General features: G+C 39.6%; 2 protein-coding genes across 3 annotated transcripts; one reads left to right on the top strand and one right to left on the bottom strand.

Annotated features, from left to right (window-relative positions):
- The first annotated feature begins 26842 nt into the window (after positions 1-26842).
- On the top strand, positions 26843-32260 carry SVIP (small VCP interacting protein). Its single transcript, XM_075712449.1, has 4 exons — positions 26843-27031; positions 27989-28039; positions 30520-30633; positions 31475-32260. Exons 1-4 carry the CDS (start codon positions 26843-26845, stop codon positions 31487-31489), a joined length of 369 nt encoding a protein of 122 aa, XP_075568564.1. The 3' UTR covers positions 31490-32260.
- A 7070-nt stretch (positions 32261-39330) lies between these two features.
- Positions 39331-125626, bottom strand: GAS2 (growth arrest specific 2). Of its 2 annotated transcripts, none has more exons than XM_075713111.1 (7): positions 125485-125626; positions 117254-117378; positions 97456-97597; positions 87191-87254; positions 82367-82511; positions 78912-79019; positions 39331-39549 (listed from the first exon to the last, which is right to left on the bottom strand). In XM_075713111.1, exons 1-7 carry the CDS (start codon positions 125624-125626, stop codon positions 39331-39333), a joined length of 945 nt encoding a protein of 314 aa, XP_075569226.1. The 2 variants fall into 2 exon arrangements, with proteins under 2 accessions (XP_075569226.1, XP_075569227.1); XM_075713112.1 differs by lacking the exon at positions 39331-39549 and adding an exon at positions 78060-78095.
- Positions 125627-144179: the final 18553 nt, after the last annotated feature.

The following is a 144179-nucleotide window of genomic DNA, read 5'->3' as shown; positions in this document are numbered from 1 at the left end:
CTGAATTGAGTTAATCTATTTTGCTTTATGAAACAGTTGCCTCTATTACAATAAACAAAGGAATTAATGCAGTGCCTTAATACTCCGGTAATCTGCTCTTTGCAGTTTGTTTTTGGGTTTGTTTGGGTTTTTTGTTTGTTTGTTTCCTGTGGAACTTCAAAATTACTTCTAATAATCTAAAAAATGTTCCCAAGCAAAGTCAGTCTGCCTCTGCTCAGAGCTCTGCGCCTCCACCTAGGTGGGACTTGCTTCTTTTCCCATGTTATTAGTGCAAACAGAATGTCTCCTAAGCCAAAAAATCCAGCATGAAAAGATACTTCATTACTCTGTATGGTGACGAATACCAAATTTCCCTTGGGCTGTCAGGAAATGGAAGATTTTTTTTTTTATCTGCATGTCAAAACAGCAGTCAGATTTCATGAAACCTACTTACAGAGGGTTTTTCCCCACCTCCTTAAAGTTCTTTACAATTACTAACATCTCAGGACAGGGAGCAGAAGCAACACCATTTAAGATAGTTCAATTTTAAAGATGTCATGGCCACTATAAGCAATTTCTGCTGCCCAAGATGGATTATACAGGTTATTTTCAAATACTATTTATCTTTATTGGGACTTCAATGTGGTTTCTTATCCTATTTTAAACAATTATTTGCCCTGAAAGTTGCTATGATGACCTTTCATCAGTGAATTAGCACATTTATTGCTATTCACAGTGTTCATTCACATGCTAGCTGACATGGAAAAAGTTTGGTTTGAAAAACTTGATTTTACTCTTTTGCAAAAATGGCATTTATGTCAATCAAAAGAATTACATGCACGGTTTCTTTCCTTCACACTTACATTTCCTTCACACTTGGCCTCAAGTTGTGTCAGGGGAGGTTTAGATTGGCTATTAGGAAAAATTTCTTTACTGAAAGGGTGGCCAAGCATTGGAACAGGCTGCCCAGAGAGGTGGCGGAGTCCCCATCCCTGGAGGTGTTCAAAAAACGGGTAGATGTGGCACTTCGGGACATAGTTTAGTGAGCATGGTGGTGTTGGGTTGATGGTTGGACTGATGATCTTAGAGGTCCTTTACAACCTTAATGATTCTATTCTAGTTTTACTTTAAAAAATAATCCACCCACAAAGCCAGGTAACATGAAACTAATTACTACTCTACCCCTAATTGGTTTAGTGGTGGACTTGGTAATGTTAGGTTAATGGTTGGACTGGATGATCTTAAAGGCCTTTTCCAACCTAAACGATTCTGTGATTCTATGATCTCACACAATGATGGGGGGGGAAGTAACTTTTTAAACTTTTACATGTTTGCATCTGTCCAACTGCTCCACACTGACATTATTTTCAGACAGGAGTTCAAAATATTATCAGCATAACGATCATAGATCAGAGCTAGAAGCACACAAAGTATCAGAAAGACATGATAAATACAGGATAATGATCAGCAGGAAAGTTTCCCCCGAAGCAAGTAAACATGAAGTCAGCAGATAGTTTCTGTGATTTATATTTGCTGTGTCACTTTGATAGAGATGAAGAGTATGCTTCACAATAAATATATTCCAGTTCACAATTCATAGTCACGTAGACACTTTAGATTTGCGTTGGGCTACAGAAAATACTACATCAATATACCATCTCCTCTGCTTATCCGAGATTTTGTGCAAGAATAAGGACCTACACTGCACTTGAACATAAACTTGCTGAACTGGCTTTGCCCATTTGTACTGTGCTCTTTGTACAAATAGCAGATCGAGGAGGATCCCTAAACACAGACCCCTGTCATTAAAAGCCCTGCATTTCTCTGGGCCAGCTGCATGCACTGTATCACTGCAATACATCATCTACCCTGCACCCCAGTAGACAGCCAAGACTTTCAAATGCTCTAAGAATGTATGAAAAAAAAAAAAAAAACATGCAGAAACAAAATATGGACAGTGACCATTTATAAGCAGACAGTGAATAAAATAATCACAACTTCCAAGGTGTGCCTGTTTTTCTCATTGCAAGAAGGGAAAGTGAAATGTCATTACAAATTCAGAGATTAAAACCTTCTGCACAGTCACCAGAGAAACTGATTATCTTGACACATGTGGAAGATAAACACGGTGGTTTTTATTTACACCTTACTGTGGTGGTTTGGCCCTGGCTGGATGCCAAGTGCCCACCAAAGCCGCTCTATCGCTCCCCTTCTCAGCTGGACAGGGGAGAGAAAATACAATGAAAAAGCTAGTGGGTCGAGATAAGGACGGGCAGATCACTCAGCAATGACCATCATGGGCAAAACAGGCTCAACTTGGGGAAAATCAGTTTAATTTACTACCAATTGAAAATGAGTAGGGTAATGAGAAATAAACCCAAATCTCGAAACACCTTCCCCCCACCCCTCCCTTCTTCCCGGGCTCAACTTCACTCCCGATTTTCTCCCCCTGCTCCCCCGAGCAGCGCAGGGGGACGGGGCATGGGGGTCGGGGTCAGCTCATCCCACGCTGTCTCTGCCGCTCCTTCCTCCTCAGGGCAGGACTCCTCACCCTCTGCCCCTGCTCCAGCGTGGGGTCCCTCCCACGGCAGACAGTCCTCCAGGCACTGCTCCAGCGTGGCTCCTTCCCACGGGCTGCAGCTCTTCCCCAACTGCTCCAGCGTGGGTCCCCTCCACGGGGTGCAGCCCTTCAGGAGCAGCCTGCTCCAGCGTGGGTCCCCCGCGGGGTCACAGCTCCTGCCAGCAAACCTGCTCCAGCCTGGGCTCCTCTCTCCCCACGGCTCCACAGGCCCTGCCAGGAGCCTGCTCCAGCGCGGGCTTCCCCCGGGCTCCCAGCCTCCTTGGGGCACATCCCCCTGCTCCGGCGTGGGCTCCTCCCCGGGGGCAGGGGGATCTCTGCTCCCCCGGGGGCCTGCATGGCTGCAGGGGCACAGCTGCCTCAGCAGGGGCTGCACCAGGGGCTGCAGGGGAATCTCTGCTCCGTGCCTGGAGCCCCTCCTGCCCTCCTCCCGCACGGACCTGGGCGGCTGCAGAGCCCTTCCTCTCGCATCTTCTCACTCCTCTCTCCGGCTGCACTTTGGGGCCCTGCTTGTTTCTGTTTCCCCTTCTTCGATCTGCTAGCCCAGAGGCGCTGCCACCGTCGCTGCTGGGCTCGGCCTTGGCCAGCGCCGGGTCCATCTTGGAGCCGGCTGGCACTGGCTCTGTGGGACACGGGGGAAGCTGCCAGCAGCTCCTCACAGAAGCCACCCCTGTAGCCACCCCACCCCACCCCACCCCACCCCCGCTACCAAAATCACAAACCCAGTACACTTACACTCAGAAGTTCAAATAAGCAAGTTATCAAAACTGTAGTAAAACTATGGGTTAATAATAGTATAAAAAAAAAATTAGATTAAGAAGTCTTCTAGCTTCCTGATGCACACAAACTGTTCTCTGTGATTTAAGGAACCTGACATGTAAATACAGATTATTCAAGAAAAATGTTACTACTTCTTCAATAGCAAAGCTAACCTCATGTATCAGTTAGAATAATGGAAGAAACGAGATCATTTCAGCACCCTTTCATCATCTGCTGCATATGAATCTATAGTGGTTCTTGCCTCAGCATAAAATCCTGGCAAGTTTTCCCCTGAAGTGAAATAAGAAAGATATAACACATGCCTATTCACCAGTGAGGTTCAAGTATTCTGAAAATCAGACCACGAACCATAGAGCTAAGTTTACCTGTTTTCAAAATTTACTAGAAATCCCTTTTTATTTTTTTTTCCTGGTGTTAACAGAGAAAGAAAAATCTCCTTCCCAACCTACTCCCATTCCCTACTAAAATGCATATCGCTTACTTTTCTCGAGTGAAAAATACTATTCTCTGACAAGCTTTTTAAACATCTCCCTAAAATTCAGTCTTAATACTTTGCAATCACAGTGGTTAACATTGGCAAGACTTGTTCATGACATCCCTGCTGCCCTCCTCTACCTTGTTCCAGGCTTATGGTACATTTAAATTAGCCAGATATTTATCAGGATTCTTCAGATATATTCAAAGTTCCTTTTCTATGTTCAAAGAACAGCAAAGAACATACCGTGACAGATATCATGACACACAGGATCATCTACCCACAGATATAGAACTTGAATTTCCTCCAAATGTGAGCGAATTATTTCAGAGGGGTATCACAATAACTCAGGTCTATTGCTTCCACAACCCCAACTCTTTGTATCTCTTATTATCTATTTCTACATAGTACATGATCATAAATGTATTTTTACTGCAAACCACTCCCAAAGTGCTACACATACCGTTCACAATTCAAATGGCTATGAATCCAAACACCTACAGATGGAACCCTAAAAATCAACTTCTGTCTTTAAAAAAAAAACAAACTACCAAAAAGAACATGCCCTCAGTTAGAGCACTTTTTATTTAAAACAGAGCTCTGAAAATCTGTAGCATTTGGCTATCAGTCTCACAAAAACAATCTGTTGAAAGATTTCCTCTTCCTGCTTCAAAGCAGACCAGAAATACAGACAATCTGCTTTGTGGTATTTTAGTATTTCTAGTCTCTGCTGTATGAAAGTACATTAATCTATTAAGGCATGTTACAACTGGCTTAAAAAAGGACATAAGTTCTTCCCATCCTCAAAAAGTGTAGTTGAATAAACCTACAAGTTTGTTTACTGGAAGAAAGCACCACCAAAGGATGGCTTCAAAACTAAAACGCTTGGTTTGCAAAGTTGCAGGAAGTACTAAAATCCCTGATCCTTCTAAATAACAAGAAACTTACCTTAGAGCTGAGGACCATTCGCAACCTTGATTGCTATCACAGCCCCAGGACCTTGAATGCTTTAAAATAATTTCCCAGTTTAATGAACTATTCATCGCACAGCAGACTTAAAATCATTTCTGGCAGAAATCCCCCAGCTAATGGAAACACTGTAACGCATCTTTTAAAGGTAGCAAGGACAAGGCAAGTGAACTAACTTAACATCATGTCCAAGGTAGGGAATCTCCAAAGTGATGCTATCTTAACAGCTCTGAAAATGCAAAAGATAAGCCAGGGCTGCATGATTAAACGATGTCATGCCAAAATTATTACTACTACATCATTAGAAACCCCTGGGTGTATGGTCTTCTAGGCAGAATTGAAAAAAAACACCTATAACTTGAAACAGTTAATTAGTTAATCGGTGAAGTACCAGCAGCTGGCCAAAGCTAAGGGTAAACAGATTACCACCTGCAAACCTTCAAGTTGCAATTGATTTGATCTCAGGACAACTCTAAATGCCTGGGCTGTCCAGGTCCCACAGCGAAGGCCAAGAAGCACAAGTTAAAGAATCTGTTGTGTGTTCCTCTCCCCACGTCACCATAAGCCTGGACTGAAATCCCAAGGACCGTTCTTATGTCGCACCCTCGCAAACACATGGGACTGACGGTTCACACCCAACCGACATCAGCACGGAGCGACCTGATCTAGTGAAAGATGTCCCTGCCCATGGCAGGGGGGTTGGCACTGGATCATCTATAAAGTTCCCTTCCAACCCAAGCCATTCTGTGATTGTACTAGATACAGGAGTCTATGTGTGAAGTTAGGCACATAAAGACCATGCTTCATTTTTTCCCTCTCAAAAGAAAATTCGTGCCTTTTCAATCATCAAGACCAAATCCTCCATCAAAGCACCGGCAAACTCAAAAATTTAAAACTGGACAAGTCTGCTCCTCCAGAACCAAAGCAAAGGCAGCTGCATCAGGGGCCTCCCCACTGCAGTTCAATGTACGATTCCAGAGCCGGTCAAACGACGGGAAGCATGGGGTTTCGTAGCATAAAGACTTGCAGCCTCACAGGTCTGATACTTCATTTTCTGGAAGTGGCAGGGTATGCTTGAGGTGCAGCCTGTGCAGTCTCCAACACGAATGTGCATTCACAGGCAGTACTTTGGAAAACATCTTCTTGCAGTTCTTATTTCATGGAGCCAGTTTCTTTCTAGCGCAGAGCTGGCTGGTCTCAGAGAAAGCGATAGGAACGTGTCTGCCCTTTGACTGACCGACTGTCAGAGAGGCTGACACATTTAGTTTTGAAACGTGCCAATATTTCACAGCCTCTGGAACAGACAAGCTGCCAGATTTCCTTTGGGAGAAAGAAAGGAGTGGATGTACATCCACTGAATGAAAATAACTAACAGAGCGCTGGATCCAGCCTCAAAGAAGCAAACCTTTCACTGAGCAAGGGCTACAGGACTCGCCTTACTAGTTTCAGCAGGAATTTAGGTGGAAAAGAACTCTAGGATTCGGCCTTTACATGTAAGTGTAAGACTATTTTATAGGGTTTACTTGCCTAAAACCAGTAAAAGACTGAAAATTTGCATGAGCACAAGATGCACACAGAACAGTTTCAATGCCTGAAAAATAACTCTGCAGGCACACAGCTGTTACACAGACCAGCAGCCATCGCAAGCTCATATTGTTTAATACAACAGCAGCAGCATCAAAAAAAATCCAGCTTGCAATGCTGCAGAACATGGCAGAGCTTTGTGAATCACTTGTCAAAAAGCAGTCACTATGATGGCTAGCTTATTTAATTTTTAATGACATATTATACATAATAAATCTATTTATGTGGAACAGCCAACACCAAGAACTCTGTAGATGAAGAATGGTTATTGCTTTTCAACAAATGGTCAAATGAATCCTCCTTTTGCTCCCCAGGTTTCTAGAGATTTTCATGCTCCAGCATGGGATTGCCCTCAGCTCTGCAAGGATCCCCAACCCACAGAAAGTCCTTCCACGTCTTGGATTTAGGCAGACCAGAGTGCGAGCATGCAGCATAAAGTCCACTGATAGTGTCCAAAACCTTTTTACTGAGATTTGGCATATTTAATCCTTGTCTTTCAGGTATAGAGGTGTTTCAGAAAGGGATTCATGCTTGAAAGAGCCTTTCTTCCACAAACTGAAGTGATTGTGAGCACAGCTTGTACTTCTCCAAACAGAAAAGCCTAAGCAGGGACCAGTTCTGCTTTGGCAGAAGGTTTTTCTTCGTGGGGGGCGGGGAGGGTGGGGCGTATTTGGGGTTTTTTCTTGTTTGTTTGTTCGGGTTTTTTTTAGGCACACAAAACACAATTCAGATAATAGTGGATATGCTTTCTCTGACCTTTGATTGCAAAACCTATTTCTGTTACCTGTAACTTTGTCAAGCTGAAGTTTATCAGCATGAGGCAGAAACCTGACATAGCTGTTTCAGTTTTTTGACAGAACCAACTGAAACAAGAAAAAGGTGGGAGAAGGAGCCATACATAGGTGTAGAAAAATAATTTCAGCAGCTCTTTTAGTGCAACGTTTTGAAAAGCGAGTCTCCACATTCATCGTAAGGGTCACCTTTCTTGTCAAGGAATTGACTTGTGGGGAATATTCTTGAAGTAGGGGGGGAAAAAAAATCCACAAAGATAACCAAGAAATGAGCTGCTGAAAGAAATAATCACACTGAGGCTTACCACAGCCTTTCAAAAACTGTATGCTAACTCACAGCTCCTCCGCTCTAATAAAACCACATCAGCACCAACCTTTTAAACTGACTAACTATGCACCAGCCCAGAAGGGCAGGAGCCAAGCAGTTCCCAGGCACAGGATTTCATAGGAAAGAGACTACTCCAAATGTTTCTGCTGGACATGGGAAGAGGAACCATTTTTTTCTCTTCACATAAAAATAAAGGTTATAAAGGTGGAGGGTTGAAAAGCAGCAGAAATAGCTAGAGAAGAAACTGGTGAATCAGGAGACAGGTCTGCTGTTGGGGCTGTACATTTAGAAAATCTGCATGGGGAAAAATCCACTACGTTGGAATATCACTTGCATACTTATACACCTAATGCAATCATATAGCACTGTGCGAGAAGACAGGGCTAAGATGCACCAGCCAGCGAATTCCCACAGACCCCCAGGAGAAAACAGTCATTTTATCTATTCTTGGCTTTTGCTGGGGAAGAGAGAGAAAAAGAGGAACGCAGCAGAAGGCCAAAATATTCTACCTGAAAAGCTAAATGTTAGGCACCTAAGCACGCATCTTGCCTCCTGTAGCCATAGATGATTTCCATTAAAACAAAGAGGGATAATTCTGTCACGCAACAGGGTAGCCTACCTGGCTGACTGCCCCCACATAGATTGGGTATGAAGTGGTAGATACTCTGAAGAGCATTAATCCTTTGCTCAAGGAAGCTTGGAGTACTTTGAATTATTAAAATTACTGGACAGATTACTTACACTTTTGTAGGCATGCTCCCCCTGTGTTACTGCTGGAACCTTTAGTATAGAGCTTGTAAGTCTTTCTAAACACTGGCAACTTGCACAAAGGACTAAGTTCTCACTTCCTTCTTTGTAGAGGCAGAATTACCAAAATCATTTCAAGACAAAGGAGCAAAGGACAGTCCAGGAGTGGGAAAACAGCTGGACCCTCTGTACTCATGGCCTCCTGAACTTGAGCTAAAAAACCCACCACAAAGCCTGCAAGAGTCAGACAGTCTATCAACAAACACCAGCAACAGCTCCTGAAAGGTGCAGCAGCAGCAGAAAGCAGAGTCTGCTGCAGGCACCGTTTTGTAGCAGCTAGTTCAAGAACTGGAAATTATTTTAATAGCTGTTTCCAATGAACTGGGCCAAAATTTACTCCAACATAGACTTGCCTACAAGTTGATTTACAGTGGTTGCAAGCTAATGTGTTCTTCATCATGAAGAACAGGATTCACATCAACCCCAAAAATCTACTTTTCCTGTCTGCAGCCCAGGGGTCTGAAAGGATGCAGGCGCTAAAGAGAGCGCCGCATAATGGCGGTAGGAAGCATTCCTGTATTGCAGGATATAGCGCTGAGAGAGAGCAAAGAGATAAATATCATTCCATTTGTTCTAAATCAATGCATAATTTCAAGAGGATTCACATTTGTATCCGAATACAGTATTTACATTGCCGGTAAGTGTATTTTCTCGACAGATGTCTTATTGTAAACCCTGATCTGATTCAATCTGCAATCACTGGGGCTATTCGCATGCTAAAACACTATGATGGATGATGCATTTTGAAGAGTAATTGAAATGGGAAATAAAATCCCTAGTTTTGAGTCAGAAAGGCTACATTACATACTCAAGAAGTACTAGGACTGAAAAGCAATCGCTGTTATGGGTGGAAAGACTCCATGTAGCTTTCCCTGGTCTCTAGCTTATCACACTGAGCCCCTAAAGCTTTCCTGGGCGAAAGACACAACTCTCTTTTCACGACAAAAGCATAACAGAATTCAGGATGTGCCCCACTGCAATGAGTACACTGATGCTGACTAGGAATCTTATAATTACTTTTATGTTTTAGAGCCTTATGAAATCTGACCGAGATGACCGTGTACTTCAGGAACACTCATACCCGAGATGAGGACCTTGGGCCTGGGGCACTTGTGGATCTCTCATCCTCTCTATCTCAGCTAGCAACCCATGCACTGCAAGGCCTTTGCAGTGAAAAATTAGTATAGCATCCAATCTGAAAAATACTTCCAATTGCAAACAATAAACTTCTGGGGAAAAAAAATCGATATTAGATTAGCTGCAAGGTTAGTGCAAGCCTATGAAGAACATAAAACAAACACACCAAAACCAACCCCACAGAGCAGGTTACAGAAGACAAGTGTACAAGGTCAGGATTCCATATTAAGGGCACATTGTTCAAACCAGAAAATGAAACTTTCTATTTTATTAAAGGCTAATACATACCCGCTTTGAAAAATGAACGCCAAAAATATTGTTCACACATGAGTACAGACAAAATATTTTGCATTGAGCATACTCAAAACATCCAGCAGAAATTAGGCTGAGAAGAAAAGTAGTAGTGATACTAATCTGAAAGTTTCTAACTTTATTATTATTTTTTAAAATTTGGTGGGATTGATATGTCTTTTCAATTTACCAGTCAAAACTAAAAAGCATACTGATCACTCCTCAGGTCTCCCAGCAAAGAATACTCCAATATTCAAGGAAAACAGGATGCACTTTTTTTCCTGCCTTGATCTTCAAAAACATCTGCTCAGCATTTTGTGTGTTAAGTCAGGGCACCTCAGGTACAAAGCTGCTTACAATCTAACACACGACCAAATCCAGCCAGAGAAAAATCTCTCAAATTGAATGAGCTTTTAACAAGCAGCAAAAAGCTGAATCCCAGAGGTCACCCATAGCGGTGACAATGCAACGAGAGGATGTTGCATTTATGAACAAAGACTACAAGTGTTTAATATGCAGAAGAATTTCCTTGGGTGCCTCCCTGTTGACAGCACAGCGATGAATGTGGAGATGAGCAGTGACTTGGTCTATGTAGAAAGCAGTGGGCTCCTGCGGTAGGCAGTTGACGGGGGCACACAGAAACCCACTGCAGTGCCTTGCCCAGGTTCATGCGCATGAGAGCCCGCAATAAAATTCAAGTCAGCCCTCTCATTCTAGCACCGTGCATCACACCGGCTAACAACAAAGCACGACTTCGTCTGGTTGCAAGTACAATATTGTGTCATTTTCCCCACCTAGCCACAGGTCTACTCTGTAACAAACTATTCTATAACAGTATTGATTGCTTGGATACATGGACTAACACCACTAACATACCCATAGGAAGAATCCTCTTTCAATAGAAAAATCCCTGATAGTTAACTGGTAACTCAAATTTCCCTAACACCAAGTGCTCAATTTGGCTCCTAGTCTTCTCATTTTCATTAATATGAACTTCAGCTTCTTAACATGGGCCAGGGTGCTGCTCGAGTCCTGTAGCTTTATTATACAATGAACAAATGAGAGGGAGTAACATTAGATATTGATCAAGTGCTATGGGTATCGATCGGTGTCTGGCACAAGCCCCAGCCTGAGCTTTGCTCTGCAAAGCGTGCTATAGGCGCAAGCCTGCTGTACAAGGCCATTTTGACCAGTGACAATCTGAACGCCGCAAAACCCTCCTTCCTCATTCCAAGGCTGCTACTTCCCAGGGCTCAAGTACTATTTCCTTTCGCCTGGAACCTTTCCAGAGGCGTTTAAGAGAGCTATTATTCAGGGACTGTTCTTATCTGTTGGCTCTTTGCTCTCTAACAAGGAAAGAGCAGCACGGCAGCACCCAGGGCAGCTATGCACATCGTGCTATTCTGACACAATTACGTGGCAGACACTGCAATTCCACACAAGCTGAATATTCAACCTTTACTGCTGCTGCTGGCTTTTTAATAGTAGACATGTTTCAGAAATTCATTGCTATCTCCAGTTTATCATCTCAAACTTGGTGACAAGAAAGAACTGGGAGGCAGCTGTTTTGAAAAGACTCGCTAGAATGAAATTATTCAATGGAGGCCCACAGCTGCAGGCTGTCAGGCATGTTGGAGTCATTATATACTCATAATGACATCTGTGAACACTGTATTAGACTGTAATCAGTCTTTATGTGGCATAAGGACTATAGCTATGTAGTGATTTTGACATCAAAAATGGTATTGCAGTACCCCACTTAAAAATACCCACCCTGAAAACAGGATGCTAAGCCCTGTGTTAAGCACCAGACCCCCCAGGCAGAGGGGCAGTAAGTTGGGCATCAAAGCAGACCAGGGCAAGGAGAGAGCCAGTCACTTATCTGCCAAGAGACTTAGCTAACAAAATAAGGATTAAGCGCATGTTGAATCCTGCTCTCTGCAGTTTCAGCACCTTGCCCTTGGCTTTTCCTTGGACCAAAGGTCTGGAACCCTTCCCTACAAGTTTTGAACGATGTCTTTTCTTCTAAAGGGAGAAAGGGAGTAAGGGGGAAAAGGGTAAAGGCAGGATGGATTTCTAAATAGCAAGCATTGCACACCCCTCCACTAAGCGCGGGCCAGGGCTGAGGCATGGGGCTGGCGGTGCAGGATTGAGACATGGTTCAATTTCCTCTTCCTCAGGCTTAAAACAACACTTCCAACCTCCCAAGACTATTTTCTGCCACCAGATCTCTGAGGGGAAAGTAACAGAAGCAGCACTGACATTCAGGTTCTGCTCTCAGAAGCAACACTTCTCCTGTGATCCAGAGCCATCACACAAAATAATTCATGCCTGTCCACAATTCTGCCAAATTACTGGAAAAGCAGAACCAAAGCTCTCCCCTTTCCTGTTACACGCACCAGGCACCATGTATTGTTTTCTAATTCCCACAGGTGACATCCTCACAGACCCAAGCCCAGGGTACAAATAGCTCATATACTCACAGGGGCTCCCACTTTACCTTACACTCTGCTCCTGAACAGTCCAAGCTGTTAGCTAACCCTAAACCTCTAAATACATATGTATTGATTAAAAATATTTTAAGGCTGCTGTCTCAGCCAAACCACAACAGCTGTGATGCCAACACACAAGATGGGAAAGCTATTTTCATGAGTTGACTAGGCATGGTAATGTGAAATATAGCCAAGAACAGAAGAAGAGTAATAGTTCCTCTCTTACAAATAAAAACAGTAATTTATTTTTATTTCAATATATACATGCATCTCTTGTAATCTAATAGAAACTCCAAAAGACTTTTTTGTTGTGTGTTTGGATGCCTATTAGCGAGTGGGAGGGTGCCAGGCTACATTTCACTCATCTATTACGTTTAAGTGCTTGAATGACTGTGCCTGCAGCCAGTAACCTTCCACGTAGCCCCGCGTGGTTCAAGGCAGGGCATGGTCAGCCAAGATATGACTCATGCGCATCTTAAACATGTGAAAGGTAAAAGTCCTTCCTTGCCCTTACCTGCCCTGCTATGGTTCTACTAAAATAAACCAAACATTTTTCACCTCATGTTTAAATTCAAATCTGCAGAACATCTGACTCATCTGAAAGAAAAATGTCACAAATTGCATTATAGCAGAACATCTTATGACGGAAACCCTTGTGGAAGGTTTTATTAAAATATCACAAAAGGAACAGTCATCCTGAAGTATCTTCTGGCACTGAAGAAAGAATTCTATCCCTGCAATACAATTCTGGAGCAGGGTTCAAAAACCCTCTTTAAAAACCAGATAATTCCTTTAAATTATGCAAATTTCTAATGCAATTTATGTAGAAAACCATACTGGTTTCATTCCTGTTAAATGCCATAGGACTCTCCATAATGGAATTAATTTCAGAAGAAAAAATACCATTTAAATTTATTTAATCCCATGAATTAGTAAAACCATTTTCTGACCTACATTAAAAAGGACTGGGCTAGCCTAAATGAAAACACAACTCCTCTGAGATTTTTTCCCCTCATTTGTAAATTATACAGCTAGTTTAATTAGACCTACAACATTAGACATGAAGTTCAACTCAGACCTGCATCTTTTCATTCACACAAACTCTAGAGCATCCAATATCTTGAAATGACTTTAAGTTCAATTTCTTTTTCTGAAATAGTGAGTATAAAATAAAAATATGCCATAAAATGTCTACATTTACAAGTAAATAGAAATGCAGCACTGCTTCTACTACAATTCATAGAAAGTCTCCAAAATTATGGTTTTGTCATTGAAGAGAATTTAAACTATGCAGCAATCCTAAAAATCACTATTCAATCAAGTATGGGGAAAGAGGTGAAACTTAATAGCTCTCAAAATAAGCTCTGCAAATCAGTTTAACAACTCCTGTTAATCCAGAGATTAACACATTCGATAAATGAGGTTTGCTTTGTTTTTACGCCTTCAGTGAGAAGAAAAATATCAGGAGCTCTGAAAAGAAAAGTGAAGCCCCAAATATCTTCGATGCATTATCACATAAAACTGCAGGATGCACAGCCATAATAAAGCAGTTATACTTCATTCTGGAAAAATCTCAAGAAAATAAACAATACTTCTGAAGAACAGTTTACCTGTTTCCATTCTAGTTAAAACTTCCAACGTCTTAATTATTTCCTTTTGAAGATATGTGGGGTTTATATATATGCATATATATTATAAATGCATATATACACACACACACACACACGAGACTTTTTCACACCCTCTCACTTGCAAGCCATTAACATGTATGTCCTATGGAGGAGATAGATAATCTCATCAGCATACCTACTGAGACCTGAACAAGGCCGTGGGAGTAGCCAGTCTGCGCAGGAATTTGTCGTCGTTTTAAGAAGTCGGTCCTGAGGTGTAGGTGCTGGGCTGGTGGTCCTCAGGAACTCCACCAGGAACCTCCTGCTCACTCTGGTGAAACACTCGGTGCCTCAAGTTCTCCAGCCGTAAAGTTATATGTGTGCTTCCTGGGACTTGTTCTCAACCTTGATGGCGTAATATTGTCTCAGTAACGGCTACGCATATCAATGACATTGTATAACAGAACCCCGATCTACTTAGGATCACTAAGAAACAGTGCTGTGTCTTCAACGTCTGTATTTCTTCATGGGGAGATAAAAGGGGAGCGCCAGAGCTCACTGAAGCACAGGCTTGGAGAATAAGAACACATTATTGTCATCAAGCCTCCAAGCCCCCTAGATGCCAGAAACACGCAATTTTCTGCAGCACGGAAGGGCAAACTTCTCTTTGCAGATGCAGTTCTCGGGGAAAGACCTTGGTTATATTCTGGTGTAATGCTGTACCATTTCTGCAAAACGTGCAGTTAACGATGGACATCTGAAACCAATCTAATAAAGTGGTCTTATCATGATTAGGAATTTCCCTGTAAAATTAATTTACACGGATGAGTATGAACATTTATGTCTTACTGATTTCACCAGGAACAGATCTTATTGTAAATGTTACCATGACATCAGTGGATACAAGACATTATTCCTGCAGGAATAGTAGGAATAAGGAATATAATTACAAAGATGGAGAAGGTTAATTCTTCCATTCATCACTTCTAATTCTTCATTTAGAATAACAGCTCCTATTTTCATGGTCCTGATATTTTATATAAAATAGGAATACTTTTACATAGCTTCTTGGCCTATCGTATTTCAGGAGTTAATGAAGAGAGTCTTAGTCATAAGTTAAATATCCTGCGATTCCAAGATGTGTAGACGCAAGCTGTTTTACATTAAGCAGGAGGTAACCAAAGAAGATGGTATTCTGCAAATATTAAATTTCAGGGTAATTTATCAGCAACATCCACCCTGTGAATGCACGTGTACATAAAGGTATAGTGAAACTTTCTGAACAGCAGAAAGCAAAGCACTGACCCTGGAAGCTTTAAGGTTGTAAAAATCAATTATTAGCAACCAGAATTATTCTTCAGTACTGCTGAATTAATGCCTCTAAAAAGCATGTACCTTTATATCTGAAGATTTTAGGTGGCTGACAGAAGAAAACACAGAATTCATCAGGCAGGTATGGGCTTTGAAACACTGCTACATGAACTAGTTGAGAGACATTTTTACTTGCAAGACTTTAGTTAAAAGATACTAAAGATCTTGCTCAAGAGCATATGCCGCAGGATTTCATTAGGAGAACAGCAGTCAAACAAAGTTTCTTCAACTTGTGACCCACTTTTCCTTCATTATAAAAGAAAACCCTGGTGGAACTAGGGAGTATGTGAACACACTAAAACCTCGATTAAGTAGAATTTCTTCACCAAAAGCAACTAAATTTAATGACACCAAGAAAGAGCAAATGGCATGACTAAGTAGATCGGGCTGTAACTCATGGGTGACAGCAACGTAAACACAGAGGCTATGGCAAAGCCTTTTTTTTCCCCCCCATGAAATACTGGATTTGACAGTCCCAGGAGTTCACTGGGGCTTCATGAATTTTCTCATTTCATGTCAAATCTCTTGAACCGCATGACAAGATCTTCCCCATTAAAAGGCGTCAGGCTTTTTAATCTGCTCAGTTTTAAGCCAGAAAAGCACATTCTTCAGGTTCTAAGCACGTTTCTGCCAATTGTAGTGCTTAAATAGACCACAGGAAGCTTGAGAAGGGGCAGGGGGGGAAGAAAAAGCCACCAGGCAGGTATTACTAATAAATAAGAAAATACATACATTTACCTTACTGGTTGCTTTAATGATATGTGATCTGTGCTACTGTTCATACCTAATAGTAGATCTGATATCATGAAGTCTCCAGGACAGCTTATTTTGTGGAACAATAAGTAGAGTTCTGGGATCTTGATCATTGCAAACTCTTTTTTTGCCCAAACAATCAGCTGCTGGCTTTTAGAATTACATGTTAAGAATAGAGATACAAGCCATTCTTCAAATATCTAGACGTAATCCCTGAGACACTCAGAAACATCTGTGCTCAAATGATACACTGATTATTTGCTTGCCATTAAATTCTGTCACAGATAATCAGATATCTAATGGTACTGTATTGTTCCCCTTCTGTTTCTTACATACCAGTTTATATTTTCACGGTTGAAATGTAATTTTCACTGGTATTTTTCCAAGTCATGTCTTGGCTTTCTGGAGTGTGCTTACCAGCTTCCCTCTTCGTTTGCTTTAATTTGCGCTCTTACCAGCACCCAATAGAGAAGATGTGCCGCCGTGACAGCGCTTGTCATAACATCACACTTGACAATCATGCCTGTGTGCATGTGGGCACGTATATATATACACAGAGAGAAAGAGAGAGATGGTAGGATGCATAGATTCCCTTACAAGATTTATACATTTCCATTTCAAGTACTGAATATAAATATATTCCAAACCTAATTTAGAATACTATTTGAAAAAGGCACCAGGTCGAAAATGTTGTGGAAGATCATTTTCAATGTACAGAGCATATCAATAACACTGCCTTGGAAGACACTGGGGCATACTTCTCGTTAATCTGATGCACAGCTACCATCTTGTGAGTACAGTTCATACCTGTGAGATCAGGCTCTGGCTTTATAAATTCCTTAAATACAGCTACAAGTTACACGTCTCACCCTGGCAATCCAGCTGCATTTTTTTCTGCTTATATAAATTAATAACCAGCTGAAATTAGTCATTGACAAGTTAATAACTAAAAACTGAGATAAATGGGAAGCATAATAGCAGTATTGAAAACGTATCTCAGTAAGCCAGTACTACAAATGTTTTGCAAGTCAGTTAAAAAGATGTGTGGAATTCAACTACCACAATGTGCTAGTCCTTTCTTTGTTATTTTGCCTGTTTTCAGCAATCACCACAGTTAGCAGAAAGGCCTGTATCGTTAACAATTTCCACAGTGCCATATTAGCGCTGGATCGTTCCAGCAGTGACCACTGCGTATCCAATCCTGCTGCAGTTCAACGGCTCCTGTAGGATGATACGAGATTTTGATAATGCAACCAACTATTTCAGTTGCGCCTCAGGTTCACGCTTTGTGCAACTTCGTTTTATACATGATTTGAAAATATATTGGGATAGACTGCAAACTTGAAATCATGCAATACGTATATTCATGATTAATTTGCAGCCTGGATTTCATTGAGATTCCCCGAGTCCTTAAGGATAAGGAGGAGAAGCCTGCCAGTTCCACAAGACATGTTCTTCTACAGATGCTATCACCGTGACTTGTAGTAGAGATGCATAATCTGTAGTGCTTGAAAAAAACTTTCCCTTTGTAGTCTAAAGAGTTGGTCAAAAAGAAAGGCTGACTGATAACTGGGCAGGCTTAAAGAGAAATTTGTAATTCCCATTTATTTACCAGCTATGAATTGGAAGTGACTCACATTCAGCGTTAGGACCGATATCCCACCAAAAAGTACATATCAATCTACAGTAGCTGGCATAATCGTTTTAATTCAGTTTTTAAAACGGTAACTTGTTACTTGGGTGGAACAAAGTTTGTCTGAACCCAAATTCTGCATTCAACTATATAGAATAAACAGGCAAAATGTTGCCATGGAAACATTATATTAACAAGATTCGGATTTGATCTCCAGTTCACAGAAAAGACAGCATTTCTTTTTAATTGCTGCGGCCAGTTAAAAATAGTGAGCACTGCTTCTGAAGACATAGTCAAGAATATTTAAGTGAGAGCCAGCACAAAGCAGTTGTGTTTCCCAGTTACTCTTCCACCTGCACAGCTTTTTCTCCACAACCAGTCATCAAAACTCCCATGTGTTCCCAGTGTTTACCAACGCCTCGAGTTGCCAAGGGCTGGCATCTTATCTCTGCAGCAGCAGCACAAGACACACCCCTGACGCTGGGGTAAGAACTTCGCTAAAGAGCTTTGGCACGCAGTCTCAGGGCAGTTGTTTGCATTAAGCATCTGAGTTGGTGCTTCCCAAATACTACCTATAGTAGCTAAACTTTTTTGCTGAAGCTCCTCAAAGAAAGGCAGCCTGAGGCAAAAACCCATGTGAAGAATTTCAGTCCAAGCAGCTCAAGTTTGGCAGCATTAGAAAAAGCTGAAACCCAAACCTTTTCATGCTAAGAGTCAGGGAACTTCAACAGAGTGACACAAACGCTTCTGTCTATAATAAGCACAGGCAGAAATACAGAATTGAGACAGTATTCTTCTGCAGGGTCAGGACACAGGCAGAGGGGTTTGCAAGATCACCCCTGACAAAAGTAGTTGGAAAACTGTAAGAAGCAGCTGAGAGAAAAGAAAGTTGAAAAGCTGACGAGACACAAAACGCGGGAGTATAAATGTGAAAATGTCACAGGATGAAGGAATGAGGTTATTAAGCACTACGGTGTTCGCTTCCTCCGACAAGGCGTACCCACGCCTCTTCTGTGGTCAGCACTTAAGCACAGGAGCGCTTGCTCAGTTCATGAACAGCTGCAAGGTGTCCTTTCCCAAGCAAATTAACACTGCCCCAACCAGCCTGTTTCGAACCAGCAAACTTTCTACCCAGGAAACAAAGCCAATTCTCAGTGTTTCCATAGCAATTAAAAATCCCTTCGTTACCCTCCAAGCAAACTTTTCACTTTTGCGCCCATTAAGCATTTACGTGTGCTTATAAATACACGCGTGCACACGGGCTTCTGCTTTAGTTGAAAAAGTGTTTCCCTGGAAAGGCTCATTTGGCTCATGGCCTGCTTGTTTGCTTTTTAGCTGGTAATTAATAAGAATACTCTTGATTCACCACAAATGAATATCAGAGGACAGTACAGGGCTGGGAATATGAAATCATCTTCCCATTACCATTCTCTTCTCGTATGGGATTAAAACATTAACAGTCTCAGAGACTCGTCAGTCTGAAAACTATGGCAACCATTTCTGGAAACACCAGTGAATAAAGACAATTTATTGCAACAAGATTTGCTGGTAACGTGATGCACAGGCAAAATTCTGCGAGTTTACCATGTACTTACTTTTTCTTGAATTTCACTATGGTTATCGGGATGCAACCTATATGGCCTGCACGATGATTTCTGTTCAATTATTCCTAGAGCCTTCATTAAATATAGTCAGGCACATGGGAAAGCAGAAGTTTATACAATTTTATAAAGTTTGTATACACTATTTCCTACAAAACACACTATTTCAAATGGAATAATAAAGAAATGCCATAGTTCATGTATTGTTAAGTGACATACTAGAATTACATACATTCATGCTAAGGGTTCGGCAAACGTTCTTCTTTTGCCGTATAGCTCTGACAAGTTTAATTATTAGAGGTTCCTAGAACTCCATTATAATTTTATATGCTTGATTTTTACCTTTAGCTTTCTGAATTCTATTTATTGGACTATGATGTGGCATTACACTGTAAATTATGTCCTAATATCATTACTTGTGAATTTATCGCTAGACATAGTCCATGTGTCTAGGTAAATTTCAAGTATGTTCTTCTCTTGTTTCAAAGAGAAAATCAAGGCAAAGAAATACTGCTACATTCATGAAATCACAGACAGGTTGTTGAGTGACGGAAGAGACCATGAAACATCAACATTGCAAATACATGCCAGAACACGCACCTATGGGTTTTGGTGACGGAATAACATACGTATCACTAAGAATTTTATCCTTAAGATCTAGTCTGATACTCTGCACAAAAAGGGGAAAAGAAAAAAAAAAAATTCAGCCAAGTGTGCTGTCAGACACTCCAGCATCTGCTGACTGCAAACATCAATTTTTGATGCTTTGTTTCAGTATAAGCAGCATGTATTCCTTTCTTCTTAAGGTAAAGGCTAATTTTTAAGTCACATTTCCAGGATGAGGAAAAAAATAATGCATGTCTGTGTCCTTCACCTTTTGGGTTGTTCCCCGCCCGCCCTGGCAATACTGATTTAAAATGCGTAAGTGAATCCAAGTGTTCCCTACTAAGCAGATACAAGAGGTTTAAAAAACAAAAACACCACACACACACAAATAGTACAAGTGTGCTTATGTATGAAAATACCATAGGCTTGTAGAAGACCGTAGGCTGTCCCTGCTCTACCCTTTATACGCCACACTCTTTGCAAGGGCCTAAGCATTTCTCCAGCCTGAAGAGGCAACTCTACAATATGACCCCGTTAGTGAGCGGTCACCCAGTAAAAGACACAAACAGGAAAGCGTTACAGCAGCTGTATCAAGCCAATTTTGAGCAGGACAAAATTCCAGCAAGAATATTGTGTTTGAATAGGTTACGCTACAGATGTACCAGTCTCCAGGTACCCAGACACTACAGCAGGGAACAGATTGCGAATCCCTCCTCAAACTGGTGAGGGTTATTAGACACGCAGAAGCCAGATGTGCGAGAGCTTAACTCCATTCTGTACCCAAGATACGAAACTGGTGCTCCAGGCAGGACTACAGCGCCTACAGAAACCAAGCTGAACACACAAAGGCCAAGAATCATCTGCTCCCATCCTTATCCAATTGTGGGGAAACGGTCTGCATTTTACTTGCTTTAGAAGTTATTTTATGCCAAATAACTCAAAGCCTATCTCTGCTAACATGCTAGAGGGAGAAAGCATATGCATTGCTGTATGTCTTGTAAATGAGTCTATTGCACAGTGATTTTTCAAACTGTGCAGCGGTACAAAGGCAAGCAGAGTACAAATTGACCTTAAAAAGCACTGAAATCTTCCTTCTCGGTTTTAATTGCCCTTGTACTCAAGCACAAGCTATTTCATGATGCAAATTTATCCTTAGAAGTGGTGACTGTAAACACATGTTCTTTTGGCAGTCCCTAATTGCTGTCTAACTGAGGTATTCTCGACTGATAAATGCATCGTATGAACATGCTCAGCACAGTACCTAAAAGCATGTTTTGTTTTAGCTGGAAAAGAAATCTGAAGGAGCTTCACCAGGATTCTAAGTCACTAAACTGTGGTCAGCTCCTCCCATGCAACCACCTCTTTTCTCTTGGCCCACAATCAATGATTGTAATTAAGACCCTGATACGGCAACGGTAAGAAAAGCTCCTTGTCTTTTTCTACCATGAACTCTGATGGAACTACTAAGAAGGTACTGAGGTGGGAATGAACTTATGTCTTAAGATTTCATGATCTCTGCAGTAGGAATCAACCTCCCCATATATAAATAAAATGTTATGAATAAAAACCATCAGAGTCACATTATTTATTAATTCCTTACACGAGTACTCAGAGCCTGCGCCTCCAGCAACTGCTTTGGACGGAAGGCTTTACACACATGGCTGTTCTTGAACCTCCCGAGAGCAAAGAAGCCAGAACAAAGCAGCTGAGGATCCAAACCCAGCACCATTGCCCACCCCAATATATTCAGCGTGCCTGCAGCACAGCAGAGCCCATCTGTTTCTTGTGGCTAACCTCTTATCGGCTGGATTATGCATATTTTATAGAGCATTTGAATGGCCTTGAAGATGACGGGACAGAGGTGGAAGCGCTCCCTTCCAGCCCGACCTGCTGTTCTGTAACTCCGTAAGCACGTTCCCCTGCATTGCAGGTGGCATTTACGCAGAGACAAGAACTCTTCTACAACCAGAAATTGATTTTTCCCCTTTCATTTACTACTCAGAGAGGGTGGTGGCATGCAACAATACAGCCAGAGAAGAAATAGCGTGAAGTGGGACTGACTTAGTAGAACTGCTGTGGAGCCCGTCAGCCCTGGATGCTCGGGGCTGTGCCTGCTCTCACCCCTCGCGGAAATCAATGACAGCCTTTGTATTGATTAGCTTCAGTCCTTTCCTATTGATATTTAAATTGACTGCTAACAACGACAGAGTAATACATCAGGGCCTATATAAACGTCCACAGATGCTGCAATTACTTTTCCAGTAGACAGCCTGGCACTAAGCAGTACCATGCCTTTCCTGGAAAGGGCTACGTATCTTTGTTGCTTTAAAAGCTGCCTACGGCGAAAGCGAGTACTGCTGATTCCCAAACCGCAGTTATGATTGAGTCACGGCTACTCTTAATGTCACTTGTCTTTCCTTGAAGAAAGACTCCTCAAGTTTAAAATTCAAATGAATATTTCTATTAGCTGGAAGTAACTAAACATTCCTGAGTTAATTCCCAACTATAATTTAATCAGCAATAAGTTTTATTTCTCTTTTTAAATAATTAAACGAGCACGATAACTTGCTAAACTATCAGTCAGAAATGGATTATCTCTCTAGGTTTAAGTGCAATAACAACAGTATGAATCCTCCATTAAGTTCCCACGTTCAAAGATCAACACTACAGTTGCTGTGCCCCTTTAGACCTCATGCTCGATAGATTCTCTTTTGTAGTGGTGTAACAACAAGAAGTGTTTCAGAAGAAGAAAGTATTGAAAAAGACATTTATGGGGCAGACTGAGACAAGACTAATTTTCATCCTGGAAGTTAAAGTCATCAACCCGTGAGTCACTTACCCAGGGGTCTTGAAGCAATTTCCCTTGTACCTGCATTATCCTGCACACAAAATAGTGCAGGGTTAAAAACTACCTGTTTCCCCCCCACCCCGCAGTCCCGGTCGGTTATTGTGAAAGGCTTTCTGATGCTTCCAGAAATGTAGCGGATAGTAGCATCTTCATTCCTATTCAAAGCCATGCTGCCCATAATATCAAAACAAAACAATAAATCGAAGGTGTGGTTATATATTTGGGAAACGCAGGAAATTTTTGTGTCAATAGTATCACCTGCTGGATTTTGAGAAGATAAGAAAGCTAGAGACTAATCAACATTGATAAGTCAGATTAAGATGCAATTCAATACCATTCTTGCACAAATGCCACCATAACTAAAGCATTACAAATAAGCAGATAATAAATTGCCAGATCTTCTAATGAGCTGCCAAAAACCTGCAGAAAGGTCACTGGCATTTTGAAATATATTTCCTGTTAAATCAGATATTCAAAACTCACTACACACAATTCATCACATGAATAAAAAAATTCAAATTGGTCAGCTTAGCAACCCCATTTAAAAGCAATGTGCTACTACTATTAATGTCAGTGTTAAGTATGGCGTTTTTTAAGTTGATTGCGTAACTAAAGTGTTATTCCCCCACAGCATTATTTGGCAGGGTGTGGGAAGTGGACAAAAATGCCCCCAGAGCACTAAAACAAATGAACAAAAAAACCTCTATCATCTGTTACTATTGAGCTACCAGGCATTAATATTTCTGATCTCACAGTATCAAGAAATACTCAGCACACAATTAATCAAAGAGCATTGCAACCCATAATGGAGAAGAGCATGCTTTGCTCTGTGAAGTGAGCACTGCTGTGTTTATAAACACAAACTTCACTGCTTTTGCAGGCAAAGGACAGAGGGATGCTCTGCACTGTTCACACCCAACACAGGGAGTAAGTCTCCAGGAGAAAGAAAAGCAGAAATTGAGTGTTAAGATTAGGAGGGAGGGAAGAGACCGTTAACTGCTACTGCACGCTTTCAGATATGCTTCCTGGGGCAACATAGATGAATTCAGCTAAAAACCACAGGACAGGTCTGTGTTTTATTAGTGCTATCGCACAACCACCCTAGAAAATCAGCTGCCCCAGTGCTCCAGGCCACAGACCTCTCTGCCAGTCCTCACCTGGCTCTTGGAATACAGGGAGGCTAACTCCTCGCTCATGGAGCCCAAATTATCCTAAAAATGTGAATTTGTACCTAATTTTCAAGCTGTCACTCGTTATCAGTGCATCAAAACACAAAGAGCCTGTCGATTTCATTTCGGACCACACATACTCAGAATTTCTTTACGCCTACTCCTGGAAGTCTCAAGAAGAAACCAGTTATTAAACAACCTCAAACTAAGGGATTTTACCAAGAGGTTATCCCTAAAACTTCAGCAGTAAAAACATAAGCCTTGAAAACCCTCAGTGATAACCTATAAACCCTTTGTTACAGAAGAAAAAGTTGTTGCCATTATTTCCTGCTACTTCTCAATAAACAAACTTTTTGCCTGCCTTATCCAGGCACTTCTAAAGAACTGAAGTTTTGCTTGAACCACTCACCTTTTCAGCTACATGTCTGATCAGCTCATGCTACCAGAAAGCTATGTTCTTTCTCTATCCAGAGTTCTGTCCGAGTGTGCTTCAATCTTCCTCTAAACCTTTTAGATGCAGCAAAACGTATTTCAGCTCACTCAGGGATTATCATCTGATGGATCAAACAGGGGACTGCAACCAGCCAAGAACCCCTCAGTTCTAACCTGAAGCGTGACAAACGCTAATCACTTAATCCACGTAACCATAAAACAACAGCATCCTGATACGTTAAAAATAAAACAACCATACTGCTTTCATTACAAAGCAGAAGGTTAAATCATACCACGCTATGCATACCATGCAACAGCAAAGTTGCAGCACCTAGGACAACACAACGCAGCCCAGCTGCGCTGCTAGAGCTTTTGTGCACTCCTGCAGGCAATCTCAGCCTTGCTGGCCAGGGATGGGTGGCAGGTGAACCTCCTTCTGCTCCCCCTTCCACGAGCCTGATTAATTTCCCATGATGACAGTGAGACTTTTGATGTCCAGTTCAGAAAACTCAGGACCGTGCTGCGACTTGCGTAGAGTACTTAGTTCAGCAACACGGTAATCCTCTCTGATGGCTAATTATAGCTGCCGGTAACAAACACAAGAACTTAAATTAGTACTTTACCAATAATGTAGGACAACATGGAATAAATCGCAGGACAAGAACATTGGTGCAAAAAGATACACCTTGTTCAAAATCACAGAGGCAGGAAAGAAGCTGGGTAGATGTTGCATTGTTTATGAAGAATACATATTATACTCTTCACATAATCCTTGGGGATGGATGTATACACTAACACTCAAATTCCGGAAATGTTGTTGAATAGGTTAATGCCGGAGCCTACTATAAATAACTAGAAAAGAAGGTGGCAAAATTTTAAGAAAAAGAACAGAGAAATAGCGGAAGAGCCAGAAAAGAGGAAAAGACTTTTGGAAAACTCAGTCTTGGTAAACAGAGGAAACAAATGCAGGCCAGCAAGGACACAAATTCTGGCATGGCAGTTCCTGGCAGTAAGCCACAGCAAACCATTTCAAAGAGGACAAAAGACTGAGCACAAAATAAAGCATTAATTCAGCTAAAACCAGAAGCTTTCTAAATGACATGAGCATTTAAAAATATTACAATAGGAGAAAAAAGATCACATACATCTCAGGATGAACATAAACCATTAGCAAAGAAACGGGAATAATGTTTTCCTTGGCTACACGTACAAGTCAAAAAGGCCGAAAGCTGGAGGAGACAGACAGGCACCTTGCCTCAGCACACGGAACGGGCCGCTGTCGCGGCTGAGCCCCAGCCAGCAGCTCAGCACCACGCAGCCGCTCGCTCACTCCCCCTGCCCCGGTGGGATGGGGGGGCGAATCGGAGGAGTAAGGGTGAGAAACACTCCTGGGGTGAGATAAGAACAGTTGAATCATAGAATCATTTAGGTTGGAAAAGATCTTTAAGATCATCCAGTCCAACCACTAACCTACACTACCAAGTCTACTCTAAGCCAATCAAGGGTAGACTAGACTAAACCATGTCCCCAAGTGCCACATCTGCCCGTTTTTTGAACACAATGATTGAAATAAAGTAAAATGTAATGTAATAAAGTAAAATGGTAATGATAATAATGATGATGATAATAATGATAATAATAACAATATAATAATAACATATAATAATATCCAAAGCAAGTGATGCACAATGCAATTGCTCACCACCCGCCGACCAATACCCAGCCAGTTCCCGAGCAGCGATCGCTGCTCCCCAGCCAACCCCCCCCAGTTTCTATACTGAGCATGACGCCATATGGTATGGAATAGCCCTTTGGGCAGTTTGGATCAACTATCCTGGCTGTGCCCCCTCCCAGTTTCTTGTGCCCCTGGCAGAGCATGGGAAGCTGAAAAGTCCTTGACTGGCATAAGCAGTACTCAGCAACAACTAAAAACATCAGTGCGTTATCAGCATTCTTCTCATCCTAAATCCAAACCACAGCACTGTGCCTGCTACCAGGAAGAAGATGAACTCTATCCCAGGCGACACCAGGCCCACGCCAGCTGCACAGGCCCGCGCTCTCCCAGCGCCGTCGGAGCTGCGGCAGCGCACGGGGGGCTCTGGGCGCTGGCCGGGGGATGGCTGCAGGCTACGGCCGTACGAGCGCGCCTACGCGTTTGGCAACAGCAGAGCAGCACTGGCCCTGCCAGGAGCCTTCGAGGCAGCAGCGGCGGCAGCAACGGCAGCGGCGGCAGCAGCAGCAGCAGCGGCAGCAGCGGCAGCAGCAGCCCCGCGTCGCGGCTCCGGACGCGGAGCGCGGCCCCCGGCTACAGCCCCGCTGCGGGCAGGCAGCCGCAGCCGCCCGGGCTGTACGGGCGCGGCACCACCCCCGCTGCCTGCGGGAACGCTCCTTGCCCGCTGCCGCGTCCTTCCAGCAGGCCCCGAACGCCGGCATCGGCTTTGCCGGAGCGAGCTGGACATTTAGGCTGTCGCCCCTTTTGCCCTCCCAGAATGAACTCGGTTTAGTTTAATTCCCGGGGGGAACCTCCGCGGGCCTGCCAAGGCCTCCCCCGCCGCGGGCCGCCGGCCCGGCCCGGCCCCGCCCGCCCCCGGGGCGCCGCCGCGGCCCCATGACGGGGCGGGCCCTGCCGGAGCGCGGCGCCTGGCGGGGGCCGCGGGCGGGGCCGCTGCCGCCGCCTCCTCTCCAGCCGCCGCCTCCCCAGCGGTCGCCGGCCCTGCCGGCCCTGGGGCCCGCCATGGGGCTCTGCCTGCCCTGCATGGGGGGCGCCGTCAAGGACGTGGTGGAGACGCCCGACCCGGTGAGTGCGGGGCCGCGGGGCCCGGGGCCGGGGCCGGTTTCCCTGCCTCCCTCCGTCCGCCCGGTTGTTTGGGAGCGGGCAGTGACGCCCAGCGGGGACGAGCGCGGGGAGCAGCGGCCCTCCCCGCCGGGGTGGGCTGGGGGGGGAAGGGGCCGCCTTCCTTAAAATGGAGGCCGGGCCGCAGAGCCGGGGCCTCCCTGCGGCGCCGCCGCCGCAGCGCTCGGGGAGAGGCGCGGTGGCTGCCGCAGCGCCCGGCAGCGGCTGCGCGGGGGAAGCCCCGGCCCCGGCCCCCCGGCCCAGCCCGCAGCCGGCGCCCCGCAGCCCGCGGCCTCCCTGGGCGCTGCCCCGCGCCCCACCCGCGGGCACTTGTGTGGGGACCGGGGCTTTCTCCTGAGGGCGGCTCGAGCCACAACCGAGGCCCAGCTGACCCTCATTTTGACCAGAAACGCCAAAACCTTTGCTTTTCCCTCTAGCGCACGGCGATGCTCGCTCCTAACAAACCTTCGTAGGATGACACTTCTCCTGGGCGGGTAGGAGCCCATCTCCGTGCCTCGGTACCCCTCACCTGGGGGTTTTGTGGGGGAGAAGGAAACGAGCCCGTTCCACCTGGAAGAGTGAGCTTTCCCCTTTTCAGACTCCAAAAGGACATTGCACGCACTGCGTGCCTTCTCATTCCAGGCTGAATTTTTTGGAGTGAAGGCGTAATACAGACAGCTGAATACTGGTGGGGTTTGACTGCAGATATGTCAGCAGCTGCTCTTCTAGCTTATTAGTCATTAAAAACACTTTGTTCTGCCAGACTGGAAATGGAGGGAAAGATGATGCTAATTGACTTAAGGTTGACATTTTAGGGCAGTTTGCATTACAGATTTGAGTCATATTTAAAAATTAAGACTTTCAAAAGAATGTAGAGACTGTATTGGAATAGAATTTCACTGTCTTTCACATTTTATTTAGGAAATAAAAAGAAGACAGCTAGCAGAAGCTGCTGAAAAGAGGCAGATGGAGGTAACGTCTGATGAAATGACATTTATTCAAAATATATTTTGGTGACTGGTTTATGGGGAAAATAGCTAGGGCTTCTGTGGGACCACTGGATATCATGCCTGGATTGTGGGAATTGTCATTAAATATTTCCATAGCATTAATGTTTTACCTTTATACCATTTTTATATATATGTTTACAGTAGAATTTCATAGCTAGGTAGGTGCTCAAAGACCATTCCAAGATAACTGACCTTGCTTGCATGGGAGAGGTTTTGCAGTAGTTAAAAAATAACATGAGAATTCAAGAGCAAGTTCATCGTTGTTTTTTTCCTCATTGTAAGACTTGAAAACAAGAGATTGATATATATTTCAAGCCAGAGTTGTCAAACAGTTGTTGTGGTGGCAATTTCAGGTGGTACTGCACTTGCACTGCTCTTACAAATGCAGGTTATGGGCACTTGCAAGTTCAGTTTATCAATGTTGCAACAATTGAGCATGTTTCTCAGCTCAAATTCCAGCAAAGAATTAACTTACGCTTCTGTCTTTTTAAGGTTACTAAGCTTTAACTACTTCAGTATCCTTAAAGTTAGAAGAGGTAGGATGCAAACGTTTTAGCAGAATGTAGAACTAGCTTGCCTATTTTTTCTTTTCAGTCTTCTCAAAAAAGGCTTATAACATACACCACAGAAAGCCTACAATAAGTAGAAGGCGTATCTTAAGAGATCACAGCTGAACTATAAAGAGAGAGGAATGTGTTGTTTGTATGAGTGTGAGTGATATTATATATTGAATTAAAAATTGACCATTATTGATGAGGACCATGTTGATCTGGTTTTGAGGGAGTTTGGTGAATAACTGCAGCAACAGCCGAGTGATGCTTCGGAGTCCTTCTTTAAAAACTCTTGATTCTGTGTCAGGCTACATACTAAAAGCAATCCACCTGTAACCTTAAATCTCAAAGAGCTTTTAAGCAAAACTGTAGGAAATACACTTTTGAGAAGTGTATGAAAGGGGAATGTCCCCATCTAGCTCTTAAGTTGCTAAAAAGCTTTCCTGGGAGGAAGGAGAAATGAAGCAACTTGTTACGGATGGCGCTCAAGTTCTGTGGTAGCTGTTAAGCTGCTAAAGAAAAACGTAACTATCACTCTCTGTTACTTTTTGTTTTCTTAAGAGAGAAAGAGCTAAAACATCTACCAGGATTTTTGAGGACTATCTTTGGGAGCATTTTAGCCTCTGAATGTTGAGCAATGGAGATGTCTTGCGAGGTAGCCTAATTCAGTTTCCCCCTCATGAGGGACAAGGGAATAGATCAGGATGTCCCTCTCTGCTTAGTGTTTTCCTGTATGTGCTTCTTAACTGCTCATTATTTAGCCAGAAGTCAGGTGAGGTGTTCTTCCTTTTGGGGTGCTGTAGAGACAATCTGGGTACCTAACTCACTTGGAAGGCCAGTAGCCTAACAGCTAGAAATCATGGGCTAAGTAAGTTAGTATTTGTTGGTAAGATTTGCCTTAGTAGCCTATTGAGAATTGTGCTTGTCATCAGGACCTTGAATTTCAGGTGAGAACATTGCTGTTTTCCCTTGGTAGATCTTAAGATCTTTTGCATAGCTTATGCTGTAGTATCATAACGCTAAACTTAGCTAAGAATCAGGGGGTTTTAATTTTTTTTTATAGGTTTATGGTGTTAACTGTTTGTCTGTAGTTCTGATATTCCTACCATCTAGTCTAGGTCCCCATTAGCAGGCAGTTGACAACAGGTTTCTCATCTGTGTACTACTGCTGTCCACACATCCTATGAAGTTTGAAGGGTAGACTATCACACAGGTTATTTCTAACAGATCAGTTTAGAACTTGGATTTCTAACAGCCTAGGCTAGCACTACTAACATGACCTTTGTTCTCCCCTGCATGTAAAGTTCCCATCGATTTCTGTAGTTGCCATACAGAGCTTGTGACTTTCTCTGTCTCCTTAATGAGTGTTAGAATAGAAGCTGTCATTATGATTTCCATCATCTGTATCCTATCTCTAGGTAGACTTTTGATAAAAAGAGATGGAAGAAGTGAACGGGTGATGAAATGGCTAAAGTTCTTGGAAATTCTGTCTGCCCAAATCATCTCTTCCCAGTTAATTCTGTTTGTGAGGGCAAGAATAGGCCCTGACACTGGAAAAAGCACAGACTAAAAATTTATGGGACTTTTGGGAAGTTCTGGTTCTGCATCTTAGGATGCAGAGCAGGTACATGTACTTGCATTAAATGTGTTCACCTGGATGTAACAACAATATGAAACAAAAACACCCTCACATACCTATGGGACCAAGAGCTTCATGCCAGTGTGAAGAAGTATCCTGAAAGGTCTGGGTTTATGCAACAGTAGCATTACTTAATGTTTCAGTCTTTTCATGCAAACCGAAGTTCACAAAATGCCGTTGCCAAGACTTGCAGTTTGGTTTTGTATCCAGAAAAATAGCTAAGTGGTGTTACCCAAATGTGTTTTCTCCCAGGCTTCCTCTCGAGGTATTAAGAACGCTTACTCTGTAGAGCAAAAGAAAAAGAAACAGGAAGAAATAGAAAAAAGAATTGCAGCTTCAGGTTCTGGAGGAGAAGGAGGACTGAGAGTAAGTTCAAAAAAGAAAAAACATGATGCAACTGTTCTTATATTCACTGAGAAAATCCTGTTTTGTTGTCATCTACAAGATTGAATAATCTGAGGAAAAACCAAGAGGACGGGAAACGGAATAGAAATGGAAGCATGTGTCATTATCACACAGTGTTCTCAATGAGACTTCATTTCTGGGACACAAAGACAGCAAGGATGGCAGAGAGCTGCTTTTTCCCCCTACTTCTTCCCCAGTTTTTGCACCTACAATACATCAGTTTTACAGTACTCTCAGCACTACTGAGTACTACTCAGTACTGCTGAGCACTCCTCACTGAGTTGACCTGTACTCAGTGTCCCTTTTCAGTACTGGTTGAGATTGTTTCTCTTCCTTCAGAGTTTATAGAAAATGTTTGAACTAAGTATAATGGCTTTGGGTTTCATGGATCTATCTCTCTCTACAAAAAACCCCATACAGTGTTGGCATAGATACTGATGAACTTTACTGCTACTACTACTACTTTTCTAATGTAAACTTTGTCTCAGAAGGGCAGGCAGAGATGTAATTAAGAATTAGAATTTCTCCAAGGCAGTAGATGCATCTGGTTATTGAAACACAGGCTTCATAAGCCTTCCATCTCCTTCCATCATTGCTATAGATGACTCGGGGCAGGAGTTTGTATAAGCTGCTGCTGGTGGGCTGCACGTCCCTCACATGCTGGATATAAAAGGGGTTATAATAGGGAGTTTATTATCTTTAGACAGCCTTGTGGTGGGTTTGGTGAGGTTTGTTTGGGTTGTTTTTTCTTTCCTCTATCTTCATACAAACCTGTGGTGCATTTTGTTGTTTTTGTCTCTAGTGGCAGGTTGGATAAAGAGATATGACTTCTGAAGAGAAGATTGACCTTTACTGCCAATAACTTGCCAGTTCCTGCAGCTGAATGGCACTTAACTCATCCTGTGGCTTTTGCTGTTTGCATATGAAGACTCAGCAGTACTTTGCCATTGTGGGAGGACAGATGTGGAAACATACACTGAGAAACTTAAGAACTAACTCTGAACATTAAGTTTTGGCCAGATTTGTTTGTTTGTTTTATGTGCATGTTTTATTGTTTCCCTGTCAAGGGAGTGAGATGGGTTTTCTCACATGGAAGTGGCCTCCTTACCTGTAGTCAGTCAGTATGCGTACGCTGTCTGGCCAGTTGATGTATGTATGTCTGCGTATGACTGGCTTAGGCGCAGCTCAGGTGCCCGTGTGGTGTTTTTGATGCTTATTTCAAGCTCTAAACTAAACTTTTCTCTAAGTCCTTATGTAGAAAGCTGTTCATAAATATGTATATTTGAATATGTGGGTGACAGCGTTTCTCTTCAGTTTCCTAATGACTTTTGAACTGCTTAGGGATTTAGTGCCTTTTTCAAAAAAAAAGCAGATTCATGGTGGGTCTTTACAAATGGAAGCATTTTGTGACACTGGTTAAAAAAAAAAATAGAAACCTTTATAAACCCTGTATACTTACAGCAAGAAAGCTCGTTTGTTATTTTGAGTCTAATAATTGTTCTTTTCATTTTCTGATGTGGATTTCTTTTGAGTCTGTAAGTGTTTATAAACAATACTGGAAGTTAAATATTAAATTAACAATACTGTTGTTAGTTGTTCTCCTTTATTACCACAAGAGGGCAATGCTGCACTTCTCAGGATTTTTGAAAAACACAAGCAAGACTTGCTACATCATCTCTTGGTTCATTTCCTAAAGTTTCTGTACTACCTTGGTGGGTTTGTTACAGCGCAGTAACATTTGCCAAATGCCCAAAGTTCTGTCACTTTTTTTCCATATTCAGCAGTGTCTGTAATCCATTTCCCCAATGTGAAGCTGCCTTTTATTATTTAGAGCCCCCAAAACTATGGTGTTAAAACTAGACTTTCAAACTAGTGGCCTGGAGTCACTGCTTTGATAGATGAGGGACATTTGTTGCAGCATGATCATAGAATCATAGAATAGTTTAGGTTGGAAAAGACCTTTAAGATCATCCAGTCCAACCATTAACCTACACTACCAAGTCCACACTAAACCAATCAAGGGTAGACTAGACTAAACCATGTCCCCAAGTGCCACATCTACCCATTTTTTGAACACTTCCAGGGATGGTGACTCCACCACTTCTCTGGGCAGCCTCTTCCAATGCTTGACCACCCTTTCCGTAAAGAAATTTTTCCTGATTTCCAACCTAAACCTCCCCTGGCGCAGTTTGAGCCCATTTCCTCTTGTCTTATCACTCACTACTTGGGAGAAGAGACCAACACCCACCTCACTACAACCTCCTTTCAGGGAGTTGTAGAGAGCGATAAGGTCTCCTCTCAGCCTCCTCCTCTCCAGGCTAAACACCCCCAGTTCCCTCAGCCGCTCCTCATAAGACCTGTGCTCCAGACCCTTCACCAGCTTCGTTGCCCTTCTCTGGACACACTCCAGCACCTCAATGTCTTTCTTGTAGTGAGGGGCCCAAAACTGGACACACTATTCCAGGTGTGGCCTCACCAGTGCCGAGTACAGGGGAACAATCACCTCCCTGCTCCTGCTGGCCACACTATTCCTGATACAAGCCAGGATGCTGTTGGCCTTCTTGGCCACCTGGGCACACTGCTGGCTCATGTTCAGCTTGCTGTCAACCAGCACCCCCAGGTCCTTTTCAGCCAGGCAGCTTTCCAGCCACAACTCAGTGATCAACACTGAGAATCTGCTCCTGTTGTCCCCAGAGAGCATTGTGCTTGGCCTCAGTATGTTACTGTCCCCATTTCTGACCTAGTTCATGCTATAGAGGCTTTTTTTTTTTTTTAATGTTTCTGCTTTTACCTCCCCAGTAGTGTCTCGTGCTGTCTTAGGAGCACAGTCCTGACACAATGAGTTTCCTGGCCTAGTCTTCAGAATTGAGTTGAGAAGGGAGACTTTTACTGAAAAGTCTCCATTAATATAATGGTGTTTGAGCTAAAAGGCTGTGTCCTTGGCAGATTAATACCTTCAGTTTCCTGTGATTGCTGGCAATTGCTCTCTTCAGTGCGTTAATTGGTCACAGTGAATTTTTTTAAGTCTAATGAAAATGCATTGAAATATAATAAAATATACTAAACATTAATTTGAAATGTGAATATCAATCCAACATCTGTCTGAGGGCATGTCATACAGAGACACTTAAGCAGCACTTAACGCTTGCTTGGTCACTTGGGGTGTTTCAAACTTAATACATTCTTCTTTTCACTCTCTGTCACACTGCTCCCCCAAAACTGTAAGGGGAGGAAATAACCATCAGTCCCTCTTCATTCAAGCCCCTGCTGTATGAAAGACGTAGCACACTGACCCAGACAGGAGCCTGTGCTTGGATTAATATCCTGAAGACTTTCATTTAAAACCATTGAAATAACCTGGTGAAACTAATCACAGTTCCCGGGTTCCCCATTGCTGTTTCAATACTGTCAGAATTGGAGGAATTCCCAGTGTGAAGCAGCCACGCTGCTGCGCTGCCCGTCCTTGCTGGGCAGCCCAAGGCAAGCCTGTTCTGCTCTGCTCTGGGAAGCCTGTTTGCTCTGCTCTGCTCTGCTCCAGGTGCTGTCACCAGTCAAGGTGCTCTGCGTTTGAGTAAGAGATTTGCACCCTGTCTGAGCGCCCGTGCTGCCCGTCAGCCAGCTCTCAGTCCTGCAAAGGCAGCTTGCTTGTGGTGCTCCGCCTGGCAGCTCATTTGGAAGGTGGGAGTAAAGCTCTGAACCAGCTCAGATCGAGCAGACCTTGTATTTCAGAGGCAATTCTTGCAATTCAGAATTAGCATGGAAGAAAATACTGCTCTTCTCTCTCTCTCCACCCTTTAAGTAAAACCCAGATATATCTGTGCTTCTTAAGAGTCCTCATTTTGAATGTCAAATTTTTTCTTACAGCTAAGAAACACGGCAGAGGATTTGGCGGTGTGTAGTTTTACATTACAAATCACTGATTGATAAAGCTATTTTTAAAGAAGCTTCTATACCACAGCCATGTAACTGTTTCAGATGGCCAATGTGAACTGAAACTGGGAAATGATTTGGGTAAATAAAAACACCTCTTGTTGGTTTCATTTTTTTGGTAACGTTAATTTCAGTTGAGAATGAAAGCAGAAAATACTGCAGTTCAGGAGCATACAACTGATAGCTACCTGGAGTGTACCATTACATGGTAAATCTGAGAGCTGCGCATGTTAGAGCTGCTCTGTGCTTCTACAAATAGACACCTCCCCTCTCTTTCTTACCACTTAGTGCTGCACAAGTAAATAGGAAACACAGTAGGAATTTTGTCCTTACTGCCCCCAATCCTAGATGTTTGCTTCACCTCAGAGGCCGTTAAAATACATCCTTTCACTAGATTATCTGGGCAGTTGACATTTTGTTTGCTTTACAGCAGTACCTCTACTCTTTTCTCCACCTTCCGAAAGCATTTTCGGTTTCTTGCAGATCACTTGAAAAGCTCCTGGCAGTCAAAGACGAACGCTCATAAGCTGAAATGAAAGGGCTGCCTCTCGGTGACTGCCATAGCGTAATCTTTGTTGCAGTAACAGAAAATGAAACCATCTGCTACTGCATATTGCTAAAATAGGCAGATTATGCCAGGGAGAGAGTTTGGGGCAGAACTCCCGGAGGTTCGGGAGGACACAGAAGCTGCATCTCCACAAGGGTGGGTAGCACCACTGCGGGCCCTTAGGAAAACGGATGACTTCAGCATGTGGATTTGGCACGGTGACAGACTAAATCATTGGGACACAGCTCATCAGGCACAAGCAGTGCCAGCAGTTGGACCGGGATGGAAAAACCTCTCCAGCCCCATAAACGTTCGCGTGATCCCACATGTCTGTTTCACCTTACTTTAGATTCCTAACATACCGCAGGCTAAGCAAGTAGGAGACACAGAGCAAAGAATAAGCACTCTACCTCCTTCCCTGTCAGGTACTGTGTATTAGCAGCCAACGGGGCCATACAAAACGTAAGCCTAAAAAGAACCAAACCCCTGGCAGCGTCTCTAGCAGATGCGTCTGTAACACCGTGGTGTGGCAAACAGCTCATCTCCCTGATCGAAAATGAACACATATAATGAATTCAGTGTTGGGTCTTAAGTTACAAGAAACTTGCTATACCTTCCCCCACACATGTATTGACACCTCCCTATTTCACTCATCCCCACCGACAGCCCTTGAACTCGTTTCTATAGCTTCTACGTATCATCTCAAAATTGCTGTTGGAAAAAAGGTGGTAATGCAAAGGAAGGAGCAATTATCACTATAATAAAGATAAGAAAAAACCTCCTATCCTCAATCAATTATGTAAATAGTCCTGCTTGGAAGAAAAACTCCAGGTAATACATGAACAGGAAGGTGACAGAAGGTACCACCTATAATGTGCAATAACAGATGTACAGTTACATTTCCAAACTAATTCTGAATTGCATCCACCGTGGTGATGCTTATTTGACATTATACAATAATAACAGGTTTTAAGAGTAACCTTACATAATTTAGCCATCTTGAGTTTTAGCACAGTTACTTATTCACAGCCAGCAGGAGCTCCCATGGGTTTGTTCTGTGACCAGCAAGGACTTTGAGCAGAGGCTTTGCTGTAGCTTCTAACAGTTCAACTTTTTAGGACTTTGAGCCTCCTCAACGCTCACATTCAGCTGAGTTATACAGCAATAGAGTAGGCTAAAATCACGACCTGGCACTCTTCCTTATGATCATCTTCCATGGCTAGTTCAACATTTCAGCATCTCGCCTGCCCTTTTAACAAGAAACTATTCCGCAGTCTCAGCAGACCCTCCCTCGCGTGGGGGGGGACAAGAGAAGAGCTGCAGGTCTTCCCTGCTGGTACTCTACAGTTCAGTTCAGCCTTCTAGAAGTCTACACCAGATACCCCAATACCACAGATTTTGCCATGGAAACTTCAAGTATCATCCACTTTAGCTAGCTGGTCAAACAACAGGGTGGGTTTTTTCTCCCCAGGTACTTTCTACATGCAGTCTGTTCTGCCCCCATCAAGGGCCATACCTCTGAGCAGGATTTTGCTGCTCAGCTTCAGCTTTGTAAATTGAGCCTTAGGCTCCTAACAAACTCCCCAACTCCAACATTACTATAGGATCTAGTACACTAAGAAAATACCATTTATCACATCATCAGCACTTACCTTCTGAGTAAGATGCTCCTAACCCTTTCCTCCAGAGTTAGCTACCTCTTGCTTTATTGATGCTCCTGCTTTAATTTCCTCCTGCTCTCCGTACCTATGCCAGGTGCATCAACTGCAGTTAAGTCCCACCTGCAAGCTTTTTACACAGATTAGGTGGTAGTGGCAATACTTTAAAAAGTCCTTTATAGGTATCCCATTCTGGAACTGCTGAAGTTTTAAGTCAGGAAGTGATTTTTGGTTTTGTTTGTTTGTTTGTTTTTTAAAAGATGCTTGAGCACCCTGAATCAAAAAAGACTATTTTGATAGCTACAGTCCAAACACATAAAGCAGTTGTTAATGTTTAATTTAAAATCTTAGTTTGGATTTAACAGGATTCTTTGTTGAAGTTTAATATTAAACTAAACCTAAGAATACTTTTTTAATAATTATCTGCTCTTGATTTATTAACATGTAAACACCTTCAAATATTTTAAAGAAAAATCATAATAGTAATGCAAACTAAATCTTGGATGATGGAAATACAACTATTTATGTTTTAAAAGTAACCATTATTTAAAAATAAACATCTGACACTTTCACAAGTTGGGTTTTTTTTTTCTCTGTTCATTTGAAAACAGATCTCTTGGTGCATATGTTAAGATCATGATTTTTTTCAGCTGTGCTGCATTTTTTTGAAATAATGTTGCTTATGGTCTGTTCTCCGCTCCCATAAGGTCTACATACATTGCTTCTATAAGAATTGGGTCTGCCTATGGCTTTTCAAAGGATTTACTGTGTGAGTATATGTTTAATCTTCCTAGAAAATGTCTCAAAATAAGAATAAAAGGCTGCGATTTTTCTTTCTAAAAAGGTGTTTGGAATTACGTACTGCTACTTAGTCTGGTGCACCAAGCAATTGTGAACTGTTTGTATTTAGCAGATATTTTTAGATGGTGAGGTAGAGTGGTGCCACGGAAGTGAGATACAACACCCTGATTTTAGTAAGGCGTGGAACATGAAAGAAGGTGGTCTTGATCCTGTCTAGCCAGTAGATGTTTTGCTGTTAATTTTAAAGACCACAGGAGCAGATCATAAGGCTACGTTTTAAAATTAAACATCAAAAAATACAGAAAAATACCAGGTGGTACTTAAAAAATTATTTCAAGAATGCTTTGCATTTTTTTCTTTCCCTGCAAAGGAAAATTAATTGTCAATAAAATGCGGGTATTTCTGTGCTATCTGTAGTAAGTGAATGCTTGCCCCGTTCACTGCGTAGCTCCTTATTAGGTTAGCAAGCAGTACTGTATGTTGTAGGCGTCCAGTTAGTAGCAGCAAAGTGCAGAAACACAGATTACAAATAATAAGTAAGACTTTCAAAATGTATGAGTATTTTAAAAAATTTTATTTCATTTGTAATGAAACAACTGAGTTCTGCTCAAATTTATACAGTCAGTGAAATAATCCTATAAAATGATTTTTCTAGGACGTTACAAGGCACATAAATTACCAAATATAAACATAGAAAAGTAGCCAAAATAATGAACTAAGCCCCTATATGCCTTTAGCTATTTTAGAGGTGTGTGAATGATTTACAAGAATGTGAATCACTCTACTGACAGGGTAATGACTATTTCACATTTGGCATGACCAACAAAATTAAAAATAAGGGGAGGAAAAGCTCAGCTTCAGGAGCAGTGTAGTGTTTGGTGACTCAGGAGGGACTAGCATCTTCTGAAGCTCCTCCTCGGGTCAAAGGCCTGGGCATCTTCTACCGCTTCCCTTCGTGGGTTGCAGTCCAGCACCCCGCTACTACAGCCGGCCACCTCCATTGTCTGACAGAGGAAGGGGCAACCTCTCAACTTCCCCGGGCTTCTATATTGGGCAACTTTGTAAAAAACAGGAAGGATCTACGTACAGATCTAGCACTGAGCATTGTCTTTAGCTTTAAAGAGTAGAAGGCGTGGGGGGTTTTTTCTTGGCTTTTTTTTTTTTTTTTTTTTTTGAAGTAATCGCTTTGGGAAGTCGTTTGGCATGCAATGAGTCTTTATATTCTACTGGTTAAGAAAATCTTGCAACCCATAAAAATAATCAACTTTTATTTCATTTCAAGAGGCATTACCAAATAATTTCCACAAATGTTAATTTTCCACCTGCATATATATTTTTCAACTAGCCTAACAGTCAAGGATTCAATGTAATAAGATTTTCATACAAATATATTGTATTGTGTATTTTCTTCCATTAACAGGATCCGCTCCTTTATGTAACTCTAAGCATACATTCACATATTAAAGAGTAATAATTTGGCTAAAAATATATGTCTATTTCTTATCTGATTGTAGTAATTAACCTATCAAGGGTAATTTGCTATAAAAGATACAGTACTAGAAATAAATAGTTCTACAATTCAAAGATCTTCAAAATGGGTTGCCATTTCCAGTCTGTCTTAAATTTTCCAAAGTCCTTTTAAAGCATAAACTAAATTTACTACACTTGAGAAAGTAATTTGGACCTACGTACATAGAGTCCCAATCACATGAGAAGCTTATTTCACTTAATCTCCTTCTTGGTTTTGTAATGGGCAGAAACAACCAGGTAATTGTCTGGATTCATGTCCCTGAGGGTTGGAGACTTGCTCTGGACTGGAGAAGTTTTCCCATCCACTCGGGAGATCTGCAACATTCGGCACGGGTCATGCTTCAGTAAGTAACCTGCAAAAGTCTCCCATCCTCCTCCAACACGAACCATCACGTGTTTGTTGTGCAGCATCTGAAATTACATGTACAGGAAAAAAACCCCAAAACTCTTGAGAGGGAGCCATTCACTGGGATATCACATTTTTTCTACTGGAAAAAGCTGTGCTTACTTTAATTAAAGTCACACGCATATGTTAGTAGTCTGCTTTATAATAAAAGGAAAGGAAAAGAAATAGTAGAATGGTTTTTATTTGAATTTAATAAGTAAATTAAAAAAACTGTAAGAAAATGAGACAGTATTTAAAACTAAAGATTTTCATCTTTTATGTAAACAATGCCACATGTTTTTCTAGTCCTATAGGAGCAAGTGATCCTGTTCTTCATGTGTTTAGAATAAACATGGTAGGGAACATGAATGTTTTTCAGATTAATTTTTTGAAAATATGTTAGTAAAGAAACCATTTTATATGTCTTGAAACTGCCTTTTCTTTGCAGGATAGGGATCTATATAGAAGCAGTAGTGAAGGGCAAACAACCAAAACAGTCTCCTCTATCTCCTAAAATATCAAAAAAGTTATTTAAGAAAATGAAGTACCATTTAGTTTAACAATTTAGTATTGCCAACAAACATTCTAACTAAAATAGTCTAATGGTGTAATTAAATTAGTCTAATGAGGGACATCAGAAATAATGTAGCTGGAACTGTTTGGAGATACCTGAATTTATGCCGAGTTGTGAAAGAAAATACAAGAAAAGTCCCCAGGCTTTTACTCATGGGAAAGCTCAGCACTGCTTACGCTTGCTGCCTTTATTCCAAAAATACTGGAGCTTGACCTACAAAGCCATTTTCAGGGAGAGAGGGGTATCCAGCTGCCAAATTAGGTACCTAGCTCTAATGTATATCCTCCAGATCCACACTCGTTTTCTGCCTAAACTCAAATAAAATTTTTCACCAAGTACGAAGGTAACTTCTCCCTCCCATGTCTGCACAGTTGGCAATTTCACTGCCACTTCTCTCCTCCGCTTCTCCACGCAGAGGAGTCAAATGCATACCACTGAGGTATCATAGAGCAGCATACTCTATAGAAGGCACGTCATAAATCACGCATTGCAAACTGCTTTGATTAGTACATCTCATGAAATGCTAAACATCATTTAGCCGTAGCGCCAGAAATTAAAAATCGGCCCTGTAAAAGGCATGCTAGAAGATGTTTAATGCGGTCTGGGTTAATGGCGCTTGGATTTATGGCTGTGATGTGTGTATGGGCTCTTCTACACGTGCAGAACTCCCTCGAGGGCTGACAGGATTTGCAGCTGGGACTTACGTGGCGCATAAGCCTTTTGTAACACAGCACAATTCAGATTAGCACACATAGCCTAGACGACAAAACAGGAGAAATTCTCAAACAAACAAAATCACAGATAATAAAAGGCAAAAATGTAACTCTTAAAACCCCCCCCCAACCAACAAACACCCCGCCCCAACCAACAAACACCCCGCCTCAGCCTAAAAATGTGTTGTTTGACTCCTGTTACACGAGGAGACAGATTCGCCTGGAGTGGAGAAAGCATGGAAAGCTGTACAATTTTCTCAAGTTTGAAAATCGGGGTAAGTTCATAAGGAATCAAACTCTTCATTTGAATAAGCAGCTGCAGATGAAATCTTGTTTGAAAGTTTTCATTTAAAACATTTAAATGCAGGGGAAATAATTGTTCTTGCTTCTGCGTTTTGGTTTTTATGTGAAACAGTGGGAAGTCAATTCAGCTTTACAGATACTGAAAAATAAAGTTACTTCTCATCCATCCTAATGAGAGCACACTCAAGTGTTCTCAGGTTAATTAATGTCTCTCAGCTACTGAGACGGTCTGCGCTCTGGTTGTAGGAGTGTTAGCCTCTGCATTAGCTACACACAAGTGAGGTTTTCCTCTAGGTTTACACTGGTATGAAAGCAGAATCAGACTGTCATTTTTGCCAATCACACTTTTTCCTCTCCAGCTTTGTATCTTAGTTTCAAGACTTCATTTTGAACTGACAGCGGTATGACCAGCCTTCAGCAGTATGAGATTTCAATCAAGTCTTTAGTCTGGACAATATATCATGAAAGAAGCAAATGGTTTTTACATCAAGTTTGAAAACTGCAGTTCAAATCGTGACACAGCCTTGAGACAAAAGAGCGTACAGAATTTTATTTAGCAACTTTCTCCTCTTTGAATGTCTAAAAAGCATTTGAGAAATGCCCCAAAAACTTTTCACGTAAAAGCATTTTAAGCCCAACTTTGGTCCGCTACAACATGTGATGCTGCTGTGGGAAGGAGTTAACTGTTGCTGAATTTCAGCTTCCACATATTGTCACAGGGGGTTCACGTTCCAAGAGCAGCTAGTATCTGGACTTTTGATTAATAGTTTGGAATGGAAAGTTAGCAAAAAGTATATTTGGTTCAATTTCCCTTAGGGACTACTGTGCAGACAAATAAAACCTACTGCTGGTATGTTATTTCCTGATGCTGAGGTTAAATGTACATCTTCTGTCTTTCCCCTCTTTTTTTCTTTCTATTATTTAACTATTACAAAAGTCATTGAATGCTTGCTTTCTATAGAGGCTGGGTTTTCCTCCATGCTAAATATAGTCATTGTTCATGCTGTGCTGTGCCACAAAAGCACCATTTTACTCCTACGGCCATATTTTGATTTTAGTAACACCAGCACAAATCCAGAATAATTCTGCTAGCTTCAGAATTGCTCCAGGTTCACAGAAGTATAAAGGATTTCTCACAAAAAAAAAAAAAAAAAAAAAAAAAAAAAAAAAAGAGAGAGAGAGAGAAAGAAAATAACTTGCTCTACTTTCTAACTGAAAAAGCAGTTTCCTCCCCAACATACTTCAGCTAAAGATGAAACTTTTGAGACTTTTATGATCCACCCAATTCAGCTTTTCCATTGCATGAGATCTCTGAGAAAGAAAAAGTTGGACTCTACAATAATAAAGTTTATTAGGCAGTTATCAATGTAAATAAATTCATGACATCCATCTATTTTCACACTGCTATCTGGCCAATTGAAACTGAGAAAATCCCTTCTGTAAAATAAAATCCAACACATGTTTATGATTGCTGTAAATCTTCATTATTTCTGTTGTGTCTGAAGCAGGGCTGTCACTAAAGCTGTTCCCTCTACAATCTGCGTTTCAGTTAGAACAGTTGAATCTATGGTGACGCAAACACGAGAAACCAGATGACCAGACAACAGCGTCACAGAGGAGGAATTATGGATTGTTTTGGAATGCATTAAGGCTGTATCAAGAGATAACATGAAAAATAGTCAATAAGAGTTAGGTGAACTGAGCTGTCATTGCATAGGACTTTGGTATCAAAGTGTAATATAGTCTAAACGGCTCTGGTTTTCACATGAATAAGTTTAGAGAGCTTTATGGCTTATTAAAGAGATACTAGGCTGTATGTAAAGATATTAAGGTCATGTAAATGAGCATAGTTTCACCGACTTGAAAAAAATCTATGCTGTTTTATAGGAACTGAAAATCTGGCCCAATATTGTTATTCTTCAGATTATAACTCTCTTAAAGAATATTTCAGGGAGGGCAGGGGAAGTGGGGGGAGGAATTATACACTGTGGATCTGATCCAAGTACTGCAAAAGCCAACGGAAAGAATCCTACTGACTCGAAAGGGACTTGGGCTGGCCTCTGGAAGCCAAACGCAGCAACCTAAAGCAAATCATAGCCTGGAATCAGTTGGTGTGATTTTAGGCCAATTTCAGAAACGATTTAGGCTACATACTGAAAGAATATTGGCTATAAAATCCAAGGGTGTTTGGCAAAATAACACAGTGCATCGCACCAGTGGCTGTGCAAAGAACATGTTACACTCCAAAAGAGAAATGTTAATGAGATTGGGAAAGATGACAATTGAATCATATCAATTAATCTTTACTGAATATGAGCCACTTAGAGTCACTGTCATCAGTAGATATAACACTTGTTTCTCATACCTTAGCATTTAAAAGACCTTCTCTGAGAGGTGTTCAGCCCATGAAATGGGCTTCCAGATCAATGTATTTTCACACTGACCCCAGGGACATCACAAGTCAACACTAAGGAAATCCCAGTGTTGTTAAGACTTATCCTCGTTACTGTGTCAAACCACTACCCTTAGCAAGTGGGAACATCCCACTGCCGTCACTGCAGGTAAGTACACATGCACAGGGTTCACTCAGACATGGCACCTCTACTTTATGATTTTGCTACAACCTCAGCTGATGCTACTTATGAATCAGTTTGCTACAGCTTGTCTGTACCATTTACATCAACGATCTACCCTCCTGTCTGTGGAAAACAAAAAGGCTTTGTCAAATCTCAGTATTATTCACTACCCATTCTTAGTAGAAAGAAGGTGAGAGCAGGGTACAAAACACGAACCAGTAACGGGACCCAGATCTGGGCTACCAGCCTTCGCCAGCGAGTCTCTAGGCCTGTATCTAGGATATGGTATTGTCAAGTAAGGACAAATTGTTCCACAGGGCATAGCTCGTGGACATTTTCATGGAGTAGGATATTTCTTCCACACAAGAGACCATGGTCTCCCTCAGCATCTTCCTAGTTGTGACCTGAAGAACTGATGTTAGGAGAGAACTCGCAGCCTGTGGCTCTGTGTGTGGCTGACAGAAAGTGGTGTGCATATCTATATGGAAGGGGAAAAAGTGTTATTTGGGGAGTTGAGACACTATAGCTTCAGAGAACAAGGCTCGTGTCATCAAATGTCAAATTTTTTTTCCTTCTCATGGCAAAAACTTTTAATGGTAAAGCTCTAAAGCCAGCAAAATTAGTCCTCAAATTCCCCAGCAATTCCAGTGCCTAGCAGTTACCTAGGTCCTCTTGAAGGCGGCCACTGAAAATTCTCACATCTGTCATCTAATGTGGAGCCAGGTCTAGCCTGGTGGGGCCCTGAGAAAGACTCTGTGAAAGATTGGCCATGTACAGAGAAGCCTGTCTAGCTGTATGCCTTCACAGAAGCTCCGATACTAGTTCAACAATCCTGACAGCCACCACAAGACACAAAAGTTCACGTTATGACGGTGCTATGGTAATGCTAATACCACGTTATGGTAATGCTAATACACCATTCAAACGGGTCACGACTCGGGGCTGGCTAGGAGGAGGACACTGAGGAGAGCTGAATGGGCCCTGACCATTGGCCTGATAAAAGTCTGACAAATGCTCTGAAAATGGGTTTGAGAAAAAAAGAAATTGAGGGAAACCACACAGATGTGCAGCACGTGCTGAGAGCGGCTGGCCTCTGACGGGGCAAGCCAGCAGCGACTGCGCTCAGGGCTCCTCCTCGTTCCTCGTTCCTCGTTCCACGGAGGTTTTGCAGAGACCTGACACAAGCAAGTGCAAGGGCCTTGGACAAAAGAGAAAGAGCTGCAGTGCTGCCCTGTGGATCACGGATTAGCAGTACTTAGTAGTGATGTTTAGCAACCTCATATTTCCATAACCACTAATGTTACCATGCTGACAGTTTACTCATTCCCAGTACATGCCCATGCAGTGAATGCAGTAGTAGGCAGTAGTAGGCATTTACACCATCTTCTGAATACATTCAAACGGGGAAGTGACTTTCCAGAAATTTGTAGGTAACTGTTGCTAAATGGAGTTTTTCCACTTCCCTGAGAATTCAGTGACCCGAAAACACCATCGAGAATGTGTAAGAGTCTCCTGATTAATTGCTGCAAGCCACGTAATTACCGGTGTTAAAACTACCCTGTTAGCAGAGATTATGCAACTTCATCTCTGAAGTTAATTGTAAAATTTATAGCAAAATCCTGGAGTACCATCAGATTTAAACATCAGTCAGGCTAGATTTAGATAGATTCCTATTTTAAAATGTTTACAGCCACTGTAGCGTACATTTTGTAAGAGGCATTACTGCTGCCACGTACATAGAGTTCACCCTTACGGACACAAGGGATCGTGGGAGCAATTCCCAAGAGGATATGGAAGAAAACCAGCTTCCAGCTGCAAAGCTAGAAAGCTTCCCTCCAACTATTCTTTTCCTGGCCTTCCATTCTCCTTTTGTCATTGAATTTTTGTGTTGTCTTCTTAGAGAAAAGTTTGAGTCTGATAAAACATAAAGCTTATTTTAGACTTTTAAGAACTCACTTATGTGCCTAAGTGCACATCTAAGGAATTCAAATTAAAGCTCAACGCTGCAAATCTGAAAAAGTGCAAATTATGTAGCCGCTTCCAGATATTAATTATTCATCCACACTGAAGTAATCTACTTACAGTATATTAATGCGTATTTTGGCAGGCAACAGTATATTAGTCCCTTCCAACCTGAATTATCCTAGGATCTGATTGTATTAAGAAAAAAAAAAAAAAACCACCAAAACCCACCCACATCTTTTTCCCCTTGAAAAACAGGAAAAATGCACTCCTCATTTTTCCTTGTCATCTCTCATTAAGTGATGTTTTGCCTAGCCCCCCTCTTGATATAGGATTATACAAAACTGGTTTGGATTATGTCTGCTAGTTTTAAAAGTTCCAAATGATGCAACTTGTATCACTCCAGTGTTACATATGGATTTGTTTAGGGACCTCCACTGAGTTTCTGTGTTGTCATTCTAAAACCCCAATAAAGGAGCCTCCACTTCCCCTCTCCGCAGACACCATGATAATGACATGGAAAATAGACAGCTCGCTGGATTAACATCTCCCTCTCATTTTCAGGGATTTATATGGAGTAAATCACACTAAATCAATCTCACTTAGCTGGAAAAAGCATTATAAAAAAGCTCAGCTTGAAAAAAAGATGTCAAGAGCACAGGCTAATTGCTTGTCACAATATTTCTAGCTGTGCTAGAACTGCGTTTTATAATTAACACACTTTCTGAATTATAAAGGATTTTATTTTAACGTTGTATCTTGGGCTGTATCAAACACGTTAACAGGTATCCACTCAGTTTCTTGAAACGATCTCTTACACTGTATTATATAAAAGGAGAATGGGATGGAATGGTACTTTATAAATGATTTATAAGCCTCATTGGTTCAAGTCTGTATTCCTGAAACAAATCAAATGCAAACATTCCTGATTTTATAGTAAATATTAATGGTGGAAAATAAACCAGAGTAGAGGCATTCATCAGAATCCCTAAATCTTCATTTTTGGGCAGAATAACCTTTATTGCTTTGTGTCAAGTGATATTTCTCACTGAAGAAGGAGCTCAGTTTTCATGTAGAACCTAATAAAGTTCCCAACCGTTTCAGCAACACCACCACACTTGCATTCTACATGTCTACTGACTGACATACAGAGTGGGGGGAACTGAAAGAAGTATTGACTTAAATAGGTGATACAAAAAATTGTATCAGTGTAGTTCCAGCTGAAATGAGTTTCAGTGGCTGTTGATGCACTGAAGCCTGATAGATTTTCCAGGTGAGGCAGCCATAGAGGCTCGCACCAACACAGCCTTCAAAGCATATATAGACCAGGCCTTACACCAAATATAGATCAGAAGCCTCCTATAATTCATTGAGTCATTTTTTCAAAGTTTGTTTCAGATCACAAGATGTGTATGCAAATACAAAAGGCATCTAAATAATCATTTGCACATGTGAATACCCAAAAGGCAATTTAAAGATGAGAAGCATGAAACAGAAAATGGCAGATGTAAGTATCTGCTTTTTTCCTTTTCAAAATCTGGCTATCACTTCACTCAGTCAAACAAAAGAGAGGACCACAGACTTATCTCTCTGCAGACAGGACTTCATTTAGGAGGTCAGCCACAGTAAAGACAGTGGTTTTAAGCTTATCCTTACCTGGTTTGAAGTGAAAAATCTAGTAATGAGGCTTCCTGAGTACTAATTTCCATACATTCTCCTAGGCAAGAACTGTTATATTAGAGTGCTAAAGGTAAGAGAAGGAATGTTAGTGGTGCAATGTATTACACACAGTGACATCTTCAAGACAAACGCTCTCTTTCACTCTACGTATGGCAGGGTCCCTCATCTGTGCCTGGTGCCCAAAGGCGTCATCACCCAACAAATACGGACTTAGGGTACAACGACCTGTTGTGGTACCATTTACCATATTCAACTCCAAATGCTCCAGATACACACATCAGACTCACAACAACAGGGAGACTTAGTTTTTTAAAAAAGCCACCTATCTTCAAATAAGTTAAGACATAATGAGAGACTCATAAGGTTTAGTGGGCAATCAACAGACACCTTTAACAGTCACTATTCTAAGAAGGGAAAAATGTTTGATTTTGAATTATAACTGTGTTTTCATTAGATTGTCTTTCCTACCCAGACATTTGTCAGTTCTCTATTACAGAGTTGAGCCTCAGAAATGACGTAGAAATTCTTCAGCATTTGTAAAGTGATAGCAGCTTATAGATTAATATACAATATTATGTACTAGAATTTATTATTATAATATCATATTATTGTAGTATAGCATTAAATTAAATAGGTATTACCTATCGTTTCACACTTAATTCTACTAGCAGATTTTGCAATAAAGTAGAAATGGAAATGTTTAAATATATAAATAAAGTGAATATCCAGTCTCCAAATTTTGGAAGCATACTCAATAACAGATAGACTTTTGGAAGTATACTCAATAACAGATAGACTTTTGTCTCCTATTCCTTCTCCAAAATTAGTAGGACATTGTATCTGTTTCCATTTGTCATTGGGGAAAAAAGAAAAAAAAAAAAAAGCCAAAACAAAATGAGTTCCAGTAAGAAAAAAAGTTTAACATCAATGAGATTGATGCTCCTCTCTGAATAAGGGATTTTTTTTTTTTTTTTTTAAATTTAAAGAAAGGATTCAACTGGGAATTAATAAACTGAAGACTTGGCACAATGTAGTGAATTTAGGTAGACAGTATATAGAGATTTTCTTACTTCTGCTTTGCTTATTCAAATCTGACCTGAAACATGTAATTCTTTGTGGGTTTTGTGAAACGGCTGGTGATCTCAAAGCTGAGAGCCGTTGCCCAATTGTAAATCATGTCTTCTTTTTGATGATGTTAATGAAAAGAGCAGAGACTTGGCTAGCCTGCACTCTTATTCCTCAAAATGATGCTGCCAGTTCAGGCCTTTGCCAGTCTGACTAAGGAAGTTTTGGAAGTCAGACTTGTATCTGATTTTTGTTCTTCAATACTGTGTAGTAAACGCAGCCATTACAGGTATTAAGTTACTTGACTGTGTTATTTATGTATCTTCTCTTGCTCACAGGGTTTTCTGTGATAATAGATGTTGACTTCTTAAGATTATTCCACATCAACGTGAAAATGCCAGTCTCTAAGTGGCAAAGGGAGAGGTTTTTGAAACATGATGAAGCATTATTACTTTGCCACAAAGCCAGAAGGCTCACTAACAAGACTTAGAGCATAATGCGTGCAAGCTTCAGAATACTTAAACATTGATATTAAAATGATCTACGTGAGGTACGTAAGTTAACTCCTGGTCTCCTAGCAGATTAACTAACAAATGCACCACAAGGTCTCAGAGGAAACATAATGAAATCTAATAAAACCAAATGAGACCGGTTACACAACATTTTCATTAAGTGACTGATCCAGTTCCTACTGAAGTCAGTGGGAATTTATCCAATTCTTCAAAATGTATTTTGGGTCATGTTTTTCTGAAATACGAACCTGACCCTCTCGATAAAATAAGTTTGATTTTTTTTTTTTTTCCTGAAAAAGGCCCAAGGATAAGGGCTTTAAAACCGTACCCACCATGTCCTCTGTTAATTAAATCCACTCCTTACAAAGCAGCCCTCTCATTCTCCTTTTCATCTCACAGATATTTCTGGGAAAAGATGCATAAGACCATCAACTTTTTTACTTCACTAAATCACACTGCAGAGAGCTGTCGTCTTTTAGAATATGAAGTGAATTGCTTTTACCCAACTCATCCTTACTTAACTGACCAGTCATTTTGCTTCCATGTTGATTTCTCCTTTTTCTAGACTGACATTTACTGTCCATTTGGCAACTGCTTCCACTTGCAAAAGCACTCCTTTCTGTGAAAAACTTAAGCAAAAGGAGGGCAAGTAAAGCTGAAATGAAATGAGAACACCCTTGCCTCTTGGGGCTTAGTTTCTTTTCAAACCTTTGTTATTCCATTTGCAAGTTCCTGCTAGAGAATCTTTGAACCTCGTCTGAGATTTCCACCTCACAACTTTTTAATTTATTTTTTCCAATACTTACCCAAGTTGTTAAACTACTTTTATCAGTCAAAACTCTTTCTTTATAGTGCTTATGAAACACTGTTATAAGATGTCACATTTCAGCACAGGGCTGATGATGCAACTGGGAACTGAAGACATCTGTATCCTGCTGAAGACAGAGAGGCATAAAAGTAAGTGTCCACTGATTCGACTGAAATCAGACTGCTGTAGCTCAAAAACAAAGGCTTCACAGATTAACATCATTTGTCGGTATGACCTATATTACCTGGTCACCTGCTGAAGAAAGTTAAAATGCTCCAACACTGCTTAAGCGACCTACAATTCACGCATGATTGTAAATTCCCCCTAACAGGAAGGCAAGTGGAACTTGTATGACCCTTTAAAAATCTGGGGACAGTGCGAGCAAGTATCTCAAGCCTCTGCCTTGCACCCTTACATAGAGCTAAACCCTGCTCCTCTGTTATTCATGCAGGAGGCAAATTCTTCTTACCAAGCATCACAGCAATATAAAATGAAAATAAAAATTCATTTAGATTTAGTCACAGCTCAGCAAACTAGCAGGTAATCAGGTTAGAAACCCAAAACCAAGGGGAAAGAGTTTATAAATTATTCTTAGAGCTTTCCCCTAGCTGAGGTACATATGTGGAAAAGTTGAGATGGCTTCTTAGTTACATCCTGGTTTATAACAAGCAGCTGCTCCAAGCGGGCAGTTTATACAGGTCTGAAAGAAGCCAGGAAACATGTATTTGAGCATGAAGACACAGGGTGTCTAAGAAAACAGAATGAATAAGATGCTAGATGACTAAAGCCTCACACAATCTGAGGGAAATAATGGAGGATAACTAGGACCACAACCCCCACTTAAAGCTGTCAGAGAACAGGCAAATGGCATGTTTGGTCTGGTACCAGGCATGATGTGCAAGAAGATTTTTCCATTTGATATTTCAGCAGAAGACCATACTAGAACAGCACACAGCCTCCCAAAAGGGGCAACAACAATTGCTGAAAACAATGCTTCGGTAAATCTGATCTAACCACATACATGGGTAACAACGGAGATCAGCAGTTGTGGATTTATCAGAAGTACAGCAACAGCAGGGTGGTGACAGAATGGGAGAGTAGAAGACAGGGTGTCCCAGGATGTGGGGATGAGCGAGATGGTAACAAACGGGTGACCCAGAAACACCCACTGAAATGTTACAGACAGCAGTACTTAAGAGCCAGGGGAAAGAAAGTTTCTTTTCAGCGGGCATCTAACAGCAAGCAAAAATCAAACAGCACACTGAAACCCTGAGCTGATACGAGACATGGAATAGTAAAGGATGGAGAGGGAAATCTCAGGGCAACTAACATTAATTACTAAAACTACTGAAAGACAAACCAGAAGTGTGACTGACAACACTGTCCCATTCATTATGGGATCTAGCATAGAGATGATTTTTAGCTGACACCCTGTCATCTGAAGAGACGTTAGAGATTGAAACTTTGGAGCAATGATCAAAAGAATGGCACGATACCTGATATCAGGACCTGAGATACATACAAAGACACATACGGAAGGCGATGTCAGGGGAACTGAGAATTTTATAGGAATGGGGTAGGAAAGAAGAAAGGTCCATTTGCATGGTGAAGTGAATGAAAAGATCTCATTAAGCCTGAGGCATTGAGGGACAAACAGTTGATTAATGTAGAGGTCCCAGCTTGAGGAGTAGCATTTCTGCAGTCATTCTACCATTAAAGATACTTAGAACCCATGAAATAACATCTCACCTTCTGCAAAAGAAATAATCCAGCGAGGAAACTGGAATTCTTCCCCCTTCACATTGCGAAAATGCAACCTCCTCCCGCTATTTGTTCTTGGCAAGAGATGAAGTGAATATGCTTGGTATAACGGCATAAAACACTAATGCATGTGGATGGAAATGAATGAAGACAATTGCCTGTTCCACTGCTTCAGCTCTGGACTGAATACACATGCAGGGAGCCAGCCTCATTTGCAAAGCTCTAGATTGTAACAGAACAGGAGTTTAGCCAATTTTCATATACCTAAAGAAGCCAGGAATTGGCTTAGAGGGTGAAACCACAGCCACGTAAATCCTGCATGGCATAGACACCTTAAGGTCAACAGCCTGTTGACCTCTGGAGGTTAAGGAAAAGGCAGAGTTGCATAAAACATTTTTACAAAGGGAAAGCACTGGGGAAGTTCATATTAAAGTATTGTCTGCAGCACATATGTTGCACAATGAAACCTAAGTCTTTATTTCTGTTTTCATGATATAGCAGACTCATTGAAATAATTACTCAAAGTATTCCTGCCTAACTAACTGAACTCAAGATACATCTTTGAGTGTGGACTGATATAAAAAATGCGACCGTTGGACATTTGGGATTCTCACTCTTGATTAAACTTTCCCTCAAACCTTACTTTTAGTTTCTGTCTGGCACAATTTTATAGAATTTGGGAATAGTACACGTTTGGCGTCTAATTAACACTAGACCTCAGTTGCTGTTTGAAAAAAGCATCCTGCGTAGGCGAGCACTTTGTGTGCGAGAAATGACTCAGATGCAGACAGAAGTAAGCACACTTGTTTATTCATTAAGAGACAAGTGAATTTCTGACAAGTGGAGGCTTTTATTTCTTGGACAAGGAGGAATAGTATCAAGGAAAATTAATTAGATGTGGGAGTCATGTTCAGAACGGCATGTGCAGGTAAAGGAACTGTGCCTTTCCAAGCACTTTGGGTGAGACCCTGCCCCTGGTTGACCATGAGGGCAACGAGTGTGACACTTTCTTGTGGCTTCCCCTCCAGATGTTTACGTGTGGGCCAGCCACAAGCAGACCTATTCCCTATCAACTGAAATGTGGGATATTTAACAGAAATCTAGTTGCTTCTAGCTACAGCACTGACTCATAAGAAATATTTTATGCAATGCTCAGCAGAAGAGATGATATAGCAAACAGTTTAACTACAGAAAAAGAAATCAGGCAGAGTTTAAGTGAAAGAGAAAGTGTAAACTGGCAAATGCTGTCTCTGGATGGAGATGCAAAACCAGATCTACTAAGATCAAATAATGGGGGGAGGGAAGACTGTCTTTCAGAAAAAACATTTCAAAAACATAAGCATGAGGCTGCCAAAACAAATCTATGAGTGACTGCTTAAAAAGAAAAAGGCTTTACTCTTACCTTTGGATAATTAAAAAAAAAAAAAAAAAAGATTAATTCTCTTAATTGTAGACAGTTAACATTTCTATTAGCATTCTGAGCCTTGGAAAGTCTCTCTTAAAAACAAATAGCTAAGGGGACAATTCTGTCTCACTTTCTAAAGTTAAGTAAGTTTTACTCCTCAAGGAACACCACTGAAGTCATGTATTGGAGCACTGAGATACTACTCAGAATGAGTTAGAGAGGCAAAATCTAATGAGACAAAAATATGAGTTCCGCTTATAAATGGTGCACAAACTTAAAACAGAAACCTCTCTAAGTACAAAAGGAATTAATTTTACCCAGACTATCAAGATTCTCCTAATTCACATTGCTTTAAGGATATTTTCATTTACAGAGCCTATTCATGCAGAGTGATCACCCATTTAGATTTTGCCACTGAATTCAGCGAATCTAGGATTTCACCACGCAAATGTGCGTGGGTTGCATGTGAACACGCTCATGTTATAGCACTGCAGAAGTACATGAAAATGTTCTTTTGAACCCTAAAGTGCCATCTGTTTTCTAGCTATTTTCTCAAGACTCATTCTATCTCTCCTAATTTCCTGAATAACAGCCTCAAAACAGTCAAATAAAAGAAAATATTTCCTGCAACCAAATAAAAAAACCCTCCATCTTCATCTACAGAATTCTTCTCACTGCCTGCCCATGAAAGTGATGTGGATGTGATAAGTGACACAGACAGGTTATAAGTCTAGCACAGATTGATTCACATGCATCCAACTGCAGCAACCTGCATGTTTTCCCTAACTCTGCCCGGATTTTTTTTTTTTTTTTAACATTCCAAATTGCTTCAAACAGCTACTTTCAAGTGTATGCAAGATTAATGCAGAAGCTGGAGTTAAAAGTTTAATTTGCTTCCTTCTTTGTGCATCCATATCCTCAGGCATCCTAGTACAGCAGACGCAGCAATAACTTTCCTGCAGTTGTGAGCTTTGTAAGATTTGTCACAAAAGAGAGTGTCGGCCATTTTCCCCAAACCACTATTTTCCTCAGTGGACAAGACAGGCTCTGACCTTTATAGACAGTAAACCTAAAAGGATGCTTTCAGAAGCAGTGCTGTAGCAGGAGCCTACCCTAAGTACAGAAAAAGCAAACAAGTTGAATGCAGTTTCTCACAAGCACAGAGGAAAAAGAAGGGAAATTTCATTAATGGAAGTCATTCATTCCACTTAAAGCATATGACAATGAGGCGTGCTGTGGAGATCGGAAAGTCCTTGAGCAGAAAAACATTTGAGTAAAGTAGCTGAAAATATTTTTGCCGAAATAAAGCTTTTAGTATCTGTAATTATATTTTTCCTATCACACAGAGATAATGATATAAAGTGTTCCTGAACACAAATTGCTCAGAGCCAGAAGGTGAAATCTCTTACCCTACCTTAAACAATGGGAGTTGGAACTGCATTTCACATAGACTTTGATTCACTAGTGGCTGTTTTAAACCACCAGCATCTAAAGGCAGTTCACACTGCTCCCCGTAATTCTGGTCCCCTCATTCCTTTCCTGCTTACATGTCTGGATTTTCTTCCAGTTGAAACCACGTTGCACTGAAAAGTAATATACCCATCTTTTGCCTGCTATTGAAATAAAGATACTGCCAGCTCCCTTAGTGGTAAAAATCACGACCCATAAATTTTAAAATTATGTTTAAGGTACTTGGATTTACCCAACATTCAAAAGTAACTTCAGTTGAGATAGGTATGGCAACATCCTCAAGTTGGATGTTAGTATTTCAGTTTAACGTGTTAAGTCCAAAGTCATAATACTCTGGAAGAAAAAACCCAAACTCCAAACCCCAACATTAAAGCATAACCCCAACAATTGGTGCTCTTAAAGATTTTTCCTAGCTGACTTTCTGAGCTTCTACAGACCTCAGGTCCAAGCAGGTCAGTGAGACAGGACGGATCGAGAACTGGATGGTGTTTGGCCATTATTCCAGTTTGCATGACTGACCACCTTCATGACCTTGAGAAATTAATTCCGTGAACACACTTTTTTCTTTCACTTCCACTTATTTTGTCTAATCTGATCATCTGAAAACCTAAACAGAATCAGCTTTTAGCATGAGTTTTTACAATGCCTATCATGAGAGACCTGATCTTGGTTAGGTCCTGCAGACTTCACTGCAGAAGAAAATCAGAACGTATGACGTTAATAAAGTCATAAAACAGAACTACCCCATTTTCTTATACTATAAACCAAAGATTTGCAAAAACATCACCACTCTGACCTAACCTTTAAACAAACAGACATAGAATAATTTACCAGAATTCCCAATTTTCAGTATTTTTTACAGTTGGATCTGGTTCTAACCATTTTATTTTCATCCCTTTTTTAGTGAAGCAGCTACTTTTCATAGCTGTGCATCCCATGCGACAAATTAACATTACTTAAAATAGAAAATGTTGTTGCCTGGAGTAGCAAAAATCCATGCACAAAATGAAGTAACTTTTAGGATAGTGTAATGTCTTACTGAGTCGCAAGATTAAGAACCTAGTCAGCAACGGGAAGGTATTATAGCATCAGCTGTCACCTACACGAAGAAAAATTGATGACAAAGTATGGGATCACACTCATCTGTTCATTAATAGTCTCTCAAGGGCATCGCTCTTATGTCTGTCTGAGAAATAAATAAAAAATGGCATGCCTAGAGTCATCACAATACAATTCAATTGCTTAGCACTGCCTACGGGAAAAAAACAAAAAAACAACCAAACCCCAAAGCAAACCCACCAGATGCGTCAGGATTGCAATTATAAAGAAAATCACAAGGAGGCAGACAAACACCACAATCAATTAAATGCATGAGAAAAAGGAACAAAAAAGGATGTTCAGGACAAGTGAAAATCTCACAAATCATAGTTAGAACTTTTTCACTTGCTTGTGTACTAACAGAAACTAAAAATCTCCAGACACCTTAACAGATTACAAGGAGCTGAATGCCACGTCTTTTATGCTTGCAGATTTATCTTTGTGAAGAACTAAAAAATATTTGACACTGTAGAGGTCTTCTGCACTGATCAGGATAACCAGTACCCTGACTTTAGGTAATTTTCTGTGGTCTATGAGCTCATTTGGTCTTAGTACCTGCCTCATTTGGTTTGACACTATCAAGTAAGCGAAAGGAAAGGACAACAGTGTGAGGTGTTTTATAGACTGGAGAAAGGAGGCCTGCACAATGCCAACATGCTGTGCATCTCAGCTGCGAGACAGAGACCACAAAGACTGCATGCTCCTAGGATGGAACAAAAGATACCATCTCTGTTTGATCATTGGAAACAGAGGAAAACCATGTCTCTGGGTTTAAGCCAGAGCACAGACCCATTGTTTCGAGCACAGACACCTGAAAGGGAGGGCATGTCCCTATTTTCAGTTGCCATTCAGGCTTACCTTTAGTTTGAAGAGATTTTTGAAAAAAGATTATTCCTCTCTTCCTGTATCCACATACCTGATTTCTACGAGCCGAATTACATCACAAGTAACAATCACCACAGAAGACCTCTTATACTGGACTTGAAGCTGATGGCAACAGCTCCTGCTAGGTGTCTGGGCTTAGATATCCACCACGAAAAGCTTGCTGCTGTACCAAGGGAAGTTCTCACAACCAGAATGTCCACGGCTGCATCTAGCAGCATCTCTGTATCGCCTTCGATCTGTGCTATATTGAGATGACATTGCCTTTGGAATTTACATAGGAAGTTACTTCATTACATCTTTTTCCAGGAAAGCAACACTAACACTCAAACAAAAACCCTACAAAGCACTCTGCAGTGAGGGCCTCAACAAAAGAATGCCAGTAAGATTTGTATTTTTCTGGACATTCTCAGAATAATCGGCACAATTTCAGGGGCAGAAGTTGCCTAGAATTTTTTTGATGAAAAGTTCAATAATGTCTTTATTACTCAGACTTTTTACCTCTTTGTGGCATTACTTTGAGGACTGGCAGAGTACTGGGGTGCCTGATCCAACCCATAGGAGTAAATAATATACAATGACTATAATACTATCTCACTTCCTCAAATTTATGAGAGAGATGTAGGTTTAATTATAAGCTCTAAGACATACTTCTCGCATGACCTTCAGCAAGTAAATATACTGTAATTCTATACTTAAGTCTCTAGGCTGGGCATAACAAGACTTATTTTTTCCATTTCGTTTGTGTACTGGCTTGCCAGCTATTCAAAGATAGCATCTTTGAATATATGTGGATAAAACATCACCATTAGAAAGTACAGTTTCCAATAACTGATGTAAACCAGTCAGAGGGTAGCTACGGTTGAAATTAAAAGCAGTTTTTAAGACTAACACATGCATTATTGTGACTCCTCACTGAATGCTTGCAGCTGAAATTGGTCTGTGCTTATAACCATATATATGGTTATATATTACATATATTGATGGGTACATAATAAATTATGTACAGTAATGTAGGTGGCTTATAGCCGCCTATATATGCCCAAAGATGCACCAACTATTTGCACAATTTCAATGTGTACTAAGCCCCTTTCTCACTGTGACTGCAGCTTATTAAGAAAAAAGTTAAATCAAACCAACCAACCAAACTCAAAAGAAGACCACCAACATGATGCATTGCAATGATGATAGTTATGAAGTTTAATTAAAGTGAGAAATTTCAAACTGGGGAAGCCCCATCCATGTGACTACACCAGCCTGAGGAGATCATGTGCCAAAACCCCAGAAATTATTCAAGAGGAGCTGTAATACGCATACAGTCCATTTAATCCTGTGCCAAAGAACTAATGTTCTTTTAAAAAGCTTTTAAAAGCAATACAATATACCAGACAGACATAAAGCCATTTGTCCTTGGTTGCTTAGTGATCCTAGAATAGCGGCATAAAGAAATTCATTGGGCCTTTATTCTGACTAATTCAAAAGGTTACATGTTATTGTCTAGTCTTACTATTAAATATATTTAACAATATGGTCTGTTACAAGGAAACTATTCCTTTATGCTATTCTTTATGAAAAAGATTCATTAAAATGTGGCTACATTGAGGATATTGCTTACAAGATCTCTTCTAATTGCAACAGGAATTAGTAAACACCACTGAGGTACATTTATCATGTTTAAGGGTGGGTTACATTTCAATAATTTAAAGGGACCATCCATTTTTCCTCCATCTTTCTTCTACGGGATGGTTTTTTCCTTCACTTCCCACAACCCGCAAGCTTGAGGGAAATCTGCTCTCTGCATTATAGGTGAGAGAAAATTAAAACCTGCCAAAGAACAGAAGCACAAAGGAACAAGTACAGAAACGGAGAAGGGCACAAGCCTTCTCTTTACAAGTGCCCCATAGCAATCCAGTACTCCAAAATGGCAAGGAGGAGAAACAGGGAACGGTTCTCGCCCCAGTCTCCTAGGTCTCTGGTATTCTGAGGCCAGAATATTCCTCAAATAGGTGCAATATAATTTTAGTACCAGTGCAGGGACTATTGCTTAACATTTACCTTAAGGTGAAAGACTGCATATGAACACTTGTTGTAGAGTAGTTGACATGCTGCTAACTCACACCCTAAAAGTAACTTGGTTAATTTGCCCAAAAATCTATGTAGCATAATCTAGCTCTATAGAGACGTAAATTAATTCCGAATATACTGAAACAGATCTTCTAGTCTGACTCTCTTCCAAAAAATTCTGGACCATGGAGTGAAGGCTTGGCCTCTGATTGCTTCCCCCCATGGTGTAGTGCAGCAGGAGCTGTAATCCCATCTCCTCCCACTCATGCTCTCTGGTAGGAATGTTTCCACCACTCCAGACTCCACCTCCTTCCCTTGATGAGTTGCAGGCGAGCACCACATTGCATTAAGCACCTTACAACCTCACTACGTATCATAACCAGTAAGGAACTCTGAGCTCCAGACCAATGCCACTCCTGCCTCATCCAGTGTACGTCATGTAGATAAGGAAGGGCACATGGACAAAAGGACAAATAATGGACAGAATAGTTAAGAAGAGAAAAAGACGACACCCCACCCCCCCCCCCCCCAATTCATACAGTTCCACCTCTACAGCTCCATTCAACTCGGTGTCCTCTTCCTCCTTTGAAAAATGCCCTCCTAGATTCATAAACCCCGTATGCAGAGCATGGTAAAGTAAAAAACATGAGCTGACCAACGTTTAGATTAAAGGTCATGCATATGCCTATATTTCCTCTATTATTTGTCACGTGTCTGGTGAACAGATAGTAGTTAACAATCGATATTTAACAAAACTTAATTATGCTGAATATCAGTGTATTATACACTCATGCTAACAACTACTTTTGATTAATTTCAGTCCAGGTTTGTATGGGCTTTTTTACTTGTACAGCAGTTGTCTTTGAAAAATGCAACATTTGTGTATTTTATTTCACTCTCTTTCACACTATCTCTCCATCTTAGTCCTGAGTGCCAGCAAGTCTCTGCATTAGAATTATCCTATGGCCTCACTCCAATGTCAGTTCACAAAAAAAATTGACCTTTATCTCTTCTAGCAACATGATGTTCTCACTGTTGTCAAATTCCAGCTCAATTTCTTTTCAGATTACAATATGCCTTTATTTATGTGGCACAGTTAAAAAAAAAAAAAAAAGTTAGTTTCATGTAAATTGGAATTAAATAACAGAATAAGGGAAAATAAGGGAATAAACATTATCTAAGAAATCTAAGATCCCAAGCAGTAAGTTCACTGCCAACTCCATCCTGTAGTATAACTGCTTACATTGACCTATCACTGGAAGTGGCACAGCTATAGTTTTTATGGCAAAATTATCTCAAAGAAGAATCTTTTTGTTACTAGCACCTGTAACAGAGATAAAGGACTTACAATAAAAATGTCTGTGAGCTGGCAATATTCAGATAATATTACTGTAACCATCACTGACTGATTTTATTCACAAGACCTGTCAGGATTCTCTAAAATACTTCAGAAAACCTGTGCAAAGCATGAGCAGCCAACATATTGAACCAACTGGTTGGCTGCCTATAGAGTGCTTCAGACTTCTCTGTTTTGTGATTCTTAGTTACGCTGAAAACCTTAGTCCATGTGCTTTTAGATAAGATCCAATAGACAAAGAACACAAAAAATTTCAAGATTTGTCTTCCACAGTCTTATATATGAACAGTTTAGGGCAACACCAAAATTATGAAAACAGTCACACATGTCCTAAAGTAAGATGCAGAGATTTGGAAACTGCCTCCTACCTTCATCCCCTGTTTTTTAAATCAACAGAGCTACATGCGTAACCAAGAAAATTACATTTGGAAAGTATCTAGAGACAGATTATTTTATCAGATCTTGCTTGAATTAAGACTAAAGATTATTCTTTTAAATGAACAGGCCTGAAATAAACTTATTTTACTCCATGGGTTTCATTAAAATGTCTTCTAATTTACACTGGGGTAATGAGGGCAGAACTAGGGTAGCATAATTTCAATAATGTTTATACTTAGGCTTAATTTCCTTTAAACAGTACAAAGCATCCTCTCAAAGTTTTCAAAATGATGTCAGTGTGAGTCTATGGGGTATGATGTTACAACGCTGGAATGAAATTATGTCACTGCAAATCTATGAAAGTAACATTGTAAGTAACGAACCAAAGCTATACTAATGTGTTAAAAAATTGTGAAAACAGTCTTGAATGGAATAAATAACTTCAAATAAAATTAAGATATTACAGACCAGGAACTATTTATCTGAGACTACAATCATCAGTCTTGACTATAGATCCAACTATTTGGCTATAGAACCAAATCTAGTCAAGTGCAATCTGTAGTATATTATCTAAATTTAAATCCACCATAGTTCAAGTAACTGCAGCTTGCATGGAAGTCTTTGGGCCAAATTCGGTCAGAGTAGAAATAATACTGGAAATTACATACCAGGTACAACAACTGGAGAAGAGTGCAAATGGTTGGAGAATTTAAACTAGCACGTCAAGTGGACAAAATTTACTCCTGATACAATGTGAAAGCAGGAAATCCACATCTGGTCACTCTCCCAGCTTCTAAAAACAGTCATCCAAATTCAAATCAGAGGTGATTTAATTGCATTGATGAGGGCAGCATAAGCACAAGTTAACATACAACAATACGGCTGCACCGTATTTCACTATTACCAACGTTTCTTGCTCCATCTTTTTCCTTTCTTTCTGGGATCGTATTAGCACTCGCAGTCATCTTGAATCAATTTTCCAATGCATTTGAACCTAAAATGGGTTTACTCTGAAATTATAGTGCCATAGAGAAATGAAGGATCTGTGTTTCAGCTTACAAAATGTATGAATTTTACATATTGAAGTTGACTATTTCATTTCACACACATAACTACTTTGCCACAGTCTTTACACCCATTTTTGGACCTCCTTACCAGCACCCCATATATAGACTTACACTATTATTCCATCAATACTGAACACACAAATTACAGTTATTTCAGTTCTCAGGAATATTAACAAATCTTTATAATGTTCTAAACTGTACACATATGAATCATCTGAGGTTTTGTTTTTTTTTTTTTTAATCAGGCATTTCTTTTAAAACAGTTTAGCGCAAAGTGAAAATCAGCTGAAATCACAGTCTCATCTAGTTTGATGTGTAATGTTGATTTTTTAATTGTTTTGGCAGAAGACAATACATTTTACATAGTCATGAAACTGCCAAGATTTACCAGTTTGGTAAATTTGGGTGATAAAAGAGAAAATACTTATGTTTTTGTTCTCAGCGCTACTTTGACAGCACATCTGATATTAACTTTGTGCCTAATCCTCACTTTTCCACGAGATGGATCCAGGAAAAAATCATGGTAATACTATCACTTTTGTTCTGTGGAATTCCAAGTTTATCTTTGGAATGTGTTCTAGGACAGTTTACTGTACAGTATTTTCATGACACTCGTGAGTGGCTGACCAGGTGCCAAGCCCTGAAATCCATTTAAGTGCTGTGAGTGCTACCAAAAAAAGCCACTTCCTTGGTGTGGAAGTTAAGATGGGGTCAAGGGGAGAAGAAATCAGACTTAAACAGCACACAGATTTTTCATATAGTGCTCTTTTTCTTTGGGATATTTAATAATTTTAGGACTCTGATAACTCTCTTGACACAGGAATGAATTATTTAAAGTTAGTATTAGTAATTTAGTTTAGTTTTGATAGCTGCCAGCTGTAACCTGACAGCACTTAGATTTAGTCACATGGAAATCCCCTGTTGTATATATTCTAGTACGTTGGATCTCCTTGCACTCATCAGTTTTATATCTTTCCGCAAATACCAGAAGAAAGATCTTTTTAGGTTCTGGCAAACATCTTGGAATGGGAAAATGTGCTAGTTGCCAAAAAGGCACTGATTACTGTAACAGAGTAGCCTGGAGTTTCTATCCTTTTCCTTTTAATATGTAAACTTGTTTCTGATTTAGAACCGACTCTCCTGGCAAAGGTGTCTTCCTCACTGCTAGTTTGCGTATAGGTAGACTATATGTGACCCTATTGTCTTAGAGTACACAAGCCAGTTTTCACTTACTCGGAAGCACAAATAAATTTTATATCATTTCATTTAGTCTTACATTGCAGGAGATAGAGCGGGTACACACAAGGTAGGGACAGAAACAGTACTTCTGCATGTATGCTATGCTTTTTATTTCAATAGCAGGAACTCCTTTAAAAAAAAAGTCTTCCTAACAAAAGGAAGAACTACCTTTAGATGAACCCAGTATGCAAGGATCAAGTATGCCAGCATACTTGCACACTTCAATACTTCATCCTTAGATTTCACTTCCTTCAGAGAAGTGCTTTTTGCTTACTGTCAGTACAGTAGATTTTACTTTGATAATGCTCCAATAGAGAATTTAATGAATGTTTACAAGATGACCTTGCATGGTGATGACAGTTATTTGTATGACTCTGTGTGTGGTTTGGGGGTGTGGTTTTTTGCATTTGCTTGGTTTTTGGTTTGTTTGGGTTTTGGTGGTTGGTTGGGTTTGGTTTTTTTTTTTTCTGTTAAGGTGATCAAGTGATGCTCCAAGTAAAGCCTGAAAAGCTATGGAAACATTCTTGGGTGAAACACCTTCTAAAATATTCTCTCTCATTCATTACTGCTACATCTGAACTGTAGGACAGAAAGCACTTCCTATGTTCCACGTCTGTATGGTATGTCCTCACCACATCTTAACCCATGAGAAAGCAAGACTCTTTCTAACCCTATCCCTACCCCTTTCAGGTTTCCACAGAAGAGAAGCCATGACAGCTCTAGCTACATACTCAATCTGGACATTCAAGAAACCCTGTATGTCCAAAATTACATCTATTTCATAACTAAACACAGCCAGAGCTGCCTAGAAGGAACTACTGTTGCAGTTCCTAAAAATCTTAGTTGAATCTACAGGTCTGCTAAATCCTTAAAGCCTTATTACGGTCCCCTAATCCATCCACAGTGAATAAATTACTGTGTGTGTGTATATATATATTATCTAAGCACAAAGCATGACAATTCTCAACTATAGTGTATGTATACCGCAAAACAGTTTGACTAGATTAGAAAGTAGCGTATAGCACAAATTATTTCCAGTTCTGGGCCAAAACAGAGAAGATTTAATCAACATTCTCTTCTTAGATTTACAATATTTAAAGGGCACAGATCACCCTTTTAATTCACCCTGGGTGTCTAACAAATACCTAGATAATATATATCCCGAAATGGCAAATAAAACAGATTGAATGTCACTGTCCTGGAATACTGTAAAATATTCAAAAATACATATTGAAGTGAAGGAGAGAAAAAAATAAACCAAAATTGCAAACAATGCAATTTCACAGATTGCTCTTCAAGGTGGGAATTTGGCAGGGTTAGATGACATCAAGAGGAGGGGGCTACACTCATGTCAGTCAGTGCACTTAGGTGACCAGCTTTTGTGTAGAAGGTCAGCTAGCCTGAACTTGCTTGAAGCAATAGGCATTTTGTGGAGCAGGTAGGGCAGTAAGTATGTCTTTAGGATAGGTAATGAGCTATTTCTCAGATCTGAGTTTGGGAAATTGGGGGAATAACTAAAAATCAGTGGTAAACATTGGAGCAGGAGTGGTGAATTTCAAGCACCAGGAAAAGGCAGGAGAGTATTTCCAGATTTGAACTGTTTTGTCTTCTCATCCTTTATCTTACAAAGTTCACAACTGGCTGTTACAGCTACCACTGAAGTACAGCACAGAACGGAAATACAGAACCACCCAGCTGACACAGGAATTACACCTGGGAGCATGTACAGGTGTGCACATGGTAAGTGAAGCTGCAGTCTTGACATGCAATTCCAGATCAGCATCTGCCTTATGTTTTAATCTGAACTGCAGTCATTGTTCAGTAAATCAAACCACCAGCTGGGTACTACCACTCTTTAATGTATTTTGACATATGAATTTTAGTCAGAGGACTATGGTTTCACTGATAAAAGAGTGTGGCATGTGTGTGTTTGTACACACCCATGCGTAGGTGTGTAACCCCCACCGCCCCCCCCCCCCCCCCCCCCAAAAATACGCAAAGTACACTGTGGCCAGGTAACACAGTGCATAAAGCAGGTGAGAGTTCCTAAATGCACACATACATATTTGGGTGGTAGGTCAACTGGTTCATAAAATATTTTCATAATATTTTTTTCCACTTCTGTATTATGACTAAAGCCAAAGAATCATGTGTTGTAAAGCAAAGCTTCTTCTAGGCTGGAGAATCCATTAAGCCAGTTTTAGCTTTCATTCTAAAAAGACTTTGCTTTTAAAGCAGTTTCTGTTACTAGGTTAATCTTGAAAGTGGAAACTAATTGTTAGGATAAGACTGTTGGTTTTAACTTCTTACATGGTCACAGATAACCCCAAGCAGTAGCCCTAGACAGAGACAAAGCGACAGAGACCTTCCCCTTAGACTAGCACAGCTGATGCTAAGCACCAGTTCTGAGAAATTCTTCCCATATTATTTTCTGCTCAAAATATCTCCTAAGCAGGTACTATGAATTTTAACAGCCAAGAAACGTGAATGAATTCTCCTTGTGAATATGACAGTGTAAAAATGTAATGATTTATATTTTCATGTCAACATCATCTCTTATCATCAGTATTATCTTATTTTTGTATAGGATTCTTTACTTCACTATTAGCAAAATGGGGATATTATGTAACAATTCCTGAAGTATTAAATGGCAATATATTAATATTCACTAGAATCTGCAAAAAATTACTTGATGGCTCTAAGCCAAATGCAGCCAGACTCTTGGCTTTACAGACGAATTCACTGACCAACCTTTTATACAGATATAGATACATTGCCAGACCTGGATCAAACACTTGATCTCCACATTTCCTACAGCAAAGATTTCATATCACAGACATGATATTAGAAAGTATAACGCTTTGAGCTTGAAGGCATCTCATCTGGCTTAACCCTCCGGCCAGCTTTTTGGACAAAATTGAAACCACAGTAGAGAAAAGACAGAAGAGTTAAAGCAGTATCGCAAGCCCAGTCGGTATGCTAAGGACATTTTGCAATGCTTTTCACTAGCTGAAAGAAGGGATCTGGATGCTTAGCACATTTAACAAAAGGTCTTTCCTCTACTGTTCTATATGTATTCAGGTGCTCCTAACCCACTGGCAGCTTACTTATCCTGACTAGCTTTTTTGTACCGATGGGATTTTTTTAAGCACTGAGAACCAACTTAACTCCACAGAGTCTGTGGTTTTGTGTGTTGGTTTTTTGTTTTGGGGTTTTTTTGGTTTTTTTGCACTGCTTGCAAGGGAATCAGGGTTAGGTCCAGACTGAATACTTAAATTACAATATCAGATAAAAAAAAACCCAAAACAAACAAATGAATCACACACACACACACTTTGCTATTACTTTTCCTTAGTTGGCAAATGTGTTTAAAGTTAGGCCAGTAAGACAGTAACCCTATGCAAATTAGCTACATTATACCTGAATCTGTAAGATAATGAAACACAATTATCCATACATGCAGACCAGGCTTTCACTGACTCCTTCAAAATCAGGGCTTATGCTCAGAGCTGTTTTATGCAGGACTTTCTACAGCATCTTTTGCAAACACTATATTTAATTTAAACAAAAAAACCCCACCACTCTACCAAAGCAGACTGAAGAGAAGGAGGGAGACTTGAGAACAATGTACACTTTCAGCATGAAAGTGCCATGATATCATTCTTTGGCTTGCTAATATATATACTTTGAGAGACTGGGGTGGGGAGGAGGGAAGGAAAGAGAAACAGGGTTCTTTGTACCCTTATGAAATGCCAAATGACTCCTTCTCCCTCTTGCCCCTCAGTAAATCACGGGGAAGCAGTTAAGTAACATGAACCAAGAAATTAGCACAAACAGCATAGTCATTTCTGAAAACCTGGTTTGACTAAATTGCCAGCCTGTCATTTTCCCCAATTTATGTGACTCTGGTTAAAAGGTTTTACACAGAATTCTGAATGCCACTGTAGTTCTAGACCTTAAACACAACAGAATATTCATATGTAAAATACACATTTTTTGTAAAGGACGTTCTTCAGGCCAGCCTGGGTTATCCTTATGTTCTTTGTAATAGATGACTGTGTTTTACATGTATACAGAGAAGAAATCGTAATAGTAACTATGCCTTGACACTGGGGGCTGTGGATGTTTGTGTCCGGGAGTTTTTTAGCTCAAGCTGTAAACTGGCTTGGAGTTTACTTTCAGGTATTAATTTTACTTCCCACTTGCAGATCTCATTGGCCTTCGCTAAATTTTTTTGTGCCTTTGAACAGGGAACAGACTGGAAATACATTTGGTGGAACATAGAAAATAGACATGCTTCTAATCATGCCAAAAAGAGAGAAATCGACCTTATTTACAAGTGGAAACTATAACCTGTTGGTGTTTTAACAGGCTGCTGCACCAGCCAGGAACACTTAGGCAGCCCAAAGTCACCATGTTGCACTTCTTAATTTTTGCTATACTTTCCCATATACAGCATAATTAGATTAGGCAATTAAACATGGTCTAATCAATGTTTGGTTAGAAAAATCCACTGACACTTAACATGAGTTTCAGAACAAGTTTAGTGAATATCTGTATTGGTTTCCACACTGAAAATTTTTCCTAGAACAGAAAAAGAACCGTGTTAAAAAGCTAAACAAAACAGTTTGAAAAATTTATAACAACAAAAAGGGAAAATGGGAGTTGCTTTTGTTCACTTTACATTTACATTTGCCTAACTAAAACATCCCAGTTGGATATTGCCTTCCCTACTTTCTTGATAAATTTCAGCCAGCTAGCAGAGTATCAGACCAGGAATACTGCTAATCCTGATGGATTTATGCTGGATTCTACTTTTTCCCCCACTTCTGAATCTTTTATAGACTCACTTTTTCCATGCTTCTGATATTGAATTTTACTGATCTACGCTGAAGTTGTAAAACTTTTAAATGTGTTATTCCTTTCTTCTAATTTCAGTTTTTCTGCCTGCTGGTCCTTATATCATAACACTGGGATCTCAGCAACATCCATCTTAATATGTTGAAAGTGCTTACTGACCTAGAATGCTCACAAGGAAATAGTAATAAAAGCAATTGTGACAGACTTTGTTGTGGACTCTGGCCAACCTATTCTCCACTGGACTTTTGAGTATCGAGGGAACCAAGTGATTCCTTTCAGTTGTGTGTGCAACCTTACAAAGGGTCACCTTCACCCAAGCGCTACTCACCATGACTGATTCACTAAGATACTCCTTCCTGGGATTTAAAACAAGATTTAAATACATGGAGGATGGGACCCAAACCAAAACCAGGAAACAGAATAAGCAAACATCAGCAGTTTTGTAAGACTGTCTAAAAGGGTAATACACTTGGAAGCATTACGAATCAGGTCCTCAGCAAGTCAGTCAGGTTCCACGGAAATATTGGCTGCTTTTGTTTGGTGTTTAAAAAAAAAAAAAAAATCTTGTCCAATACAGTTAAGATGAAGAAATGAACCAATACAGATCATTGTCCTGATGATCAGATAATAAAAATAAAAAGAAGTGGCAGCAAGATAAACTTCGGAAATTTTTGACTGGGAAACTTTTTAAGGTAGAAATTTTAAAATCCTATCATATAGTTAAAAGAATTCAGGTTACCTTTCAAAACAATATTCAAATATTATTATCAACTACAGTGTTTGAAACTAAGTGAGCTATATTAGTTTAACTGGTTGGGTAACAGGCTAGCTAATGGCAAAGCATTTCCCAGGTCCAATACTGAAAGAGAAACCCGAGCTGTAAAAAGAGTAACTACTGTAAGAAGAATAACTACTACAATTTAAACTTTTTTGAATGTATTCCCTTGAAGGAAACAAGGAAAGATTTTGGAACCTAAAGCGATACCATATCCCATATCAGTCAAGTTGAGCTCAAATGTGGAAAGCAATGTGTTAGAGCAAAAGGGTACCAAAGTGTTAAAAATATCTGAGTCAGTTAAAAAAAAAAAATTATAATAGACACTCATTTTGTAGCTTAGCTGGGTCATCTTTAAGTGGTCTATTAATATGCTCTGTGTAAAATACCACTAGCAGAAGGGGACCAGGAAGCTGTCAGCTGCTCAGCCGAGAGGCCCCAGCCACATGTCACGTCTTTGGGCTTCCCTGCCACACCATTTGCATCAAGCACACTTATTTAAATACATCATTGCTCCAATGGCTAGATTCCAAATTGTGTCTGGGATCAAGGCTGAAATTCAGATGTGTAGACATCAAGTATTACACCCCTATCCCATCCAAAAGAAAAAAGAAAAATTAAAAATTCAGGGAAAGGGAAGGTTTCCGGGTGGGGGCTGCTGGGGCAGAACACAGCGGAGGTAGAAACCAGCTCCATTACATGACACGCAGGTAGTCGTAACGTGTGTAAAACTTTGGGACTGGGGCACAAACCCACTTCCTATTATATTTAGAAAGTCTCTGAGATTGTTAATTCTTCAAATGAGACAGTAATTTATTATAGCTATGCATTTGACAAATAGTTATAAACATGTCTCCTTATGAATAAATAATTACTCTTAACTTCACGTGAACATTATTGTATTTAAGACGGTCACATGTTTAAGATATGAGAAAAGCCAGACTGTCAACGGGTTTAGGTAGTAAATACAGCAGAGGAAGCAGCTCCTTTTCCCTATGCTGTATTGTGGTAGAGTTTAAAAGAAGATCTTAACGCAAATTAAAAAGTTACTTAATGCTATTTCAGCATTGTTTACAAAAGCAATCACAACCTAATAACTAACATTAGATGGCATGTTTAGGGCAACGGTTCTGGCTCTTTCAACCTTTTAAAAGTGCAAATAGGATTGCATCTAGCTGAGCAGACAAAAGACTTCTGTTTGATAGCAGAACTGAAAATGATCTAATCAGTTCTGATTTCAGTATGTGTTTATCTGAATGGAGTGTTAATAACGACTAAAGTATTTTGGCATCTGTTGCTATGATTGAAATGCTACCTTTATAAAATACTACAATTTTAATGATCTCGTATGATTTTTTTTTTTTTAAAAAAACCTTAAAGTAAAGCAGTTGCTGGCAAGTTGAAAACAAGACATGATAGCACACCACTAAGCAGTCTGAGTCAACTGATGCTAATTTATGACTTGAAGAACAATCTATATCTGGTCTTCAGTTTAATAGTTGCTGGTTTTTGGAAAATACTCTTCAGATAAATAGTTGAGTCTGGAATCTCCAGAGTTTACTAATCTTTGCCAAAGAAAATGTTTGCTGTATTTAATACTTCCTTACAGCAACAGATTATTCTTGGTTTGCTCTGAGTTTCAAAAATCAATGACAAAAGAGCAGAAGAGATGCTCCTAAGCTTCCATTAAAATATGCACAAAATCATTTAAAAAGTTAGATCATTTTTACACATATTAGGTCTGAATAAGATTTGCAAAACTAGCTGATTTTTTAAAAAATGGTTTAAAAAAAGGTTTAGAAATTTGAACATTCACCATTTTTTAAATTAACACATACAGGAAGATTTGTTTTCATACACAGATATTGCTCAATGAAATAGTTCATTACTACAGGACAATCACAAGAAATCACTTCTGGACTTATGTAAAGAAAACAATGCTGTTTTCAGGAAAGGAAAAATAATGGCACTGGGTATATATTTTAGCAGAACTTCATATCCAGTTTTAACTCCAAATTCCACATTTGGAAGAGCTAGAAGTTTTATCCCTTGGCTTTTGTGGGCTACCACTGACCTCAGTGTTCATCTACCAACTTACATCTGTCTCCTTAAGTTGTCACCTACTCTGTAGCATTCACATAATAACTAATAAAAGCCATGGAAACATAATTTTGGTCCCATGTAAAATGCAGCAGTCATTTGCTGCAACTGTTTCCATTTGTGACATACAAAGTGGTCACCTGTTCAAGAAGCAGAGATAGTAACTGATACAGTCTAGTCTATGGTCTGACAGTTACCCATGGAGAACTAGGAAAACTTATATTTTAATCTGTTCATGTATTTTGTTCATAAACTAAATTCTATATATGTTCAGCCCAAACAGATTGAATGGGCAAGTTGTCATCATATGAGAACAAAGTCTACACTCATGTTTGAGTGCACATAACTTCAAAACAGCTCTCCTTAATTTTCTCCTCTCACTCTCTAAGCAAGAACATTTACCAACCAGTTTTTTGAATGATTAGTTTAAATTAGCAAATGAATTTTAAAACATGAAGTAAAACTATTAATACTGTACTAAATTATTAACAGTAAATTACATTCAAAGGAAAAATTTATTACATTGTTACATAAAATCTAAAAATCTTCACTTAAAAAGCGTTGTTCAATATATCCTAAAAGTATTATTTCTATGCTATTGCATATATGAGACACACACTAAATTATCATGACTATTTCATAGTCTTTGGCTCCTAAGCAGCTTAATAAATAATTCAAGTACATAACTGTTATGGATAAATGTCTCATTGTTTTATCCATTCTCCACTAGAAAAATTTATTCTTGATAAATACTTTTTTTGGTTTTTGAAAAAGAAATAAATTCCTATGACTCACACAGATACAGATGAAGTTTTTTGTTGTGGTGGTTTTTTTTGGGGGGGGGGGGGGGGTTGTTTTTTTTTTTAAAGTTGGAACACAACATCTTGAGATAGAATCTTCAGAAATCAATAAAAAAAAAAACCTTCTCCATAATTTAATTTAGAACAAAGAATATCTCAAATGGACAAGTGATTTTTAATTTTTTAATATAAGAGATAGATAATATAAAATGCCATGTAATTCTGTAAATCAATTAACAATCCAGTGAATCAACACAAAATAGAGAGGAATTCTGTGTTCCTCTTCACTGGAAACAACCCTGTAGGCATCAAACCTGGATGAGATGAATCCAGCCCTTAGATTCTAAAAATAATATTCAGTTTTGAAGAGAACAAAAACCAAAAATTAAACCTCAACTTCCCCCTAGTCTCTCTAGGAAGAGTGAGTATCTCACAACTTCTGCTAGGAAAAAAATCTTAGCAGAATAGACTGGTTGATAAATTCATTGGTATGCAAATCATGAATATTCTCATTAAAATATAATGTTCTATATTTCAATGTGATGAAGAGGATTTGGAAATAGAGCACTTAGCTACTTTTCTACTGAATTAGAAGAATTAAAAGGCAGCACAGAGCACAAACTCATCAATAAACACATGGGATAAAATCCTGCTCCCTTTATTTATGGTAAAAAGTACTTTACATGCATCTTGCGTGTTGCCACAGAGGTCTGATGGAGCTTAACTTCAAAATAAAAGTATCAATGTCGTAAGGATTATAACATTTCTAAAATAAAGTAGATATAAATAGTTTTCAGTGGACAACGTGAATGCATACAAAGTGTAACTGGATGCAACAGGAGGAAAAAAGATTGGTTTCACACTGATAAGAGAATGACAAAGAAATAAAACACTTCTTAAAACACAATTCAACTTTTTCCTGTTATTTCAGGAATGGAAATGCCAAACCACATGGTATTAAATATTTAAAAACCCTACACACCATTTTTGTTTAATCATGGCCAATTCAGTTCTATGCAGAACCATCATTCCCAACCAAGTCAAGCCCAGTTGGAAATTCCCATGTAAGCTACAGGTTCTTTAAGAACGTTACCCTAAAGCGAAAGAATACTGTAAGAGGCAATCACTGAACATTTATGCCTGAATCCTACATGTTCAGTGAGAATCTCTGATGAACAGTGCAGAAAATTCAGTTTACTGAGGCTACCACATAAGCCTCATTTATTGTCATTTCTCTAAATGATAGCATGAGTTATGTTTATAGTGTAAAAGTATACTGTACACAAAGCATATCACAACTTAAAGCATCAGGGGCTTTTTTTTCTTTTTAATTAGCATTGCATACTTATTATCTAAAGCTACAGTGAAGAATATTAACTTGAATTCACCCCATAAAATATTGCAGCTTTGTCCCATAAAAGATAGATGTGCTTACCTTGACTGTGTTAAATATTATTCACATTACTGTCATACAAAACCTTTTCACTTCATCAAGGAAGAAGTTTAAACAAGAAAATGTAAAGCTCTGCTATCCTTCTTAAAGAGCAACATCACAAATAGCAGCATCTCCAGTTCTAATACATCAGGCTTACTGTCCCAGCCTGTGAGCATTAACTGCTGTCTCATCGTTAATGTGAAATGTATTAATGTCTAGTAAGTGTTAAATGGATGCTTACGGAATGATTAATCTATTAAACAGAACCACAACAAGAAAATAATTGAATAAAAAGGAAATGCTTTCCCCTGTTAACATTTTCAGTATAAACTTATGGGGCCCAATCTGTGGTTCTCAACAATAAACTAGAAAGGCTTTTTTCTTTCGCAAATTCTTGTCTGTAGACTAAGGGTGGAGTGGATTAGCAGTCTATCTGGGCTCTTACATATGCAGATGCTGATCCAGTACCTTTCATATAAAAGGAGTCAGAGGGGCAGAAAAAAAAAGGGGCGGGGGGGGAGGGCAAGCAGGAGGGGAGTTACATAATTTGGTCTATTTTTGTATTCTCAGCATTCAAAGGGGAAAAAAAAAACCCTGAAATAATGAGACCTGTAACACATAACATATTTATCTAGCTTTACCTTTAAAGTATTGAGAAATTTTTTGTACAATTAGTTACCACACAGAAAACACTGCTGATACTGGGGTGCGGGGCGATTTTACCCTGGCACGTTCCTGCCAGCGAGGAAACTCTGGCGCCAGGGAGGTCCCGCTTTGCCGTCTTCGGCTCTTGCAGGCACTGGCTGCATTAAGAGCACACCAAAGGCTTCCTAAGCCTGAATCGCATCGCTAAGGCAGTTAGCTGAATATTTGCGGGGTGCTTTGAAAGCTATTAGACGTGTAGCTTCAGAGTACCCTACCCTGGCCTCCTGTTCTGAGCCACCTCCTGAGGGAAATTTCTCTTTCCACTGAATACAGGGAACCGTATATTGTTATAACTTCAACTCTAGGAGCCTAAATTATAAATACCTTGGCAGGAAATTATGGCAGGTGTGTTAGTCATTGCAAGAACTAGAACGTGACACTTCTTGAAGATGCATTACATCTTAGAAAAGCACAATACGATTTCCTAAAGATTTTTCAGACGTCCAAGTGGAGTTCTCATTGAGCAATCTTGCATAGAGGGAGACACTGGGAATTAAAGACAACACAATATTTAATTCTCCGTGGGAGGAGTTCACTAAGGCAAACAGGTCTAAGCTAGTGAGAAAAACTGCTAGGCTATTGCATAGCCTGTCACTTCCACTGAATCAGAGGATTGCATTGGAGATACACTGTCGAAACATTTTCAATCAAGACTAACGAGAATACCATTTCAGTGAAAGTAAAAAGGAGTAGCTCCACCACTTTTCCATTAAATTAGCAGCTAAGAATTTGACTTACACGGCTCTTTTGTAAAGAAGATTACAATGAATCCTTTGAAGCATTTTTGCTCACAATATGTATTCCAAACTATCCTCAACGCATGCAAGTTCTAGACACTAAATTAACACGCCTGGGCACGCAAAAGCAGCATGCTGAGGAAAAAAATATAGGCAATTAAATCAAGAGGGGAAAAAAAAAAAATTATTTCATTTCTACTACTTTACGGGTTTGACTAACCCTCAGTGAAAGTCTGTCAACCATTTAACTAGAACTGTCAAGTCTTCTTCACAGAACCAGGGAGCGGAACTGTAGCTGCTCTTGTGTTCAGCACAAACACAGCGTCATGAAGCACAGCGTAAACAGCGATGTCCACGGCCACCAGCTCCAGAAGGCTGCCAGGCCTGGATAAGAAAGGCTCAAGGCAGGAGGGGGAAGAAGGTAAAGGAAAAAAAGGGAGAAGCAGGAGAGAAAGTGTAACTATGAGAACAAGCAAGCTGTAATTTAGGTAGGGGGAGGGCAGGGGTCTGCCTAATATCACTCAACATTAATGGGAGAGTAAAGAAGAAAACAGATTTCCTGACCGCCTGTCCTACAGGCAGCACTGGACTGCAGTCACCCTACCGACACATGTTCACTATCACTGTTTGTCCGAGAGCTTTTGAGTCTTGTAGGCTGAATTTTACCAGTCCTTTAAGGTTTTTGAAAACAAAAATCAAAACCAAAACCTGAGAAGGTTGAGGAGAATTCCACCTGCACTAGCACAAGTAAGACTGAAATGTGCCAACTACTCTGTGAGCGTAAAGCAGTTGGAGAGGAATTAGCACAGAGTAAAGGTGTCCAGCCAGCCACGCCTGGAAGGTCTCCAAAAAAACTTATCTGGGACAGAAATTAGGGCTGGACTTTAGACATGCCTTTCCCTGGGTCTTCTGCGGCCTAGCGTTGAGAATTAGTATGTTTGTCTATAAGCATGAGGAGACTGAGATCAGAAGGCCAAAGAAGAGTCACTGTCTGAAAAGCAGAACAACTGTTAAAATCCTTGGAATAAGGAAGACAATAAAAGCCAGGTAAATGATGCTGAAGAAAAACCAAAACACAGAAGCACACCAAGCAAAAGCTATGAGTACGACTTATGTATTTGGATTGGTAAAGCAGAACATGACATTTGATTCTTGAGAACTGTATAATCAATCTGCTTTCCATTTTTACTTATTTCCCGTTCTTAGATGGTATATCATCCCTACCTGGACGGTTTGGAGTAAAGTGTGCTTCCATATTTATACACGAGTACATTTTTCTCACCAGGAGGAAGCAATATAATACACCAGATTGTCTGCAGAGTGATTTTGTATATATACAGATATATATTACACACACACACATACACACACATTTTGATAGTAAATCCCAAACCAAAGTTTCTACACAGGTGCTCTAGCAAGGAAATAATGCCTTTAATTTCCTGGGATTTAGAGGAAGCTAGTATTAAACAAACATTTTCTTATTACTACAGCAAAATAAAGCTAAGTGATATTAATGATTAAAAGTACACGGTCAAAAAGTATAAGAGTAATCACATGCTTATCATCTAGTCTGCAAGGCAGAGAACACCTATAAGCTATACAAAAAATGAGAGGCTTTAAAGCCAGGACCCATTACATCATCTAATCTGACTCCAGGTGCACAAAGAAATAATTTTGCCTTTGTGCAGGACCCAACGACCTGAACGTTATTATGGGTATGGACCAACAGGACAGGTCTTTCTGAGAGAAGCTTGCTAGTGTGTGGGAAAGTATACATCCTTATGCATATACAATGTAATAAACACAAGATAACTTGAAATAAGAGTATTTGCCATGAAATTGTTAAAAAACTTACCTTTTTTAAGGCCTGACTGACATTTCTTACTATAAAAATCTCTGTTAATCCAAATAACTCCTTTACTGCCTTCTGCAAGAAGTAAGCACTTCTGTGACTCCTTTTTCCAAGTTGTAAAACATACATTTGTGCAAGGTAAGTTTTCATGACTTGTTATTCTTTATTTTTAAAAATAGGCTTATTAATTCAGTTGTACTTTGAAAAATTAAGGCTTGTTCGCTAAACCGCTTCCTGGCGTAACGGTAGGATCTAAGAATGAATAGGCAAGTAACTGGCTGCAAATTGTGCACACATATAGAGATCACACTAATTCTAAACCAATGTTTCAGTTTTAAATAAGCTGGTCATTTAATTTACTTCACATTATTAAACATAATCCATTATTGTAAAACATCTTCCATCATTTTTGTGTAAGTGGAATTTAGACTCTTTCATTCCTATATGGCAGGAAGGAAAAAGAATTCATGAGGAGGTAAATTTTTATTGAAAATAAATTTTTAGCATCTAAACCACCACAGCATTACGGTAATCATGTTCTGTTTATGTATTACGGAACTACTTCATGCATAAAGAATACTTTTGTGACACGCATTTTTATCAGCGGGCTTAAGTGTCTTAATGTTTTCATGGATTTTCATCATTTCCATTACTTCCTGGATTTCCATGGTTTATTTTAGTCTTAAATTTAAACGCTTTTCCATGTAAAAAAAAAAAATTATTCAAGTAATTTTCATGGGACAATTACCTTATGATGTTACTATGATACAATAGAAATTTTGAAGGACTGTCTCTCCCCAGTGCTTTGCTACATAGTCCAAAGATTTTTTCCTTAAAATTACTTTAGATTGACGTGTAGTTTTTTGTGTGATATTTTGCATGAATTCTATGTTCTGCCAGGTTTTATTTTTCTTTGCTGTTCCTTTTTCACTTGTTTCATATACAGATATAAATTAACAAAAAGAACTTGGATACTTTTTTTTTTAAGACAACTTGTAGAACTAAAATAGAACAAATTTGTTACAGATATAATATTATTTAACAATTTTGGAAAAAAAAAATCTTAACCATCGATTAGGAGGTGTTAACTCCACTTTAAGCTTAGCTCTTGTAATGTTTTATCACATGGCATACCTGGAGCATCACTGAAACTATATAGGTTTCAAGTCCTATTAGGTTACTGGAGAAAGCTATTAGAGCCTGTAATGGGCATACTAAGCCAACTTAAACCAATGAAACTTTCAATTTCAGTTCAATTGGAACATGCTGGGTTATAAACAAGTGGCATATATCTGGCTGTGTCATGCTGTATAAAGAACATACAACATAGAAGGAACTACCTCAGCAGCATCAAATAGAGTGCCAAATATCAACAAAATTATAAGTCAGCTATGCATCTCAAATGTGTTTTCTCACAAGTGTCCAAAGGATTCCAAAGAATGGCTAATAAATCTACTTCTGTACACCACAAGAACGTGTAGAATGAAGAGTAAAAACTTACTGTGATCCAGTGAAGCATTCCAAAATGAGATTCAAACTAACCAAAACCAAAAGACAACTGACTTTTAAAACCTAGGAATATGGGCTTGCTCCCACTGAAGTTCATGGCAAGTTTCCATTGATATCCGTGTTGTAGGAATGATCTCTAATACTGCAGTTTAGTCTCTAATCTATATTACTGTTATTTTTTGGCACAATTCAACTTGGAATGCGGTAGCGTGATATGAAAAGGGTGTTTTGTTTGCAAACTTGGAATGAAATCTGACTTGGACTAGATTGTACAATAAAAAAGCCAGCAAAAGGGAATTTGACACTCACCATTCTGGCAGAAGAACTTAGTTTATCAAAACTAGAAGATTAAAAATACTTTGATATTGTTATTTGAAATTAAAATCAAAAGGAAGAAGACATAAGCATTAAACCATGCCAGATTACTGGGATCTTTGGTTAATGAACGTTACCTTCTTCAAAGTTGTTTGAAGCTAGTAATAAAGCTAGTACTTAAAAATACTGCAGAATTAAAAGAAGCCTCACTGGCTATGAAACAGAAAAGCTATTAATCCTTTATACTAGCATGTTAAATCTCAAACTATCTTTGACAAATCCTGTATTATTTCTTCTTTCTGAGCTATTACTGAATTAATTGGGAGTTCTCAATCCCTATTCAGCACAGTACTTACACACGTTCTCAACTTCATACACATGAGAAAACCTAAATCCTTATCTAAATTTGATTTCATTGTAAGTTTAGCATAAGAATATGACAGAGCCAGCACTCTGGTGTTTTGTTGAACTAGGAACTTGACTTCTACAGATGGGAAGGAGTCTCTCTGACTTCTTTTGTTCTCACAAGTGCTAAATCCTCAGTTTTATCAGGTCACAGTTGCATGCCTTTAGCAAAACAGGAATAACAGTTATTTGAGAGCAAGAGCTATCATTTTGTCAAGTCATTACTCAAGGATAGTACATGTGGAGAGGAAAATGGAAAGAAGCATAGCATGAATCAGATTCTTAACCTACTACTACAAAATAATATGATTAGCATATTTTCATTACCATAAGCATATATAGAGAAGATTAAGAGGACCAAAAATTAAGTTTGGACAGTATATTTGTGCTAAATTCAGCCAGACACTAATGCTAGCAAATATTTATATTAACGATTAACTTTGTGTTCATGGGAGTTAATATACTACATACGAAGTCTGAAATACAACACTGAGTTTGGAAATACTGTTAATCAAATGAAGTACTGTGGACATTAATGTTTTGCTCACCGTACTTTAGCAATATGTCTTAGTCATGACTTGGCAATTCAATGATCATGAAGTCTTTGATCTGTTTCCTGACCTGTCAAATACTATCAGTCAAAGCAAAGTGGGAGAACGACTGTTTCAATGAAGTGGATGTTCTTTCAAACCAAACGCAGAGGAAGTCATCACCTCCATTTGTGAAGACTTTTGGTTGCCATTGATCAAAGACAGAGCAAATTCAATGACCTAAGGTTAGAAGGATCTCCCCACATGCTAATAATTCCTTGGGTTAGTTAACCGACTGTAGTTTATTTATTCCCCGACAGCATCATAAAAATGAGTCAGTGCTAGTGAATAAGAAAATATTTTCTCCTGTTAATCAGTGATATCATTTGCGAAGTGGAAGGTAGCAGATACTAGCAATTCACTACAACATAAAAAATAAAGACTTTACCCTAATAAAGAGGATCTTCTCTCCAACTCTGTATCTTCCTTGTGAAAGACGCTCCACACAGAACTTATTAGGGCATTTACAAGGTGGATCTTCAGAAATGTGTTTAACCTGAAAAAACACAGAAGCTATTAAGAGAAACTGTTTAAAAAACCACGCGTACCAAAACATTCAAGACGACATTTGCCATCCCATGATATCAGTAATCTAAGTCTTCATTGATGGTGTTTTCTTAGTTTTTCTTAATTTTCTTAATATTTCTGTAATACTATAGTGTTTCCAATATCAAGAATGATTTTACAGCTGTGATGAGGTAAAAATAGAGATGAGTGTCACACAGTTCAACATAAAATTTACACTGTTTAACTGAAGTCAAACAGTTTGTTAATTTGAGTTCAGCATCAAACTTTTGTAGATGTATTCTCCATATTTTATGGTGAATCAGCCCAACTGTCAAAGTGCTAGCATAGCTGACAGGCAAAATGAAGATGTCATCATGATGTATTTTCCCTTCTAAATAAATATAATGAATACAGAAGCATCTTGCTTATCAATAAAATGCCCTGCCCAATACCTTCACTTGGCACTTTCAAATAGCGCACTTACACCTTAAAAAAGTATACAGAGAATACTGCGACATAGTCACAAATCCACGCTGAGATGTTCCCCAGTATTGCTAACTACCCTTTGATGATCTCCACCTTAGGGCATTAGTGCAATCAAGGGTAATTTAAAGAGGGCTTCAAGAGTACTCTATCATTGCCAACAATAAGGGCTGAGAAAAATACAGATGAAAACCACTTTCCTGCTTTTTATCAGCTGCATCAGCTTGACTTCAGCCTCTTGTGAAAACTTGGCCTTGCATGTGCTACCAAAGGCATTAACGTTTAGTAAAAGTATATTTTGTACTCTTCAATGATCTGAAAGTAGCACAGCCATCAATGCCAAAAGAGCAGATCTGGTTGAGAAACTCTTATTTGACATTCAAATCTCACTCCTGCATAGGAACAGCAATAACAAGTGCAACATTTTCATATACTGTAGTTTTCTTGGATGAATGCTGACCTAGTATGTCAGCGTCAAACACTGCAAACTGCCAGAGGCACTTCCTAGAGGATTTCTCCACTTCAAATATTCCAAAGATCTTTTCAATTCCAGTTTGCGAACCAAGGCCCGTAAAAACAGTCTGAGGTCTGGGAAAGAATATTCTCAGAACAGCTAACAAATTAAAGTCTTAAGCTGTTTCCGAAAAAAAAAAAAAAAAATATCAGGGCAAAGCTATGGCACTCTGATAGGCGTTTTGGTTATCTTCAATACATGAACAGGAAAGGTTTCTGAAGTACAACAAATGTTTTCTAGATCTGCTTTTAGAATAAAGTTATAGTATGTTAAATAAACTGGAAAGAAATTAAAAGTTAACAAATTATTGTTTCCGTATTAGAATGGGGAGCAAAAATGCTTTTGAAACTACCCCTCTGACCAACTTAAAGGCTTTCCAATTATTTCTGAAATTGTTCAATGCTGTTATCTGAATAACTTTATTACTTTGTGGAACAACTTTTTATAATTACTCTCAGCTTTTTTTTTTCACTCCTACATCAAGGGCATGATATTTTTGTGAAAAAAAATCATTTTAAAATAACACTTAGAGGAACTCTACATGTATTTTACACACAAAAAGTGTTTCTCAAGTATCAGATGAGTTTTCCTCAGTTTGAATGTACAATCACTGAATTATTTTAAGATTAATTATTCCAGTCATTTTTATCGACAAATGGGTGAGTGTTAGCCTCCATTTCTGGAGAATCAAACTATTTAGATAGCCAATGTACAACAGGAATGACTTATGTGAACTCAGTGGTTGATGACTTAAATCCAAGTGCAGGCAGCTGAGGGTGCAAAAGGTGCATTCCTGTATCTCTTGGAATGTGGTACCAAGACTGGGATGGTGCTTAGAGGACTATTTGGTAATGGCTCTCTGAATGCTGCCCAATAACCGGGGATTTTTCCTATGGCAGTTATCACCTCTGGAGACACTCCTGAAATGCAAAGCTGAAAATGGATAGCGTGAACTATGTCTTAATAGCTGCATCTACCAGGGTTCATCTAAGCAAGCAAAAACCCAGAGTAGCCGTACCTAACAGGTTCAAGGTTATTTTGAACTGTGTAAGCAAAATAGAACATCTTAGGCTTGTGGAGAATGAAAGCCAACATATTTATACTGGTGTAAAACAGAGGATAATGAGACCTTCACTGCTGATCCTCTGTTGAGGCTTCCATTACCTTACTATCCCAATGGACACAAAAGTATTATTGAGTGGAATTTGGAAATCAAATAAGGAAGCAGAAGGAAGAATTATATCCTATTTTATTTTGTGTCTGGACTATATGAGCACTGCTGCTATTTTATGGTGTGAGTGTCTGGGGCAGTGCAGGTCAGGAATCTAGCTGGATGAATTCCATTCTGTTTCTATCCCTACTGCTTTCTAAATTAAAGGAGGTGGTTGGAGACAACCTTCATACTCTGTTCTGTTCCTACAAGATACGCAGTCACCACCCTCCTTCTACACATAACTGTTCTTTCTCAATTCTGTTGAAACAGAAGTGAGTGTTTTTGCAAAGTTAAGGAAGAAATACAAAATGTAAAAAATGTTAAATGTAATTATTTGCATCAAATACTACAAAGTATTTCAATAAAATGAACGAACATTATATTCCATCTGCTCTTTGTAACAAAAAGTGGCACACGGATTTTTCAAGAAGTGCTTTTTAACTCCCAGGTGGCACATCTACCTTGTAATATAGTGGTTGCTATAGTAACTGCTTCTTTTTATAGAATATATTTGTACTTTTCAAGTTTAACCTCTTCATGGTCTCAAAATGTGTCCTTTTCATCTGATTCCAGCTGTTTCAAATGAACCCCCCTAGGGTTTGCAACAGAGAAATGAACACTACAGTGTAGTGCAAAGAGTTTAATGAAATTTAAAACAAGATACTTTCTTTCTAACAATGAGGAAAAAAAATGCTTGGTTTTTTACCACATGATAAACATGCAGAACATCAGCATAAAAATTAGGCTGAGATAACTTAGAAGTGTTTGTTAACAATCTGTACAAGTCAGTATGGGCCAAATCTCCTAGTCCTGACTCAGTCCTTTCTCAGACAAAACACCAAGTGGGAGTTGATGAATAAGAAGTGAACAGAAAAAGAAAATGGAGTAATGAGAAGGGAACTTGGCCCTAAGCACAAAGCTAGGCTAAATTGCAGATCTCCTACACAGTGTGACATTTTTTCCAAACTCAAGGCATAAATATTTGTGGTCAAAAAAACAAATTAACTCCATCAGTCTGCAAATCTTTAAAATACAATGAGATGTTAAACTCGGGCTTCTGTGTGCTTTGCAAGTGAGTGCATACCAGAATGGGTCAGATAGGAAGAAGCTTCTTCCCACAACTTACAGCATCATCCAACAGTTTCCCTGTGCTCTTTTTCCCAGGAGACTTTGTTGGTGATGGTGAAGGAGATGGAAGGGGGGCTGAAAGTGTTTCCTCTTGTTCAATCTCTTTTTCCAACTTTATTAATCCAGGAGGCTCCACTCCAAACCTTTTGGAAACATGCAAACAAATTACTAGTCTGTATAAAGTATTACATATTTTAAAACAAAGCAGTGGAAAGAATTTATATTTTCTGTATTGCACTATTGTGCAATAATAGAATGCTACATACATTAGTAAACATGTAAAAAATATATCAATCACTAATGCCATCATTCCAAATTAATATAAAAAATGAATTCAGATGGAATCTCTCACTTGAAAAATTTACAGGAAATACAGATTTTTTTTTTTTCCAACTTCTCTGATAACATATATGTTGGTGAATGACTAATTTATGAACAACACTAGGCCTCAAAAATTGCTATATCATGTAGGACAGATTCAAGTTCAATACATTTGCTTCTCCCCCCCTCCCCCCCCCCCAAACAACATCCTTTTAAATTACTTGACAACTTTTATTTTGTGTTAGCATTTTTCAAAGAAATTCAGACAAAAAGCGATTAAAGGTTATCGCAGCCTCAACTATTGCACTGAATTTACAGATAAATAGAGAGATAGCCACTATTTTTCAGAAGTGGCTAATGCTTTTTCTAACTAATTTTTACAGCCAATCTTCAGATCTCTGCTTACAGTGGCAAAACTCTTGTAGCTCCAACTAAAACAAAATACATGCAACTCTGGCATGGAACATCTCAAACACAGCACTTGGAGAGCAAGGCTCTTTAAAACAATGCCTGCTTTTGAAAGCTTTATGGCAAGTGATTAAGTCAGTATCTCACAGAACGCAGCAGAGCTTGGACAGATGTCAGAAGTCTGAAAGCCCATCCCATTTTCCTAATCACTGATAATTCCCCTCTGGTTTTTTATTTGCCAACACTAAACAAAACCCAGAAAAATAGAAAGATTCCCTTTTTCAGAGAAGGACTTCAGCTTGAAAAAGTTATCATGTCAGGTAGGCTTCTCATAGCAAACTACTTGCATAAATGAAGCAGTATTTCCTTCTGTAGTAGAAAAGTCCATAGCCCAGGTGCAGAACTATGCTGACTTATCTAGGTGAAGATCTGGACACTGACACACTGAGCAGTAACAAACATATTATGAAAATCTAAGCTAAATACCATAATATTAAAAGTGCACAGAGAAAGGGCATACGCGCATATACTGTCTTTTGTATTTTTATAACTTTTAATTTAGCCACACTACTGCCTAGTAAATTAGTATAAAGAAAACCAAAAACCAAATCTGTGCTTGTATTGGCTTCTAACTGGTGCAGTCTGCCTAATGAAAAGTCAGCCAACATTGAAGCAAGCACTTATATACAATCCATTTACTTCCTGTCTGTCTGCAGATGCCGACAGGCTGTAAATCATTAAATTCCCACTGGGGTCTAAGCCTACACCTGCATGCAGCCTTACTCATCAAATAAAACTCTTCCACTCCAAGCAATGCTGCTTCTTTGCTTCTACCGCTTTTCACAATCTCCAATTTTTGTCATTGTGACAGAGTTTTAAAGTTCCCTGTATTTCCAGTATTCTGAATTCCTCGAGTGATGAGTTGAAAAATAAAACAAATGAACAAACAAAAACATACACACATTTTTTCCATATATTGTATCAACCTGAAGCAAAGTTGCTGGAAAGCTGAAATGGTAAAACCCACATCTTTTCTGGGAGGGGTAGAGGTGCAAATTCTGGTCTGGAAGGTATGCTGAGAATTTCCTTTCCTGCTCTTTTCTAGCCTGCCTTCTCATAACTACAAATGAAGCAGCACTGGACTGTAACATGATCTCCAATAGACCTCTTAGAGCACCACTTCCCATTTTTACCAAGGAAAAATTGAATGCAATAGCAGAAAGATCTTGAAATTCCTCAACAGTAATTTCAAAAGACCTGTGGGCGTTGTTTAAACCCCCGAGTTTAAAAGTTACCCAAGAACTTCATTCTTTCTGCAGAAAAGGTAATGTAGCTGTTTTCCATGGCATTATCTCTCTTTAAACACACACACAGACAGCACATATACATCTATTTGCAAGTAATCACATTCTCCATGAAGTCTTGACTGTGAAGATTACTCAGATTACGCAGTGACAGATTCTGCTTTCACATCACTTTATTTTAAATGATTCACTCATGACTTTAAAATACTTTGGGAGAACGTTAGGCCTGTGCAACCCACTGCAATAGCCCTGTGTAGTGTCAATGTTCAATCATTCCGTAGGACACTTCCCTCTCTCATAAATGTTCTCACTCTACCCACATGGTATCTGCCAGTGTACACAATGGCCCATTTTAGCTATTGAAATTTCACAGATTACCTCAGGGTTTTATTTTCATAAACAACTGAAATCCAGGACAGTTTATCAGGCTATTCTATTTTTATTGGTACCTGGGCTTTGAACCGCCACTCTTTGAGCCAAGTGGTCACACCAGTTTTCCACCCATTGTGTGCCCACCGATCCAGTCCATCTCTCTCTAATTTGGCTAAAAGGACACTATGAGAGAATATGCTAAAAGCATTGCTAAAGGATCAGCTGTCTCCCCTCATCCACAGGGTATCTGTTGCAAGGGTTCAAGTTTAGCAGAACAGAGCTCAATTCTAGCTCCTCCTCAAAGAATCCCCATTCCTGCTCACTTGTGCCTCAATCGCAAGCTCATTTTCATGAAGAAGAAAGGCCTAGGTTGACTTAGGGGAGTTACAGACCCTGAAGACTAACAGTAGTCTAGCTGGGCAAAGTGTGCCAGGAGGTGGCTCCTCGTGGTGAATAAGATGCTTTGAACAAATCTTGCTGCTTCTAAACAGAAAAGGAAGAGAAAAGTAAGAAGTTATTCAGTGTCTCTTACTCTCTTCACTGAGACACTTTCTCAAAGATCTCTGCAGCTCCTGTTCTGGAAAGCAGACCCCCAAGACTGCCAACAGACCCAGTTTGCTTTACAAAGCAAGCACACATCTGACTTCTCTCCTGTTGAAAGCAGCACAACAACAATGTCAGTTTAATACGCTCTTTCCTATGCTTAGAATCGTTTACGTTGGAAAAGACCTTTAAGATCATCCAGTCCAACCATTAACCTACACTACCAAGTCTACTCTAAACCAATCAAGGGTAGACTAGACTAAACCATGTCAGCGGAGGCAACTATCTGTTCTCCTTTGCTATATATCTATAGTTTACCACAGCTCAGGCAAAACTGGCATCACGTATTTGCTTTTCAATTATATTAACCTGCTGTTCCCCTTCAACAGTTTTTGTGCACCTTGGAAACTTACAAGATTATAAATGTGGTTTTGTTTGTTTTCAAAGAGATATTAGAGCAGGAACAAGTAGACAGATATATGTTATTTGACCCCTAAGCTATAAACAAAAATAAAATACAGTAACATAAATATAATACATAAAATATGTTAAGGATATATGGTAATATACACATATTCTAAATAAAAAATAAAAAAAAATATTTTAAAGGCAAAGGGGTAGATACACATAATAAATGAAAACACGGTTCATTTATGGGTTCAGTGTTTGTTTTCATGCCTGTAACAGAACATGTGAGACATGGAAGCTTAAGACAAAAGATGAATACAAAGGGTAAGAGTCTATCTTAATTCCCAGGTAGATCTGTTGAGAAATCAAATCTCGTTGCAAAATGAGCACCTACAGATCAGAATACTTCCTTATTCATGGAAAGTTAAATTAATTTTTTTTTCCCACGTTGGACTGAATCCAAGTTTTAGAGATAAGAAAATTCTTACAAACTGGAAATCAACTCTTTTTCTGGCCAATGCTATTCCTATGCAAGTGTCCACTGACAGCGAGGGCTTTTCTGAAACTTGACCAAGAGACAAGGTTCTAGTTAAGCAGCTTCCCAAGTGGGTTGCATTCACAAAATATGAATACCTATAGCACAATTATAGCATGAAAATACTAGTTCTTAAGGTAGGAATAAACAGGGGTCTCCTCATTGATTGTCACCACAAAGAATTCTTCTGAAATTAATGAAACTATTTGAATAGCAAGGCACTCCAGTTTGATACACATGGATGAACGCAACTGCAATTTACATGCAAGACTGGGCAGCAGCACTGCTCTCATATATTTTGAAGCAAATCTTACACTCTATGCTGGTTAATTCAGCATCTGCAAAAAGGGAAAAATCACATTCTAATTACTGTAATTTTGGTTGTCTAATGTTGTCTTGACTCTTGTCTTGACATGAGAGATAATGCTACAATGTATTGAGTGTCCAGTCTGCCTAGAATCATCTGAGAGATAGAACACAGATCGCTAGTTCTCATATTGCTTCTGTTGGTGAAAACCAGAGCTAAGTTTATTTAAATAAATAAGAGCCAGTGTTGCTTAGGTCAGACTTACATCATGTGAAGAACAATTTATTATCAGTAAAGTTAATGAAATCTCAGTTGTTTATAGAGATCTGACTGTTAGAAGGAGAAACAGCTCAAAGCTTGATTTAGAAAAAAATTCTCAACTCTTCCCCCTCCTAATATAAGGATAGCCAACAAATACCTTCATGGAGGTGATGGTACAGAGATTTTATTATATTTGTTAACAACTGCCCACAAGATATTCTTGAGTGACATCAAGACAAGCATTCTCCTTGAACCTAATGAGCATAAAAGTTAGCTTGAGATGTGCTGATTTAGTAAGTCTCTCAATAGCCACTGCTGTCAAGAATGTAAATATTTCTTCATTCTTTAAATATTTTCACCTACCTTGCTGCAATCCTTCCAAGTTCCAGCAAACAAAGGCACACTTCTCTTGGCTGCTTGTGGAGAACTAGAAAAGCAAAATGAAGATGGAAAATATTTATAAATAAAAGCTATTTTCAACATATTGGTGATGAATGGAACCTAATCATCAACATCTGTAAATCTTGACTCAGATAAAACTTGGTTTTCTTTGGCTTGCAGTGGAGTTTTACTGGAATAAAAAAGATGGGATTGAGGAGTGGTTCTCAGAGCGCAGACGATTTAGGAAGTTCCCATTTAGTTATCTTCTAGTTCCTTTGAACATACCACTCTAAATCTAAATCACTGAGTAATTATTTGGGTCATTTGGTAACCTGCAAGCAGTTCATAACTATTTAAAAATAATCAAGAGCCCTGGCAGAACAGTAAACTAGTAGAATGTAAAAAATAAATTAACAACATTAAAGTGATACTCTTCTTTCTACAAACTAAGAGAATTCCTATCCTTTAGATCACTATTTGCCTTAGCCTATTTAAATCACAAAAATAACAAAAATTGCACTATCAAAGATGTATCTCATTATAAATTTGGTCCTGAATTCGTTATATATCTATTTTAAAGCAAATATAAAACTAGAACACTTTAGGATTTCAGCTCATCATAGAAAAAAAAACTCAAAGAAAAAACTTTTCTTCCGTATATATACACACATATATGCAAGTTTCATGCCTGGATTCCACACAAGACCTGTAGGTTTTTAAGCTTCAGAAGCAGCTGTAACACAGCATGAACTTCTCACTAAGCAATACCACCATAATCCAAGATAATTCTTTCATTTTTCCCCACAATTCAGATAGGTAATGTTCTGTAGAGAATTCCGGCGAAATATATAAATAAAATCCAAAATCAAGAGATGAGGACAGGCCTGTGGCTGTTTACGTAATCAACTCCCCAAAAGTCCAAAAAGCAGAAAGAAAAAAAAGAAAAAAGGAATTATGAGTACATTCTCATCTTCTCTCCAGAAATAACTATTGCAGTAAACCCCTCATGTTGTGGATAAAATTCAGGTTTTAGAAATTTCCACAACAATCAAAGATTTGTACCTTATACTCTAGTTTTAACTGACACCAAAAAATAATTGTGTGAATATTTGCATAAATCAGAAAAATAGAAACAGCAACAAAATTTATTTGTTTTTAATGAGTTAAGGTCAAGACATCTGCTGTATATACATTTTGGTTATCTAAAGACTCACCTAACTCAAATGCATGAAGAAAAAAATACCATACCTGAAAAAGATATTTCAATGTCTAGTTAAAGCTCTGAAAGTCATCGCTTTGTCCTATACTGTACGTATGAGACCCAGAATGGGAATCCACAGACTTAAACATCTCTGAATAACTAACGCCTGCTGGGGCAGACCTTTGGCTCTGCAACTTCAACTTCTAGCTCCACTGACTTGAATAAAGGTATGGTAAGTTGTGCAAGTTGAGTGCTTGTCCCAATGTCTTTTGCTAGTGTATAGGTAGCACTTTGAGACGTGCATTCTTCCCCTCTAATCACATCCAAATAGATTTCCAGAAGTGAAACTGCAGAGCATGAAAACTAAAATGGCACTGCAGTAGGAAAAGTATTTTTATCCTTAAGCCATCTATTATTACAAATATAAAAGATGCAGACTTGGCCATTTGGCTATTCTCAATATTCTTCCTTGCCACGAAACAGCAATTTTATGAAACATTTACCTTTACTAGTAATTGCTATTTTTAAAGTGTTACATTCATGACTCTAGCAACATATTCTGTTGCTTTGGTTCTAAACCAGTTGGGACTGCCCCAAAATAAAACTTGATTTTGAGAAATAAGGCATCCCCCAAAATATAAATGGAATAAACCAGTTCTGGAATAGACAAAAGGAGTCCAAAATTTCTTCATTGCAATTCACATATATAACTAAGTTTTGGAAGGGAAGAGGAAAACAGACGCTCAAGTAACATTTTGTACAAAAAGATCCATAAATAGAATTGGAAGTGGATTTGATTAAGAAAGGTAAAATGTTTTTCTGTCAATGCTTAAAGCTCTTCTACCCAAACAAAATTCCAAGTCCTTTAGCAAATCTGACTCAACATAATCTAGACACATTTCATGCATTTCACACCAAACAACATGACACAGTGGAATCATTGTTAGAGGATGAAGAGCTGTGCAGGCAATACCAACCACAAAAACAAACATCTGGTCATCTGATAAGGCGACAGTGACACAGCGCTTCTAACAAGAAAACATTAGCATTCCTGAGGACTATACCAGCATATGTATCCGGGAACTTCGGAGACAAACAAATGTTATTTTGTACGCTGCAATACCCACTGGAAGTAATTTAGATTCTTAAGCCAATTTTTTTTTTTTTTTTTTTTCCCGGAAGCACAACTGTTTAATGGGCTACCACCTCGCAAGACACTGGTCAGGAGTTAGAGCAAAAGCCACAGAGACACAAGACTGCATTTTCACACCTATCTTGGCCTCAAATGTTCAGTGTAACTTTCAGTGTGCAAATGAAGACAACCATCACCTTTTGGAACAAGTAGCACTTTTGAGTGCCTTGATTTCCAAGTACTTACTTTGAGAAACTTTTTGTCTGGTGCTATTACACAATAACTGAAAGAACTCAATATTTACAGTCACTTTCAAAAGGCTGCCTCCTAAACTTTTTGGAAAAAAGCTACCTTTACAATTTTTTTCCATCTAGAGAACAAAAAGAGAAACATTTCTTACACTTCCTTTTTTTAGTTTTACGTATAGAAGTTAATTGATTATCTTCAAAGCACTTCAAGACATCTGATAGAAAAGATGTCAAAAAACTATTTCAGAGGCACTACACAGCGTCAAAACCACTTATTTCATTATTTAAAATAAGTATGCCACTAAAAAAAAAAATCTGAAGTCCTCATAATTCACTTTTAAATTCTCACCGTACTGTAATTTAAGTTCACATTTAAATTCTGGCTGTACTGCAGTTCATGGCTAACTACACTACATACATGTACATAGTTTTATAAACATGTAATTGTACATATATACATGGTAAGAACTAACATCATTTGAGGACTACAGGAAATTCATTCTGAAGTGACTGGTTACAAGCTCAGGTTGAAACGTAACACCCGTACCCATGGTATTCTGTTGTATCCTGTGGGAAATACATCTACCATTTTCTGAGTTACTTACTATAATCTTCATTAATTGTTGCATTTCAGTAATAGGCACCACCTCAGCTTTTTGACCTGAGTAGTTACTTAGTCCCAGATATACTCCATGACAAACAGACATTTGCTAAGCAACACATTTTCTGTATTTATAGCAATTTATACGCAGTAAGTACTGGAAGCTGAAAAATTATTCTTAGAAGCCATCTTCATTCTATCTATGGCCACTGCACATCATTTGAAGTCTACACTCAACACAGTGCAATTAATTTCCACAACAGTGCTACTGTATGCTGTGAAGAATTCAAAGAAAAAGCAAAAATGAAGATTTCTCTAACACTTCTATGAGGTAAGTAGTAGTATTGTTATCCCCATCTTATACATGGAATTAAGGTATAGGTATAAGATACAAAAAAAGCACACTTATCTAGGTGCTATTTTAAAATACTTACTGCCTGATCTCCAGGGTACTGTTGAGTTTTCTAATGCTACATTTTGCATGAAAGCAAAGCCAACACAACTAGCGATCACATTACAAAGTCTGATAGGGATCCTCTCGCTGCACATGGGAGCTAGGTGACAGAGCCATAGTCACTTCTTCCGACACCATGCAGTAGCAACATCAAGATTCTATCCTTCAGCATCTTGCATCATTCTCCAAACACCTTCAGATTTTTGCAACAAATGAGGCACGTGAGGAGAAAATGACATACCAATAAGAGCTTCCTTCACTTCACGAACCATACCGTACCAAGATATTGACAGAGCAAGGTCCATCCTGAAGAGATCACAGCTCTTATAGGTGAAAAATTAGCCCACGGCCACATGAAAAGTTGACAGGTGTATCAAACCAGTTAAATAGTTTATCTCATGTAGTACAGCCAGCCTCAATTTTAGTCCAAGTACTCTGCTTTGCAGTATTAATACAATTTGTGTATGCAATTCCTATGATTTTTCATGCTTTTATATATGGACAAAAACAATATTCCTGGAGAATCATTGGCCAGTCTTCCCCTAGGAAACATTAGCGAGGAGAATTGTCCGAGTAGGTGACTATAAGCAAGTAGCAATTTCTAAATGTAGAAGACACATGCACTACACAGATCTACTGCATAAAATGAACGGAAATATCCACCTTGCCAGAGAATCTCACTGATTCTATTTGCCTGACAAGACAGCAATGTGAAGATTTAGAAACTGTATATACAAGTCCAGCTTATTTTAGGTGTCCTGACAGTTACAGACCCTTTTGCTTTCCATCTCACACATTTCAAATCCTTCCTATCTGCTGTCCTCATTGCCTGCACCTTTGCAAGCTACTTCCAGCCACTCTTTTTCAACAGTACTTCCTTTTCAGCTCCTAGCAAACTTTTATCCCTGGCTGCTCTCCAGCTATAACTTCGTTCTCCACACTGCTGCTGTCTTGATGCTACCCTTTTCTCCTTTCACAGGTCCTCCTCTCCTGATCACTCACCCCTTGTTCTTCCTTGTACTTCATTTCTTTCCTACCTACTGTTCATCACATTTCTGCATCCCTCACTTGTCCCTTCCCCAGTGCCTGGATGCTACCAGGAGAAGCAGAGAGAGCAGAGAGGAACAGTCTCTGCTTTCAGTGCCGATCAGCCCCTGGGGCTGTGAGGAGACAGAACACACCCTGCACATGGAGACCATGTGTTTCTTGAGTTTAAACTGAGTGTTCACAGTAACAAACGTGAGGGGCTTTGTTTTGTTTGCAGCTTGTCTTTTTTTTTTTTTTTTTTAAATTAGCAGAATGCCTAACCACGATACAGGAACAACTTCTTCCACCTCCCTGCCAAGTTTCAAGCCTCGGCTGCTAACGTTTTTATAAATCATTATTAGTGGAGTCAGTTTTTCTTCTAAACATAAACTTCCCCCCTGCCAAAGATCTTGGGCCATAGCTACACCAAAAAAGAGAATGTGATTTCTGCTTCTAAAGCATTTTTTAGCTCATCAGAAGCAAAGAGATTTTCCAAAGGGGTTTAGTATTTAGGCTTCCAATTGCCATCAGAATTCACATGTGTTTAGGGGAAGTTTTTCAAAAGGCTGATCCTTTGATCTTTCTTCCCATCGTCTTCCACTTTCTCCTTTAATACTTTTTCTTCTGATCCTACAGTAGTCTTTTTTTTTTTTAATGTTGCTTTGACAACACTTATTCTGTTCAACTTACCCCAAACATATCCTTGCTTCTGCGTCAGAGAGTTATACTATGACATACTTAAATGAAGGAGTTGCATTCCCTGGCCCCCCATTTCAGCACTATCACTTACAGAAGTCTCAAAACAATTAACATATGAAACACAGTAGATCTATGGATAGTAAAGAATTAATCTAGAATGATTATACAGATCATCTAAACATTAATAATTTACTGGAATTCATTAATATAAAATGCTAATCCAATGGTAATAACGCAGCATCCAGGATGCTTCTATAGTCCTCAAAACAAGACGTATTCAACAATAGTATGAGTTGTTTAGTAAAATGTGAAAGACAGGACAAAGCCTTATTCTGATGCAACTATGTGTAAAATTTAACATGTTATTACAAGCTGTAGATGTGTCACTGTGAAAGATTGGTCAAAATACTTCCATCTTGTAATATGAAGTTAGATAAACTAGAGTATTAATTAAAAAAATCCTTTGCCCCTATGCATGAAGTATTTTTAAACAATCAACATTTGAGTGTTTTTTTAAAAAAAACTTAAAAAACCCCAACTTTATAATAGAGATCAGAGGTGTTTGTGTTTAAGTCTATTATTTCCACTAGAACACTAGATGCTTTTTTTAGGGCACCTGTCCATCAAACTCTATAATCAATAAGCTGCATCAAAAGAAGTCTATGTCACAGTGTGTACAAACGCACAGTTACAGAATATACAAGCACAAAACATTAATACAACAATATCATACAACAACTCCCAAAACAAATGACACACATTAGCATGCTGGCACACTTGGTGGCAAACCCTTTTCTTGCTGGGTGGAGTCTTTACCACAGAAGAGATGCAGAATATTTATCGGTTCCAAATCCTATAATCATCCAACAACACTATGTTACCAACAAAGAATTCATAACTTAAAGTTCACTTAACTAAAGCAATCATAGAAAATCTTACCATTCTCACTATTTGGCCAAGAAGAGTTTTCTTCGAGTATTACACTCTTAAGCCTTGAGCACCATAATTACAAATATCTCCACCAAGAATGCTTCCATAAATTGAATTACCATAGCTGTGTGGCTCTCCTGCCCTAAAACCTACAAAGGGGAACTTACAAAATATACATATCATGGGAACAGAGGAGTTACAGACAGTGTTACTTTTCTTAGATTGCAAAGAGTGAGTGCTTTATATTCCAAGTCCTAGATATGAGACAGATTTTGACTTATGAGATATCTAAGAACCCCATTCAAAGACAGTGTATCTCAAGATTTGCCCAGACGATGAAAGTTTGGACATTGGATCATAGTTTTTGGTATCAACAAAAATAATTCCTTCTTCTTTAAATACACTAACTATAAAAATAACAATTATGAAAAGCATGATAAATTGGTCAATGAGCGCGGGGAACATGCAGAGTTTCCCTCTATTTTGCAGCATTCAAGATTATCCCTACACTTTGTGCTGCTGTATTTGTTACAGATGCTAATGTCCTTTCTGCAGCCCATGCAACAGGCACAGCATCCACCTTTTCTTTGCAGAGGCATTCACTCTGAGACTTTCCTGCCATGTCTCTGCATCAAAGTAAGTGCAAAGGGCAAAATACATACAGATTGCTACCAGTCAGCTCTGTTTGTATTATAAATCTTTACAGAAAACTGTATTTCCAAGTTGTTTTTTAAACTATGTTAAAGCATCATAACATTCAGCAAGACAAAATATATCATATTAGAGACTACTAACTACAGGTTAGTAGTACAAGTGCATTGTTTTCAAACTTTTGAGCTCTCTACTGATCTCCTTCAAGGATCTTTAAAGTAACTCTACTGATTAGAAGGCATAAGCATATCCACCAGCATAACAAATACCACTATATTTCTTCTATTTATTTTGAAGAAAGACTTAGATCCTGTCTCCTTGTGTAGCTCAGCTGGATAGCCCAAATCCAACAAAGCATTTGAATCCATGCTTAACTTTAGATAATTAAATAAATTACTAAATCAGTCCACAAGTGATGGACAAGAAGTGACATGAGTAGGTCTACTCACCTGCTCGTCTGGATCAGCCCTAGAATGTTAACGCTTTGCAGAACCAAGCTTCTAGGAACACTCAAGATTCCCATTAATAGCACTTGCCTGCAGGTTCCTCAGGCATGGACTGCACCTATCTGCTATAGTGTCTGCTTGCCACAGTCCCATTCCAGTGAGGAATACCTTCACATGACTTCAATCTGAGTGCTAAAAAAGTGGAAGCGTTGGATGCATTGGCGTGCAGTTACACTTGCATGATTTCAAAGACTTCAGAACTGATCAGGATGAGAACATATTTTTTAGGTAATGAGAAATAACAACAATTAATAATTTCTTAGCTAGTATATATCTAATTTTGCTGATCTCTGAATGGAGTTGGGACTTTTTTTTTAAATCAGTAGTGTCATAAATCCATCATTCAAATCTTTCACTGCAATAAATCTTCAAAATTACTCTTAAAATGTTAGAATACAAATCTGTCAGAAAAAGGACTCGATGTTTTATGCAATACAATGGCACGAATAAAATATCACTATGTGCATCTAATTAAATACAGTATTTACATACCATAAGGCAGGCAGAATAGAGTAAAAACAGAGGATAAAAATCAAGTCAATTAAGAACATTAACACAGTACAGTTCCTCAACATAGACAGAAAATAGTTGCTTTATCACTGGCAATTTACACATCAATACAGCTTATTAACCATGGGGGAAAAAACACAAGAAAACACACAAAAAAAAGTTCTCTGTAACTATAATTTCACCACAATTATTTATTATCAAAAATACAGCAGACTTCCATGAGGCAGCGCAAACACTTAGCTGTCATTCACACGTTTCTCACCACTCTGAATAGAACCTTTGATATTACTTACCTGTACTGAATTTTTATTTCCTATGCAGTGGAGAAGTGATTTGTGGGAGAGAGAGGAACGTAAAAGCTTTAGATTGGCAACTGTTACAATTCGTCATTATTCAAATGCATCAGAAAAACCTTAAATGAAATCAAAACTTGTAGGAGTTCTAGCTCAAACTGAGGGAGAATAGTAGCTTCTATATTTATCTTTTTTAGAAACGATATGGTCACTTTCCTCTTCTCAAGTTCAGAGAAATAGGTCAAAATATTATCAAGTCCTAATCCTATTTCTAGCACCATAAGTCTTTTCAACAAGTACATTCTATAAACAGTAACACTCAGAGAAGCAAAACAACAGAACCTAGGTTTGTTTCAATCAGTGAAGAAAATCAGTCACTAATTGAACAAATCTAACAGAGCACAGGTGTGCGCACTGTGTATTTGGGCATGTTTCACTTCAGTTTTCTGAGAGACGAACTCATCTTGAACATCAACTTTCCAGGTGCATTTGCACTCAGTGTTATACTGTGGTAGGCAAAGCCCTGTGTATGTGTAAAAATTAACTTATCCCGAGAACGTGGGTATTTTAGCTATGCCAATTCCCTCTCTAAACAAGATCTGGTTTCTTAACAATGCACGAGAAAACTCCTTATAAACACGCTCTCAATTACACAGTTAACGTATTATTAGAACAATGGTGAACTGCTGAGTTTACCATAGCAGTATAACGTCTAAATTCATTTAAGTGTTGGATTAACCACAGGTTCTTCTGCTTATCTCAGACATCCGAGGTCTGTGTCTCCTTCTTTCGTGTGTTTGCAAGTTTCTTTGTCCTAGGCAATGTCCAGCTTCTCCGTAATTTCACATCTTTAGAAATGCAATTATTGTTCATCTTCCACATGATTCACCATGTCCAATAAAAATTTCATCTTGAGGATTTAATTAATAAAACCAGAGACAATACATATATCCTCCTTACTATTTGTCACCTTTGTGATACTAATTTCTTCTCTGCCAAGCGTTTTCTCCTGGCAATATAAAATAATTTAATTTAATTTAAAAAACAGCTCATGCTCACATGCTCACAGCATAAAAGAACAGACAAATGAAAAAAATTGCTTCAGGAATAGCTGTGCTAGAAGAGTAAGACTGTAAAAGAAGGGGAACAGATCAATTGCAACACAGATAGGAACTTCAACTGGGCAGTCAAAGACCTTTTGAGCAACAGAACAAAGCAGCCTCTTGATTCAGTATAGCGTGTTCATTTGCCTTCCATAGAAACCGAGCTGTCTATCATCACAACTGTTTTACACTTTTATCTGAGTTCAGATAACAAACAAACTTTTGATTCTCTTTGTTTCATAATATTTGGCTGAAATAAAATCTTAAGGTAAAATTGATAATTTTTCCTTTGAAGAGAGAAGACTTAAAATGATGAAGAACAGGTACTATTAGAACAGTGATCTCCTAAGCAGTCCAATTCTTTTGATGGAACACCCTGAAGCACTAGTGTTGGCTAATTTTTGTCCAGAGCTGTACAAGGGAATCAGCTGGAAAAAATGTCAGTGTAGGATGCAGAGAAAAAAATTCACATTTTCTTGCCTCCTGAGCAACCTCTTGAATCTGCATGAATAGCTAAATGTCTGCAGCCAAAACTGAGAATGCACTTGTATCCTCTAACTCTCCCTAAACAGAAAATGACCATCTTATTCATTGAACTAAGGAATAGCATTCCACGATCAAAAAAGCATGTGCAGGGGGAAAAATCATCTGTTTGCAAGAAATTATAGCAAGATTTTCGTCTCATTTAGGCTCCTCTTAAAATTGACTTAAATGATTTTGAAGAGACATGGACTTTATTTGTTCATGCTTGAGATGAACAGCAGAATTAACACAGTCAGACACAGGTCAGATTTGGAGTCAGGATCTATTAAGAGAGCCATTCTGTCTTTCAAGGCAAAACACAAAAGAAAAGTTATTTAGAATTACCAGCTACTATATAAACAAACACATACCCAAACCTTCTGATTCAAACAGGCAGGTATCATCCACCCCTACGTCTCTGCACCAGGATAAGAAATTTGCTGTGTTGTCTCGTGCAAAAAAAGACCCTGAAGGAGCATTGGCTTTGCATGGAATCTTCCGTACTGGTAAGGTCTGAAAAACAGAAGTTATCTGTTTAGGTAAAAGACACCTATGAGCATAGTACTTAAGTATTCCAAAATCAGTATGCAAGTTTTTCATAGATAGATGACTACAGAGCCACCAACATACTTCCTTGTCCATTAAAGAATTCCAAACAAATGAGAAGTGAATTTAACAGCACAAAGCTGTCAGCCATAAAGTTTTTTCAAAAGCATCATGATTGGCTACACGATGTGAAGTTCAGAGCTCAGTCAGTATTAGCAACTTTTTAGCAATATTAGCAACTACAATTTTGGGATTAGTGTTTGGTCCAGTTCACTGAATTAAAAAAAAAAAACAAACCAAAACCACAAGAAAAGAAAAAAATTATAATGACAGACTTTAAACTAGGAACTGAACTCTTGCAAAATTAAGAGTGAATTAGTTTCAGATCTATGTTAGGAGGGAATCATAGTGTAAAGCCACAGGTCTTGAGGACTAAAGACTGTAAACACTTCAGAAACAGCACTGTCTCCCATTTAACAACACACAGATGCCCCCTATGCACAACACAGAAATGTAATCTAGTAGCTACAAGATCAAGGTTTAACACAGAGCCAGGCTCTCATTGTACCCAAGTAGTTCCATTTACATGGTTGTGGTATCAGAGGAGCTGCTACTGATACAGCATATCAATATCTGAATCAGAGTAATTACCACAGCAAGCTTTTGCTTGTATTGGTATATTTACTGAGACACATACAAAAAATACTTTAGCATTTAGTTGTCATTTAAGGTTTCTTTTCCTCAAATGAAAAATAGCTGTCAAAATGAAGAAAGAATGAAACATTGCTACTACGTAACTTTAGAGATTTCTAAATCATTGAGGAATTCCGACCCCATGTTGATTTGAATGTACTGCTTTTCTGTTATGCTTATTTATGAAATATTTGCTTCTGTTCTGGAGTCAGTAGTTATTCAATGGCAAGTGAGCTAAGAGGTAGAAAATTGAAAATGGTGTCTCTACTAGTTCCTAGATCTATGTCCAAAATTCTGTTTTTAACAGTCCAAAATAAATCTTGGAAGTGTGGAGTGGGAATAAAAGACACAGGAGTAGGCTTTCCCTTACAACAGCTGCTGGTAGCATACTAATGTCAGTGTTTAAAGACAGTTTAGAAAGAGTATATATATGATTTTATATTAGACATATGATAGCAGTAATGTAATTGCAGAATACATATACATGCACAGAACTACTAACGTCTATATACTTGATAAACCAAATAAACTACAAATAGAATGGCTACAGGGATACACACTGTTCTACTTATTCTATCAGTATTTTAATGGGAGATGATAGATTGCTTTAGACATATACACGTTTTATAAATGTTTAGACCTATTCCTCAGATCATCATCCAGCTCATTCCCCCGTGTTTCTTATTCCAATTGCACTTTTTTACATTTATTTCCTTGTTTCACAAAAATTATGCTTATCTTTCAAAATATTTAAAAGGAGATATTAATACTCTTCTATACTGTATTCTCAGAAAAACCTGACCAGTTTTACATGCTTTTTTAAAGAAAAATCCAAGTACACCTTGTGTCATAGACACCATATCACCTCCTGGACCATCCTGGAATTAGGGAGGGGAAGAAGGAAGAAAGTAAGGAAGGATACATGACTATTCAGTAAATCCAGTATAAGTCAAAACCAATGAAACCTGAATTCTTCCAAGGGGCTCTAGATACGGAACAACCTTACAGCTCAGAGCACAAGGAAGTTGTTAACCATTATTTCAAATCCCTCTCCATTCTTCTAGAGGGAAAAAGACAGGAGAGAGGGAGTGTAGAGGGGAGGGAGAAAAAAGTGCCCTGTGCCTCACAGACCAGGGCTGTTAGCACTAGACACATTTCTAGACTAGCACCCTTTTCACATCACTAATTTCTTCAAAGAAACAATGAGTATCTGTACCCTGAGGCAAATTCTTATTATACTCTACAGACTGCTTCACACATTGAATTTCCCCTGGTGACTTACAGCCTTTACGAAGAAGTACTGCAGCATTTGTCCATCTCTGCCCCACCTCCCTATCCCTTCTCAGAGGATTTTATTTGGACAAGTCTAATAGTCTTAAAAAAGCACCCAATTCTGTTCAAAGGAGTCACACAAAATTCTCTGGCAGCCTGCTGTAGGAAGGTCAACTAGTCCAGTCCGCATTCGGAGAAAAGCTGTCAAAACAAGCCTTTTGTTTCATGATTTTCTACTAAAGGGCAGCATGAAGGAAGATGGGAAATAGGCAGGAAGCAGCAAGAGTTGGGCTGTTCCACGAGGGAAGATATAAACCAGGAGCCAAGGGTGACCCCAGCAGAAGCAGTGGCAGCCCTCACCAGCAACAGTGCCAGCCCACGGCACCCGAGGAGGGCAGCGCCCACGACTTAACAGCTTTAGCTGACAAGACGAGGTGACAAGTCAGGTCTAGGTCCAGGAAGACAAGTCAAAACCAGCAGGAGACAAGGCTGGACACAAAGCTACAGCAGAGGCTGAGGCTCCATCCGCACAGCCCAGCCAGCAGGAAGCAAAGCTGGAGATAGATGGGCTGTCCAGAACGTGGCTTGGGCAACAGGGGGGGCTGAGGTCAAAGGGAGGTCCTGGGCCATGGGTGGAGAGTGCGGGTTGGGGTCCCAGGTGAGGCTGGCCATGGCTATTAAGGTATTTTGGTTCCCTCAGGTCCTCACAGCAACCGTTCTGTTTTTCAGTATTTCAGTGGAATCAATCCCTGCAGAAGTACATAGCTAGTTATAATCAACTCTAACTTGTCGGTAGATTCAAAGAGGTGCCATCAAAGAATGATAGAATCGTTTAGGTTGGAAAAGACCTTTAAGATCATCAAGTCCAACCATTAACCTAACACTACCAAGTCCACCACTAAACCAATTAAGGGTAGAGTAATAATTAATTTCTTGTTTCCTGGCTTGGTGGCTGGCTTATTTTTTAATGAAAGTAAACCAAGAATAGAATCATTAAGGTTGGAAAGGACTTCTAAGATCATCAGCCCCACCATAGCACTGTACCTTAATATGATCACATAAAACATCTACTGTACATACAACATAGTTTATCATACTTTCACAGAACCAAATTACCAGCAGCTATAAATTGGTTTAACACCATTAAAAGCAAATGGAATGAAAATCTTTTCCCATGATATCTCTGCTTGGCCCAGAGTATCTGAAGCGATACATAGATGTTGAACCAACTTACATTGACCTGTTAACTCAGGAGACCAAACAAATTATATCTGACAAAACTATACTCTTCAGAATTTTTGAATGACTACGTCTCATTTAAAGCACAAATCCTGGATGACCTTATAATGGATTAGCAGCACTGTGACAGGAACAAGGTGACAGAAGCCAGCTCCAGTACTCCCGGCACTTGCAGACTTGTGCATAAACTACTCCAGAGAGCATGGAAAGGCGATAAAGCTACAGCTACTTTTCATTTGAAAGCAGACCTGCAGCGTCAAATCACGTCATCCCCTAGTTGCCTCCTCAGCTCTCATCTCTGGATCTTCCACAGTGCCTAGAGAGTCTTCTCCAATACAAAAACTGTTTATAACCCCAGGAACAGCTCAGAAGGGCATTACAAGTGAAATTATACCAGGTTTGTCTCCTTTCACTCAGTTCTCCAATTTCAGCCCAGCTGATTCTGTGCCTTTAAACTACTCTGTCCTGCCACATCCCCTGATAACCAGCCTATATTCTTTCATGTCATGCTAAGGGTATTAAACACCGTTCTGGAAGTCTGTGATAAAACCTTCATGTTATTTCAGGAAAGTTGAACTGGGGGCGGGGGGTGGGGAATCAACCCAAAAAAGAAATATTGCGCTATATGGCTGGTGGCTGCCATCTGGCAATGGGAGACTTGGGCCCAGCGCGGGCACAACCAACCTGCTCTACTGGGCCCTGAGCCCACCCGCTACGAGCAAGTCTGCAGCACTCGTCCTGGAGACCACGACCTGCTCCTTGGCACAGATGCCCTCAGCAGTACAAAAGCAGCTAGAAGCGAGGAGATAGCCAGGAGAACCTACGCTGCCTTTCTTATAAGGGACTGTTGGGAAGGCATTGCAATGCCTGGCAGGAAAACAGAAAACTCCAGTTTTGCCCTGGGTCGCTGCTGCTCCCCAGTATTAACAACACATGAATAAATCTGGTTCTACATATTTTATGTCTTCTGACTTAGGTAGATCGTAACGACTGAATATAGAAATGCTTTCGAGAAAAGCAGTTCAGAACAGATGGTTTATGTGTCAGAAATCTATGCAGAGTCAGCAAATAAACCATCTAAAACTTCATGTACGTAACAGACTATCCATAAATTACACTTCTATACCTTGACAACTAAGACAGACCTTTAAACACATCAGTCAACCTAGCTTCACTGTGAAACTTAGACACTCATAGAGCTGGCAACATTTCTTTTACAGTTATAACGATTACAGTGTCTTTTAGAAGTACATTTTTGTAGTAACAGCTACTGACAGCAAATGATAAGAGTCTAAGAACTATCACAACTGATCAAACTTGTGATATTCTCTAGTTTCATAGTGACAGAAAAAGTGTCTGATTAACAGGTGCCCTAAACAGCTCAGAAGTGACAAACACCCAAATGTAAAAACAAGGCATGCCCTGGACTACAGAAGGGAAAACAAAACCCCTACATTACTGAAGTAATTTTATGGAACAAATACTACACAGATAAATATCCCTGGCATCACATGATCTCACTAAAATGTAGCATTCTGTATTTCATCCCAGCTCCCACAACATTACAGTCTTGCTGAAGAGAACAGCAAAAAAACCTCCTCCCCATTCAACAATAGCACTATCAGGTTTATCACAGAAATCATAGGGAAATACTTTCTTCTCACCTAATAAATTTCCCTACCACCTTTTAAATAGAAGTCTACTTTTTTAATATTTCCAAAACTATCACTGTAATGTTCAACCTGTAACACATGAAAGCTCTTTTAAGGAAGGTTTCATGCACAAATTTCTTTACTGATTTGTATAAATGGCCTGACTATCTCAAAAGTGCTTTCTAACAGATCATTCTGAAGTAATTAGGTTTCCATATGGCAAAAGTGACTTTTGTTGACATAGTATAGTATAACCGCAGTTGCTTTGAAACAGCAGTGGCCGCAATTACTCCTATCAAATATCATGAAAACAGTTCCCCAGTTACACTCCTTTTACAATCTTGTCTTGCTGATGTGCATGCATGTGGTTTAATGCAGGATGTGAAAGTGTGAGTGAAACATATGATGCAATCCTGGAAAAATGCTGTCAGGTTCACTTCTAAACCCAAAAGGGAGTCTCTTACACCAATGCTCTGAAATCACATGGAAAAATGTATTTTTTTTGTACTGTTTTTCCAAAATGAGGGTCCAAAAATACATGTTAAATGCCCCAATCTTTTAATAGCAGACTTGAGCCATATTCTGAAGATTCCTCATCATACCCTGCTCTTTAAAAAGATGATTTCACAGCTTTTTGAACTGTCACTTGCACTTGGATAAAAGGAAAAAGATTAGCAATTTTGTTTGTTATGGAAGAGGGTTAGCTAGGCACTCATAGGAAAAATTTGCTTTTATCACCTGATGACCTACATTAACCAAAAAGGGGAGAAAAGTCACAGTATGGAGACTGCAGTATCTGACTGCAGTCGTGTCTCATGTAACTGTTTAGTGTTATGTAAGCATAAATTCATATTGAAATGTGAGTGTATCAGCTAGATAGAAGATGCATCTATTTCAGAACATTTTACAATTTTGCCTTTAACCTTGCTACTGGCCACAGAGCATTTCTTTTTCTTCTTAAATTCTTCCTTCATTTTGCACAGGTATTCTTAGAAAGCCCTCCTTCCCCTTTTGAATTAGCTCTTTACGATAGGGAATACAAAAGGGGTGTTCTGCCACAAACTTCTCTGTAAATACGAGTTTTCTCCTTGTCTTTTATTAATTTGTTAAACATAAGTGAACTGAAGCTCATTGCTAAAAGAACTTACTCCTATTGAGCTGTTACAATTCACCTCACCATAGAGTGACAACATCCCTAGCCAACAATCGTTTATTCACTTGCTACTCTTAATTCTTCAGGAACTCAAACCTAAAATGCTTCATATCCCAAATCACAGAAGTGGTGTCCCAGACACTAATTTCAGCAAAGTAAAATTAAGTTTACCTTAGACTGCTTTGCAGTGCCAAAAGTCAGGTTTAGCGAAGAGCCATAGGCAAGTATGAACTAGACATTAAATAAATGAAACTAATACCTACAAGGTAAAATAACTACTCCTTGTCAAGGTGGGCCCAGGTTTTTTTTCCCCTTATCCCATTTACTATGGGAGAGGACACTTTCCGAATATAGCAGCTGGACCAACAATCAAAAGAATGTGCTAAATGCATATGCAAAATAGACAGAAGGAACTCCGAATATGGAAATACATACATAGAATTTTAAATGAAGCATTTCCCACTGCAAAAAATAAAACCTAAGAAAAAAATATAATAGCCCCCAGCCCTCCCAAAGCCGCAATAAAAGTTAAAATCCAGGAAAATTTTAAAAAACCCAAAAACTCAGCATGGAAATTTTGAAGGCTTAGGAGACATCAATAAAAATTGCCAAACTTTTCAACAGACATGGAACCAGGAACAGCTTCCAGATTAATGAAAAATGACATTGCACTTACAACAAAGAAATCATCCCTAAGCAATTCACTTAACAATTGGCAAAACATTGTCCTTCAGTGAAATAAAGTCTTTGCACTGTCATATTAAGTACTGTAGAGAGATGTCATTTTAATGGAATAGCAGGTTGGATTTCAAGTTTAAAGATCATGTGTTGACCAGATTTTTACCCTATGTAATCACTGCAGAGATCATCAAAAGCCAAAAATCACTCATTATCAACTTCCTAGGTTCTAAGAAAACATTTGTGATCACTTTGGAATACCTAACAGATTTATGATATGCCAATAAAAATAATTAATATCATCAAGGCTTTATTTCAACACACAGACTACAATGTTAAAATAAATACAAAACTAGAGTGAATGGTTTAGCCATGCTATTAGTGTCAAAGTAGAATACGCTCTCACACTTCTTCCACGTAGCATTTGTTTTAACTTCTTAAGAGTAACCATAAATGGAGAATAAACTTAAGTTAACAACAATATAGTTTTAAAAGTTAAGATTTTGTTCATGGCTTTGTTCTTTTAAGTGCTCTATCCAAGACACAGCTTACTGGTCACACAGCAAAAGACGAAAACGTTGGTTATCATTCCAAAAAAGCTGGGGTTAATAAATAGTTATGAAAAACTAATTTAACAGAAACACTGCAACTCCTACTTCTAGCAGTGTGTTACAAAGCCAAGGAATACAAAAGATGATTCAAAAGATGATTCAATTCACATACAAATGCACCAGACAACTGGGATACCCAGAAGCAAATAATGTCAAAAATTGGCAAGGCAGAAGCTTCATTCACCAGCTTAAGCGCATTTGGTTATTTGACTAATAACCGATTTAGATGTAGTCAAGGGACATGTCCATTTGAACATATGGAGGCAAAATCACAATGTTTGCCAGAATAAGTGATGTCTATCTAACTGAAAGCAAAAGCCTCAGTAAGATAGGACACGTGATAAATTTCTGTTAAGATTCAACTGATATTCGGCAACTGAATTACCTGGAAATGTCTGGAAAGAGAAACTGAAGGAGGAAACGTGTGGGACGTTGTGAATGAATCGGAAGGCCACCTGTGAGAGGCTGGCTACTGGGCAGCTGGAGAGCGCACAGAGACCAACAACCAGGAACCTTCCATTGGAGAGCAGGTGAGGCACAACTAATGGAAGCTGACAACAAAGAGCCCATTTAAACAGATGTCAGACCCTGTTCCTGCCCACTCAGTTTGTGTAACTGAGGATGGGATTAAGTCACTATAGTCCAAAGTCTTGGGGAGGTCTATAAATTGACTTTCAAAATTTCCAGACATTTAACTGTATAACATATCTATGCCTACTGACAGGTTCACTTTTATTAATAGTCTTTCAGAGATCTTGTAGAAGTAATTTACAAACTCCAGGTATGCACGCACCACAAATTAAAAGCCATTACTTCTACTTATCTACAATCTGACAATGCTAGCAGGCTGAACACAAAAATCAGAAGTGGTTTGGGTTTTTTCTAAGCTATAATAGCATTAAAGAGAGAAACTAGCATTAAAGAGAGAGACTAGCATTAAAGAGCATTAGAGAGAGATGCTACAATCAAAATAAAAAAAGAAAATGTTTATTGAAATTTTATAAACAGAGAAACTAAGACAGAGACACTAAGGTAAGTCATGGCAAGACCTCCTTGCAGTGCTCCTGAAAACAAATGCAAGGGGCAAATCCTGGGATTCCGTAGTTCGTTCCCATTCAATAAATGCTCTGTACTTTGTCCTTACACCTCTGGTTTTCAGAATTTACATTTAGATGGGCATTTTTAAAATTGGCATTTTGTAATAGCCTTCTTAGATAATAGATTAGAACAGAATGGGGCAATTCTCAGTTTCTCTTACAGAGGACAATAACAACTTATCTTTGATGCATGATCATGAGCTTTTCCCCATCACAAACAGAGAAGCCAGAGCTGAATTAACGTAGAGTTTGCTGAAGTTGAAAAATCCTAGTTTCTGAATTTCCCTCATTTATATTGTAATTTAATGAGAAAAACAGGAGGATTGCATTCGAGTAAGTTGTTTGTGGCTATTTCATTGTCACATAGCAGGACCTGTGCACGAAAATGGCAACTACATGTTGAAACAGCAATTTTCCATGAGATATAAACCAGTCAACTCCGAGTGGATTTTCATAGCACATATTTAAAAAAGCATCTTATTAACCCACAATCATGTTTTATCAAACATCACATTCTTGAAGGGGATATGATTCTCTCAAAATAAATATTAAATTTTGGCAAAACCAGCTCATTTTAGCCTCAGAAATTTCAAAAAAAATCACATTTTGCTCTTAATCATTCCAGAAGAACCCAAGCTAAGGACAATGCTTAGAAAACTTCATTCGGAATAGCTGAAGCCCGTTAAGACACATTATGGGAACATCTTCTGATATGAAACTTTAGAACCTATAATTTCACTTACAGTGTTGTATAATACAGTTCAAATAACCAGCATATTTAGTTGATCTATGGAATTATAGTGGATAACCTTTTACTGGCAGTCTGAATAACAAATGTAAGAAGCCATCCAAATTCGTTGATGTAGTAATTGTAACGCTAGGTATACTGCTGTATGACAGTCATGCCTCTTCCTCCTTTTCCTCCTGTTTTTCTCTCAATGATCAGTCTCACATTTGGTGACCTTTTGAAGCGCAAGGCGGGGTAGGGGGCTCCCAACTCTTTCTGTAAGATTAGTTCCAAATGGTGCTTTACCTAACAAGTGTCAAAGACAACTGTGATAAAGATCTACACAGTCTAAAGGAAGACAGAATTTTTTCAGATGCTTTATCTATTCACTTTTTGGATTTCCAGATGTTTAACAAAGACACAATTTTTATGCAGATGCTTAAAACATTCAAAAAGAATTTCGCATGTAGCTCACTGCAGGTAATGATTCTCCAAAGCCCTGTATGTTCATTTCTAAGAAGAATTGCATCTTTGCCTTTATGATAAAGAATCTGATTTTCTGTGAGTTTTCCAATTAGAAACCACAAGGAAACTGCTAGAGCCCTGGGAATTCTAAGCTGGCGTAGAATTTAAAAATGTCCGTGATTTGAAAAACATGTTGGAATGTTAATCTATACAGCCAAATTTCCAAACCACCCTTAAATCAGCCTCTAAAGTTGCAAGCAAAGCTTTACTGTATACTTGAAGCATTTGGGGCCAATTTACATATACAAGCCCAAATGGGAATACATGTTTATTTAAATAAACAAATTAGACGTAATTATGATATCTATAAATTGGTGGCTATGCCTGAAAGTGACTTCTGTTTTCTCCTTCTGCATTGCAGTCATCACTTACGGCTGTATATTCACTATTCCCATTGTTTCAGAAATTTTGGCTCATTATTGTAAATGTAAGACTCACTATTGATAAATGGACCAAATTCTGTAGTTCTTGCTTATTCATTATTCCCTAAAAATTACTAACACTAAGTTTGACCTAAGAATTGCACAATTAAGCTGAAGATAGTTGATCTAAATTATATTTTCTCAAGCTTTTAAAAATATATGCTAATTTCCATTCAAGTCCCTAATCTTAAATTTCTGCTCTAGACTACTCCTAAGAGTCTAAATAAAAGATCCCATAGAAAGATCTGTTACAAAGATTTTTACACTTTGCTTTAAAGACTTAACAAAATAAATAATAGGATCGTTACAATGCATTTCACATAAAAGGCAAAATCCAGCACATCTAAAAATGGCTGTTTATATATTTCTCTCAGAAAATATGTGATCCTTATTTGCAGTATCTGGACTGAAGGAATCATAAAAATGTTATGAAAACTTCCAGTTTTAATACAAATTTTATGAAGCGTCTAAGTATTAGTATTCCATACAAAACCAATGTTAATTAACAAAACTTGCGATGTCTTCTAGTTAATTGGTATTATTAGAAATCAAAGTTTGGTTCTCCTCTTGACCTGATTTGCAGTCTGAATCATTAGGATATTTTCCGAAGCAGGATCTAAGATGCAGTTAACTGCTTAAATCTGCACTGCTTTTTCCATGACAGCTACCTCGAGTTGCAAACACTGATTATTTCTGCAATGTCAAATAGGAGCAGAGGGAGCGGTATGCAGGAGAATCCCTACCTCAGGTTCACTGACAAGAGCAAGGCCAGTTCACACAGGGATTAGATGTGCTCCAGCCAAACGAGGGAACAGACTATGCTTTCCCAGGGACAAGAAGTTATCAGCAGGAAGAACGATCTGGAGAGAGGTGTCTCAGTGCTCCTTCCAGGACTGTGTAGCTCTCCCCCCAACACAGTGCATGGCTTCAAGTGCACCTAAAAGCTTATGCAAAGTTCTTCGATGTATTCACCTGGAAGGTGCCAAGCAGACAACCACAGAATACCCTGAGTTTGTTCAGAAGTCTCCTTTTATGGCCTCGTGAGAAACAGAACTCTATCCTACCATGCAATCCTCCTGCAAGCAGAAAAGCCTTAATTGTAAGCATTATTTGCAGAGGCATATAGGGTTTGTCCACATGACCTGTTGCAGGCAAATCTTACAGTATCTGCAAGAAACCTGGTAGCAATCCAGCTGAACATGAGCTCAGCAAGCTATTGACATGTCTGAGAAAGGTACAAGGAATTCTCTAACACACAGCTTTACAGTCTTGTGGAAATGATTCCTTCCAGATGGATTAGCACTTGTGAGTCATTTCACAAGATTACTCTTTTCCTCTCATATCCACATCAGTCTGCCACTATAAAGATTAATATACAAAAAGACAATGCGCTGGGTTTTTTTTCCCTCCCAAGTAACTGAGGGCCATATCTATGCTGTAAATGATTAGAAATTGGCTCCACAAGCTTTTATTGCAAAACAAAAGTCTCCAGAAAGTACAAGTGTGCAGACAAGCAACTTGCTGCCCCAGACCACAAAGAATCTGTTCATAGCCTAACCACATTCATGCAATTCTCGACTGGAGAGTCAGATTTAGAACTTACAGAGCACCTGAACATGGCTCTGCCATAGCTGAGGACTCTTTATGCTGGGCAGACAGGCTCAAGGCACCAAGCTTACAGAATACTGTATTTGCTGGGAATCTATCCCATCTACAGGACACAGATAAACTTGAGAAACTGAAGCCTACAGTAAAAATAGAAGCACCATGTCGATTAGATGAGATTTTCAGCTTGGCCATCCAGAGCCTAAGAGGACTAAGATCCACATGCTTCAAAGGAAGAGACTTCAAAGCAGACAAAGATAGAAGAGACTGTCCAAAGGGAAAATTTATTCTTAGCCTTTTCCATTTGAACTTGAATTACACCTTCAGGCATGAAAATTTATACTCTTTCCACATTTAAAAAAAATTGAAGCAATTCTTTCTATTGTACCTATGGATGTTCTCATAGCAATCACGCATATCCAATTGTTTAGGAATCTGTTAGTCTTATTCTTAATTGAGAATACATTGATGAAGTAAGTCCAAAAATCATTATTATATTTCAGAAAGACCAAATGAAAGGAAATTATAAATTTACTAATTTCCATTGCACCTCAATCATTTGTCGAGAGGAAGATTTCCTTAGGGCAGGACCTTTTCTACTTAAAGAAGAAAAATAAAGTTATCTGGTTTGGCCTAGTTTTTGTATTTTAATATCCTGAACAATTTTAATGCACACCCACTTCTTGACAGCTCCAGTAAGGGAAGGTCAAAGAGCTTTGGTGTTGATTTTATAAACTATAATATCTAGTCCAAAGAGTTTTTTTACTAGCCTCCTCATTTTTAAGAGCCCTTCAAAAATACTATGGTCTTTATTCGGGTTTAGTTAGATCTTAAACCAACTACTGAGTCTTTGAATTATGCCATACACAGCCTGCCTCCTGTCCACCAGCCAAGCTAGCTGCCTTGGGAAATTATTAAATATTTTCCTAGTTCTCTACCTGGTTTGATATTTCAAGAGTTTAGGTGAAAATATACTAACAGACCTATTACACTCTCTACAATTTGCCAGATGTGTGGAGTCTTCTGTAAACAAAACCAACAATTTAACCTTACAGTATCTGTACAAGTGTCTCACCTTGTCCAAGACTTGAACGGATCTTCCTGGATTACTTACAAATGAGGGTTACAGTAGCATATTCATTTGTCATTCAGCCTATGTGATAATATATCCGTATGAAGATACATAATATTTTCTAAAACCAAATTTCCTCATTTCTAAACTGCTGCCAGACACATTGCTTTCCTTGACGACGTATGCCGTGGAGACTCAGAGACATTTGTTACTTCTCTTGAACCTCCAGGATTCTGATAATTTCTCCATTCATGCAAAGGAATGATTGAAAAGATAGAACAAGCATAACCACATTTTTCGTTCTTATAAATTGTTAGAGCAATCCCAGAGCCGTTACTCAATCCCAACTCTCACTCGTTCAGGAGATAAGTCAAATCCTAAACCATTGGTCCAGATTCTCTACTTTAGAAGGACTAGGTTCACTACATTTGCTTGTGGCCCCATTGCAGAGCAGCCACAAAGCTCTCTGAAGCAGCAGATCCACAAGCAAAGGTCCGTCTCCTGTCTACATTTAAAGAACTGTGATTTTCCATGTTTCTTGTAAATAAGCAGAGTCCATTTGTTCTCATAATGGGAACTACCTAATACTAATCACGGCTCACCAAATGGGGTAGCCATACTGTTTGGCACAAGAAGAGCTCAAAGCACTTTACAATGTCCACAAATCAAGCCACTGCTGTACAGTGAAGAGTATTCCCAGGTTACAGATGTGGAAAATGAAAGCACAGAGATGTATTCTCCCAAAAGCAAACAATAAGCTGACAGCTGAGATGGGAAATTAACTTGGCCTCCAGTTTATAATCTTGTTCTTTTGCCACTAGCCCCTTCTTTCAATATTGACAGAATTCAGGTCAATTCGCTGGCTTTTCAAGTCCTTTAGTTTACAGATTCTGCCTCTACTTCCACAGATATACATAACTCTCTTTAGAAACATAAACATCTTGAAATTTAAAACAAACTGAGAGTTTTCAGTTGTGTAACTGCTGAATTGTTTTGCCTCCGAGATCCAACTTCAATATTAGAACTTAATTAAGGGCAAAAAACTTCCATCCCAAATCTCAGTTTAGATCTCTTAATTGTAACTCTCAAAATGCATAACGTGACTCTCAAAGTGCTCTCACTAGGCCAAAAATCTCACCTTACATAAACCTGCATGACTCTGAGAAGCCAATGCTGTCACAGTGATCTACACCCACCAAGTATCCAATTCACTAAGTATATTTCCCAGGAGCAAATGAAAGCTTTGGATACAGAACAACTGCAAAATACACTTCAGATACTAGGACTATGGGCAAGATGTGGACAGGATCTCTTAATATTAGGAAATACATGAACGTGTGGGTGCATAAATTACTGTTTTCATAGACAGTTTCAGTGGAAGTGCACATGCACATCCAAGGACAAAATTTACTCACTGTTTTCTAGACAAGAACTTTATTTCAGTGCAACATTCAGTTTACTCTTATTACATCAGCTCCCACTGGAAGAATAAAATTAAATGCATATTTGAATTAAACATTCTAGGAGTTAAGAAATATTTGCATCTGGATTTATTTTCTACTTACTTCTATTTCTTTTATAGGCCAAATCAAATCTAGATCCCGGCTTCCTGAAAATGAGGTTGAATTTTAGATTCCGATTCATTATTCCAAAGTATTTCTAAGAGGGATTTGAGTTGAGATTTATCTGATTACCCTCTGAGAACTCAAAGAAAAAGGATGATTCATCTTCAACCTGTTTTCATTCATTTGCCATGAAAACATTGTTTTCAGTGGAATGTTCATAAATATATAGGCAGCTTCAAGGATGGTGGGCAGACTATTATGCCCTGCCTATAAAATGGTGATAACTATTAACACAATTTATTTATGTTTATTTTAAAATCTTAATTAATGGGCTTACTAAACTAAGCCCAAGCAAATGTGGGCTCTGCGCATACTGCACATGCCTTGATGCTTTGAATTTGTTTGTACAGCTGTGAAATTCTCAAATTAACTATCTGTCAGGAAAAGTAAAATACTGCCAGGAGAACATGGAGATGAAATCCAAGCCAATGGGAGAAAATTACAAAATGGCATCCTGTGACTTGAATCACTTTTACGGAATAACTCCTGCTATAATAATAAGTCTGTAGTTTCTAGACAGTAGATCATTAGCAGCAGCAGTGCAGGTAGTTCCAACAACTTACTACCATACAAATCTTGAGCATTTATTAAGATTGATACCAGTCATCTCCTTGTCATTTTATAAATGTACACGATTAGATATATTTATGACTGTAAAAATCTCCAAAAAGGGGAAAAAATTACTCCTTTAAAAATATAGCATAGTCACACCAGTCTAATACCGCCCTCCCTGTTTAAAATTTCCATTTTCATTTAAAACTCAAAAGTTTTTTCTCTTTCTCAAAGGATCAGATACAACATCAACATTTTCAGAATCATCAGGTTTTGAAGCATGGTTTAGCTGCTTAACAACAAAGAACATGGTCTTCTGGGATTTACAAAAGAACCTAGCACCTCGCAGCCTTTGAAATGAACAATTGTTAAATGCCTCACCTTCAGAAACTGAAATGCTTTTAATAACTGAGTTGTTAATCATTCAGTAACAAAACACCACAGGCCTAGGGAGCTAGACTGGTGAAGGACGCATTCAGAGCATCTATTCGAATACCCAAAAATGCCTATTATGGCATTAAGCTCAGAAGGGCAATGACCAGAGCCTGCGTAAATGGCACCAGAGGCTGCCAAACTCCAGTGCTCTCCATCACACATTACTCCCCTGGATAACAGATACCAGCGTGACTCGGGTGCTATTTTTAGCTGTAGGGATTCAGTCCTAAAGAGGCATCTGTATATAGAACAAAAGCTACATATTTAATTTAAAATAATTTCTTTGAAGTTTGACCCTAGTGAAAGGAGACATTTGTCCACGTCCATCTGCACAACCAGCAAGGTATTCAACCCCAAGAAGCAGTAATTCACAGGACATAAGTGACCCTACTGGGTTAGCCAAAGGTTCATCTAACCCAGGCTGGCCATAAGTAAGCATCTAGGGAAGACGAAGCCCATAGCAAACATGTTACACCTCTCACTACTTTCTCAAGCTCCAACCATTTTCAGCTATGGGGACTTCCTCATCTAGATGGGGTTTCTGTGTATTCAGCCTTCCATTACATTATTCAGTGTTTTCTTGAACCCAGGTAAACTCATTGGCAAGAAATTTCCAACTGGTTCATAAACAAGGACCCCCTTTTGTTTCTTTGGCTCCTACTAGCTTCATTCGATGTCCCATAGTTTTGGTACAGAAAAGACTGAACACCTACCATGCCATTCCTGATTTTGCAGGTTCCATCATATGCCCCCATGCTACCTCTTTTCACACTGAAGAACCCTAACCTACTCAAGTCACTCATAAAAAGCTACTCCACTGATCTCCTTCACTCATAAAAAGTTACTCTTTCATTGCCTTCCTCTGACTCTTAAGGAAAGAAGACTTTACTTTTGCATCACACACCTTGCAATCTCCTTTCCAGTTTCTTAAAGCTATATTCCCAAGTAATATTACCAGTAGTTTCCTAACTCTTCTGAAATGTCCCCAGTATCCGCAAGTGTCTCCACATGACACAAAAAGGAAGTGTTTATAACAATACCACCATCTTCCTTCCAGATTTGGAAAACGTGGCATTTTGGGAAGCACAACTTTTTTGATTTATGCTTTCCTGATTTATTCCACACTCAGAAAGGCTGACGCTGACCTAGGGGGTCCCTGAAAGCTGAAGAAAGTTCAGTCCTCCGTAATAAGAAAGGGAACGATAGTTTTGTTAAGAAACAAACTGCAAAACTGACAGTGACTAGAAACATATTGCACAAGCGGTTAACCCAGAAGCAACAGGATTTAACCTCTGCCATTCTGTAGAGTATTGCAATATGAACTTAAGGAATTACGGCAAACAACTGATGAGTCAGTGTATGCAGCATTAGTTTCTAACGCCTTCTTACACGTGTCGCTACAGCTGCTAAACTGGCCAGACAGCCCCAAGGAGCTGCACAAGTGAATTCATGATCAGTAGTACATGATCAAGCAGAACAAGATATATCATCTTCCTCTAAGACAAAACTAAACCCAAAATATTTTATGGAGCTTTTCCATCTGGGAAGTAGTTCATATACAAGGAAAAAGCTTGTGGAGGGACTTCGTAAAATCCCTCACACCCACCTGCACGCCCACCCCCCCACTATCTGTAGCCTTATCTTGTCTCCCTCACTCAGCTGCAACCCGGTGCTGCCTGCAAGCCTATCCTTCTGGCAGCCACTCATATCAGTCTGCTTCTATCAAAAAAAAATTAGAAGTTACATATATAGATATAAAAGCACGTTATCTACTTTGATAGAGGCTGAACTCTGTAGAAGTCAGCAGCTTCTTCCAGCTGCCAGTGAAGTCACCGGGGCACCTGGGTGAAAGACCATAATGTTTCTGTTTTCCTGTGCACAGAGAAATGGCCAAATGGCTTCAGAATTCCACATATATTATTAACAGACTGCACAATAATGATTCAGGGGAGGATTGTGGAATTCTTACTATGCTAAATTTCATACAGAATAATCTTCTTATAAATTTCCTTGGCACAAGTCAGATTTTCCAATGTGTGGACTAGTCCTGCTGCCTAGGACTGCTACACAGGGAATTAAAATCTGAAAGGATGAATAGCTCCCTAATAGTCTACAATGACACAAATCTATTGCTCTGCCATTTCTTTGAATTCTTACTATGCTAACTATGAAATAATATACATTGAGAAAATAGCAGTGGAGCAGAATTTTTTCCCTTTAATTGCATAGCCTGTTATACCAGTTTGACAAAGAAAAGACCAACAAATCTAAGTAATTACAACATATGGGATTACAAATGTCTAATTGGCTTCTAATGTAACTTGGGCTGAAAAAAAAAAAGGGGGATCAGCTAATTGAAGTAAGGAAGGCCATATTCTCAGCTGAGGAAGTTAATACAAGAAAAGAGCTCTACCTCTTTTCAGTGGCAAAACACAGATGTACCAAACATTGGTACATTTCTGGGTTATCTTTCCAAATGGTAGCTCTCTCCAAATGAGCCACCACCAGATAAAAGTCTGATGAGTTAAAAAAAAAATGCCAGCCCCCACAAAACAACCAAACCCCCAAAAAGCAGTAGTTCGATACCTAACAAAAACATATTGTCTGAATTTCTGAATATTCACTAGAACTATGTAGTAGAATTTATGACTATTATTTTTTCTGAGTATTTTATATTAAATAGACCTGGCTTTCTGAGATGTCAGTCTGTAAAAAAATGCTTTACACTTTGGGATTGAATTGATTTTCTAGTACGCCAGCTGGGCAAGATATGAAAACGGAACGTGTTAGAACTATGTAGCCAAGTTTACCTTCTGGGTATTCAGGGAAGCTTTTAGTAGTTTTTGTCAATAATGGTACCTTTTGTTTGTTTGTTTGTTAAGGGAAAAAACCAAATCACGAAGTAACCCTTCTTTCTGCCTAGCTAGTTCCTAGGCTCAGTCGAAAAGACTGCTGTAAGTGTTTTGTCAACTTGGGAGCTGCCATGACACTAACAGGCTATCACTTAGGCGAAGACAAGCTGGACCATATTATAAAGAGGGACTCAGAAGTCATCCAGTACTTCTACTAACCAAACCCTGATCATAATTTGAAATATGAAATATGAGTTCCAGCTGTCTTTTCCTCCTTTGTGGAAGAAGGCTTCCTTCCTTCTCTACTTCTTATCTTTCTTCCCAGCTATCTCTTCCTTTTTCTTTTAAAAACCAAAAACAACAACAAAAAAAAACCCCAAACCCAAAGCAAGCAAACAACACTCCCCTGCACCCCCTCCAACCCACAGAAGGTTAAAAATAATTAAATAAACGAAGCCTGTCTTAGTCCAGACAATTTCTTCTGCAACAACAGTTAGGAGCCTGGAACCAAGAAAAACAACTTATGCAGCTGCAGTTGACACAAGGCTGTCAGTTCTCAGAGCTGCTGATAAAATTTATGCTGTGCCCTAATTTCTGGTACAGACTAGTTATGAAAACATCAAGAATAGAAGATGCATTACGTGATTTCTGCTCTTGGGCTCTTTTTTACCTGCTGTGTATTTGCCTGTTTCATCTTTCAATGAAGATGTATCCGAATTCAACATAGAAAATAAAAACAGTTTCACAGTAAATGCATTAATGTATAGGTCAACCATTTAATTTAACTTCTGCCAAAAAGAAACTTGCTGCACTCTTTAATTTCTCCCAATAAGATTGTCCCAAGAAAATCATTTAAATTCAAGGGAGGTTGCAGCCCAGCAAGATCTTAACCTGATCTTTGCAAAGCTCTTCAGTATCTTCTGAAGGTTCACATTTTCCACATCATCCCTGCAACTCTTTACTAAACCCCTTCAAGTACACCAACAGGATCTTTAAACTCAAGGCACCGAAACTAACTATAGAATTTTATTATTAGCCTCCCTAGAGCTGTTTATGGAGGAAAAGGCACCTCCCACAGCTACCTAATATTTCCCTTGCAAATAAATACAAGGATCACGTTTTCTCTATTAGCTACCACATCGCACTGCTAGATCTTATTCTATGTCTTATCCGCCACATGTTACAAGTCATTTTTTGAGTAACTTCCTCTCATAGTTACTTTAATAATTACCCAAGAAGTATTAATTCCCCTGATTTTATATTGTAATTTTTCTACATGGAGCAATTGCCTCTCTGCTTATTTGCAGAGCCTTCACAAATTAAATCTCTTAACTGTGCAAAAAAGTTCAGTACCAAAACAGTCAGATACCTCAGATACTGATAATACATGCTAGAACATTTACCAACACTTACTTTGCCAGGCTTGTTTGCATCAAAGCTGTTTTCTTTAAATTTCTCCTGCAGGGTCTCAGCTAACCGACAAAGCAAGGCACCATTATCCAATTTCTCCATAAAGGTTTCTGCTGTTATTTCTCTACCTGAACAGCAAACAGAAAGTTAACATGGCAGAAACTGTGCAATAGCATAGACTGCATTTGTTGAAAAAGAGAAATCAATAGAAATCTTGACATTGATTTGAAATACGCTTTAACTGAATAACTTCCATTACTTTGAATATTTAGTGAATAACCTCACTACTACTTTACTGGTAGACATACAGCAAATTATTCAAAAATAACATGCTTCCTTTGGGAAGGCATGTGGTATTTGAAAAATAATCCTAGCGCATCTGACTCCCCATATCTCATTTTACTTATGACATTCCAGTGCTTTTAACATGGTGTTTTAAAAGACAGAGTAGAGCAGGTAAATGGTTTACACCAGCATGTGTGGGTAGCTATAGTGTAAGAGTTGCTAACACTACTGCAGCTTATTTTGTAACAGAAGTAGAAAACCATGTCAAGAAGGGAAGGACTGCATGTTTTTAAAAAGACTTTAAGACTTGATCCTGCAAGAAGCTGACGAAATACTGCAGTGATTGAAATGCTCCTTTGAAAGAGCTTTTTCAGAAGTAAAGTTAGGTTCGTTAGAAAAGAGGGAGAGAGTGAAATTCCACGTTATGTATCTACTTGCCACACAGATTAAAATTTTCACCCAAAAAACAAAGCCAAAACAGTCTGATTTCAAAATATATCAATTATTATCATGCTAGATGATGCTGTACTTCAGCTGCCACAGATCATCCTCCCTGGCTATGGCAGACCAGACAACCTTCCTTCCACTACACCGTAATGACATCCTCCTGGCACAGGACCTCACAAGAGTCCCACGACAAGATGTGCATTCTGACCAGGCTGGACAGGCCACATGAGAAGGGAATCATTTACCACCCTAAACTAAACTTCCAGCATCTTAACATCATTTCCAGGTAAAAATATTCCTATTTGTTATTGAAGGTTTTCAATTTTCACATTTCTACTGGAAAATCTGCCTTTTCTTTGGACACTTTTTTGACCAGCAGCTGAGTTTTTCAGCCCTCTTAACTTCTGCTAATATCAAGAGAGCATCAACAACTGATTCTTGCTCTTCCTATTAAGACAGGATTTATTTATTTTTGGTGATATTTACATATGTAATTTGGGAACAGGAATAACACTATCAACTCATTTTTCATAGGCTCTTACACAGCAATCATCAGTAAAAATAGTCTACCCTACCAAAAAAAAAAAAAAAAATTTAAAAATCTGAAGTGTGAGTGGTTCTTCATCCCATCCAGATCCACTCCTGCTACTCAAAAAAACAGCTTCTTTGCAAGCAGGACAAGAATTCTGCCCACTGATGGTCGGGGCTTTTTTGCCACAGATTTTTGACCAACAAGCAGCTGCCTGACTAAACCAGGGTTTTTGTGTTTTTCTAGTCAGCTTGAGGAAATTTATTTTTGCATGAGATGTCTGGAAACTGAAAACATTTATCTGTTTAGAACAGGTTCACAACATTTTTCTCTCAAGAAAACCTAGGAAAACTAGATTTAGAAAAAAGAAGTAAAGCTTTTCTATACCTTTTCACTCAGAAGAGAGGGGAAAACTAACATTCAAAAGTAACAAAAATGAAGTAGACAATAAAAAATTAATATTGGACTTCTGCAATATATTGCTAGTACATTGTAACCTGACAGTCAATGTCACTTATAACACTGAATGTAGCAGTATTATAAAGCAATATTATTACAAAAACGATAAACTAAAGTTCATTTCTCTAGGCCCTTGCCTGAAAACTGTTAGATACTTCAGCATCCTTTGGGCAAAAAATTGTGAGTTTTTCCAGTTTGGTCAGTCAAAATCAAAGATTAAGATAAAGATCTTTGCAGCAAATTGTCTTCAGATATAACAGTAGACTTTTTTTTTTTCTGGTTGAAGTTAAACTTGTTTTTTCTAACACATTTCTACTTCAGAAATATCTGTTTTAATGTGAAGGCTTTTTCCCCCTTTTTATTCCCCCTTAATTCTCTCTGCCATATAGCCCACTTCATAGCTGCTGTATACTTAAATGACTTCTCCAGGCAAAAGAGCAGTAGCAGCACTACAGACATTCAGTGGTAGCTCGTGCATAACTGACAATATTTTAGCGGTGCCTCCAGCTCAGCTGAAGCCAGGACTGAAACTATAATAGCCCACAGATATAAAAATTGAACATCTCAGCACCTCAAAAGACTTCATCACCATTCTAGCCTACATATGTTCCCATCTTCCCCATCAGCTTTTTTGGCAAAAGGTATAAAGCCATCAGAAAGCCAAATTTGAAAAATGACTACGTTATGGGAACTGCTTTATTTTTAATAGAGTATTGCATTTTAGAATAGACTCATTTACTTCTAAAAAGGGTATTTCAAATATTTTCAATATTTCAAATGTTCACATTCTACATATCTATACTGCCCTATGATTTATAGATTTATTGTTTCACTGGTCAAGCATTAAAAAAACCTAAAACCTATTTAGAGGTATTTTCTCTTTACACAGACATGGAAAATTCTTCTATCTTCTTCTGCTATTTCACAATACATTTATATTATTTTAAATGCTGAATTGCATTAGCAGTTTGGTCACTACATATTCTACACTAAGCCAGAGTATTTTAGTTCTGTTCCCTTTTATGAAAGCTGAAAGAATGAGTTTTGCATTGAACATCTGTATCCAATGAAAAATATATTAGGTGTCAGCTTTCAATTCACTGTATTTTATGGCTCCAAAAGGTGGCATTTCTTTGCTAAAACAGACACTCTGACATATTTAACAGTTGAAATGTATTGATTCAAATGAGAGTAATGTTCATAGCCCGAGGAAAAAAATGGCTCTGTATATTTGTATGGAAAAAACATTAAACTCCATTAAAAATGTATAACTCCCCCTATAATTACAAGAAAGCAGTTGCAATGTTTTTATAGAATGGTAATAACATTAAGCATAATAAAAAAAACAACACTAAAAGTATGACCAAAAAAACCCCAGGAATATGAAGGCTTTCTCAAACCTCACAAGCATTGCTTACCCTCTCTTTTACCGCAACCACCAGATGCCCTTTAAAAAGACAAACTGTTACACCTGAACACCTACCACTTGGAAACTGTGGGCAGCTATCTAGAAGGCCACCCAGTCCTGGGGGTCCTAATGCAACCAGACTGGGAGGTCTGTGAAAGAATAACTAAAAAGAGCCCATGCCCAGAGTGGTTGCCCAGGAGGCCAAAGACGAAGCATTCCCTAGGGCCGTCTCAGACCACCAGGGCCTTCAGAAGGCACTGGAGGGACCAGTGGAGGGACTCAAAGGCTAAAACAAAGTACCAAAAGCTAGTTGGTTGCTCTATTATTGCACCGAGTTCTCCTACACTTAGCTTAATAACCACAGTGCAAGACACCGAGTCCAGCCTCACAACTAGCCAATCGACTATTTTAATTGCACGCTTCAGTGGTAACCCAAAACTATGAGTTTACAAATAGAAACACTTCACTCGGGTGAATCCCTGAAACACGTCACTAGAAAGATGAGCTACAACACTGAGGCACCAGTGGAACAACTCCTCCTGACCCTCTCAAATTGTGTGGCATTTGAACCCAAGATAACAAAACACAATAAAATTAAAGAAAACAAAGGCCAATGATCTTATGCACATGCAAAACTCGTTCTTTTCTGACAAGGCTACTCTGTTTCCTACGACAGCTGACAGCAAGAGAAACAGTTTTGATAGCATTGAGACACTATCACTTACTTGAAATCAGACATATAAACAATCCCAAAGGCATGTTGTTATTAAAAATAATTATAAAGCCACTCAACTAAATAAAAAACTGCATCAGTGCCAGCAGAATTACTAGAAGTACCAGTATCATGAATGTCTTGATATTCAGGTATTTAAAATCTGCATTTTCCACTGGCTTGAGCTGAACACACCGGTGTTGAAAATAAAGGTACTGCTACAGAATCCTCTTAGACAACTAGGTGAGCAAGAACACCAAGCTGAAGCAGGTTTTGCTTTAATTCAGAATCAAAGACAGACAGTTTTTTCTTGCAGAAGACTTCCCACCCATCATTCCCCAAACTTTACGCTTCCTTCAACACACCTTTAAATTCCACACTTGGTCTTCAACTCAATGCCTCTCCTAACATCCTTACCTCTCTGTTCCTTTTCTCCAAGCCTACATCACTTTTGCATCCAAGCAACTTTAACATGCGTCACACAACATTCAATGTTTACATGTCCAATTCCTCAGCATCTTGCATTCTCCAGCTCCTTTCCTATGAGCTGCTGTTAGGAAGAGGCCTCAGCACTGAAACCGTGGAGCCCAGACGTGTACCCAGGCACATCTTACAGGTCTGTTCTCTGGTCCAGTGTGCGAAATGAAGCTAGATGGAATAAGCTACAATATCATAACCCTCTGCAGATGGCAAATGGGCTCCAGGAATGGGGAAAAAAGATCAGAGCTCTACACAATAGCCAAAGGGGAAGAGAGGTACATCCCTCTGTACCTGTCCTAAACTACAGACTGGTGATGAGGCCCACTCCTCCTGATGTCAATCCTTTCGCCTCTGCAGACACACAAGAGAAAACAAGACAGTGCTGGAGAGTACAGCAGACAAGCAAACACGATTTGCTTTCAAATTGCCACTTTGCTAGAAGATTACTATGGCCCAGCTGTGCTAACCCATGTGAAGCTTGCTCAAGGTGGAACAGAAGTTTTCAGTATCCATGAGAGCATTCTACTGAAATAAGTATATACACATTCTACCAAATTTGGAGTGTGGCGGCAGTGAAAGCATTGCTGAGTGCTTCACTGGCTCTATACATAATAAAAACCAGGCTGAGAGATGATCATGATTTGCAAGACAGTTGGGTCAACACATCTCCTTAACTTTGCCACTGCAAGGATCATTCGACCGAGCCATCAGAGCTCAGTAGAGGGAAGTGATTGTAAGAGACACAACATCCATAGCTCCAATCTTCCTCTCCAGCATGCAAACCCCAACCCCCGCAATGCTGACATGTCCAACTTTGAGAATGCTATAATGTACAATATTGTATGAGTCAATCCCATCTGACACATCGATTTAATTGGTGATGTCCTTTTTCCAGCCCCCAGAATACAGGCAGCCAATATCTATTTAGCAATGGAGCTGTAATGACAAACCGTCCTCTCGGAAGTTCCAAGTTTCTCTGACACAGTTCCAAAAATAATTAGCAAAATGCGTACAAAAGTACTAGTGATTACTAAAAAAACCACAACAAAGTCCATGCTAAATTAGAATAAAATGTCCAAAGTCTCAGGGTTAAAAATTCTTACAGTGTTACTTTCCAGCTGTACCACGTATCTCAGTATTCCAATTCATCACTCGGTAAGGTCAAATTCTAGCTATGCCTGATTTCCATCTAATATCAAAACTCTTCATTCATGTTATAAAGTGCAATGTCCTTCTAATGTTTTCCAGTTTATAATTTCGAACCCACACCAGGCTTTGCTGCTGCAAAACTGTCACCATTTTAACTTCCAGTAACACTGTGTAGGGCATATTTGCCCCTCCACAAAAATTTCCAAAAACACCAGGAGTTGATCAAACTACCTCAAAGAGGTTCAGCCCTATTCTTGCCTAAAATACTATCAACTTGTTTAAATCTGCATTTATTTGAAAAGATTACGTGTCCTTGTTGAGTCATCATACAAATGAACAAACAAAATACAAATGAAACAAAACAAGAACCAACATGGCAAAAATTAATTGAAGGGCATATTAATTTTCTTTATAAATTGAGAAATCCTATTGCATTAGAACTGGCATAAAGACACAATGAGGCTACACAAGTTACAGTACAGAGCAAACCAGGGTGAGGATACACAGAATATTATCTGCTCTGTGTTATCTGCACATCCACGCACATGAAAATCCCCTGACCATTCATGCAAAAGTACATTATTTCTCCCATGGAGGGAAAAAACCCCACAACAAAACAAACAAACAAACAAAAGAGCCTTGCATATCCTTTTATCCTTTTGGATGCTGAAAAGTGAGAGAGTACAAACAGGTTTGTACAACAAGGCAACGGCATGCTATAAATTCATACCTATTTTATCTTACAGCAACGTGCTCACGTGTCCCTCCTCTCATTAAAGTTAACCTAAATGATGCAGTAATTAAACCTAATTTGAATTCTGAGTTAATATATTTATATTAATAACTTTAATTCAGTTACACTTAATTTATTTTGAATATGAATTTTACCTTAATTGAATTATTAATTTGAATAACAATGTCTACACAGGAATTCAAAGCAGTTTAACAAATTGCTGTAATTTTAGTTCTTCAGGACAAACTCTGAGAAAAGTAGAGCTTGGTGTGAGAAGGTGTGAGGGAACGAATTAAGCAAATGAACTGTGTATGCTGCTTAATTAAAAGTAGGTTGCGCCCATTTAGTTCTGCAGTGCAGAACTTGGTGTCCATATGAAAAATCAGATTTTTAATTATAGTTGGCATTTCAGAACCTCCTGCTGGTTGCTACTTTCTTGCTAAAAAAGTGACCTCATTCCTAAACTTGTCACTGTGAGAACTCTGTTATGAACTGCAAACAAGCTTCTATTTGTTTTAGAGTGGCTCACTACAATGTCATTGTTTAAAACATTTAAACAATATATTAAATCCTTAATGGAATGTGCTGCTTTTGATTCAAAAAACAGTCTTCTGGATTGCTGTCTTGTGGTAATTGGAATGAAAAGTCGGGATTTCTGGATTTTGTTCTGGTACTGCCTAGACAATTTTATATTCAAAACTCATTAATTTAAATGGAAGTACCACACAAAGATGTAATTTAAAACAAGTGCCACTTTTGCAGTTGCAGATTCATAACTATTCCAACTCCAAAATGGGTATCGCCTACCTGCAAAATACTATGTTCTTGCATTCTACTGACACTGTACTTATTGACTGCACCTCCCCTAACAGTGATACTTTTGCTCCTCTTAAAAAAAAAAAAAATACAGCAACATAGAACGTGCTGATGAAAGGCACTAGATATACTCTATTATTGTACGATATCACTGAGATGGTTCAGCTACAGCATTTGCCAAGACAAGACACTGCCTATGTCTCACCAAAACAGACTTCCAGGAAAAACAGAACCCCCAAAACCACACACACCAAATTTAAAAATGCTCATCCAAATTTTCCTCCAAAATAACATCAACAAGAGTTTCATGTAAACATCACCTCCTCTGAAATATTTTCTCTTTGTTTAATGAGAGGAACTGCTGGCACGCTTCCCTTCGGATGAGGTATTGTGCAAGCCATGTATTTCTTTGGTAGAATCCTTTGGACTTACAGAGATCACACAAAAGCCATTTTCCCCTGAATGTTCTCAACAAACAACATACTATTTCCTGGCTCATAGTTTCTAAATTCCACCTTCTTGAATGAGTCGTATATCCCAAAGAACTGTCTCTCTTCTTCCTGCCAGGGACATACTCTCATTCGCTCCTCTTCACGTGTACCTGATTTTTTTCTTGGCTTTTGATTTGCATCCTCTTTCGTCAACATGTTTTGGCTTCACACACCAAGACATACAGCTGCCATCAGTAAATCCCCAGGTCCCAGCTGCAGCCACTAGGTCAGACCCCTCTATGCACAAGCTTCCACAAGTCCTAGCATGCATTGCCTTGGGTGGCAATTATCAATCACTAGACTGCTTGGTCAGCAAAGAACTATTTAATGGCTCCATGTTCAAGACAGACAGTACACTGATACTCTTTAGGAGGCCTACCAATAAAATGGAAGACAGAGTTGATGGCATTAATTAGCACCATTCAGCTTAATGGTATTAATACAGAAAACACATGCAAAAGAACATTTAAAAGGACATTTCAGGGAAAATAAACATGAAATGAATAATAAAGTTCAATTATGCTACTCACAGAAACACTGTGGAGGCAAATTACTTATTAGCTTTTCTGACCTCGCCAAAAGCAGCACTATGTGGAGGTAGCTACCTAATCATAACTACCTTTATTTTTGAAACACAAAGAAGTCTGAAGGACTGAATTCCCAGCTAACAGTGTATAGAGTTCTCCTACTGCCCAGTATCTGCTTTCCATCTTACTGTATCTTACCCAGTAGGTTTGTGAGCCACAGGGCCAAATCCTCTTTCATCGGCAACAAGTTGGCCTCATGTCTACTTGCAAGCCACTGACTGTACTGATGCATATCAGAGAGGCCAGGCCCACGTGCCTTCGGGCTCAGAGCAGTGCACATTGCTTATCCGCTTGTTGTACCTGTCTTAATATATATAAAAAAAAAGGGGGAAAAAAAAAAAGAAAAAAATAAGTACTTCGTTACACCAAATAAAGTTTCACGGGTTCTAGTTTTAGAATTGTAGAAGATAACAACAGTAACTATGATTCTAAGAAATCAGATGTCAGACAAACAGATGTGACTCTAATACATGAACACAACATAGATGACTGAAGTTTTGTTTTCTTACTGGATCACATTTCAAGTGATTAAGCCACACAGATAAGCGTCAACTTCATTTGTACTCACCAAGCTACACATGTTGCCAACACATAACCAAATATTCTGCAAGGAATGATTAAAATCAAATCAAAATAAACATTTTACACAAAGCTAACAGCTTACTACAGTGCCTGATCCAATATCCATTCAAAATAAATGGAAAACTTCAGAGATTTTTGGATCAGGCCCAAGAAAAACACAGGAACGACTGAGTTATGCTACTACAGCAAACTTACTAACAATTAACAAATGCAGTTACCAAATGGAATCAGTCTATTCTACAGCTTTAGAATAAATAAAAAGACCACACTAAATGTATTTACTGAATAGCATTATTTCTTCAGAAAGCAGCACAACATCTAGTGGTGGTAATCCACACTTCCCACTTCCACCTTTTAAGAGAACTACTCCTCTGCTTCAGTGACGACTTACTGAAACTTTAGTTTCAGGTAAGACAATACGTCATGTGTTAAGTATTAGTTAAGTGTTCCGAGTCTTGCAGCAGCCAGAGACGTTAGGCCCACTGGACCCATATCTCTGCTCCTGAAGGACTAATTCCCCCACCTGTGGCAGAAGTGCGCTAAGGAAAGGAGGTTATTGTTCTCTCTGAAAAGAAACTCAGACCTGGACCCTAATCCTTGCAGCACTGAGCTGAGATACTTTCTTGCCTGGTAGGCTGTAGCCTGCTGAAAGCCCAGTCACACCGACTAGCAGGCACGAGGTCTTACGGAGGTGGCACCAGCGAGACATGAAGTGGGGTGGGAGGTCCGCAAGGAATAGGTCTTTGCCTGTTGTCAACCGGCTGACCCACGCCAACCATGGTTACACAGGTCAACTGGCCTCAGCTTATGACACACTGCAAACACCGTTTCCTTCTGTCCTTTGCATACCTTTCAAGCCAGGTAAGAGGTAACAGTGACTTTAAAAACAACACCAGAAAAGAACAATTTGTTATACTATTCCATTGTGGCCCGGAATACCAAGAATGCTGAAAATTATTCCTTTGCCAAAAAGCAGCAAATGTTTACTGAATGTAAAAAGGAATTGCCTTTCCATAAAATTGTGCTGTAACCGACATTTCCAAATACATGAAATGCTATTTGGGATATTTTAATGCTTACGTTAAAATACTCTAGCATTTTTTAACCATACCCTGGGTAACTAAACTCCTTGTTCGCAAAAACATCTGCTTAGGCTTTTCTTGAGAGTACTTCACCCCAAATTCTCAAGTTTGGCTTGCCCTTGAGATAGGCAGAGCTTTCACTACAAATCTAATTCTTACTGAAATTAGACAATATTCTCAGTTGGGAAAGGGGGAAAATAGAGATTAAAAAGACTTTATTCCTTTGTATAAATACACAGTTCTGAATTATCAGTAGATTTTACATTTTTCTAACAAAAAAAAATCCTTATGTATCAACGTCCCTTTGAAAACAGCAGTTTAAGGCAGACTAAAGTATGTAATTTAAGCACAGTGCTGTTCTGAAAACTAACTTTGTAACAATGTCAGCTTGGATTTATGGTTTCCTGGTTGATTAAATCCAAATTGTACCTGTTCACTTGGGGTGGGGTGCAAGGGAGTGGAGGGAGAAGAATTAGGTTGTTAGCTCTGCAAAAATCAATCTGGAATGTCACTCTCAAAATAGATTCCTTCAGACTAGATGATACGAACAGCTAAGGAATTACGATGACAGTGTATTTAAAGTTGCTCTAAGTCACTCAGAATCACACAATTTAGTGCTTCAAATCACTGCTTCATTTTGGACAGAAACAGAGGCAAGATGGATAATTGACACCACCTTGTCTTCAAAGATTATATGGGAAAAATCAAGTATAAATGCCTCTGTCATATAATTTCTTTCCAGAAAATAAAGCCTTAAAATATTTTTTGACTGATCTCTGGAGTCTATATACTCCATTGATATGGTGAGAACCAGAATTGAAACTAGTTTATTCTCTTGAATGACCTCTGAAATGTTATCAGTAAAAAGTAATAAAAAAAATTTCTCATTCCTGAATGTTCACTTCATATACAATACACAAATAAAGTGAAGTAAAAATACATCATTTTTTGGCATCAATTTTTCAGTTTATAATAAAACACCTATGTATCTAAATATTTAGGAAACAAAATCCTGCAATTTTGACATACAGACTGGAAAATTATACCTGAAAAAAGAAGCACCATTGTACTAAAGGAACCAGTTAGACAGTGCACCTCTGCACTGGAAATAAGTTCACAGTTCACACATGCTTTGAGGAAGGGCTTAGACTAGCTGACCCCTGGAGGTCCCTTCCAGCCTAAATTATTCTGCAATTTTTTATTTCAAGGATGCACACAGAAATACTCCTCATGAGACCCCAAGCAGCGTCTGCCCTGCTAGTAGTTAACACAAGGCACACACACTGAGCTGGGTTGTGTTAAGAGGAAAACTACACAGACAACGTCCTTTTCTTTCACCTCACAAAAGGTCCACCTACCTTATCACTTCCAAGACCACGTATATGAAGTGCTCTGCGAAGCCTGGAGCTAATTAGGAACGAAGAGCATTATAATATGCCTGACAGCCAGCCAGATACGATACAGGCTGCTGCCACTGGTGGGGCTGAAGTAATTCTAAGGTCTGAAAGTTGCATTTCTTTAAGACTAGAGAAAAGAGAGGGAAGGCTTCTGGAGCAGCTACATGGAGGCAGTTTGGGTTTCCCCATCAGTCTGTGAAATGAGCACTGCAGCCTGTTTACGCTTCAGGCTGATCTCTGTGGAGACACAGAGCAGAGCATTCAGGGATTTGAGATGTTACTTCAGTTTGTCTCTGAAATACAGGGCTGTCTTTAAATATATTTCATACTGACCTACCTCTTGTTTCATAGAACTCAGCAACCAGGCTGTGTAAAGGTCTCAAGGAACTTTTGAGACTCACTGAAGGAAGAAAAGTGGGAGAAAAAAGAGCTCTGATTTCAGAGGATGCATGGGTGCTTCAGTTTTGTAGTAACTGTGGTAGTAAGAAGAGAGAAGATCCAGAGACAAGAAGGGTATTCTGAGTTTAAGGTAGCTTTAATAGGACACAAGTTCTCAGAATGGGAAACTAGAAAGATGAGGAAAGACAGACAGACAGGTGACAAAAACCTCTAGAAGCTGAAAATGATTCAGGCATCCCTATACCGAGACTAGGTCTGCTTGAAATAGTAGCCCTGAATGAGTAACAATGTATGGGTCAATTTGTGAAGCAAACATACAAAGTGAGGACTGCGGAATGAGACAGTTAGTACTGGTGAAGAGTCTCCACTGAGAAGATCCCTGAAGAATCACAGATAAATCACATACAATCCAACCTTACCTCCATGTAAGTTTTCTTTCATTTCTGAAAGAAATTAATTTTCCCCTTCCCTGCTACTTCTCTGAAAACCTGCCCTATACTTCAGTAAAATACTTTCTTGTTAAAATCAAAGCAACAAAATTCCTACCTTGGATTTTCAAAATTAAAAAAAGAAAAAAAAAAAAAAAATCTGCCTTCAAGGAGCAGAGTGCAATTTGTTACCTGTAGCTCCCATCACAAATTCTACAAGTCGTATTGAGGGTCAGTTATCAAACTGCAACCATCAGAAGCTATCAAACTCTTCATTATCCTTTATGCAAACACTGACCGCTACTGAACTTCAAAGTTTAACTTGCGCCTCCACGATACTTCAGTGCTGAAGTACCTAAGCTTCATTAAAATGTTCACCTACTTCATTGATTGTAATAGGCTGCACATTAACTACTAAAACTTCTAGTTTAGTCAAACTAGTTTAAAAAAAAAACTTCTAGTTTAGGCAAAACATACTAGCTGGGATCTGTGAAGAAGCTGAACTGAGTCAGTTGGGTGAACGTGACAGCAGTTGGGTCCTGAGCTCCTTCAAGACCCCTTTGAAGATTCTACCTGTGGTCAAGACCAGGGTCTTGATTCTTTGCTCAGATACCATCAACTCACCTCCTTAAAATGTCTTAACATATTTTTTTTCTGGTGAGCTGGAGAAAAGTTTATTGGCAATTTAGCAGTGAGGAATTTGGTCAGAAAAATGGACTAACTTGCCACAGAGGTAGACAGTAGCATTCAAGGGTACATCACCACAGCTGAGGCAAGCCTCTTTGGCTCCAACAACTATTTCATCCTTTCCTTTTGGCAGGCATAAGGTATGAGCAAAGTAGCCAAAAAATACTGGTTTTCCTAATCTCACTACTTTCTAACAGCAACATCAAATCATCATATATAAAGCTCTTTAAAACAAGCCAACACAAACATGTGAATAAACTGTTGAAGCTGACATGAGATATGCACAAGCATTTTCAAAACTTACCTCTAAATGTTTTGTTCCTCAAAAAGCTACTTCTTCCCCCTACTCTTCTGAAGGCAGACAAGGAAAGGTCTTTAACTACTTTTCATTCTGTTTTGTTACAGGTCATATTTATGCAGCACAGCCCTCTTTTCCACCTCTCTCAATATGAAGACGACATCTCAGATTCTTAGAGTTATTGTCTAGCTGAAGAATTCACTGTGGATAGTTTACAGTACACCTAGTGACATGTAACAGATTCAACACACTAAAAGGTTATATTTCTCTCTGCTTGCTTCTACCAAACAGTGAAGTTTTTATTTTCCTTTACAGTAGTACATTTAGTCTTCTGTGTATTGTAGCTCACTGCTTGTATTTACCCAGCAGTGTAACTTACACTATCTGCTGATTGTTGTCAGTGATCATCAGGGGAAGGCAATGAGAATCAAACAAGTAATCTTCTGTAATTCCACTGGCTTTTGTTGGGGTTAACTGGTAGAACAAAAGGATTCAAGAATGATACACTCTGTACTCAAAACACACAGGAGGAAAAGACACTTTAATCCAGAAAGTAAAACTGGCTGCACAATTAGGCACTCACAGTTGCAGATCCCTGGAATCAATTCCATTTCCTATTCCAACCAGCTTCCTTACCTGCAAAATTGTGGTAATAGTACTCTTCAACCAAAATCAAGTATAATCAGGAGGAAAGAGTTTATTCTAGATAGTATGTGTATAAAAGTGTGTGTGTATGCATAGATATACCTACACAGAAAATAGACATGCTCCGCCCTGTGAGTTAATCATACAAACCAGTAAGTTTTAACTCCCAATTACCCATGCAGTTCCAGCATATATACATAACAGCTTATACTGAGTAGCTGCTGGCTACGCAGTACTCTCTGTATTACGAGAGTTTCATTGTCGCTTCAGCCTTATTCTTAATTACAACATGTGCATTAGTTTTCAAACAAAAGGAGGCTTGAACCACTCCTTTTAACTTGCTCCTAGATGCAATCCTTCCAGGTCAGGGATGAAGAAGTCCTGCTGAGTCACTTGCTCTTTACGACTTGGTTTAAGAATTAGCATAGAAATTAAGTATCCAGCAAAACAAGCGTTTTTCTTTGTATTTGTATTCAATTAAAAAAGAATAAAAAGTTACCAAACGTGCCTACGGAGGTAGAAAAAAACCCCATAAAGCAAATACAGAACTGTGTTCAGAGATCAATCAAAACATCTCTGACGCAAAGGTCCTACACGATGTCCCCTTTGCACCACACCAGTTTGACTGTGACACTGGGCAACAGACATCAGTTTTGGCCCACCCAGGTCTTATCGCCTGGCAGGCAAGCTAATCGACTGGCTCTGTTCAGTTGGCAGCCAGACCAGAGTCACGCAGGACTGAAGGTCTGCACGTGTGCCAATTCAGTGGCCTAGTCGCTCTACAAAGCTGGAACAACTGGAACAGAAGATGGCACAACTCTGCCTTGCACACTGGATTCAAAGACTCTACTTCATAAAACCTTCACAGAATTAAATAGGCAGGCTTTAAGCTTGTGAAATGAGTCTCTCGTAATACGACTGAGGAAGCACATTAGCTATCAGTTGTGGAAAGAACAAAACATCATGCACGCAACTGTGCAATAGCTTTACTGTCTGTGGTAGAGAGAGCAGACAGCAACTTAGACAAGAGCAGCAATAGTTTTCTCTGAAGGAACTGGAACTTGAGCACTAGACTGCACATTGGCTTTGACAGAGGGGTATCGGCTATAACTGCAGACAATCTCCTGCTGTCTTAGAGAGAAGGTAATGCTATTGGAAAGCAGCCATCCTGGAAAGAGAGGAGACAGAGGATCAAAAGCCAGAACAGAGCTCATGAGTATCTGGCAAGGGTCTCTGCTGGATCTCCCTGCTAGTTCTAATCACCTCAAGCAGATGGAAAAGAACAGAACTTTTGAAATTTACTGGAGTTTAAGTGGACTCTGCGAAGCATTCACTTACTGTAACTGCAAGTTGGGTGCAAAAGAGGCTTAAATAAAGGACTCGATGTTCATAAACAGATTAAGTTGCAGCAACAAAATGTATGTTTGTGCGAGCAGAAGTAAGGCTGCCCGCCGTTTGGGACCCATAACTGCAGCCGCCACTTTCACATAAGCAAGTGCCCATTTTACACACATAGCATGTCCAGGCAGAAATACATTCACATTTGAAAACTGATTTCAGTTTTCCTGCCTCAGTGTTGGCATATTTTTCAGATTTAGAGAGTATATGATTAGTCCACAGACTAAAGGCTGCTCTTGTTTTTCCACCCCCTCAGTCATATACATACATATGTGTATACACACACATATATGCAGAAAGGGGCGGGGGGGGGGGGGGGGGGGGGGCGGGGAAGAAAAAAAGATATATGAATGTCTTCCTTTGAGAGCCACAGAGGTAACTAACAACTTCTGTAATTGATATTTTTACTGTCAGGAAACTGTTCCCTATGGTGAGATCTGCTAGACAGTGGAATAATTTCCCCAAGTGAAACCATGAAAGTCTACTTCAAATCCCTGAAATGGACTAAAAGAAGCAGTAGGAAAAAACCACAAAGCCCTGTCACTCACTGATAGATGTTATTCAGTCACCCTTGACCACCTGCAATTTCCAGTTTACTACAGAACAGTAATCACTCTCATTTTGCCCTTTTAGGTACATAAAAACAAACACAACCACTTTTAAAGTGATTCTGCTACTACATCACATAGCTCCTCTTCAAGAGCTATTACAGAGCTTTCCCTTCCGTAAGAAACAACAGGTCGTTCTTGTCTGCATCATCCTAAATATACATATCTGTAATCTTAGTTTCCTCACTACCATAAACAAGCAGATAAAACATAAGCTCACATATGCAGCAAGCATTTTTTTGTAAGGAAATTCAATTCTTCTAGTTATTTTATTATCCTTATAAACTATACCACAACCAATTTAGCCCAAGGTTTCTGGAGCTTTCCCAGATTAACTTGGAGCATACTGTACATGTTAGGAGCAGGGGGAGGGGCACTGGAGGGGAACCACCATCTGAAACTCATTAATCAATTAGAATTTTTAAGGGCTTACATCAAAATGTGATCTACACTGATAAAGTAAACTTTAATCACAAGAAGCCTTTGTCCTTTACATTATGATTATACGTGTTACAAATGTGTGCAGTTCTTCGAGCAGAGGGTAGAGAACCTGGCACAACAGCTCACCGATACTTTAGACCTGTAAGGCCCTTGGTCTGAGGCCAGACCAAAATGAAGTTAACCGCACACAAAAATCTGAGTTAATCATTGAAAGCCTAGACATTTTCAGGACTATGCCTAGTAGAAAAAATTCTGTTGCCTTGATAATGTCTCCTCTACCAAAAGGAAAGCAAAAAGTCCTCCTCACATAGACCAAAACAAAACGTTAGGAATGTTCAATATCTACTTGCTCATAAAATTATAACTTCTGGAAACTAAGCCCAATTCCTAACACAGTCCAAAAACTTTCAAGTTGACTTCTCTTTGCCTGGCTCTCGCTGTCTGTTTTTCTGCTTGTCTAAGCAAAATAGCCATTAAAAATTAATACAAAAGAAGTTTCAACCTCCACCAACTAGAAAAGGAAATACATATTTAAACTGACATATCACACACATTACGAGGAGCATAAGCGTGTCTCTTGCTGCAAGCCCACTATGCAGACAGTATTACAAGGCAACTCCCAATCGTCAGCTTTGCTTTTAATTACAAAATTCCATTTCCAAATCCTGTCCTGAAATTAGCGTGAAGCTTAATTGGGAGGTGTAAAGTAGAGTCAAAGAGGTACTTTGGATAGGAAGTGCGCCAATTTAAATAAGTCTGTGGGTAAACTAAATAAAGTGACCAAATGTGTTAGTAGCCTACAGTTAGTAAGAGCTGGAAACTCGAGGACAGTGCTGACTCTTCCTCACCTCACCACCTCCACCTAGGTTTGGTTTGGCTGCAGTTCCAACCAGGGTACCACGGTATAACGCCGATCAGATGGCCTGTGGTACCATATGATACGAATTTAGGAATGTCAGCTAATTTCCTATTAAGTCACAATCCACATCACAAAACCATCATAAAACCATTACGCTTGGCACAGCATCTACTCCGCAGCGAAGAAGCCATTCATAATTTAATGTACATGGAAAGCGAAGAATACTTTTTTTGTTCGGTTTTAGTTTCAAAGTAAGGTCAGAAGCGCGCTGGAAGTGCACCGGGGAGCCTGCGGTGCTTGCTCCCCGCTGCCCCAAGAGCCCCTCTGCCCCGGAGCGGAGCAGGCAGAGCCAGCGGGCCCGGCTGACACCGCCGCCGCAGGATGCTCGGGGCAGCCCCCGACCGGGGCACGGCAGCCCCCGACCGGGGCACGGCAGCCCGCGCTTCTCCCAGAAAGCGCTACCGAGGAACCGGAGCCCTCGTAAAGCCGCGCTCTGCCCTCCTGCCACTCGAACCTAGAGCCTGAAGAGGAAAGCGAGGACCTGGAAGGACGGCTTTTGGCATGAGAGGGGGCTCGCCCCGCCTGCCCTTCGGGGCGGCGGAGGGGGCCGGCCGGCAGCGCCCCGCGCAGCCGCCCCCCGCGGCCGGCGCTGCCCGCAGCCTCCGCTCCCGTCGCCACGATCGCTGCCCGCGGCCCGGCCCGGCCGCCGCCCCCCGCCTCGCCCCGGGGCCGTGCGGCGCGGCCCGAAGGATAAGGCAGAGGTTGGGGCGGGGAGGGGGGCAGCGCCCGGCGAGCGGGAGCTGCCCGAAGGACGGGCTGGAGCCGCGCACGCCGCCGCGCAGGGGAATGCCCCCCCGCCGCCGCGCTTTGCCCGCACCGCTCCGAGCGCCGGACCCCCCCCCCCGCCCCCGGCTCTCACCCGCCGCGGGGCCCGGCTCTGCGCGGCGCCGGGACGCGTTTGTCCGCCTCGGGGCCTCGCCGCAGCACGGCTGAGCTAATGGCTTTGCCATCAGCGCTGCTCCCGGGTCTGCCCCTCGGGGGCAGGACCAGGCACCCCCGCCGCGGCCCCCGGCCCTCCGCGGGGTGCCCGGGGCGGCCCGCCCGCAGCCCCCGGGCCAGCCCCGGGCGAATCGCTCCTGGATCGCCACCGCACGCCCACGCACGCTCCCACTCCGCCTCCGCGATGCTTTCAAACTCCAGGCAGCCAGAGAGCGGGAGAAAACAGGGGGAAAAAAAAAAAAAAAAAAGAACCGCAACGCCCCACAGCCAGAAAGAAGCCCCCCGGTGCCCGCAGCGCGGTGCCCGCCGCCCAGCCCTGCCGCTTCCCCGGCGGCCCCCACGGGGCACGGAAACAAAAGCACCTACGCCGAGCCCCGAGCCGCCGGGCGAGGCTCACCTTCCCGCTTCGCTCCCCGGCCCTTTTCTCTTTAAACTCGAAGGCAGCCGGCGAGACGCGCGAAACGCCCTCAATTTAAAGGAGCCCAGGCTGCGGGCTGCGCCGTGGGGCCGCCGGCGAGCCCCGCTGGGGCGGGCGGGCAGGGCTGCCGCCGCCGCCGGGGCGGGCAGGGCTCGGCCGGGGCGGGCAGGCGGGCGGGCGGGCAGGGCTCGGCCGGGGCGGGCAGGCGGGCGGGCGGGCAGGGCTCCGCCGGGGCGGGCAGGCAGGCAGGGCAGGCGGGCAGGCAGGGCAGGGCTCCCGCCGCCCGCACTCGCTGGCCTCCCGCCTCCGGCAGCCGCCGCCGCCCCCCCAAGCTGAGCTGAGCAGACCGGCAGCAGCCGCGCTGCCGCTCTTCATACTTCTGTCCGCTCCGCTCGCTGCTCTCTTTGGGAAACCTTTTTTTTTTTTTTTTTAATCCCCCTTCCCCCCCTTTTTTTTTTTTTCTTTCCGAAACCGATTTCCTCTATTTCAGCAGTCCACACAGACTGAACGGAAGTTTAATACTTACTTTTTTTCAGAGGGACGGCAAACGCAGTTCACACTGATTTACCCTTGAAATGCTGAGATATTGTATTGCAGCCCTTGGCAGCAAGTTGGTGCTTGGGTTCATTTCTCTTTTATTACTGTTACTCCCTTTCCAAGACTCTTGATTGGGGGGGGGGGGGGGGGGGGGAGGGGGAGAAGAGGAGAAAGGAAAATCTCACATCCAAGATAAAACTCTCTTTTTCTTTAATTTGACTTGTCTCTGGAATTTTTTGACACTTAACAGCACCCCTTTTAATGGTCACTTCCCCCCCACCCCCAGCTAAAGGAACATCTTGGGGAACTCTGCTTTATCACATATTTCTCCAAAACCATTTCATGCCACCTTGTAGTCTATTTTGAACAAAAAAAACATATGCTGTTCATAAGTTAGTCATTCCTATATTACACTTTTAGAAGAGTGATGGGTAGAGGTTTTGCTTGCTTTTCTATGTCTGCGCTTCGTTTGCCAAGCTAACTCCTAGCACACCTTTATTTCAGTCATTTCATTCTCACCCTCTTTCATTTTCGTGACGTTTCAACATTTTGTTAAATGTCAGAGATAACCTTCTCCAACTGTTGTTTATTCACTTATTCCCTGCACAGAGAAGCCCCTTTCGTGAATTCAATAGCGGGAAACAGATGTTCAGACTTCTGCTTCTCTTAATGCATGGATGTAGATTGTCTTGTTGAGTTTCCTAATGGTATCATGTTATCACTTTCCATAAGAGCGCTCCAGTCAAACAGCACACTTATTTTTCTTCTTTCACAGCGTATATCCTCTTAATTAAATTGTTCTAGCCAAAGCACATTATGTATAATTACACTGAAAGAACTGTTTTAACCTGATTGCTGAAAAGCACATCAAGCTGACCCTTATTTTTTTATTTACATTCAGTTCTTTATACTCTGTGCAAATCAAGTTTTCCCAGCAGATCAATTAATGCCGGGCTATTTCTCAATAATTGCACTGTAAGCAAATTCCTGTTCTCTGAGTAGCAGATGTTCATTTCTAGCCAATCAGAATACACACATATTTCGTTATTTATTGTATTCCTATACTATATTATGCTGTTCTGATGGACTATTAACTGCTGTGATGAGTGCTACTTAAATGAGAGCATTTCATCAGCATGCTGATGTATTTAAGTATGATGAGCTCTAGCCGCGTACTATGTGAGTAACAGTACAGATTTAAATGAACTCCTGGTTTTGTTCTGGTTAGCAAAATTTGGATGCCCCTGGGCATGTCGGTTTTCTTTGGCTCATTCAATTTCTTGGTCAGAAAAGAAAAATGAAGACAAAAGCCCTCGAATTTCCTAAAAATACACTGGGGTGGAGTGGATGGTGAGCTGATGAGCAGATTCCTGTATGCACTTAACTATCTTACAGAGGTTTTATCTGACCCCAAGAAAGATTTTCTTTTTTTTTTTTTAAATAATGAGCAGCAATTTAAATCTAGTTTATGTGTCACCTCAATATTAAAAGCAGCTTGAGATGAGAAGTGCAATTCTGTTAAGATGTCCTCTATACTTAAAAGTCCTGCCACTTTATAGAGAAGTTGGAAAACATTCCCCTAAGCAGCAGTTACGTCTCCAGTAAAGCTTCTCGAGGTCCACGTGTACTCTTGAAGTTACAAGATTCCTACTAAGTTTAGGAGCAATTCTACACAGGGAGTTAAGCTGAGGCTTTTCCAGGCATCGTGCAATAAATCTCATATGTGCATTTACATACATACCAGTGAGAAGGGCTGAAAAAGCACTTGTAAGGTTTTGAAGCCAAGGCTGGTTGCGCACTCCTCGATATGGTCAGTTTGTACCGAAGAATAATCTAACACCAGCTGATAGTAGAAGAACATGCATTCACAGATATATTATCTATATGAAAGGTCCTACTTTTTATTATTTCAGTCATTAGTTTCTTACCATCACTTCATAAAGAATTGATAGTAGACTAGCAATATGCAACACCCAGCACAACGGTTAAGAAAAACAAAAACCTGAAGGTTAGATCCAATCTTATACAAGCAAGACTGAGCGGAACACACTGCCAAGTATGCGTCTGAAATGTACATTATATAAATGCTATGGAAGTTTCAGTAGTGACACCACGGTTATGAACGCACTGAGATTCACACTTCAAGCAGGACTACTTTTCTGTTTCACACTTAAACATTAGAATTTGGCTTTCAAATTTGACACAGTAACTTCAGAGTCACGGCATCACAGCACAAATACATTTTCTACATAGGGTTATTTCAATAATATCCTTGCTAACCTTTGTGGAGGAAATACACAAAAGTTTCCTTGTGAAATGCTAACATTTTCTTCACTATTTCTCTACATAAACAATCTTAGCTCCCCAGACTTTCAACTTCCAGTGTCCACATGTTCTGGTAATATTTTTGACACAGCCTACTTCCAAACAGATAAGAGGATGAGTGGGCATGTGAATAAATGATGATTTGAAGACAAACAAAGGAAGGAGAAGAGAGAAAGGGAGGGAGGACTTACAGTGAGGAAGGTAAAGCTTGTTTGGAAGTCATACACTTGTGCAGGAAGCCTGTGCAAAATTATTACCATGACTAGGACAAAATGGTTCTACACATTGCCATTTAGATAATTCTAACAGTAGGAAGGGAATATTAACTCTCAAAAGAAATAGAAGATCTGTGTAGTTGGCTGACATGCAGCAAATTCCATCTAAAGATGTCATAAACTTTCTATGATTTAGGACAACAATTCAGGATTAAAGATTCTGAAAGATGAACTGGGTTGCACATTATAAATCTTGATGCACAGATAATTAGAGATGAAATTCTGGAGCATGAGGTCAACAAGGATGATCACAATGGCCCATTTTAATCCACAAAATTCCTCAGCGTTTTTCTAAAACTGTCTTATAATCACCATCTCTGGTGATTTGCAGATGCTATATCATTCTGTGGTGTTATCAGGATTTCCTTAGGAAGGTTCCTTGCAGGTTAGTTACAAATGGGAAGAGAAAGTTACCTAGATCAAAGGGCTATCAATGCAGAGGGAGCTGAAACAGCAGGCAGTAAAGGGGAGGAAGAAAAGAGAGCAGGAAAGGGAGAATGTAGAGAGGAGGTTGAAGTTCTCAGTGGGCAGAGACACAGGCGTCTGGTTTGGCATATCTCTAGGTCACACATTCCTGGTGATTTTCCAAAGTTCCGCAATACTTCTTCTTCAGTACGTAATTAGTGTCACAACTGACCAGTATAATAGGATTTAAATCTAATGGATACAATGTAATTTTTGACTGGCATCCCAATTCTATAATCAACTCTTAAAGCACACACAGCCATTAAACAGGACATACCTTGGTCAGCTAAAAGAACAGATGGGAGAGCGCAACTGAGGTGAGCAGCAGAAATTATGAATAAACTGCATATTGAGGTTTTTTTATTCTTGCTTTTTGCTACTTAACGGACTATACAATTGAACTATTTAACTGAAAGTTAAGCAAGTTCTGAATGCAGAAATACATTTACTTCCTTCTCTTCTTTCTTTCAGTATATGCCACAGAAGTTAAAATTCAAAAGATGTGGAGTCAGAGGCCAATAAAAGTGCTGATACTTGCCTTAGGTCAGCTTGCTACAATATGAGAACTCTATGGAGCAGCCACAATGAATGCAGAACATGTTTCGTAAATGACCTAGCATTGTCCCAATATTACAATACTTACTTTGCAAAAAAATGCCTATGTCTTCCTTGACTTTTAAAATACGCAGAGTAGTCAGTGGCCCTGCGGGCCTGTGATCAATAAATATATCTTTGTGGAACTCACTGAAATATATTGCGCTGACCGGTGGAAGAGACCTCCTAATTTTATATTTTTGGTAAAACAGTTGGAATATAATCATAGAATCCTAGAATGGTTTAGGTTGGAAAAGACCTTTAAGATCATCCAGTCCAACCATTATCCTAACGTTACCAAGTCCACACTAAACCAATTAAGGGTAGACTAGACTAAACCATGTCCCAAAGTGCCACATCTCCCCGTTTTTTGAACGCTTCCAGGGATGGTGACTCCACCACCTCTCTGGGCAGCCTCTTCCAATGCTTGACTACCCTTTCCATGAAGAAATTTTTCCTAATATCCAATCTAAACCTCCCCTGGCGCAGCTTGAGCCCATTTCCTCTCATCCTGTCACTAACTACTTGGGAGAAGAGACCAACACCCACCTCACTACAACCTCCTTTCAGGTAGTTGTAGAGAGCGGTAAGGTCTCCCCTCAGCCTCCTCTTCTCCAGACTAAACAACCCCAGCTCCCTCAGCCGCTCCTCATAAGACCTGTGCTCCAGACCCTTCACCAGCTTCGTTGCCCTTCTCTGAACACGCTCCAGCACCTCAATGTCCTTCTTGTAGTGAGGGGCCCAAAACTGGACACAGTATTCCAGGTGCAGCCTCACCCGCGCCGAGTACAGGGGGACAATCACCTCCCTGCCCCTGCTGGCCACACTATTCCTGATACAAGCCAGGATGCTGTTGGCCTTCTTGGCCACCTGGGCACACTGCTGGCTCATGTTCAGCCGGCTTTCTACCAGCACCCCCAGATCCTTTTCTGCCAGGTAGCTTTCCAGCCACTCTTCCCCAAGCCTGTGGCGTTGCATGGGGTTGTTGTGACCCAAGCGCAGGACCCGGCACTTGGCCTTGTTAAACCTCATACAGTTGGCTAGTTAAAATGTGTCCTCTGTTTGACAATTTGAAGAATATGTGGAAAAAACATGAATTGGTAAAACTTAAAATTAATTCAGTCATGCATGATTTTCCATTTTAATTACCAGGCATACTGTAAGTTAATTCCATCCTCTGATAATTCAGTTCAATGCACACAATGATTTTGCAATCGATTGAACTTTTATCAAATCTGCAGTGGATTACCCATTTTAAAGCTCTACTAAGAAACTGCAAACAATTCCTTCACCATAAAAGCAGCACGTGTTGTCCTTCCATCTTGTAAACTTACGATGCAAGAAATTTACTTTCTATTCATATAATTATATATGACTTAAAATAATTACAATTTTCATTAAACTTTTTTGGTTTTAATCTTAAATGTGAAACTGACTGCTGTAATCTGCGAATAACAAGTTTTCATCATTGTAAGCCTAAATAGAAGTTAACTGTTTCCTCTGCATCACATTTACTACAGCATACCTACTTCTAATCTTTTGGAGTAATCATCATCCATGTCAGCAAAAACACCTGGGTGAAATTTGACGCAAAACCAGAGAGTTTTCTATCATCATGGAGTAGACATACTTGAATTGATGTACTGTGCACCAGCATATACAGACTGCTTGGAAGCTACAGGTGTATAGTACATGCATCACTGGGACGTACATTATGGAATACGCACCACTGGCATGAAGGGCTCACAGTTCTGATTTATACAGAAAGCTATTTTTTGGCTGCGTGTCATAATAGTTTATTCATGGATACAGAGCATGCAGTTGACATGCCAGGAAAAATACTAGGGTTGACAATGGTTAGTAGGCCGAAGTCTATGTTCTGTTTGACAATTCAAGGGTAATGATCTGTCTCTAAACAATCCAGTGCCTTAAACATTAACAAGGCAGATAGGTTGTTATTATTAGTTTTTTCTTACATATGAGGATCTCAGATACTACATCGACAAAGAGCATTTAAATGCCTAGGCAGATTAGACAGGCCTCATAACACCTTCCCTCCTTGAAGTGAAATGAATGATACTCACATACAGAACTCAAAGTTGCTTAACTATACCTCATGCTGCACTGCCGCCTTCTCCATGAGACAATATAGCAATTGAAACTAACTCAAATACCTGTCAGAACTAGCCCAAATTTAAATGAAGTGGTGGGAAAATACATACTCAATCTCTGTTACTGTTCCTTATATTTTACAAGAGCCCCAGATTTTGTGGTTGGTTTCTACTTGGGATGGACAAGTCATTAAAATAAGGTGCTATCTAAGGTCACATAGAAGCATCAGATTTTAACTACCACCAGCACAAGAACAGCAATGAGAAAAAGAGGATCTAAGAATGCCAACAGCTGCCGCAGCAACATTGTCTTCTTGTATCAGAAGTGTTCTGGAATCATTTTATCAGCTGCTTCTTGCGTAGTAGCTGACTCAAAATATACAAACTAATTTTCAGAGGAATTAACAAATAAACGCTGTGCTTTGGGAGGCAATTTACAAACAGTCCAGATGCACACGTCAGGGTTTCTTGAAAGTAACAAATTTTCCAGACCAAGAATACCAGAAGACCAATTCATTATTCAAGAACTCAAAAATGCTTTTAAGCAGAAAACGTTCTAACAGAGCAGTAACATTGGACCACCTGCTCCCCGCTGGGCTGGTCAAAATCCTGCCTTCCCCTTTTCCTCTTTGCCTTTCAACGTCTTCCTTCTCCTGACACATACCTAGGTTTCTCTTAACATTAGTAATAGTCTTTGCTTCAGTTTCCCTTCCCATTAACTTATTCCCTTTGTTATTGGACTTTGTACGAAAATATTTTGTTGAGTTTCTATTTATAGTAAACCAGGACCCAATTCTGTCCCTGATGTCACCAACAGTGAAACTCCCTTTAACATTAATGAAATCAGGTGAGGCTTTTTTTGTATCTAGTTTATAAGAACTAAATTATCAGCAGTTACTCCAAATCTGAGAGAACTGTAGGTAACTACAGATAGAGCTTTAAATATCTTCTTACAGGCCTATGGACTCATCTCAAAGTCTTCATAACTTCATCATCCACATTGATACTTTCCCACACCACCCCAGTCCATACTTCTCAGGGACATTATCATTTTATTTTCCTGAATGGGGAAAAATGTATTTCAGTAGGCTAGTTAGTGATCTGATACCTCTAAATGAAAATGCTAAGCTCAACCCAGAAGCAAATACTTGGCATACAGAGGTATCTCTGTACAGGCCTATGTGAGACAAATATGTCTTCCTTGCCCACTGGCTACCTAGTGAAAATACAGTAATTTCATAGAGCTACTCTTGCCTAGTCAATGGAACAACTTCTGCAATCCAATTTAGGACGCTGTTTCCATATGAAAACCCCATAAAGCAGCAGATTCTTTGGCTATCTCACAAGTTCAGTTCTACTTTCCTCACAATGCTCTGTCCATGAAGTAAAAAATGGCCAATAATTAATGCTACCCCATTTGAAGTGATGCACACTCATAAAACATGTAATTTGCAATAAACTTGCCTTTGTAACAACAGAATTCAAGACCTTCATTGCCTGGCGAGCAATGTAAAGGAAGAGAGACAGGCTGGCCCTTTTAGCTGAAAATTAGGTGCTCACTTCATGTTTCTGTGAGTTTGATTTTCTTTGCACGCTACCTTCATAGCTCTCCCAGCCTTTGTCCTGGTGTTTCTGACACCGCTTTTCAGCATATATTCCTCAACCTTACACTTGCTCCAAAACCTTTTCAAATTAATTTTCCTCAGAAGCTATTGTTGAGATACGACTTACTGCTATTCTTTTCCAGGTTTTGTTCTCCAACTGCTCAGTTCAAACAGTCATACTTACACCTTAGGGATCGCTTCGAGTCCAGCATTCCTTTTCATTCTTCTATTAAAGTGGCATCATTGAAGCATTCCTAATGGAAAGAACACCATTCCCTCTGCACTGTATTACATTGCCAAATGAAACGGGGTGAATGCCAGCTCATTTAATGAGTATAAGTTATTCCTGTCTCGTGGGGGTTGGGAGACTCGGTTCCTTTTCTCAGCCCCACAAATTTCTCTGTTGTATGAGTTCCGTCAAATCACTTTTTATTTCAGTTTTCCCATCTGTAAAATAGGCACATGCGTAAAAACTTTCTCTTGTAAAGTAGCCTGACATTAGTGGACAGTGAGAATTATATAAAGACAGGCTCAATTTATTAATTCAATTTATAGAAGAGTCCTGCACGTATTTCCCTTCTCTGTCTTTCCTTCTTCCTTATCCTGCAAACCACATATCTGGTAATATGCTATTAGAGAAAGGAAGTAAGGTGGTTTGGGAATAATCTTGGCTCTGGTAAT

The sequence above is a fragment of the Pelecanus crispus genome, chromosome 6, assembly GCF_030463565.1.
Source record: "Pelecanus crispus isolate bPelCri1 chromosome 6, bPelCri1.pri, whole genome shotgun sequence".
In the NCBI taxonomy this organism is placed as follows: domain Eukaryota; kingdom Metazoa; phylum Chordata; class Aves; order Pelecaniformes; family Pelecanidae; genus Pelecanus; species Pelecanus crispus.
This window is presented reverse-complemented; position numbering and strand designations above follow the sequence as displayed.

Bases quoted from the DNA above. Each gene is read 5' to 3' on its own strand.
- SVIP (XM_075712449.1), top strand. From the start codon at position 26,843: ATGACGGGGCGGGCCCTGCCGGAGCGCGGCGCCTGGCGGGGGCCGCGG. The intron at 27,032-27,988 runs GTGAGTGCGGGG...CATTTTATTTAG, and splicing joins TGGTGGAGACGCCCGACCCG to GAAATAAAAAGAAGACAGCT. The intron at 28,040-30,519 runs GTAACGTCTGAT...GTTTTCTCCCAG, and splicing joins CTGAAAAGAGGCAGATGGAG to GCTTCCTCTCGAGGTATTAA.
- GAS2 (XM_075713111.1), bottom strand. From the start codon at position 125,626: ATGTGCACTGCTCTGAGCCCGAAGGCACGTGGGCCTGGCCTCTCTGAT. The intron at 82,512-87,190 runs GTAGGTGAAAAT...TGTTTCCAAAAG, and splicing joins CTTGGAAGGATTGCAGCAAG to GTTTGGAGTGGAGCCTCCTG. The intron at 39,550-78,911 runs GTAAAGTCTTTA...ATGTAATTTCAG, and splicing joins AGAAGATCCTCTTTATTAGG to ATGCTGCACAACAAACACGT.